Source organism: Porites lutea, chromosome 4, assembly GCF_958299795.1.
Source record: "Porites lutea chromosome 4, jaPorLute2.1, whole genome shotgun sequence".
NCBI lineage: Eukaryota > Metazoa > Cnidaria > Anthozoa > Scleractinia > Poritidae > Porites > Porites lutea.
This window is the reverse complement of record NC_133204.1, coordinates 9,016,360-9,159,043: the sequence shown is the minus strand read 5'-3', so window position 1 is coordinate 9,159,043 and position 142,684 is coordinate 9,016,360. Positions and strand designations below refer to the sequence as shown.

General features: G+C 39.0%; 9 protein-coding genes and 1 pseudogene across 14 annotated transcripts; 4 read left to right on the top strand and 6 right to left on the bottom strand.

Annotated features, from left to right (window-relative positions):
• Positions 1-1,106: 1,106 nt before the first annotated feature.
• Positions 1,107-4,662, top strand: LOC140934146 (uncharacterized). Its single transcript, XM_073383823.1, has 2 exons — positions 1,107-2,091; positions 2,833-4,662. The coding sequence occupies exons 1-2, from the start codon at positions 1,126-1,128 to the stop codon at positions 4,660-4,662; spliced, it is 2,796 nt and encodes a 931-aa protein (XP_073239924.1). The 5' UTR covers positions 1,107-1,125.
• Positions 4,663-7,126: 2,464 nt separating this feature from the next.
• On the bottom strand, positions 7,127-9,059 carry LOC140934145 (ATP-dependent DNA helicase Q1-like). Its single transcript, XM_073383821.1, has 2 exons — positions 8,509-9,059; positions 7,127-8,252 (listed from the first exon to the last, which is right to left on the bottom strand). Exons 1-2 carry the CDS (start codon positions 9,057-9,059, stop codon positions 7,127-7,129), a joined length of 1,677 nt encoding a protein of 558 aa, XP_073239922.1.
• Positions 9,060-27,289: 18,230 nt separating this feature from the next.
• On the top strand, positions 27,290-50,089 carry LOC140935697 (FHF complex subunit HOOK interacting protein 2A-like). Of its 2 annotated transcripts, XM_073385268.1 has the most exons (21): positions 27,291-27,430; positions 27,563-27,641; positions 27,761-27,861; positions 30,475-30,543; positions 31,105-31,209; positions 31,959-32,081; positions 35,483-35,614; positions 37,511-37,621; positions 38,851-38,933; positions 39,478-39,592; positions 40,860-40,936; positions 41,306-41,385; positions 42,204-42,316; positions 43,052-43,362; positions 44,492-44,582; positions 44,946-45,009; positions 45,727-45,809; positions 46,578-46,718; positions 47,469-47,578; positions 48,813-48,867; positions 49,253-50,089. In XM_073385268.1, exons 1-21 carry the CDS (start codon positions 27,386-27,388, stop codon positions 49,304-49,306), a joined length of 2,142 nt encoding a protein of 713 aa, XP_073241369.1. In that variant the 5' UTR covers positions 27,291-27,385; the 3' UTR covers positions 49,307-50,089. The 2 variants fall into 2 exon arrangements, with proteins under 2 accessions (XP_073241370.1, XP_073241369.1); XM_073385269.1 differs by lacking the exon at positions 27,563-27,641 and having other exon boundaries at positions 27,290-27,430.
• Positions 50,090-51,253: 1,164 nt separating this feature from the next.
• On the bottom strand, positions 51,254-56,390 carry LOC140935699 (serine protease HTRA2, mitochondrial-like). Its single transcript, XM_073385270.1, has 5 exons — positions 55,812-56,390; positions 54,443-54,640; positions 53,818-53,850; positions 53,032-53,336; positions 51,254-52,084 (listed from the first exon to the last, which is right to left on the bottom strand). Exons 1-5 carry the CDS (start codon positions 56,388-56,390, stop codon positions 51,919-51,921), a joined length of 1,281 nt encoding a protein of 426 aa, XP_073241371.1. The 3' UTR covers positions 51,254-51,918.
• Positions 56,391-68,136: 11,746 nt separating this feature from the next.
• LOC140935692 (E3 ubiquitin-protein ligase RMND5A-like) lies at positions 68,137-81,231 on the bottom strand. Its single transcript, XM_073385264.1, has 8 exons — positions 81,070-81,231; positions 80,652-80,797; positions 74,175-74,309; positions 73,221-73,321; positions 72,338-72,498; positions 70,915-71,183; positions 70,000-70,154; positions 68,137-69,217 (listed from the first exon to the last, which is right to left on the bottom strand). Exons 1-8 carry the CDS (start codon positions 81,203-81,205, stop codon positions 69,151-69,153), a joined length of 1,170 nt encoding a protein of 389 aa, XP_073241365.1. The 5' UTR covers positions 81,206-81,231; the 3' UTR covers positions 68,137-69,150.
• Positions 81,232-81,281: 50 nt separating this feature from the next.
• On the top strand, positions 81,282-83,940 carry LOC140935693 (replication termination factor 2-like). Its single transcript, XM_073385265.1, has one exon. The coding sequence runs from the start codon at positions 81,378-81,380 to the stop codon at positions 82,314-82,316; it is 939 nt and encodes a 312-aa protein (XP_073241366.1). The 5' UTR covers positions 81,282-81,377; the 3' UTR covers positions 82,317-83,940.
• Positions 83,941-84,094: 154 nt separating this feature from the next.
• On the bottom strand, positions 84,095-85,524 carry LOC140934144 (proline-rich transmembrane protein 4-like; annotated as a pseudogene).
• A 1,054-nt stretch (positions 85,525-86,578) lies between these two features.
• On the bottom strand, positions 86,579-111,085 carry LOC140935691 (leucine-rich repeat serine/threonine-protein kinase 2-like). 4 transcript variants are annotated; one of them, XM_073385259.1, is made up of 14 exons: positions 110,108-111,080; positions 108,248-108,577; positions 107,096-107,376; positions 105,534-105,715; positions 104,325-104,503; positions 100,216-103,629; positions 99,661-99,877; positions 98,173-98,618; positions 94,866-95,188; positions 93,278-93,526; positions 91,615-91,783; positions 90,060-90,343; positions 89,342-89,545; positions 86,579-88,845 (listed from the first exon to the last, which is right to left on the bottom strand). In XM_073385259.1, exons 1-14 carry the CDS (start codon positions 110,796-110,798, stop codon positions 87,856-87,858), a joined length of 7,959 nt encoding a protein of 2,652 aa, XP_073241360.1. In that variant the 5' UTR covers positions 110,799-111,080; the 3' UTR covers positions 86,579-87,855. The 4 variants fall into 4 exon arrangements, with proteins under 4 accessions (XP_073241360.1, XP_073241361.1, XP_073241364.1 ...); XM_073385260.1 differs by having other exon boundaries at positions 86,580-88,845; positions 93,308-93,526; positions 110,108-111,079; XM_073385261.1 differs by lacking the exons at positions 86,579-88,845; positions 89,342-89,545 and having other exon boundaries at positions 90,204-90,343; positions 91,563-91,783; positions 110,108-111,085.
• Positions 111,086-115,587: 4,502 nt separating this feature from the next.
• Positions 115,588-127,482, top strand: LOC140934841 (polycomb group RING finger protein 1-like). Of its 2 annotated transcripts, none has more exons than XM_073384400.1 (10): positions 115,588-115,711; positions 118,034-118,133; positions 120,448-120,544; positions 121,130-121,185; positions 121,600-121,662; positions 122,954-123,074; positions 123,688-123,745; positions 124,727-124,825; positions 125,550-125,630; positions 127,338-127,482. In XM_073384400.1, exons 1-10 carry the CDS (start codon positions 115,697-115,699, stop codon positions 127,377-127,379), a joined length of 732 nt encoding a protein of 243 aa, XP_073240501.1. In that variant the 5' UTR covers positions 115,588-115,696; the 3' UTR covers positions 127,380-127,482. The 2 variants fall into 2 exon arrangements, with proteins under 2 accessions (XP_073240501.1, XP_073240500.1); XM_073384399.1 differs by having other exon boundaries at positions 127,335-127,482.
• A 1,697-nt stretch (positions 127,483-129,179) lies between these two features.
• Positions 129,180-140,951, bottom strand: LOC140935690 (polycomb group RING finger protein 3-like). The gene is made up of 9 exons (XM_073385258.1): positions 139,999-140,951; positions 138,845-138,941; positions 137,850-137,905; positions 134,548-134,649; positions 132,281-132,389; positions 131,221-131,245; positions 130,869-130,967; positions 130,046-130,126; positions 129,180-129,893 (listed from the first exon to the last, which is right to left on the bottom strand). The coding sequence occupies exons 1-9, from the start codon at positions 140,102-140,104 to the stop codon at positions 129,846-129,848; spliced, it is 723 nt and encodes a 240-aa protein (XP_073241359.1). The 5' UTR covers positions 140,105-140,951; the 3' UTR covers positions 129,180-129,845.
• Positions 140,952-142,684: the final 1,733 nt, after the last annotated feature.

Here is a 142,684-nt window from a genome sequence, read left to right as displayed (position 1 = left end):
TGCACGTTTCTTGTGAGGACAAGGGCATAATGTAGACTAACAGTGAGCATCAGCAAAGTGCCGGTATTGGCAGATACACCAGCGAGGGTCATGCGATCCTCAGCCACCATCATCTATACCATATGACCCAATATGGAGCTTTGGCCTTGCAGTTAAATGTGGCATTCGCCAATTGCGAAAGCCATTTGGTTGTACAAGTGTAAAAATCAATATGCCATTAGAAACCCAAGTATAAAAGGGGAGAAACAATCAGCGGCAGAAGAAACTGTTGATATCTTCTTACGAACTTATTCTAAACGTTTTGCTTTAATTCCTTTGTTTACAAAATATTAATGATTGTCTCATTAATATTAACTTCTTTAATCATCTAGACTCTCGATTATTCATTCAACCTGAGACCAAATGACTCAGGATAATCGAGGTTTCACTGTACTACGAGTCCCTTCACGTTTTTCTCTGAGAAAGTGGTGCAAAGTTGGAAATAAAACATTTTGACCTCCCCTGATATTTTGTGTGCAGATATGTCGCTCTTTGGGATGAACCAACACAGCCATGTCAGCCAATGCATCATTGTCGTGAAAACTGCAATAATTGTTTATCTTCTCAGACTGTGGCCCACGTTTAAGTCATAGTGTAGGACAACTAAGGGTTATGGTGGATCGCAGATAAGATTGTACCTGCCATCAATAACCTATACTGAGAACAAAAACGGGAATCTTCTCTGTTGAGGGCATGTGAAAAATACAAACAGGTAACCCATTCAATGGTACGGAAAAATATCCTTAGCATCATTGCTGATACACTTTCATTTTACAATCTAGGGAAGTTGATACCAGGCCTTACTCAACCAACCTCGTCCCCAGGCTTTTCCCTCAAAAAATGGGTGGGGCCGGGAAAAGGCCCTGGCATCGGCTGGTCACGTGTGCTCATCAAATATTCATATCAACGGTAATGTATGAATTCCTGTGGTCAATTCTGCATCCTCATTGGTTGACGGCTTTTCAGAAAAATACATTAGTCTATTGATTTGTGATTAATTTTCCCCGGACATGGAGGAAATCTCCACGCGAAACTCACCATTCTGGCTTCTTTGAAAGAGCAAAATTCTGTAATTGACGGAAATTTATGGAGGAATCAACTCCTAAAAAGGTTCATCCTCGAAAATTGATTTGCCGGCTTTGCTGCGATGCATTTGAGAGCCGTCACTTGACTCGTGTTTTCGGTAGAGCGAGTAAAAAGGAAGGCAGTAAGGAAGATCTTGCCTCGAAGATTCGAAATGTGTGTGGAATCGACATAACCGAAAGTGATTCCCTCTCGACGCTTATATGCAGGAAGTGCGATGGATTTGTGTCCAGGGCGAGTGACTTCAGACAAAGGTGCATGCAAATGCAAATACAGCTGGAACAACAGTGTTCAGTGAAGCGTTGTGTCGAGCTGTCCCCATCGTGCAAGCCGCCTTCAAAGCGCTCAACCAGCGAGCTCCGTCGTTTCGCAGAAAGCTCTTCCAAGCAACTCAATTTCGGAGAGGCTCCAGCTCAAGCCATACAACCAGAACCCATGAGAGAGGCTAATCAATCGTTTCTGCCTCTAGCATCTGTTCTTCGGGATGAAACACCTTCGCTGCCCGACGCTTCCAAACTCATCGATGGTGACACTGAAGAATTCATTCGGGTAGCAAACACACAACCAGCTGTCATTGCCGATGTCATAAAGCAACGTTGCCCGAGTGTGATTGCAGCCCTAAAATTGGCCATCAAAGAGTCCATCAAAGATGAAATAGCCGCAGCTTGTCAAACGTTATGCAGACGCTCCGATGGCTCGGTTTTATATAGCAACAGGAACAGCTTCGAGACTTTGAAGGAATTTGATTTTGATCGCGTTTGGACAGAAATGAAAACTAATGTGCCCTTTTTCATAGAGATAATGAATGCCGTGTCTGGAAAGAACTTAGGAATGGAAAACACCGATCTTGATGTGCGTGTCAAGTTCTGCTTTCTGTACTCGGTTCTTATGAACGAAAGATGGCATGAACTGAGTCTCTTGAAACGCGTTAACACAATACTGATTATTGAGGGTGGATGTACCAAGAAGGTTTGTACTGTTTTTGTGTATTTGTACAGGTTCATGTGGAGGTCTTGCTCTTCGCTACCCAATTTTGAAAGAAGGCACAATTTTTGAGACTTTGTAAACATCCAGAATGAAAGCCCAAAATACACACCAATTGTATTATTTGTATGAAAACAGTCAGCATGAAATTCTTTATCTAGAATGTTCATAATTGTGTTTGGTGGAAGATGTGAGACGAAGGCATGCTTACCACATTTTAAATAGATGTAAGCTTATTATATTTGAGTTTGAATTTTAAATCTGACAAGCTCATCAAGTTTTGCACCCATTACTACTGCCACTCAATACCCAGCAACCTCCCTTCCAATCGAATGCACTCCCCCGATTTCCAATTATTATTACTAGTTTACATAAATTACCGATCTATTTCATACGTACCTTAACTGTGACATTTCTTATATTTTATTCAAATCCATACTTCCTTGAATATTAAAGTAGTAGAAAATAAGAACCTGATGGATGGACTTCTGACTAGATCATAAAATTTCAAACCAGTGCATTAGTCCCATGCATTTTATTGTGTTGTTGCATGAAGTTCAACAGTAATTTGTTGTGTTGTTCTTGATTTGATTTTGTGTCAGTGTAAGCTTTAAAGATGCTAGACGTGTATGTGAGGATGGTTTTGTCTCTGTGTGAGATTACCTTGTTTGTAACATTTAAGTATTTTTTCATTCTAATGAACTTCAATGTCCCATTTCTATGCAGCTTCAAGAACGATTGAACAGACTTGGTGTTTGTCTATCCCATGGCAGACGAGATGTTTTGCTTAAACTTCTGGGTGGGCACTTTGCAGACAAAGTAGTTGAACGTGTAAAGTCTGGAAGCGTCTTCAGAGGAACAGGTGACAACTGGGACCTGAAGGTATTAAAGGGGCACATGAGAAAGGACATTCAGAATGAAGATCTTCACCTGTTTGCCTCCAACCTTATCGAGAATAGAGTGAACTTTGCACATCTGCCAAATGACCATCCAAAAGCTGACATTGTCTGTTTTCCACGGCACAAATTTTCCTTAAATGTTGGCGAATGGAAAATGTATGCAGATTCTGCGAAAGTACTTGTTGGGAGAATCATATGTGAATTCCTGCCCAAATTCAAGTGGATCAAGTCAGTGCTACCTGCCCACATTCCTCACAGGTACTCTAAAGAAATGGCAAAGAAGTCAACCATTGTGAGCTTGCCTATAATTGATGCAAATGAGGCTAAATACGAGGACTGTGTCCACATTCTGAGAAGCTATGAAAAGTGGATTGCAGAGATTTATGTCAAAGCAGGTTTACTTGATGCAGTTCCCGAAGTTGACAACCCTCCAGTACCGGATGGGCCAGCAGCACCAGGGCAGCCTGACGCACATAGAGAAGACACCCCTGGTGATCCCATGCGTGAAATGAAAATGGCATTCGCAGGGGATCAGTTGACTAGAGTAAGGTTCGCTGGTGCAAAAGATTTGTTATCAGGGTCACATACTCCATCAGACCGTTTTGAGCACTGCTCACCTTTTAAACCAGTCATGTGGCACACAAAGGCATCACTGCTTCAGTATTCATATTCATTTCTTCACAAGGCAGAATCTGTAAACCAAGTGGGAACCCTCAAGTATTTCAGAGAAAAATTTAATCGTCGTAATTCAACCCCATCAAAGGTGCTAGACTCTTATGAAGGGAGTGAAGAGTTGTTTATCAGTGTTGGGCGTGCTTATATTATTTCTGCTGCTCTTGCCTTCTTTGGAATGTCAACTGTTGAAGATCTGCCCTCTAAAAATACATTCCCTGCAAACATTCGCCAAGAAACTTTGGAAAACAAAAAAAAGGCATTTGATGATATTTTTGGAAGATTCATGGATGAGTTTCTTTTCCAAAAAAATGCTAGTGCAGATGTGATTGAGGAGGATGATTTTGTGACAAATTATGGATTGTGTTTCATCTTCCTCACCATTCTTCTTCTGCAGATGAAAGACACTGCAGCTGAGGCAGATGGAGAAAGAAATTTGATTAATCAGAAGTTGTTACTGTCTGTTTTTAAGTCAATGGGGACTTACAGCAAATACGCCATTGAAATGTTTATCAGTATTGCTCAGATTGAGTGCATGTTAACCCCACGTCTTGCCGAAGAATTTAAATGGGGCTTTTTTGTCAACTGGAGAGGTGGTGATGGCAAGAACATTGAAGATGATCTTGCCCAGGAAATTCAAAACAGGCTGAGCAAGAGCATTGTGCAGAGAATGGGGCCAAATAAAACCCTGCAGTCAATCAGCAAAGTGTGTAAAGCCACAAATGGCATCACAGAAGTTGAGGAGCAGTTTGGCAGATCAGTCGGCTTGCACAAGTCTTCAGTGCAGCACACCACAAGAGACTCGCTGAAAGATGAACTCGAAATGATCAATGATCTTATGGCATTGAATCCATTTAATAAAGTACCAGAACGATGCCATGACAGCTTTCCTGACATCAAAAGATGCCCATTGAGATACTTAAACATTGTAGAGTTTCATCAGTGGTTGGACAAACACAAACAGGAACTGTCCAATAGAACATAGTTGTTTCTGGGACTTTGCTAGCCAATGTAACAAGACAGTAGGGCTTGGATCAAAGCAATGCTTAGTGATGTATCAGGAAAGGAAATAACGTTGTCAACTTATTTTCAGTTTTGCCAACAGTTAGGACTGGTTATTGTGCTGTTAGCATAGCCATTTTAACTGAAAAAACTCAAGCAAACCAACCTCGTCCCCAGGGCTTTTCCCTTAAAAAATGGGTGGGCCATTTTTTAAGGGAAAAGCCCTGGGGACGAGGTTGCAAGCAAACCATTTTTGTAGTTTCTTTGGTTACAAAGACACAAACACCTGGTACATAATTACATCCTGGTTAAAAAATAAACAGGGATTTAGTTATGGAAATTTGAATCATATAAACGTAAACCCAAAAAGGTCAGATGATAGAACTATCTTGCAATCCACTCCTGTCACTGAGCAAACCCTGGTAAAGTCGAGGGTTTTGTTGAACAATGTATATATTATTCTGCCAGCAAAAGCCTTGCCTTGGTGCCTTCGTTCACAGGAATGCAGGAAAGGTCTGTTCAAACAATCTGGCTTTGGAGGTGAGAATGTCAGTTGCATGGTTTGTACCCAAGCCCATAACTTGCCTTAGAGGGGTCATACAGTGTTAGGTTTATGTGAATAACTAAAATATAGTTTCGCCCATTTTTATTGTCATGAAGTCAGAAGCAACATCTGTGACTTCCAAATAAGTTTTGTGGCTCAATTGCATTATTATTCTAAGGACCACTTTACATAGAATTTAATAGAATTATGTGACAAAATTATCAAAGGTTACTTAACTAACTTTATTTGTATTAGAGCTGAATATTTGTACTTTTCTTGCATATGCCGTGACATTGATTTTGTGTATTAGTAGGTAATTATTTTCAATATTCATAAGAATATCTCTTTGTTGGACCTTGGGTTGTCATAACAACGCTGCTGTTATTACAGTCAAAGCTCTATTTGGCAGTCCCCTCAGGCATTAGCTTGGTCAGTGACGTTGATTCATGCTATAGATGTTAGGGCTGTCACTAAGATTTCAAGTTGCCGGGTATTTGCAATTTTTTAGTAGGTAATGAATAATTAATGAACACCCAGGGAATTCTTTTAATCTCATTTTCCTTTTGTTTCCTACAAAAATTGCCTGGGGTCATGCTTATAGTAGCCAGGTAAAATCACTGCCCCAACTCCACCCCCACCCCCCCCCCCCCCACCTGGGCCCCGAGTGACAGCCATGGATGTGTTCTGAAATCTAGCTTAACAGTGTAAAATTTCAGCTCCTGTAAATAATAAAAATGATCAGGCAATGACATTTTATCACTTACAGTTGCAGTGAGGCAAAATAAATAAGAAATTCACGGTGAGCGAATAGTTAACAGTTATTAATGTTAAGCTATTGCAATACCAAAAAAATGGGAGTTGATTCTTTGGGAATTTTATTTAGTGTTAATGGAGAGACATGTGCCTTGATCATTTTTAAGCAAGCTCATCACTCATCAGGGGACTGTGAAAATAATCACCATAAGATAAAAAATTGCTGCTCCTGTAAATAAGAAAAATGATCACGCAATGACATTTTATCACTTACAGTTACAGTGAGGCAAAATAAATAAGAAATTCATGACGAGCGGATAATTTTTGTATGCAAAAAAATTCCCATTGAGTCAAAGTACTTTTGGTGAATTTTTAATTTAAGAAAACTTTACCTTAGAACTGCATAGCTAATGGTTTTTGCCTGAGGCTGTTCCTGAAATGTAGCCAATTGTCTTTAAATGGAAAGGATATTCACAACTCTATACAGAAACAAGAATAATATATAGCTCTTTTATATTAATAAAGGGTAACAAATAGATTTATCATGCTGAATACAACAAAAGTTAATAGTTTTGCTGAGACCTGTTGCAAATTGCCAATTATTGATAGTGGTTGGTGGGCAATTGCAATACATTTCCTCATAACAATCACAAAAATTATTGAAAATGAACGTCAAAAAATGCTGAATTCAGCATGGGCAACCTATTTATGGCTTGTGGCTTCTATCATATAATATTTATTTGTTAAGACTCCTGGATGTTTTAGACAGTTCACTTTTCATCACAAATGCCTCAAACAGATTGGCTTCCCGAGAGAATTATACACTGTATTATACCATAAACTGCCGCTTTTAAGCTCCCCTATGTAAAAGCCCCCTATATTACCCCATTTACCTGTAAACAAAGAGTACACCTGGTAATAAGTCCCTCTCCAAATAAATTGAGTTTAGAATGACATTTTGAAGCTTAATTTAAAACCAATAAATGCCAACTGTATGCTATGCTAATCTTAAAAGCTTATTTCAAAGTGATTTTCTAGCCCCTCTGTTTATAAGCTCTTGTAAACCTTATGAGCAGCAGTTTATGGGATATACACTTATGTCATCAGCTAATTATCCCAGCAACAACTCTCACTGTACAGATGTCATGACTTATGAATGACTTGCTTCAACTTGAATGAGAGGGGCATAATGAGTTATTAAAGAAAAGATCTTTGATGAACAGGTCTCGTCCCATATGCCGAAAGTATCAAGCAAGTCTGGTTCTGTTTTGATAAATTCAATCCCTTCCATAATCTTTTGGGCAAGATTGCTTTCACTTTTGTAGGTAAAGAGCATCAGACCAGTTAAATCGTTCAGAGCCTCAAAGTACGTTATCTCACTGGAAATGAGCCCTTCAAGGACTGGCTTGTTATTAGCTGGCACTTCTCTGACTTTAGTTTTCATTACCTTGGGGGCACTGCTAACAGACATATTACATTGCCCATCACAAACACAGCAACATCTTTCCTGAGTAACACTTGAAAATCCTAGGTACTTCAAAATTAAAGTCCTAAGACATGATTCTTCAGATCTACAATAATCCTTCATTTGTTCTTGCACATGCACCTTGTTGCTAGCAATGTCAGAATTGTTATAAAACAATGTAGCACAGGCAGGTTTTCCTGTTCTGCCTGCACGTCCAATCTCCTGCATGTACGATTCCAAGTTGCTTGGTGGGGAGATGTGTATAATGTGTTCCACATAGGGAGCATTTACACCCATACCAAGGGCTGATGTGGCAAACAAAACACGTATTCGCGAGTTCTCTTCTTTTATTTCGGAAATTATACTCTTCTTCATACGTTTTGTTTGGGGAGCATGAAATTGGGCAAATAGCCTTCCAGATGGATCTTTTGTTTCCCCCACAAACTGCTTATCAGCCAAGATCCTTTCAAACAATCCATAGGCATAGCCACAGTACTTAAGTTTCAAGTATATAATTGTCATGGGATACCTCTCCCTCTGCAAAGCCAGGTCATTTGCAATTGGTACAAGGATCTGGTCAAAACCTTCATAGCCATGGTGGTTGCTCATCCTCACTTTCTTTTCCAAATAGATGTTACTCCGATTTGGGTTGGCTGCAATAACCTTACAGTCAGTCTTCAATGACAAACTGTGTTTAAGGTTTTTCAACATCTGCGGTGGTGCTGTGGCTGTAAGGGCCATGACTGGTACAGTTGGAAAAAACGCTTTAAGAGCTGACAGGTCTTTAAAGTCCTTCCTGAAATCTTCACCCCTAAGTTACAATAGAGTTAAAATTATTATTATGTTGCCATCAGGCTTATACCAAAATTATTATCATAGTGCATGAAGAAAATGTAAGGCCAATTCATAAAATTTGGCATTTCTCGCGATTAAGTATCCATTATCGGACTTTTTCGTTCATAAGACACCTAATAAAATATGCAATTCAGCCGCTTAACCGAGCCTGTCTGCCTGTCTGGCCCGATTTACACTTTGCACGTGTTATGTGCGCTGTCTAAAAACCTTACCATATTTCCACGCAATGAGCTTCGTCGACCACACATGCAACCACATTCCTTTGAAAAACCTTGCTGTTCATCAGTTGGCGTCCTTCCTTACTCAAAAGAGCCTCTGGATGTGCGAACACAATCTGGACATCTCCATTCATTAGTCTCGCACTTGGATTGCTTAAAGATCGTTCAGGGCTTTCGTCCGCTAGCTCTGAATAATTGAACAAACTGTCAATCGCTTCCCGCTCGTCGTGGTTTAGCTGGAGAACATCAGCAGTAATTCCTCTTTTCTGCAGCACTTTAAGTTGGTCCTCTATAATAGAGTTTAAAGGACAAACAACTATCACAATATTCTTGTCTGCTTTGACAGGCAAGAAGTCCGGTAGGAGCTGAAACAGCAGAGATTTGCCGAAACCGGTCGGTAGAACAGCAATAATATCTTGGCCTTTCAGTAAGCATTCAAAGCATTTAACCTGAAGCGGTTTTAAACAGAACGACGGAAAGTTACAACGATTAAAGGCAGATCCAAGTCGACTAAGCACGCTTATCGCAGACAATGTCTCCGCCATCTTGGTTTGTCACTTTTAATTTATGCAAACCTGGCAAAACCTGGCAAATTTATTACACCCAGGATTTCAGGGTGTAAGATAGACACGTGACCAGCCGATGCCAGGGCCTTTTCCCGGCCCCACCCATTTTTTGAGGGAAAAGCCCTGGGGACGAGGTTGTTACTCAACATTTTTAATACCACACACCCCAAGGGTGTTCTGTATGAAACAAGCTCTGGCGACAGAGTCTGCACGAAAGACACAGAATTGAAAAGGAAAACCGGCAACTCAGGAAAACAAGAAACGACAAAGATCAGAGAACATTCATTGGAGAGACTAAAATCTAAGATTAAACTAATACCAAGGGGAGAGCTGCAAGTCAAGTGACTGAAACACATGCTTTGTCAGAAGAAATGCTTTGACTGATGATATTTTTTTATGTTATTTCAACTCAAGCTAAGTTTTCAGGTTAATATTAATTTTTCATGGACACTACGTAGTTAAGGGTAAAACAACTGTATTGTAATTAAAACAACTGTAAGGAACAACGCGGATCCTTTGGCTCTTCCTTTCTTTTCCGAGGTAAAGGATAGAATTGCTAAAAGGTGAGAGTAGGGAAGGGTATAATCTTTCTGAAAGAAATTTCAGGAAAAACATTAGACGTAGAAAGCAGCAGATAGCATTTCTCCCCTGCAAGAGTGGCACAAGAGGCAAGCAAGAGAGATTTACCCTTTCAAGTGTATTGAAAAGAGAGGCAGAGTGGCCTTGATTTGTGATGCACGTGGAACCGTGTCATTGACAAGTAAGGACGATGGAAGTGGGACACCCACTTCATTTTCATTTTAAACAGTTTATAGTTGTCGAGGGACATTCTCATTTTCAAGACAATGAGAGTGACTTCCGATTTGTTGCAAATTGGAATTAGTTAGCAAAGATTAAGGTAAAGACAAATGCTTTCTCAACAAGCTATTCCTCACTTAAGTCACAGAGAAAGACAACAATTAGTGCCAGTTTATGACAACTGCAAATACAATGATAAAAAAAGAGGCCTTCTTTCCTGTGTTGTAAATTGCAAGACGAAGATGGAGAGAATATTGCTGAGCTTCAAGATCATCAGAAAATCTAACCTTCATATTTATGGAAAAACCCTGAAATTCATTTGAACACTTGCTTTTCTCGTATACGCATAAATAATTCCTTATGTAAGGAACAGAGGTTGCTTGCCCAGTGCTCTAGCTATGTTGTAAATTGAACTTGATATTTTAACTGTTAATTTCTAACATGAAAGCTCCAAAGCTAATGCTCTGAACATCAAAACACATTTGCCTCAAGGGCTAGAAGACAAGTCCCTAGACACCAGATGGTTTACCTCACCCTGAATTGATCAATGTACAGAATGCCTGGACCTCTCCGCAGAGATTTACCCATTTAGCCAGTACATCTGCTTTACCAACGATTGACACATGCAAAAAATACATGAAAAATTTACCGAACTGCCAGCGATTGTGAACAATGCCTGGATAAAATGACGTCTTTCATTGAGATTTGGCCAATGACAACAAAGACCCCTTGTTGTGAAAGAGTAAAGGCAACGCCAAAAACGCTACAGACAGCATTCCAGCCCTGCTAGCTGAGGTTTGAGGCATCAGTGAAACCTGTCAATAGGTACATCTACCTTCTCCTCTTGGTTCTAAAGCACTGGGAACCCAAAAACCCAATAACTGGGGAACTACATATAAAGTGGCACTCTGACTTCTTCTTGGGAGCCAACAATCTTCTAACTGAGGTCCTCCCTGTTCCCAGAACCCACAGGAAGACCTTCCAGGGAGACTATTGGTTGCAATGGGCAAGTAACCAGCATGAGGGTTCTCAACATCCCTTCATATAGTCTTGAATCCCTATTTATTGCTTGGGCTATCAAGATTAAATGTCAATTTATAGACTTTGAATGGGACGGCCGTCAATGGATTGTCCCAGTCAGTGTCTTTCATTGGCCAAAACCAGAAAAAGAGGTGGTTGTGATAAGAAAGCAACCATTAAGAGGCCCCACAAAATCCCTCTACACAGTCTTGACCCTGTATTTATTTCTTGGTTAATCACTGTTAAATGTTAGATTATGGGACAGAAAAAACTGAAAGCCTGCCTTGTAACAAGTCCAAGGAAGGTAAAGAAGAAGCAAATTAAACCATATGTCTGGTATGTGCTGTACCTGTTCACTAGATAGTAATTTATTATTATTCTTCCACCTTGCTAATAAAATAAATTAAAATAATTTAAAGTAAATTTAAAATATTAAAATAAATTAAATTGAATTGTTAACACTGCTGGTGTGCTTCTTTTCTTAACTAGTATAATCAGTTGTCTTGCACCCAAAGAAATCCATAATTTTTAAGTGCAAAACAATTTGGCTTTTGCTTCCCATGAAATAGAAAAGGAATGGGAAGAAGGAAGCATGCATATGCTTCTAAGAAATGAAAAGGCTAAGAATAAGCTTATAGATTAAGTAGTTACTAGTGGTGAATTCCAAGAACAACCAACATATATTACTCAGCATCCAAGGTTCCATTCAGTAGTGGAATGTACCAATAAATGGGTCTTGCAGACCACTTAGTATCGACAGAAGCATCAATGACAATAAAAACTACCATGCGATGGGCCCAAAGACAAACTCTATAGACACAGCATGTAGACAAAAGACCCAATGGTGCTGGGCAAGGAAGTTTGGGTAGTGATCCCTCAAAGATAAGAAATACAAAAGTCTTCCTTCTGAGAATTTGGAGCCAAATACTGGAATGCAATACCAAGAGCATGCATGAGTTGGCCAAAGGTGGCCACGTTTTTTGAGAGTGCAGAGTTGCCATCCCTCAAATAGGTATAATCCTTGGGAAAGAGCCATTTACCAGCATGAAAGATATCATTTGAGAGCAAACTTCATATATGGTTAAGAACAACAAACAAGGGGACCGTGGTTCCACTGAAGATAAGTCAAAGGTAAACACTTCAAAACGTCTCAGCATGGTGGCGTCTGCGTCAGAAGAACTGACAGAGCCAAAAGATGTTCACTCCACTCCTACTCTTGCAGATATTCATGGAATATTACAAAGCATCCAAAACTCAATGAATAAACTTGAGATAGATATAGCATATTCCTTCAAGACGCAAGAAACTAAATTGAAAAACACACAAGAGGCGCTAAAAGGTGCAGTTGAGAGCAACAAGCAGCTCAGGACGGAACTCCATGGAAATTTTTGGAATTCCAGAGGATGTTTGCGAGAGCGAAGAGGCAGTGTTAAAAATTGCTCAAGTGTTAAATGTTGATGTAAAAGCTGAAGATATTCATATCTGCCACCAAGTTAAAAGAAAAAACCTGAATCCTATCATAGCAAGGATTGTCAGCCACCGGGTTAAGAGAGCGCTTTACAAGAACAGAGTAGGACTGAAGAATGTTTAGTTGTCAGAGTTATTTCCAAGTGCCTCTGTGCCAGCTAGAGTGGCCTCGGAACACATCTTTATAAATGAGAATCCAACAGCATTTCCCCAAAGATTGGTGAAAAAGGCGACAGATAAGAAGAGTGACTGATTACTACTGGGAGTTTGGACTACTGACGGGAAAGCTTTTGTGAAGACTTCGCCGGATGGAAACCCTATAAGAATTAGTTATGAATCAGACCTTGATAACCTTTGACTCAATGTTAACTACTGCTGGCAGTTGAAAGCACGACGAAACTCTCAAGTACGGGAGGGGGATCTCAAAAATGTTAATTTTTACCCCTTTTTGTGTAAATTGATTGTGCTGTTTTGTCTTCTTACCTAATTAATCTTCCTTTTACTTATAACACTTTTTTTCCTTCACATTCTGTTTTTATGATTCTACCTAATTATTTATATTTACTTCATTTTATTTACTTATTTTTACACAACCTGCTTCAAATAGTCTTTTCTCCTTGCAGGTTGTATTTTAATTTTGCTTTGTAACAAGGATTTTACACTTCTGTGAGTGCAGTCCCAAGATCCCCAATCATACTCAAGAGTGGTTATCACTTAAGTTATGAACTATTTGAATAACTATTGGACATTTTTCAACAAATTAAAGAATATGGCCATAAGCTTATAAACCTGTTCTTGTAAGTCTTTGAACTGTTTAAAAGAACACATTACTGTGGGTACTTACTAAAATTGGAGTAAAAAGACATGTGAGTATCTCCATTTGTAATCATTTAGTTTGGAAAAAAATTAAATGTTATTGTGATTGATCCCCTGTAAATAAGGTATTGTTTTATGGCTCGTTCACTTGTGAAGTTATCTATTAAATCTTGAGAAATGTTGCAGTTTTTGTAAGTTTTTAGAGTTTTTACAATTTTTGCAGTTTTGCTAAGGGCCTTCTTTTCCCTCATTTGCATTTCCCACCAACTTTAGAGAAAGTGAAAAAGGCAACAAAAAATCCAACACCATTTTCCTCCGTCTCATAGGTGTGATGTTTTTAGAACACCCTTCCAGAAAGCGACACTTGTGGCAAGAATGGACGAAAACTTTTGGATTGCAATATAATGGCTGCCATGAAAGGTAAATCTTGTAATGTGCATCTTAATACACCGACTTCAACTGATGGCCAGATCATAATCAAAACTTCTGACCATCCCCCCAACCCTGAGACAACCTGCTAGACATCTGAACATTTTAAGACAAGCCTGTTCAAATCCGGTATATGATCATCACTTGTGCCCGCCTTTGGCAGGGCTGTCATTTAGGGCACGGGATTTTCCCTGGCTATTTAATATGAATGTGACCTCGATTTGAAGAATTTATTAAAGATGACATGTCCCAGAAAATACCTTGGCCCATTTGAAATCCTGACTTTTCCTCAGGATCCAGCACTATGCCCAGTAGTTTATAATAGACATTATCTTCAGCCCTCTCACATTCTCACAGTATGATGGAAATAGCATAGAAGCTGAACAGTTTCTCACTGAACTAACCCTTAAGCTATCTCAGAAGAAGCAGATGAACTACACCATTGTAATTAGCTGACTGAGAGCGAAACGTTCTTATAACTTATTAAGATCAGCAGTGTCATGTGTAAATGCCCTCGAAGGTAGCTCATCTGTAGACAATAGCAGCTTTGTTCTGCATCTCACAGGGCCCATTTTAGTTTGGAGCCAAAGCGTGGAATGCAATACCAACACATTTTGAAAAAAACGATTTCATGAGACTCTCACGCAGATCCTAAAGGACCAAGACAGGTATCTTGAACCACTCTCCATTCTACAACTACCAGCCGTCTTCCCTTAGCATTTTATTTCCTCTGTGAAGCATGCATACTTGATTTTTACCCCTTTTTGTGTAATTGATTGTGTTCTATTGTCATACCTATTTTTAGATTCTATTTTTACAAATCTACCGAATTATTTTTATTTATTTATTTTTACACCACCCACCTCAAATGAATAGCCTTTGCTACTTGTGGGTTGTATTTTCATTTTATTTTGTAACAAGGATTTTCAGATACAGTTGTTGTTGTTGTGCATTAGGACTTTCTATCATTACCTGGGCCAGAGGAAGAATTTGTCTTCACAGGCTTTTACTTTGCAAATAAGTGACATGACTTAAGACTAAGCCACTTATGATACATACAGGAATAATTATACAACTGTAGGTGTTATTATAGAGAGGGTGTTACATTTTATGGTCTATGCAACACATGCAATTGTCAATTTTCAGTAAGAAATTATGTTCTTATTATTTTATGCCATAGCTGTCATACACTTGAGTGCTTCTTTTTTTTTTTAGCTTCGCATGTTCACACTGTATTTTGCTCAGTAGCTTAGATGTGTCAGTTGCTTATATTTTCGAGTATGCCTCCTTGTCCATTGAACTTTTGGAACTGTCCTACAAGTCTGGATCCCACAAACCTTTTGCTCATCGAACTTCGAGCCCTCCCGAGGAGTTTGTTAATTCTTTTGGCCTTGCCATGTAATCTTGTCACCACTGGAACAAGGACTGTCTTGGCTGAAAGGATTTTTGAATGCGACTGAGTGAACAAGCACGGTACCCAACACGTTGATCCTCATCCTTCAGCTGCGCCAACAGATAGCCGAGGCCATTGGCCCCCAATGTTCTGGGCACAATGAGGCTCCGGGCTTGTTAGAAAGCATACCGCTCCTTTCCCCCACAAGCCCTACCAACAGCGCGGCATTCAACGCTTCACAACAGAACCTGCAACATCCCTCAAATACTATACAAGATGGCGGCTCTTCACAACTTCAGCTAGTGCCCAGTCTCCCCCAGGCTTGCCAGCACCAAGTCAATTAAGCTGCATTAGCTGTTCCCCATCACGAGGAAACCACCCTAGCTCAAAGAGCCCGAAAGTACCCCAGCTGTAATCTTGCCCTCCCCAGTTTAAGCCTTCCCCCTCCACACCCATCCACATTCCCAACCTGTCCATCATCCTGATCAACATTTTGCCATGACCTGAAATGGGGTTGCAACATTGGTTACACTGGGCCTCACTTTACTCATATAACACCTAACTTGTAATCTGCACCCTTGTACCCTGACGCCGTGTCTATGGCCCTGGCTAAGAAGGTGACCAACGGTCATACCGCAGGCCCTTCCCATCACCACCTATCCCCAACCTCCAATGTTCCCCTCTTGGGGTAGTGCGTTAGAGAGATGGCACTAGGCACCCTATTATGGATCTCTCTTCTCTCCATGGTTCTTCAATTAATGACTACATTTCCAAGGAAGACTTCACCTTGCGCTACACTACCTTCGATTAAGCTCTCTCCCTAGTTGCACGTCATGGAAAGGATACCCTCTTGGCAAAACTTGATATCAAACATGCTTTTTGACTCTGCCCAGCCTGCCCAGAGGACCGCCAACTACTTGGCATCCACTGGCAGGGTAACTTTTTCATCGATCTTCACCCCCCCCCCCCTTTGGTTTGCAATCCCCCCGCCTTCCTCTTCAATTGCTTCGCCGACGCCTTTCAGTGGCTCCTGAGGACCAACCACATGTATCACATTCAGGACCTCATACATAACCTCGATGACTATTTTACAGTTGCCCCTTAAACTCAGACTCCAGTCTGTGCTATTATGAATGTGATCTCGATTAGAAAAATTTTTTTAAGATGACCCGTCCTGGAAAACACCTTGGCCCGGTTACTTTATTTTTTAACCTTGAAAGATGCACCTGACAGACTTCAATAATCCCTTTCTTAATGACTTTTTCACCGTTGTAGAGGTTGCTTGACTACGACTGATGACTACGGCTTGAAATATGGTAAATTTACGTACATGTAACGAACTGAAGAGCATAAGCAAACAAGGTTTTTGTTTTTCTTACTGAAGTCGAATACTGCCCCCTCTCTAAACATATAACTCGAAGAAATTTTGACTGTTATAAAATATTGAACGAGCTGGAATAACCGAGATTGAGTTTCAAAGAACGCCAATGCATTTTAGAAGCGACCTTTTTGCTACCGTTTACTGTGTTTAATTTATTTTTGCTCTGAGTATTGTGGTACATCTCTAAGGTTGATATATCTGATTATGATTGTTAGGTGCAGGAATTACCGAAGGCCTTTCCAATGAAAGAAATGTCGTCTGTGTACAAGAGAAAGAAGATTTAAGAGTTACATCCAACTCCGTCGTAAAAAACCTCGACCGCCACCGGCAAAGAAACGACACCCTTGTTGACAGTGACGGTGGCAGTGGCAACGAAGTTGAAGAAAATGTCGCTGGAAAATAAGACGATTATACAAGCCTTTCCCACTTTTGTTTGCTTTGTCTCGAGGCGCATATCTTTTAAATCATTTTCCAACTTTTTCATGTCAGGGGCACAGGCTAGCTATCAAATTGCGTATGCCACCCAACTTAATTTAACGCCTGCAGATAATAGATAGATTTGTAAATTTTCTTAACTATAAATAAGTCGCTGATATATTGCTTCAGACACAAGTTTTGAGCCAACTGGAGTATGTTAATTTTATGACTTTGTCTTAAGGCAAACGAATTTCATAAAAGAGACTCTGTTTGACGCAATATTTCATAAATTATAGTAGTATCTCTTTCTTGACCTTTCTTCTTTTGAAGGATTTTATATAAGTTGTATTTCATAAATTTATGAGCTTTTTGTCGACCAAGTTGAATTTCATAAATTTATGTGCTGTTTGTAGACCAAGTTTGATGTCATAAATTTATGAGCTGTTTGCGTACCAAGTTGTATTTCATAAATTTATGACCTTTTTGTAGATCAACTTGAATTTCATAAATTTTGAGCCGTTTGTAGATCAATTTTATTTCATAAATTTATGAGCTGTTTGTAAACCAAGTTGAATTTCATAAATTTATGAACTGTTTGTAGACCAAGTTGTATTTCATAAATTTATGAGCTGTTTGTAGACCAATTTTATTTCATAAATTTATGAGCTGTTTGTAGACCAAGTTGTATTTCATAAATTTATAAGCTGTTTGTAAACCACTTTTATTTCATAAATTTATATGAACTGTTTGTAGACCAAGTTGAATTTCATAAATTTATGAGCTGTTTGTAGACCAAGTTGAATTTCATAAATTTATGAGCTGTTTGCAAACCACTTTTATTTCATAAAATTATATGAACTGTTTGTAGACCAAGTTGAATTTCATAAATTTATGAGCTGTTTGTAGACCAGGTTGTGTTTCGTAAACTAATGAGCTGTTTGAGAGATGTAACATATTATCAATTTATGAACCGTTTTTCAATAGCTGAAGGATTTCATAAATTGATGACCTTTTTTGAAAGTTGTAATAATTCATAAATTTATGAAATGTTTGTAGAGCTGAGGGATTTCATAAATCTATGACTTAGCTTATATGGTTTTGTAGCATTCTACGAATTTCTGGTTTGATGAGTTGATGGATTTCATAAATTTATACATATTTGTAGAAAGACAAAGTATTTTTGAATATCAAAATATTCTAAAAAAAAGATTTGCCTAAAGACTATTCCATTGAGTCTTATTTATTGTGAAAAAGTTAAGAGTGTACAAATCATGTAATCTTAACAAAGCAGTTCAGAAGACTTACATTCCTTCATTTGTAAAGGGACCTGTTTATTACTCATTAAGGTTTCTGTTCCAAGTGATGTAAAATAAAGGACAATTTCAGGTGTTAAGTGTAAGCGTCTTTGTGTTTTCACCTGGTACAAACTAAAATGTACCATTTCTATATCTCCTAATATTTCTCACTTCTCATCTAAAAACGAGGAACTTCATTTTGGGCATTATTTTGTCAAAAAAAAACACATTTCAGGACAAAAAATAATGAGTGCAAAAATGCATTTTGACATTTATACTTGATTCTCCAGTCTGTGCTATTATGAATGTGACCTCGATTAGAAAAAATTTTTTACGATGACCCGTCCCGGAAAACACCTTGACCCAGTTGAAATCCTGGCTTTTACTCAGGATCCAGCACTTTGCCCAGTAGTTCATATCAGACATTATATTCAGCCCTCTCACGTTCTGACCATATGACGGAAACAGCATAGAAGCTGAACAATTTGTCACTGAACTAGCCCTGAAGCTATCTGAGAAGAAGCAGATGGACTATACCATTGTAACAATATTTACCTGGCTGAGAGCAAAATGTTCTTTCAACTTATTAAGATCAGCAGTGTTATGTGTAAGAGCCCTTGAACGTAGATCATCTGCAGCATTGCTCTGCACCTCATAGGGCCGCTTTCAGTTTGAACCATAAAACCTACAAAATAATTTTCAAACAAAAAGGAGGCTGTTAGTAACTTCAGCCCACCATATTACAACACAAAAGATCACACACCAGGGACCATTGTTCTGTAGTGTAGGAGCAAGGCATCCTTAAGAATTCAGCAGATTGAAGTCTCAGAAGTGTTCCCGACAAAGTTTTGCACAGGGAGGCTCCATCCCGAGATCCAACCCATAACCCTTTTAAACACAATTATTGACAAAAAAGTCAGACCAGAAACATGCTTAAAAGCAATCCTGGAAAGACCGAGGTGCTGCATTTTACATCGCGTTTTATGAAGCAACCATACTTTGGTGACAGCATCACATTTGCAGGGACTGAAATTAACATCACAAAGAAAGCAAGGAATCTAGGTGTTATTATGGATAATAATTTGTCATCTACTCTCGCCATAAGATCAATCATGCTGGGGCCAACCCACCCCCAAAAACGATCATGAGCGGCAGGAAAATCAAATGTCATTCGGGTAAAATTAAAGATGGCGGAAACTGTATTTGTAGGACTGAATCCTCCTTTGAGGGGAATTCACAGATTTCTACAGAGAAATGTTCACGACTGTCTATCTCCAATCCTGCAATTATGAGTTCTATTAGTAAATTCTTTAATGAGGTGGAAGCCGCAGTGGGACTTTTGGAGGAAAAATATCGTGATCAGTCGAGGAACAGAGAGGTACAACAGCTAGTTGGTACACAGTCAATGGTCATAAATGCATTGAAGAAGATCCATGAGAAAATAGTCCGAAGACTTCGTACCACACCTTCTAAGGCAACACCATGGAAAGGAGAATTTACCCATGATCTTCCCCGCGAGGTATTTAGGGTTATTCTAAACCATATAATTCAATGAAACTCCTATGGACATAGATATAAAGAATCTATGCTGTAATTGACGTTGAACTGACACAATTAAGGAAAGCTGTGTTTATCTTTGATAAAATGAACTTGGAGGGCGATTTGATTGCCAAAGCAGAACTGCTGAAAAAAACCTTTTCTTCTGGAAAGGAGGTTGCAGCTGAGAGATGTGAGGTTGTCATGAGATTAAAATATCGCAAGAACTCAGAAGTTTTGTCTGTGAGTTTCCATTACGGCTACTGGAATTAAATTTGAAAAAAAAAATTTAAAAATTGAAAGGTATCATGAAAGGTTAGGATACAGGGTGATTGTTATCTTACGATGATATAAGAATTCACATTGTACAAATACAGTCTATAACATTTCACCCTATTAAATGGAGAAGGTTTGAGGGGTCTGAGTTTTCTAGGGCTGAGTTTTTCAGATTTGGGGGTTATGAATTTTCCAGATATGGGGTTGGGGGGGGGGGGCAAGTTTTCTCGGGCTGAGGGCTAAGGGCTGAGCTTTCTAGACACCCCTATTTCATTTCAAATTATAACAGTACATCAGGCCCAAATATAAACCAAGAGGGATGAATAACAATACATTTTGTAACCAGCCTGATTGATACTCAGTCATGATTGCTGATCTCTGACATACAGTTGTATGTACAAAGAACACCCTCGTTGTTAAGCAGTAAATAAAAATGTTGTTGTGGTTCTGGATTTCCTGTTGATATTATAATAATAAATTATCATTGTGAATGTCCGAGGTGACTAACACCAGTTATATACCTTTGAACACTGGGATTTTATTTTACAATATCCATAACATGTTTCCTTGTTGACACAGGCATGCTTTATGGTTGTAAAATCTACACAAAGAAGATATATACCGGTAACCAGGATTCGAATTAAAAAATACATAGTTTTCACAAAAAAACTAAGCTTTCAACAACCTGTTACTATTGTCTTCAAGAATAAAAGCTATAGACTAGAAAAAAAATTAAATGCATGGAATAAAATGCAAATTTGAAAATGTGAACAGATGAATTTTTTTTTGTTTCTTTAACCATTTAACTCCCAATATCCACATACAAATTCTCCCTACTGATCCCCATACATTTCCTTTTAATATTGGTTGGGAGAATTTGTGAAAACATCAAAGGGACTTCCCTTTGGTGATAATTTTAGTAAATCTCATGGCGTTTCCTCGTAAATAGGTATTATTACTGTAAGGAGAAGTTTGAATTTGGTCACTCTTGGGAGTTAAAGGGTTGAAAGAATGTGATATTTAACAAGAGAATGAATTTTTTCAACTCTACACTTTAAACAGGACGTACATTTTTACAATGCAACTGTATTCACCACTACTTAATCAAAGTAACAGGTCATGAAGTCAAACACTGCTTAACTGCAGGTAATATTTTCCCTGCAGCCATACTTTCATTTATCCACTTCATTAAGTCACTCCCACAAATAGAACACTACGGTCTGTTAACTGCTGTTTTTGAGACCACAGAAGCAGTAATCACTCTCTCTACACCGTTTTGGAATGTAATATTTTCCCCTTAAACTGCTTTGGCTTGACCTTCCAAGCTTTGCCTCCTGTACTTTGCTGAGTGGGGATCAATGTCTCTACGCCAGACTACTGCAATGTGCTCATGTCGGAAAACATGCTCCCACCTTTGACTCTTTTGAACATTGGTTGTATTTTCCATGTACTTTTCATGTTTCATATGTTTGGCTTCATGCCCTTGCATTGTGTTTAGTCGCAACCAAAATGATAACGTTTGAAACAATTCTTTGGTGTGCAAAGGAACAATATATCCAACTGTCCAGACTGTAGGATTGACTTTTTGTAGAAACAGAGCATTCACATTGAAATATTCCATGCAAGATTTCTCCACCTGCAAAATTTGTTCTTCTGTGATTCTTGCCCTACTGAAAAGGGAGACACTATCACGCAATTTTTTAGCAGTTTGTGAAGAGCATGTAACTTAAAAGCTGTGTTCCTGTCAGGTTTCATTTGTAGCAGTGTTTCTGTCACATGCCCAAAATTCCAGGAAAAGTATTTTGATTCTTTCCCTGTAAATCTGTAAGTGAGATCTTGGCCTTTTTTGCACATTTCATTGTACCACTAACAGATGTTGTTGCAAAGCCTTTTACACTTAAGTAACTGTTCTAGGCAAGTAGCAAACTTCTTCAAAGAAGATGTGCATAGCAAGTCTTCAAAAGTGTCTGCCTTTTTTATGACCTCTTGGTTTGTAAGTTTCATACCAATGACAAACATTTGTTGGAACAAGTGCTGCCACCCATTGTTGCATGTGTGCAGTGGTTCAACCTTGGCTTTGTCAATAAATTTTCCCAGGGGGGGCTCAAACTCTTGTCTAGATTTCTGGTTTGCAATAAAGGTAGTGACCTTTGTCCGGGCTTTTAATTCTTTCTCAGAAAGCTTTTGTTGTATTTCTCTACAGCTTTTGCTTTCTCAATGCAGTCTGAAAACTGCCAGTGCTGCCAAGTTGCCTTTTTGTCACTTTCATTTGCGAAGGTAGAAAAAAAGGTGGCAGCATTATTTAGTTCCCCTGCCATAGTGGCAAGCCATTTTTGATCACTTGGGACAAGCTGTAATACAAATTTGACATCAACATTTTCAGTTGTGTACTTCTTGGCCTCTATAGTTTTCATTTCTTTCACAAGGTGCTTAGTGTAACTGATCATAACTGCATCATCTTCTTTACAATTGGCACCCATGACAAGAAAGTTATCTTCACAGCTGGCAACTTGTTGTAAGAGGTTCAAAAAGCTAACTTAATAAACTGTTGCTGTATCGTCTTTGTCGAACGGTGCTCCATCAGCGCCTACAGCAACATGAAACACACCAACTTCCTCATTGAACAAATGTAAGCAAAGAAGGGTATCATTGGTCTTGATATAAAAAGATGCTAAATAAAGTTGAAGTAGAAGTTGAAGTTGCTAACTGTACAAGCAGTGGTTTCAAACTTCTATACACCCCTGAAACAGGATTGAAGCCTGCTTCCATACAAAATTCTCTTAGATCCTTTACATCACCTATGTCAACAGTTTTTATAAACTTTGAAAGAGTTTTGTAAGGTAATATGTTCAGTGCATGACAGTCTTGCATTATTTCAATTGGACACTTCCGTATGGTATTGTACTTCCTTTTACTCATTAAACCCCCTTCATATAATACTCTCACACTCCTGATTCTATTGCTTTCAGATTTCTCAGTCAGCTTGTTTATTTCAGTAAACATAGAGTACTAAAGTGATGACGTCATAAAAATGAAATTTCTGAAATTATGGGATTTGTCAGGATATTCTGAAAGAACAATGTCCAAGAAAGAGGCCTACTTGCCAAAAATGAGCATTTCGGGGCAAATTGTCTCTGAGATCGTAGCCCAGTTATACTCAGAAAACTCCATACAAACCCTTCTTTTTTGGGGGGGGGTCGACCCAAAAAAAATTTAGAAGGGTTTGTATGAAGTTTTGTAAGCATAACTGGGCTACGATCTCAGAGACAATTTGCCCCCAAATGCTCATTTTTGGCAAGTAGGCCTCATGGACATTGTTCTTTCAGAATATCCTGACAAATCCCATAATTTCAGAAATTTCATTTTTATGACGTCACACTTTAGTACTCTATTATGGTGAACTTAATTAGATAGGGATTTTTATTTTATCTTCTGTTTGTAAATCATTGCAAGGCACATTGAGCTTTGTAAATGCGCCATATAAGAATGTATTTATTATTATTATTACCCCTTCTGTATACCTTCTATTGGTAAATGGTACCCCTTTCACATGCCTGAAAATGGGCATGGATTTTCGAGGTCTATTCTGAAAATGGGTGTGGAAAATTACATTTTTTGGGTATGAAATCGGATCAGGATTTGAAGAACCAGGCAGCGCACCCCCACCAAGAATTCCCAGGAGCACCTTCCCGGAAGAATTTGCTGTCCGCTCGTCTTCATAGCTCAGAGAACTCAGGAGGCAAAGTGGTGTTTGGTCTATTTTCAGATGAGGAAAACCAGAAAGTCAGGGAGAGTGAAGGATTGGGTTTCCAACATTTCTACTCATGAAGATTTCGATTTTGACAGCAGTACTGTTGAACCTACACTGAGAATGTTCCAAACGATGCAACTTTGAGGTTTTTTTCATATAATATTTACAGGAGAGGTTTACAAACTGATTATAACACAAAAAACTTATATCAAGCAGAGTAACCTAGTCCTAGCGAGCTTCGTAATCATCAAACACTAACCTGGACTAATCTCAGTGATGATGAGCCTGTTCCTTGCGATCAAAGAGACAACTGGGATCAGTCTATCCTGGTATTGCAGAAGTTATGATTAGAGACCATGACAATGATTTGAGTACATGCAAAAAAGCCAAAAGACACTCTTGATTGCAGTAAACTTTATAACATCAGAGAATGAGAATTGCATATTTCTCCCCCATATTTTCATCCCGATGCGACGAGATCACCCTCAGATTACGTTCCAAAGGTCAATGACTCATACAGCTTGCGTTGCCTGTGGTCCAATAAGACAACTGATTTCTCGCGCTTTCCCGAAAAGCGACATTCCACAAAAGTTTTGGAGCATCTGTAGTATGGTTCGTTACCAAGTTAGATGCTAAACACAATCGAAAAAATCCCTAGCGATAAGTAAACCTGTGAATATTGCTAACATTGTGCATGGTTTTCAACCCTACTGCAACCTGACACCGTCGACGATCACCGAATCTCTCATTTTAAGATGGCCGCCAGTAAACTTGCTCATCACCAAGAGAATAGATCATGTTTACTACTCCAGGTTTAAAGATACCCATCACCTCACGACTTTTCCCACTTCCCATCTAGGTACAAACCTCAAGGTTTTTGCCTCTTACGCAGCCGGGATGCAGGCAAGTCTGACCTGATGCACGATTGATCTGACGGAGATCGATCTCTTATCGGCCTGGCGACTTATTCAGGCTTATTTAAGTTAGTTTGCATTATTTTCCTGAGCAACAATACGCAAATAAAGCTGTACAGTTATAACAACGCATTAAATGTAGGGGACAGAAAAAGTTGCTCACCGATTTGCTCCGCATTCCGACTAACATTCCGACCACTTTGCCGCGCAAACAACTGCGCTCCCAGCTCCCAGGCCTGCTGCGCTTGTCCAATTTCCCGTATGTGCGCCTCGTTTTCACACCTGTGTCGTGTGTGCAACGTTAATGTGCAACGAAGTGTGCAACGTGGCAACGTGCGTGAAATACAGTAAGCAAAGAAACGCAATAGGGGGAAACTGAATTCCCATATAAAAACTGCCCTCCAAAACTAAAAGATAAGACAATTGAAAAAAGAATATCTGATAAATAACTCTACATTATTTCACTGTTACATGTATTATTACAAGAAAAACAAGAAACAAGAGGAACTACTTAAATAATTAACAAGAAAAAGAACATCAAATATAGTAAGAAATAATAAAATTTGACTAATTACAAAGATAATTAAGTAATCGAGTTTTAAAAGAGTTCAAACTGGACGCTGACATAACAGAGTTAGGTAATGAGAGTTCCAGTCATTACAGGGGCGGATCCGGGATTTTTTTTAGGAGGGGGTGCACTCGTCTATTGCTCTACTTCAACACCAATAAACCACGTAGTTTTTTTGCAGAATACCAGTTGTATTAGAAAACTGCAGGTCATCTCAGGGGGGGGGGGGGGGGTGCGCACCCCCTGCACCCTACCCCTAGATCCGCCCCTGCATTAACGTAAAGTCATGATTGTAGCCTGGGCCAGGCTACAATCATAACAATACTACTGTGTTTGTTTCGTCATCCGTCAGCTATAACTTTAACAGGGTGGTGTTATGTGCAAATACGAGGAAAATAATACAATAAGGTAACACTGTCTTTTAACAATTATTCCTCGAGCCCGAATGCGGGCTCTGAATCAACAGCCCATGAGGCAGGGGCACCCCGACAAGGATATAGTTCAAAACCACTTAACATAGCATTGTTGAACGTATTTTAGTATTCAAACGGTAGATATAGGCATATTTTTATCCGCTAAAAACTTTTGATCTGTTCGGATTTCCTAGCTGAAAGTCTAGTGATCCGAAAATTATAGGGATAAAAACTTACCTTCTCGAAAATTTCAGCCAGGAAAAGGCTCCCGAAAATTCTAGGTGGCCTTTTTTAGGGTCAAGATCCGTTAAAAATGGGTAATTATACCATTTTGTAGATGTTCGAAAATCCTAGGAGAGGCAGGCAAGCAAGAAATTTTACAACAAATGTTCCGAAAATTCTAGATCTCAAATCGTCTTCCGAACAGATATTTTCCCGAAAATTGCCGTTGGGTGCCCCTGATGAGGCCGAAGGCCGAATGGGCTATTGACTCAGAGGCCATGAGGGTGAGAGGAATAATTATTTTGGTAAAATCCAACTAGTTGGTCAAAAATATCGAGACAAAACAACTTTAGCTAATTATGTATCGGTCAAATCGAAGCTTCAACATGCCTCCCCCGGGCATACCGCGGGCATTTGACACCTTTGCCGTCCCGGGGAGGAGGGAATTTGATTATCAGAGTCTTCCAGGGGGTGGGGAATTTGATCCCCATGCTTTAGGGGTTGGGTATTTGAACTGCACCCTCGACTTCATGTAAAATCTGTGGCGTGGCGAGCTATGGGGGACGGATGTTAGAGGATTTTCGTGGAAAAGATTGTGCCTTTGTGGCCAATTGGTTACGAGGAAAGGGCTTAAACAAGCTTTGTGCCTTATTTGAAGTATTTAAATTTTAAAAGTTTTAATATTGTATGTAAGTATTTTATTGTTGTGTTTACAATGAAATAGAAATACCTATAGCGGCGATTCAATACAGCAACATAAAATAAAATAAATTAAAAAGCTCAGGTCAACTACCTTGACCTACTGCAAGTATGTTAATTAATAAGGTGAGCGATGATACATATCACTGAAATGATCATGATGTACGTAGTAATCTCAATAGGTGGGATCTTTTTTTATAGAACGCTTTGTATGTTGCATGACGAAGAAAAGCTGAGCATTCAGTGACCATGTAGCAGCGATTTCCGCCGCTTTGCACGAGACTTCTTTTCGTAGTAAATACGCTTACAGTGTTTCTCAGTTTTTGTTATATTTATAAAGATTTTGTTCGACAACTGAAGGCGTTTCCACCGTCCATCTGTCATTTTTGTGCCTGTGAATTTCCCCGGGGTGGGGGCATTTGATCACCTGAATGGACCCCAGTGTGGGGAATTTGAACGGCATTTTGGCCCGGATAGGGAGGAATTTGAACAACAATTTTCAAAAAAGTCAAATGCCCGGGGGGTTGCCCGGGGGGGGCATGTTGAAGCTTCGATTTGACCGATACAGTAAAGCTAGACTTTAATCCTTTTTTGCCGCCAAAAAGCCGGCGCTTTTTGCTACTAGTGGGCTAAAACATATAGCCTAGTAGTAGCTCAACCAATCAGAACGCAGCATTGATAATAGACCACTAGATGGATTTTACTAAAGTAAGATTTTACATTTTTCAGCTTGCTCCTGATGCTCCTCAGCGCTCTGTACGCATTGCGTTCCTAGAATACTCGTGCGACCGACTGAACATGCGCAAACAGCTGAATTCAAAATGGCGCTCAAATGGCGCAGACAAGAGAAAGTGGTTTACAGCTTTTATAGCTACAATATTTTTTAATTCCTCCTACAGGTTCGGTAGAAATGTTTCATAAAATAAGATCTTTTATCCATGAGGCTGTAGAAGCGGTGAGTTTTTTTATTTTTACCATTTACAGAGATCATTCGCTAAAATTCTATTTTCTGGATCTCAGTTGTGAGGATTTCCTGACTGCAAATTTCTTAAATATTCAAAATAAGTTGTTATAATAAACATTTCAGCTTGCTCCTGATGTCCCTCTACAAGAAACGTTTGTATTCCATTGGAAAGCTATCACTAATTATTTTATAGAGGCCACAGGTAACGTTAAAATCAATGTTGATATGTAGTACAAGTACATGTAGCTCGTTCTTTGTTTATTTACACATGCTTACGTGTTTAATTGTTTTACCTATGCATATAAATTTCGTGTCTGGCAGATGAGAAAGTTCCCGTACAGTCCACTAATATTCCATATCACCTGGAACAAATGTTGGACATTTTACGACATGAAGAAGATGACCAGAATGGTGGTGCAACGGTAATCTTTTAACAATGTATTTTTAATTCCAAAATGAAAGTGCCGGTGGTAATTTTATTTCTGTTTATCTCGTAGGTATCTTTTATCTTTAATTTGGCTCATGCATGTGCTATAAAATGTAAAAGTAATGCTTATTTATCATTAATCACTTCCACCATATGGTGTAGAACACACAACAGAGCGGGGCTCCAATTTGAGTGTGTCCTTACAGATAACCCAACCGGCCCAGGAGAGGTTGGCTACACCACCAGGATCTACATCCTAGAAAGTCTTACTGTTTGCAGATGTCATTGAAAAGGCAGTACTTTCTCATCAGTTATTTAAAGACCCCGAGTGTTGGTCCGGCTGGGGTTTGAAACCACGACCTCCCACTCAGCAGACTGGAGCTCTGCCAACTGAACTAACCAGGCAGCGGTTATGCTATATGGCTTAGTGCTAACACTCTTCCTTCTTTTTCATTTCATGTCATGCAGCCTTGTGTTTCATTATCTACAGTGTATTCCTGTCCTTATAATACCGGGTATACCGTATTTATTCGATTAACCGCCCTGGGTGCTTATTAAATTGTTGGACCTTGAGAGTGGGCGCTTATTCGAGGCTGGGCACTTATTAAATTTTCACCATTTTCAGCAAGTGTAGTATGTTTATTTTGCAACAAAACGCGAAGAAGTATCAAAGCAAGGTTTCTGTATAATACTCTGAAGAAAACTTCGTCCTCGGGGAAGTCTCTTATTAGAATTTATTCACTCAAGTGGTTGGGGTGGGGGTGAGCGCTTATTTGAGTTTGATTGGGAGGAGGAGGGGGTGGGTGCTTATTCGGGGCTGGGCGCTTATTAACTTTTTCTGCCTTTAGGATGGGCGCTTATTCGAGGTGGGTGCTAATGCGTGGTTGGGTGCCTATTCGAATAAATACAGTAATTTGGAAGGGCTAGAATTTTTATTGTCAAAGTTCCCAGCACCTACTGACTGTAGAAAATATTATGTCACTCAAGCTCACTGGTAATGCTGACAGACATGGGTTATTGGGCTGTTAAACATTGATTGTCTGCATGTCCCCAGGAGGGAGGAGGTTTTCAAGAGTCACTTCTGAAAGGGAAAGACTCGTATTTTTTGGACTGAGTTGTTTGAAAGACAATTAGCACAATTCCACAGTTAGTTACCGTGACAACTCATATAATCTGTTTGCTACGGTGGTCCACTAGTTCCACTGCCTCACATTTTAAAGCAACTCTGTGTCTACATAAAAACTCATCTGCACCATGCATTTGTTCCTCTTTTTCATACAAGTAATAAGCCAATTGTTTATAAACTGACCTCGTCCGTTAAGCCTTCTCCGTAGAAACACGCATCAAGGATTGAAAGTTCTTGTTTTCTGATAGGCTATTGAATGTAACCAATCACAGAGCATTTCGATTCTCTTCTGTTTGAAGCTAGAAGTGTGATTTTAAGGAACACATTTTGTGAAAATTTTAGCATTTTCTTTTATAAAGAGTTGGAGGAGTTTCCTAAACAAGTGTGCACAAAGATTCCTTACACTCCCTCTATAAAGTTGGCCATCATCAAAATTATTGCAGGAAATGGCGGGGAAGACCCAGCAGAGGAGTACCTTGATTTCATGGCGGTCTTTTCGTTTTCCAATTTGGTGCCCTAACGGAAAGACCCTGAAGACGATTGATGGGTATGGTGTGGTGGAGAATGGAGGTTTTTTAGGGGGGAGAGGGGGTGAGTGGCAGGCAGTGGTTGCAGGAATAGGGCTTGAGTAGGTTCATTTCTACAGGGAATCATTTTTGTATGATTTTGTATGGAAGAGGTTCGTCTCCAGGGAAAAAAGTGTGTTTCCATGAAAAAGGCTCATTTTTGTATAGGAGGCATATTTCTAAGGATGAGGGATTTTTCTACAGAGGAGGCGTGTTTCTACAGTGGAGACTTATTTTACGGCAGAGGTTGCGTACAATTCTACAGAGCGGGCTTATTTCTGCGAAAAGGTCAAATCAAAAGCAATCGGCTTATTGCTTGTATGAAAAAAGAGGAACCAATGTGTGGCGCAGATGAGTGTTTATGTACAGACAGCGTTGTTTTAAAATGTGAAGCAGTGGTGCTAGCGGGCCACTGCTTCCTCGTCAAACCAGGATTAGAGCGAACCAGGTTTTAAACAGCTCAGTTGTGAAGGGTAAAATTCAGTTGTGACTCAATAGGGGTGAGATTGTTCTTGGTGCTCAGATAGTAGAGCGCAGGCAGAAAATTGACAAGGAAAATAAAACAAGGGGAGACTATGTAGGGAAAAGGGGAGGGAAGGTTCCTTCGATCTAGCCCCAGTCTTCTCTCGTTTTCCCCCCTTGTTTTCCCTGTGCATGGTCTAACTCGCTCCCCACGATCTAAATGCTGTACTCTGCTATCTGAACACAAGGAACAGGCTAGAGGTAGGAAGATAAATGATATAGGAATGACTGATAAAATGAATGGCGATCTTAATGTCATGAGCAATAGCTTGAAAATTGGTGTTTTACTAGCTAGACTGCTTCTAGACCTCCAGTTCAATTTCTGATCCAGCCTATTCCTTCTTTATGAGCTGGTAAAATAAGCTTATGTGAAATTTTTATGTCTAAATTATAGGGGCCTTGTTTGGAGTACTTGTTGCAGCATAAAATTTTAGACACCCTTCACACACTTGGAAGAGCAGATGTAAGAGTTAACTTTGTTTCCAAATACTTAAACAATATGTGAAAAAATTCAGAAATTTCTTGAGCAGAACTATTAGTAGATATTAATTTTATCCTCATAAATTAATTACAGTAATGTATTGCTTAAATTTCATTACATAGGATATTACAGAATTATAAATGTTTATGGTCTCTCCGTTCCATGGTCAGGTCATCCCAAGCCAGATCATTGCATTTTATTGGAAAAGAATAGATGGTTCCACAGTTTCAGTATAAAACTCGATATCAAGTGTGCTTTTTGGTCTTCTTGGCTTGGAGAACAAGGTATATGCATGAGTAATGCTCTTGTTTCTGCTTGCCGTGACTTAAACTTGTAAAAAGTTCTGACTATAGTATTGTGGAACGATCTGACTATTAAGGGGAATGGTCTGACTATGGAACAAAGTGACCTCTCCAGATACCCAAATAAAATGTAAAATGAAGGCATCTTCTGGTTTACAGTGTACATTTTTATTAAATTGTATTATTTGATTTAATTTTTATTGTACAGCGTTTACTTTTATGATATCTTGTTCTTTCTTAGTGTCCACCTGGAATGAAGCAACAGGTGTTATTGTTTTTCGCAAATTTGCTGGCGAAAATGAAACAGCCTCTTCTACCACACATCAGTGTGTACCGACCTGTTCATGTAAGTAATCATGGTAGATATCAATAATTATTACTGCTATATTTAACCTTAGGTTACAACAACGTGATGTCAGATAACCCAGGGCTAACTAAGGAACCTATCATTTACAACATTTTCGTAATCGTCAAAGCAACTTCTCAGCTGTCAAAGTTTTGTCTTTGAATCAAGCACCAAGAATGCTCATCTTGATTTGTGAACGATGTTGTCTTGAGCATACATGTAATCATTTCTGGTTATAACTTTAAGTGCTGTGAAGAAATTTGATCTTTGTTTGCTAGTACTTGCTACTCCCTTATATTACATTTTATTTCGCTTGAGTATTTATTACAACATTTAGGTCAGTTATTATAACTGACCTAAATTAAGGGATGATAGTGAGTTCAGGACAATGTAATTTCCCTTAATGTAAGCGTGATTGTAAAAGAACTTTGAAGTTTGTAATTTAAAGTAATCCATACTCCCCCATGGAGGGCTTAAAGGTTTGGCCTGTTCCCCACTCAACCCTTCATCCTTTTCTTTTAAAGATTTATATATCGTTATGACCTTGCTCCCTGTTGAAATTTCCATGACTCTCCATCCATACAGGGATTTTCTGAGACACTCAATATAATTTGCTTGGGACAAGAGAGAATGCTTAAAGTATAATTATTTTGTGAAGTCCAATTGTACTTGCAGTTTTAACAGCGTGATATTTTGTTTGTCAGGCTTCAGTTTTTGCTTTACTGCTCTATCTAACTTTTTTGCCTCAGAGATTAATCAGATTATGTGGAGAAGTCAAGGCTGCCCCATCTGAGAATGAAGAAATCCAGTTTCTGTGTGTTGTGTGTGCAAAATTACGACAAGATCCATACTTGGTGAACTTTTTCCTTGAGGTGGGTCACTGCATGCTGTGCTGATTATGACACTTTGTCTATTTGTTTGTTTATGTGTGTTTACAATGTGAACCAATCACCTTTAATGTAATACCGTCCCACCTCCACTAATGGCGACTTCTCCACATCTGCCACCTTTACAGTGGCCACTTTTTTGGTGAATAGTTCCTACACTGACCCTTCTTTAAATGGCCACTTTCTTGGCCAAGCTACATAATATTACTTTTACAAATCTGAGTTTGAAATCATTTTACTGGTAACCGTCTTTCTCAAAGCCTTTGTCAATAATATTACTGTAAAAATGAAGTTAATTTTATTGTACAAGTTAACATTAATATTGTAATGGAGATTACTTTATCCATACATACGTATTGTGCATATTGAGCTTACTTTCAGTCGTTCATATTGCTCCAATAAACAAAGTTAATTTTATTTAATTTCAAACAGCAATCAATTGCTTTGTTTTTATGAATAACAAATAATGCTGTCCTTGTGCCATAATTCATTCAATAAAATTTAACTGTCATACATGTAATTTCATTTTGTAATAATACATTATTTATCTTGTTCTTAACCAATAAAACTTATCATCTTCATAGAAATACAGCTTAAATTAAATACCTCATTACTTGAATTTTTGGCGACATGTTATTTTACCAATTTTGAAAAATCCTTATAATTGGCACTTTGATTTTGCGAGTTTTCATAACTTTAGAACATAAGACACTCAATTTTCACAAATTTACAAAATGAAACTTTGGTGAATTAAGATAGGTGTAGAACATTTATGTGATAAAATTATAAATGTCAATAGCTTCGATTCATTTCAATCAAAATCATCAACATTCTGAAACTTAATTTTGAACAAAACAAATGAAGCTGCAGCCATAATGTCATATGTTATGCTGTCCTCACTCACTTTTAGGTACAATATCACACAAAGTCGGTGATACACATCATAATCAACCATCAAATAGTATACATGTATGTGTGTGAAACAGACCAGATGGCTGAATTTCATATTTTACTCAATTATTTTAATTTAGCGACAATTTAAATTTAGCAATCATTTTTAGAAAAGTCACTAAATCAAAGTGTCGCTAAAATTTTATGTAATAAGGTAGCCGTATGCATTCCAGGCAGAGAACATTAAACATCCTGATTTGTTGTTCACTTTTTTGTTTTCAGTCATTTCCATTCCGTACCTCTATGTGTGTACTTCCACTCTCACTTTGCATTGTTTGGAAATTCAATGCATATCCTATTGAATTTTCTTTTTATCTTCAATTTCAATTAAGAGTGAACTTGCTTGTCCCTACACATTCATCCCTCTTGGTTTTACAGTGATTCAGCCTTCTTGAAAAACAATAATGTATCTTTCACAAGCAGTCACTTCCTCCAAATAATCATTGTCACTTTCATACAGGTTAGTCATCAACAGTCCTATATTTAGGGCTACACTGACCCACAGAGGGTCATATTCAACCTACACATGACTTGACCTGCCCTGTTCCTTTTCAATCCAATCATTAGGTTGAGACTTTCATTCATGACATCAACACCATCTGGTACATGTATTTGAGAAGTGGTGAATCTGATCACCTTATTATTTAAGATGGAATCCATCAGGAAATTGAGTAATTTTAATTTTCAGTTGACAAAAACCTTGTACCAGAATAATTTAATCAATATCGTATTCTTTTTTACATTTTTCAAGAGCTATAGATATACCAATAATTAGTTAACTGTAATAACACCAAAGACTATTTCTCATGGGAGCCCGAGAAAATAAATGTCATTAATTTCACAAGAATTGTGAAAACACAGGTAAAATTCTGAAAATTTCATGTGCACAGTAAGGTGTCATTTTTGTCAAATCTGACATTTGTTTTCTCGGGGTTTTAATAGAAAATTTTTGTTGGTGTTATTAAAGATAACTAATTACATCTATAGCCCTTTAAAAATATAAAAAAGAATGCAATGTTGTTTAAATTGTTCTGGTACAAGGTTTTTGTCCACTGAAAATTAATATTACTCAATTTCCTAATGCATTCCATCTTAATCTGGTGTCAACTGTGTTCTCTTTTCCTGTTATTAGACCAACTCTGCTAGAACTATCCATGTCTTGCCATCTGGTGAGCCACTGGTATGGACCTAATCTTTGTCAATGCTCTTTGTCTATACTATTTGTCTACCTCTGCCAATTTTTGCCTCATCCATGGTGGCAAAAATTAATGTTTCTCACCTTTAACCACTTGGTTTTCTCGAAATTGTAGTTATAGTTTTGAAAGGCATGTTACATTATCTCTACCAGAACAGTGAAAATTTTTCACAGTGATAAAATGTGATAAAAAAATGTGACAGTGATATATCTGTGTTACCCTAAAAAAATGAAAAGGACAGCTGATTTTGAGCCCATTGAAACATTCAAACAAGCTATTCATGTCATGACTGTGTTTAGTACCATTAATAAATTGTCACTTTCAAGAGTACTTAAGACATCATCAGCTACTGCACTATGCCATCATGTGCATTTAGTGCATGTCTGTATAGCCTGAGAAAACAGCTGACATTTTGCAATGCCGTCACCAATGTCTGTGGAAATTGCACAGAAATTCCATACTGATGATGTGTCACTATCCAGATCTGGATAGTGCTTCTGATTGGTTGAAGCAAATTTCCTTAGCAGCATGCCCAATCAGAAGCACCACCCGACATCTGTGACAATAACATGTACAGCAGTTCTGAAGAGTAAAAAAAAAAACAATAATAAAATTATTGCCCTGCACTTGCCTAGAGTAACACTGAAACTGGGTTATGTTATTCAAATAGACTACAGCTTAGGTTAAGAGACTGCATTTTACTATCATTTTTCTAATCTTGTTTATAAAATTCTAATTTAATTTATAAAAATCAATAAATAAAAGAACCAACCTGAAGAAATCAGAATATATGTCAAACTACTGACAAATGTTAACAAGTAAGCTAAACTAATGTTAATTCTCCTGAAAGTATTATTAGTTTTCTTAATATTTTGGATAATGCTCTCCCCTTGATTAAAATTCTGCTGCAGTTAGTTGTATACTGATGCTATCCCTAAAATAACATTTAGTGTTCACCTATAGCTATAACAGCTGAGTTATCAGATGTGTAAAGCCATTCCTGTTTTTTTTTTTTTTAATTCCAGCCTTCTGCAAGGATTAACTATTAAAAGGAGTTGCCAGTGCTTACACTGTGTCTGGCAAAATATGTTGCATGGTGCATAATTTATGTTTACTTTAGAGTAAAAGAACTGTCTATCACTCTTCAAGCATTAATTGCTCGGACTACAATAGGAGATACTACAGGAAAATACCAGTACAAATTAATTAAAGCATTTGTTTTTTAAACTAATGTTTTAGTCACTAGGCACAAGTCCATCAGGTACCCATTCACCGTTGGAAGAGTTGCACCCTCCACCTGTTAAAGCCCAAGGACGTGACAAGCCAGATTATACCTTGGTGAATTCTCTCCTTAACTTATCCAAGAGTGAGGTGATTTACACTGGATGTTCTTTTTGGGTTTTGGCCTTGGGCTATTATACTTTAAGGTGGCTCCGTAATTAATACAAGAGCATTTTGCTGTGACAAATTTTCAGTCATAACTTTTTGGTTTTTAACGCGATGGCTGCGAAACTTTGCAAAAAGCAACAGATATCATTCGGCAATAATACGAAATATTCCGATTTCATTGATGGTAAATATTTCTTGAGAAATTAGCGCTTAAAAGAACCCTACTGTTCAAAGAAAATCGCGTCTAGTAAAAAAATTTGCTGATATTTTCTAGTGAAATTTCTGGTATCGGCTTTAATTGATACAATAAATATGCCAGAGGAATTTCAGAAAAATCGTTGGAGCAGAAGTCCGTAACTAAAAGTCGCTCAAAATTCAGCTGTGAAACTGTTTTGGAATTTCAAAAATAAATTACTATCAGGTAGATGGAGCCACCAGTTTGAATTTTCGGGACAAGTAAATTCAACGTTTGCTCATTCTTAAAACAAAAGCCGATTGCCTATCGTGCTATTCTTTAAAAGGTACTTTTTAGTTTTAGAAGCACTATAAATTGCTCCCAACCTTGGTCTGAAGTAGAATGACTTGTTCTTCGACAGTTTTAAAATATCCCTTGGCAGTTTTGGCTCAAACTCCCGCTGCATACATTTTGATGTATTGCAGTGCATTTTCAACGACTTTTACTGCTGTTCGTTGCTTCCAACTCAGGAAAAAAGTATTGAGATTGGACGCTACCTCGTATCAGAGCTCAGAAAGAACTGTCCAGCACCTTTGTTTATGACTACAAAATGAGCACGAGCGGCAGTTCTGCGAGGAATTCGCACCTCAACCAGGGGGGACGAACGACAATGATGACCATGCCTGTAAACCGAATAACATCACAGTGCAAAATAAAATTATCCCTAAAATACTGCCCGTGACTAAATTTACAACTCTGAAATTTTTGTCACTCCTTCCTTCAATGAATGGGTATTTTTTTCTTGATTATTATGTTTTGCTCTGCAATACATGTTTATACGGATGGGTTCACATACATGGGTATCATTGTCATTCGTCCCCCCTAGCTGAGGTGCGAATTCCTCGCAGAGCTGCCGCTCGTGCTCATTTTCTGGTCATAAACAAAGGTGCTGGACAGTTCTATCTGAGCTTCGATACAAGGTAGCTTACAATCCCAATACCTTTTTCCCAAATTGGAAACAACGTACAGCAGGAAAAGCCGTTGAGGATGCATTGCAATACATCAAGATGTATGTAGCGGGAGTTTGAACCAAAACTGCCAAGGGATATTTTGAAAGTGTCGAGGAACAAGTCATTCGACGTCAGAGCAAAGTTTGGAGCAATTTATAGTGCTTGTAAACTGAAAAGTACCTTTTAAAGAATAGCACGATAGGTAATCGGCTTCTGTTTTCAGAATTAGCAAACACTGAATTTACTTGTCCCGAAAATTGAAACTGGTGTCTCCTTCTTCCTGATAGTAATTTATTTTTAAAATTCCAAAACAATTTCAGAGCTGAATTTTGAGTGACTTTTAGTTACGGACTTCTGCTCCAACGATTTTTCTGAAATTCCTCTGGCATATTTATTATATCAATTAAAGCCGATACCAGAAATTTCAGTAAAAAATATCAGCAAAATTGTTTACTAGACGCGATTTTCTTTGAACAGTAGGGTCCTTTTAAGCGCTAATTTCTCAAGAAATATTTACCAGCAATGAAATCGGAATATTTCGTATTATTGCCAAATGATATCTGTTGTTTTTTGCAAAGTTTCGCAGCCATCGCGTTGAAATCGAAAAAGTTATGACGGAAAATTTGTCACAGCTAAATGCTCTTGTATTAATTACGGAGCCACCTTAACTGATTCTTGTTTTTTTCCCTGCAGGACAGTAGAATTGCTGTGAAGGCATGCGAAGGACTATTGCTTTGTGCATCTCTTCCTGAAGACCATGCAGCCACTGTGATTATCCTTTATACTCCATTCTGTGAAGTTATGGTTAGTATCCAGCTGATGTTACTGTATTACCTTCACCAGTCTTGCAAAACACTTGATTAAGAAGAAAGTTCTGGAGTAAAAGTAAATGGTATTAACTCAAGAATTCATTTGCTCTGTCTTAGGTCAGGGTGCAAAGAAAGTCAGTTTTACACCTTGCCATTCAGGCAAGCTGTAGTTAGAATGCACTAGCCGAAAAGTCATTTTGACTAGCCCGATGATGAGCAGGGTTGATAACAGTTCTTTTGTGATTATAATTCCTTAAAAAGTTTCAATTGCCAGGCAGGCAAGTTAAGAACAGAATTCACTAGCCCAATAGTAAAATCCACTAGGCCTGGGCTATCCAACACGACTTTCTTTACACACTGTAGGTGCACTGTTTGCATCTGTAACCCACCCTGCAAGCTGAGCCTTGATCCTTTTGTCTTCTTGGTCAAGGAGGAGAAAAGGTGTCTCTGCCTGAATTGTGTCAAGCCTTTGAAGTTGCCGCAGCCCAAACTTCTGGATTAGTCAATCTTGTTCTCTCTCGTCAAACTAGTTTTTTTGAGTAAAAGCATCCATTTATTGATAAACCGATGGTCATAACCATGCCTGCTGAGGCAAGCGCACAGCTATTAGGTCTGGGTTCAAAACTGTATCCTAGCAACATTCCACACACGCTTAACAAAGTTTTTACCTGATTTATGCAGAGTCTTTCTCGAGAATGCTGAAATCAAACAAGCGTAAAAAAGGCTCTGCTGGCAGGAGGCATGTCTGTAACCCTGTCAGAGTGACAGACAATAATTTGGTTGTAGCTTTGGTTGTAGCTAAAAGCACAATGGAAGGGATCTATAGACATTTTTGTCACTATAATAGTGAAACTGTATTCTGATATATGATTTTTATTAGTTTAATGCATCCCTAGTTCACTAAAATAAGTGGAGCTTACATGTAAGCACAGTCCAAACCTGAGTTATTCAAAAGGTGGATAATGCTAACCAGTGGATAAAGCATGTTGGTTTTCCTAAATCCACTGAATAGTGATTTATGTGGTAAACAGTCTTACCTAACCTTCACCCAGGCCTGTGGTTTGAACTTGTTAGCCACCATAGCTTTGTAAGTAACAAGTTTTGTCTACTAGCAAGATTTAGTACTTTCAGTGGCTTTTTTTTGTCTTTAGGTCACAGAAAAAGCTGAGTTCTATTAAAGCAATATTAAATCTGATCACTGACATTTCATTTATGTTTTTATAGTCAGACAGATTGAAAGTGTTATTTGAACATTTACCCCAGAATATGGAGCCAATAGATATATCAGCTATTGCTGCCAAGTGGGGGTATGTTTGGTTTACTTAGTATGGTAACCAATGGATAAAGTTTAATGGAAGAGGTTTAGGCATTCTAGAATCAATTTTGGAGTTATTGGTTTCTAAGAAGAGCCTCAGAAGTAGAAGATCATGGGCTTGTTAATGGATTGATTCATTGATTTTTTCGACTGACCAAGTGACTGGTCAATTAATTGCTAGTGATTTAGCGATTGATTGATTGATTGATTGATCAATCAATCAATTGATTGATTGATTGTTTAATCAACATTGATAAGTAACTATAGATCTGATCTTTGGCAAACACTTTGAATTTCACCCAATCTCTTAAGTGTTATTTACAGGAACTTAACTTGCCTGGATTATCTGGGGTCTTTTGAGGCACATAGTGTATAAGTTTTAAGACCATAAAAACCCAAGTTAGCATGTAGTAATTACTAATCTGTGATAGTTGTCAGTACTCTCACCATTATTCAACACATACTGTGGGTAAAGAACTCCACTAGCACAACAGGGTTTATCTGATTGAGAAATTTACTGTACCATTGTTCCACAGGCTTGATCATCAGAGCGATGATGAAGATGTGCTGTCATTTCCTGGAAAGAGGCAGTTAATTTCCTTTCTCTCCTGGTTGGATTATGTTGATCAGCTCTCAAAAGAAGCACACAAGGTGTGTTTCTGTGTGTACTAAGTTAATTGTTATCATTTAAAAGCTTTTTTAAGCAATAAAATGGGCCAAGCTGTTCCAAGTCTGGTTATTTCTTATCCAGACTTAACTCTTTAAGCTCTAATGTCCACATACAAACTCATCATACCGATTTCCATGTACATATTTCCTTTTATAAAATAACTAAGATAGTACGCACGCTCTGATTGGCGTATTTGCATGAGAGTATGTAAACATGGTTGTGACGTCAAGATGTTTTGCTTTTCGTGTGCTAATCATGCAAGCACAAATTTGAAAAAGGTTTTGAGTTGAAAAACTCCACAAATTTACTTTATTTACCCATTTCCTTGTCGATTGAAACTTGAAAAATCTTTAGAAACATGCTGTGTCAATTTTTTTTTGCCTGAGCTGATATTTTAAGCGAAAAAAACCCGTATTTTGGAAGGCATCTTTTTTGCAAAAGAAAGACTGATTGCGCGTGCAAGCTTCGTGTACAAGACTTCGCTACTGGTAAGAATTTATCTTTTAATCAATGCTCTAAACAAGAGAGTTTTGCTTTTTTTTCTCAGGAAAGTTATTTTATAAAAGCAATAGAAAACTTTTTTCCTGTGTTTGCATATCCTGATATAAACACTCCAGGGGTTGGGAGAATTCTTGACAGTTATGCAAACCCAAGACGAACTATCTCAATTTCTCCCAACCCCTCTCGTGTTTATATCAGGCTACGCAAACACGGAAAATGTTTCCTTTTTCTTAAACAGAATTAGTCAACATTATTTTTCCAAAGATCAAGGGCAAGGCATTTTTCCTTTGGTGATTCCTAACTCTCATAACCTTTGTCTTGAAAATAATATTGATGTTGGTCACTCTTAGGACTTAACCCTCTAAGCCTCAATATTCAAAGTATAAATTTTCCAGACTGATCTCCACATATTTCCTTAAAGAATAAGTTGAGAGAATTTGTTTGCTGATCAAAGCTATTCCCATCAGGTGGTCATTTTATTAACTCTCACAACATTTCTCTTGATTATGTAATGATATTGTTAGGAGATAATTGACTTTGGTCAGTCTTGGGACCTAAAGGGTTAAAGGGTTAAATGTAGGGTGTGAAGTGAAGTGAAGTGACACCTTTATTTCAAGAGGGTAACACTTAACAGTTTGGATGTAAACAGAGACTCTATAAGTGGTGCAGGGATATTTTTAGTATTAAAAGAAATCAAAGTCTACTCTCCACTCTCCTGATGTCTGTCTCCTTTTCCCTTTTCCATAGCTTGTAGCCAAAGCTCTTGCTGTAGGAGTGAGGGAAAGATTTCTTCAACCAGTTATTGAACCTGGTCTCTTTCAACAGTAAGTTGTGATTATCATGGCCTGTAAAAATACAGAAGGAGAATGAAGAAAATAATAATAGTAATAAAATTAATCTTTAACAAGGAGGTCTACATCAAAAAGGGGTTTACAGAAGGGTCCTAAAAATCATGAAGTTAAAAACTTAAACCATGTTAAATGATAAGTTTGCCTATACTTAGCAAAGCACATTCTAAGCCATTCAATTTGGCCAAGGCTATAGCCTAGATAAAAAATAGTAATTTCGTCAACCTTATGGGTCTTTGCATATCCTCTGTTTACCTTCAGTGATAGTCATAGACTGAAATATATTATTATATTTGAATAATGTCTGATTGACTGCCAGCCCTGACGTATGTCTTACAATTTTAGGTCAGAACTAGGTGTTATTACAATAACAGCATTATTAAGAAGATGCATACAGGCGGTTACCTCACCACAGCTACTGCAAGGTGTGTGTATCTTTGGTTGATGACCATTGAGTATTATTTTAGTTGCGTACAGTGCACTGTAATCACTTACTCAATAATGATTGAAACAATTCGAGTAACTTACCTTCAAAAATGAAAATGTTTCCCATAATACAGTTGACTCCCGATAACTCGAACCTCGTGCTATCTCACACCAAAATCGATTTCTCCTGGATTTCCTTCATACATTCACTGCAGTTTTACCCACGGTACCTTGAACCCATGATAACTCGAACCTCTTGCTAACTCGAAGTAATTTTTGTTTCCCTTCAGATCGGTTCTTTGTAATTTAACCCTTGATAACTCAAACCATGTTTGAAGCATGTGACAAGTTGGAAATTAAAAACAGTGTACTGAAGTCCTAAACATTCAATTTATTCCCAGTCATTTTCTTCGAACTCCCAATAACTTGAACTGCCATAGCCTGCATGGCTGGTGGGATTAGGCTAATTTGTTTTTCGGTGGCAGAGCCTCATTAAGATTGAGAGCAAGTCAGATTCAAAACTCATAAGAAATGTAGTAGGAGGTGATTTTCCCTTGCGGCTTCCCCACTTGCTTTGTATCAAGAAGGTACCCCGGGCACAACAATCCCGCCAGCTACACAGGCTAGAACTGCCGATAAGTCGAACTTTTTTCGATTTCCCTTGAAGTTATCAAGAGTCAACTGTATTTATGTTCAGTTGCTTGTGTGCCCTGTAACCTGCTGTTTTTTGTTAAGTTAACAAAACATTGAATCACCCTGACTCCGATTCAAAGGAACTTGAAACCTAATTTGTTATCCTTTAAATTATTTTCCCTAGAAATGTGCATCTTTCTCCTTGGTGAGGGGACAACACCAGAGGTTCCAACTCATGTAGGAGACCACAAATTAAGGCAAACACTAATCCAAAGATGTGATCACTTATCTGATGAGGTAATTGAATGAAGGAATCTTAAAATAAAGTGAATAACACAGAAGGTCCAAAGTTTGTATCATTTTGGTCACACCATTTTCATTTTTATAGAAATCGTTTCTGGGACATTACCTTCATACAATATTGTACATGGACAATGGTCTCCAATTTTACAGACATTTTAACTATTACCCTGTAAGCTTTCTATAAAATGTGGCTGACTATATTTATTTGTTTTTATTATTTTTTGATGTTTTTTCACTATATTTACAAACTGCAGTAATAGTTTTATAATAACTTTTAATTAAACTATTCATTACAGCAATTTGTAAATTATTCTAAAAACAATAAACTACTGCCAGAAAGATGTTTAATTTAGATGCAGTCACAGGATTCTTGTCCACACTGTCTATCTGAGCCACAACAGGAGAAATAATTAAGGCTAAAATAATCCCAGCTAAACTGATTTAAATTTATTTTTTGAAACTCACTTCTGAGTCCCAGCTATAATGCCAGTGCTCAATAAGACCTATCCTGATGCCTGTGGCAGGTATAGATTTTCCTGTCAGACAAGTATTTTTTATGCACAGAACTAGCCTGAAGAGCAAAGTCCCATGCAAGTCATCTTCAAACTAAATTGTAAATATATTAGACAAGGATGCAACTTCCCAGGGCAAGCAAAATTTGAGGACAAGTGTAAAATATTCAAATTCCTTCAAGCTTTATTAGTATTGACACTTAATTCTCTGTTGTAGATCAGCATAGAAACACTGAAGCTGTTCGAGACTCTACTCAACAAACCCTGTGATGTTATTTTGAATAATCTTGTGCTTCGGAATCTAAAAAGTAGGAAGTATTACACTACGCCCCCAGTGCCCAATGGAGATACTAGTGCTGCAAGCAATGGACCTGCAGTGGCTGATAAACTGGCACCTCCTTCCCCTCACACAGGATTCCCACCATCACCAACATCACCTTCAACTCCACCACTTACACCAGATGGTCTGGGTTCTCCACAGATTGTTGAAAATGTTGACAGAGATGAAGTGGAACAAGTTGTAAATAGGTACATGTACAAAATAATGTAAATTTTGGTGAACTACAACTTTCTTGTTGTCATGCTTTTGCTTCAGTACACTCGTATTATAACATTAATAGTATTGTAAATAATTTACATGCCTCTCGTTAGTCCCAGGTCAGCAGGGGCACCAAACGATTGTTTTCTGTATAATATCTGTTCAGAGAAGCAAATATGACCTAGAATTTTTATTGTTTGAAAATTGCTTAGAATTTCTAGATGACTGCTCCATTCATGTACAGTTTTTGAATCTTATCTAATTAATTTTCCATGATGTACTCTCTCCCCAGGTTAGGCTATTTTTTGTAGAAAAAGGAAACCTAAAATTTTTGGCTTCAAAAGTGTGATGGAGAGAAGAATCAGAAAAATTCTCACTTTCGTAAAACGTTAACTGGCATCTAAAATTTTCTGGAAAATAATACTGAAACCCTGGTAATTTCGAAAAGACTCAAGTTCCCTTAGGATGACAAAACAGACTCAAATTTTATAGGGCTGCTTAGAATGCATTAATTTCTAGAGATCTAAAAGTACTCTGGATAGTGTAAAAAGTGTTTTCAACGTTTTTATGAGGAGATGGAAAGGAGATGGTCATTGTAATTGAGAACCCTTGGATCAGCGTATTCTTAAGACTGTGTGTGTTTATGGCAGTGATTTTTCCAAAAACACCCATTTTATCTCCAAAATGACCTGTCTGAGCAACTAGTTCTGCTGTTTGGAAAGTGGCCTTAGCCTTAGCATGCGCTTACCGGTAAGAATTTACATATCGATAAAACTGTTATGATTCATGAGTCAATATAGCTTGTTTTTATCATGGATACAAGTTTTTGTTCACCTGTAAATTGATAGTGAGTATGCCAGAGTCATTTTACTGAAAAATGGAAAGAATAAACAAACTTTTCCATCCATCATGAAACACAAAACAACTGATTCAGCTACAAGAGTTCTTCAATGGCAAACCTTTGAATGGTGTGATTTGTAGGGGACGCATGCAAGTGACAGCACACTTGCAACTGAAAGGGAACACTCACTAAAAAATTATCAGTATTATGTGAATATTGTTGTATACTTTGTAGTTTAACTCATAAGAAACATTCTCTAAACTAGAGATGTCTATCAGTTTTATTTCCTTAGTACCTGATGAGATAAAGACATCAGCTTTAACAGGAGACACTGGTTATGACACTTACTTAAGAGATGCACATAGACAGGTACTGCTATACCCAAAAAAGCAAAATAAAATTATCCTTTTTACTACGATAGCTGTCACAGAGTAAAACCCCATTTACACGTGCTAAAAACAATCGGCATGGCACACCAAATTTTTGGCACCGTGCTGACGATTTTAAGGCACAGCATTCCCAATTTTCGACATGTAAACGTATCGGTCCCAAATGTAATGTGGCACCAGTGCTCAAAATTTTAGGGGTGCTGAGACTACCTCCCGGAGGTAGTCTCAGCACGGGTAAACGAGGTACAGTGCCAAAAATTTGGCGTGCCATGCCGATTTTTTGAGTGCGTGTAAATGGGGTTTAAGTATACAAATGACAGTGTTGAATGTTTGTTTTTCGTAGTGCAACCAACGTGCAATTCAGACCAGCACTTTTGAGTGGCCATCAACTCCAGTCCCACCTTCTGGTAAGACACTTCAGTATATCTTAAGCCTCAAAGTCCAAATAATACAGTCAAACCTGTGTACAACAGTCACCCTTGGGAAATGGCAAGGTGACAGTTATATACAGGATGACCGCTATATACAGATCAACTTTGCAGGAAATATAAGGCAACTGAAAATTTTGGGAAGTTGTCCAGTGACCATAATATACAGGGTGACTGCTATACACAGGGAAGTTATGTACAGGTTTGACTGTAGTTATCACATCAATTTTCACCCAGCAATATAACTACATAATCAAGACAAAAGGTTATGGAAATTTATAAAAAAAATCACCAAAAGGAAAATGCTTTCATTGATCTTAATCAAATTCTCCCAACTTATTCCTTAAGAAAATATAATTATGGAGATCTGTCTTGAGAATTTTTATTTGGGTAGTGGGGGGTTAAAACTATACAAATAAAAACTCAAAATACTATAAGTGAGAAGCGGTACTACACAATCAAGGAATTGCTATTTTAGTCACTTATTTCTGGGTTTCCCAAACATTCAACTTGTCCACTAAGAAGTTTACTTCTACGTCTTACCTGCTGCTCTCAAAGTGAGAAGCAACATAAAAACATGCAGTAGAAGACACATGTGGAAGCTTGTTAAGAGGAGTAAACATATTATATCCGGAATGTAGACATCACATGTTACTGTTCTTGGTCCAGATAACTGTGATTTATGTTCCACCTTAGATTTCGAGGACAGTAGAGAGGTATTCTATGAGGGTGCATTCTTAAACATGCTCTTTAAGAAACTACAGAGACTTCTAGATCAGGTTTGTAGTGATAAGTAATAAAATTTATTAATAAGTAATATAAATTTTTTTTCTGCCAAGCATTTCTTCCAGTTGCGTTTGGCATAACATATCTCAAGAGAGTTGCTTCACAAATTAAACCCAGCCAATAGGCAATATGTATGCAGTGGCCCAGCACTCATTGCTCCCTGCCTCTAGTGACATATTTTTGCAGAAGTCTCAGAACAATCTCGTATCGGCTGCTTTTTTTTCCTTTTTTTTATTGGTCATTTCATTTTGCTGGTTGAAGCACACTCAAAGTAAGTAACACTTTCTTGTTCCTTATCAGCAGGCTGCTTTTAAATTTGGGCAGATAAATGCTTTAATTGTGACATCTATCTTTTTGGGGTGTTCTTGTAAGTTAAACCTTTAAAATGTCAGAGATGCTGTACACTCGCAGTTTTAAACAACCTAACTCTTTCCCTTTGGACATTCTGAGAGTTTCAGCACCTCTTCCAGGCCCTCTTGAGTTGAATTAGTCTTAATTTCAAGACCCCTCATCTTGCATATTGAGGAGGAAGCCTTGTACCTGTTTGTATTTTACTACTGTATTGGTTTATTTTTGTGCTTTTCTTCATTGGTTTTGTAGCTCCAACCCATCTTTGAGTCATTTGTTACTTTTTCAGCTGTCTTTTGCTGTTCTGTGTTACTTGCTGGAATTTTACTCTTAAACAGAGGCCTCCTCTTCAAGAATCTCTGCTGAAGAAGTGTCACTCAACTCATTTTATGCTCTTTTAACTTCTATAACAGCCATATGATGTGAACCTACAAGTGACAAGTGTAATAGCACAATTGAGTCAGTTTAAACATCCCCAGCTCCAAGAGTTTCTTCTTAATGCTTCCTTGCCGTTGGCACCAGACTGTCGATCTCTGCACTCCACTCTTCAAAACGTGAGTTGCTTCAAAATAATTACAATCCACTGCTCTTCAGTGACTTTATTCTGTGTCAAGTATTTTACACATACATTTACTGTAAGGCCTGTAAAGCTTGGGTTCCTTATAATCTTCTGGATCATATATGCCTCAAGTAGAGATTGAAGGCAAACAAATCTGGATATATGAAAACACCAACACGACAGGAATCCCCCAAATTACCTTGCAAATTACCTGTTTTTTGTTTAGCCTGCGGACACAGACATATTTCCGGTCGTTGCTTCTCTCCACCTGAATCCACTCTCGGGTAGAGAGAAGCGACGACTGGAAATACGTCTGCGTCTGCGGGCTGTTTCCTTGGGCTAGCAATAAGTATTATCTGGAAAACACCTAGTATGATGCCACGAGGCCCAATTTTGACAATTAGGGTGAATCACTTGGATAGACCTGATGTCTGAATTTAGGCAGGTTTCCATATAATCATCCATGCCATCTAAAAAAATCAAGATGATTTAGACGACCTGGGGTTAATTTAATCAAACTTTTACGAGTGTATATAATTCACAAGTGTAGTCATTGTTTTAGAAAATGAAGTCAGTCGCTACACTTGTAAGATACACTTGTAAAAGTTTTACTAAAATGACCCCTGGTTTTAAGCAAACTACCGATAAGTCATTTTGAAAGAGGTTTGTTTTTTAACATCAAGAGTATAATTTGTCACCTTTCCTCAGTTTAATCATGAGGTTTATCTTTCACATGAACTTGCAGGTTGTACAAGATTTAAAAGGTAGAATACAAAGACTTCCAAATTTTCAACGGAATGTTGTGTCTGTAAGAAGGCAGTTAATGGGAATTGCAACATCACCAGAACACAAGAGGTATTACATATTAGTAAAATCCGACTATAAGGGTCTATTCTCAATGCTGCGTTCTGATTGGTTGAGCTACTTCTAGGCTATATGTTATAGCCCACTAGTAACGAAAAGCACCGACTTTGAAAACCAAAACAATGGCAGCTGAATTGCGTTTTGCTAGCTAAAGTTGTTTTGTCTCAATATTTTTTACCAACTAGTTGGATTTTACTAAAACAATTATTGCTGTCGCCCTCATGGCCTCTGAGCGAATAGCCCATTCAAGCTCGAGGAATAATTGTTAACTGTCATTACTTAGTAAGGCCTTGTCATAAGTAAAAGTAGCAATGTCATTACTTTTTTATGTTTATGTGTTTTGTTTTGTTTTTTAATTTAGGAGATCCTTTATAAAAACTAATTAACTTGAGGCTGTTTTAGTTTGAACTGTCAATATAACTGTAGATTCTTTGGGTGCAAATTCAGTTTCCAATGATATTACATTTTATATTTACAGAAATGAAAAAAGTGACTGTGGATTTCTAGAAGTAAATCATAAACCTAGAGATAGAGTGTTTTGGGTTCGTAATAAACTTACAGAAAGTCAGACAGAAGTTGCGTTGAAAGTCATTAAAGATGGGTCTTTTGCTGCTTGTATTTATGCAATATTTATGCACGAGCTTAAGAACTGGTCCCAGTTGTTCAGAAGGTGGATAGCACTATCCTAATATTTATCCACTGGATAGTGATTTACATGGTCGATAGTGCTATCCAGCCTTTGAACAACTGAGGCCTGATGGATAAAAGCAATGTCATGTGGTTTCTCAGGGGGCAAGCAAGTCATTACAAGAAATCGCGGTTGAGTGTGTTTATTGTAGTCAACAGAAAATGAATTTAACTTTTCATCTTAAAGACAATAATGGCAAATTATTGGTGAAAAGGATCATTATTACTTCTTTGGATGCAGTTAGTGACCATCAATGTCCTCACAGCAAACTGTAATATAAATCTTGTCTAAACTCGAACTGTACATTTTTCATGATGACTATTGATCATCATCTTGTTTTGATAGAATAAACAGACATGACCGCGATTACCCGTATTGGCAAATTTTCTCACTTCTTTACCCCGTGAAATACCACGTGACATTGCTTTTATCCCATTACTCCTAAAGCGCAGGCCAAGATGGTGCATGGGTAGCATGATCGTGAATAAGGTCCATTTACCAATAATATCTTAGTAACAAACCTGTTACTGTTTTCAGCCTTAGTGAAAGTAACCTTCTTGAAGCTGCAATAGTTTTAGAGGAATTTTGTAAGGTGAGAGACATTTTAAAACCGTAATCTAGCTGGGTGTAATAATTTTTGTTACAGTCAATGTGGAATTTCATTGTAGAAGATTACAGAATGAATTAATTATCTGCAACAAATCCCACAAGTAAAAGTATTAAAAATTTACTGGAGAAACTTTACCAATATTACACAAGAAAAGTTCAAATTATGATGGTGATGCTGTTAGAAGGTTTTCAAGTTAAAGTCACATTCCACAGATCACCATGCTATAGATAAACCAAACGTTTCTCCTAATATTACCATCTAAAATGCATGGAACTGTTCAGTTCAGAAAACCACAGTGACCTCTACTCTTAACTTGTGGTAAGTGGCCTGTAAAAGAAAAATAATAACTATTTATTGTATGTTACAGGAACTGGCTGCTATCGCATTCGTTAAAGCAACAGAAAGAGTGCAAGGTCGGTAACATCAACTATATGTACCAGAAGCTTATTTGGAAAACTTTATTAGCATGTAGAATTTACCAACAAGATGGATAGGAATGTGTTTCTGCAGTTTTGATTCAAGCAACACATCAGTCATAAGCAGAAGATGCCAAGAACTCCACACATGGAGGGTAATCTCTTCTCAAGAAAAGTTCTCAATTTGTTTGTGCTTTCAAGCAGCCATAGTCTCCCTCGCAGCCGTTTGTTGGGGAGGAGCATTGTGTGATGAGACAAAAATGGCGGCAGGACTGTTCCGTAGGTGACGGGTAGCGGGTGACGTGTAGCAGGGGGCGGGTGATGGGTGACAAATTGTCAGCCTGTCAAAAATAAAAATAATAAAAATAAACCAAAAAAAGAAAAAAAGATAATAAACATTACAAAAAGCGATATTTTAGCAATATTCTTCTACACGATATCGCATGCATGAGATAGCTTGAATTAAAGTAATATTTACCTTAAGAGCAGACAAGTAAGATCGCATTCCACTCGACATGTTTGAACAGTGTCTCAGATTTTTGACAGGTGCATTTGTTCTTTTGCTATAAGTGGGGATAAACATTACATTGCCCATGGAATAAATCTTTGCCAATTTGGTTCCCGACTTGTAGTTTAAAATGAACAAAAGGTCTATTTCGAGAAAACAAGGAAATTTTCCTGAGACTAAAACAACAAAGCTGTCAATGTTAATGCGTACCATTGTAAACCGAACAAGTAAAAACTTTACCAATCGGAACAAATTGTTTACCCTAGTTAACTAGAATACATTGAAAAAATACCTCGTATAAAGACATGTCGGCAGTTGCGAAACCAAGTCACACTGAGTTCTAATAAGCACTTTGCTCATTTTGTAATGCACTTATTGTGCATGATTTCTAGGGTTTTTTTTCCCATATTTGAGAAAATAAAAATAGTCCACGTAAGTAGATAAGACAAAACAAGACAATACTTTTATTTGGAGTCTGGTAGCTAGTACATAAATGTTGAAATTATTTTAAAATTACAACATACAGTTATATCAATATCAATTACACTATAACAAGTTATAATATTTTATTTCATATATATTTTTAACCTGCCACCGGCCACCAGCCATCTGCCACCGGCCACCTGCCACCCGGGGAAAAGTCCTGCCGCAAAAATGGCTGTGAGGGAGACTAAAGCAGCCCCCGCTAAGTACATTTCCTCTCCGTTATGAGCTGGTGAGATCACAAGTGATTAGAAACTCTTAGTCCAGCTGCTTACTTGGGCATGACACTCTACTTTGGACATCTGATCTGTAGAGGACACTTGTACACTTCTTGCAAAAATTTGGTGTTGGACATTTAATTATTGGCATTAATTCACTTTCCATTTTTGTGGAGAAAGAACATTTACTTTGACTACTAAGTGGTTAGAGGAAGGGTTTTGCGGCCTTAGTCCTAAGTAATTTTATTGCAAGATATTATGTTGGATCCAAGATGATATTATTTTAATATGAACTTCTTAAGGAGAAATTTTCAATGGTGTGGAAACTATACGAGGTTATTTTCACACGGCAATATAAACTGCAACAGATAATACTAAAAGATTTGCTGTATTGAGCAATACAAATATATAAAGTAAACTTGACTCAAGCGGTTGTTTGCAAATTTTATTACAAGGCATAAAGCCAAGTGAAAGTATATTTTGGTTGGTAGTAAAATTTATCTTTTGGACTAGAAAGTGATTCTCTTAGAGCTTAAGTTATTGTGTACCATTGTAGCATAAAAAGATCAGAGTATACTATAGGTCCAGCTATTCAAACTTTATTTCCTGTGTCTGTTATGTCTATAAATGATTGGCCTTTATCTGTGCTAATTATGCAAGAACTCATCTTTTAATCAGTTAAAACCTGTAGCCTTCTATACTATTCAAACTCGAATAGTAACAAAAGTGTAAGAATTCCTTGATAAATAGAATCCTCTTATTTCTTTATTCAAAAGCTCACTTCAAATCAGAAAAATAAATATTATTGTAATAACCAGACTTTTATGTAAAGGCAACAGGTAACTAACTTAATGTTATATTTTGAACTGCCAGTAACCAAGACAGTGATACAGATCTACTGGTGTGAATAATATACCTGCAGAGTTAAGATTCACAGTAGACTTGTCCAATGACCCAACCAAACCAGACTGTTAGGAAATATACATTCACAAAATAATATGTGGTTGAATAATAGATCGTTTTCAGTCACATGGTAAGCAGCTTTGCAAATTGCTTGGTATAAAAGAAAGTTTTAACATGTGAAAAGAGTTTGACTCCCACAGAATTTTTTTGTACACAAACATGGCCGCTGATTCACTGTTTTGTACAAAAATATGGCTGCCGTGACATCATGTGGAAACGATCGAACAAACTTAAAAATATTCTCTAACAATACTCCTGAGTAATGCCTTAACATAAATAATCTTTGTACACTTTGTGTATCACCAAATGGGTTCAAATAATTAGTATATTGTTGAACAAATATTCAAGTTTAACCCACAAATAAAATTATTTTATTGCGCAAGATTCATTATTGTCCCTAACAACACAGTTTTGTCAATAAGTCTCAGTTTGGTGCATGATACTTCTATCCCACAACTTCGGGTTGCACAGTAAAGTTAAGATACTGTTCACCTCTTTTGACCTCTATTTTAAGCGTTTCTCCTTTGTGGACATACTGGTAGACCTGTTTTGAGGATTCTGTGGTCTTGCCATTCATTTTTGTTATAATATCGCCTGATCGCAAACCACCCCTGAAAGAAAAAAAGCATACAGTTGAACCTCTCCACAAAAGCCACTTTGGGGACAGAACAAAGTGGCCATTGTGGAGAGGTTTACACAAGATTCAATGAAATTTAATGGACTCTCCGCCTCAAAAGAGTGGTCATTGTAGAAAGGTGGCTGTTGTTGAGAAGTGGCCATTATTGGAGGTTGGACTGTATTTACCAAAAGGTGTAGTGTGCGACTCTTTCTTTAACCTGTGATCAGGTGGTCCTTCTTCCCTCTCTCTCTTGGACAAAAAACTTTGGGACCAGCTTTATGTGTCCACCTTTGAGAGATGCCTGTCTTATACAGTTAACAGTCTTATAACAGTTAATTTCTGAGTTCCCCTTGGCCGCTGTTTCAAAATGAGGGTAGGTGCTCAGCCTTTGATATGGAAATCATTTTTCATTCTCATGCAAATAAGACTCATTTCCACAAGAAAGTTTGTGCATCTAGCCTCATTTTGAAAGTGAGGGTTTTTGGAACTCGGAAGTGGCCTATTAAAAGAAGTACAAAAAAAAACTTTGGGACCAGCTTTATGTGTCCATCTTTGAGAGAAGCCTGTCTTATTAAAAGGAGTACAGAAAGGCAGGAACCAACTTGAAGCGTCCCTTGCCTGTTTTCTCACTGAGGAGGACGCACTTTTTTTATTATGGTAATGCATTACCATAATATATTTTCTCAATTAAATGCCCCAAGCCTTAGTTTGAATTTGTAGTTTATATGCCTTTTCTTGACAGCTGTGTATCTTGCTTTTGTACTCTATCAGTTTATTGTACACCATTAAGTCTGAGGGACTTGTTAATTTTACAGCTGCTTCTTACGAGCTAGCATTTGAGCCCTGGTGTTTAATCAAGAAAATATGGTATATTATAAGAAAGGTTTCTACCACGCAATGTATTCACTCAGATTTATTATTCCCTAGTTAATAACTTACCTGTGTGCAGGCGAACCATAATTCACTTGTGGAACAAACACTCCAGATGTAATTTTGTTAAAACTTTGGTCCCTCCGTCGTAACTCTGCAAGAATCTGTGGAGTCAATGTCAACATGCTGACTCCAATATACCAGCGCTGGTGAGGTGCAAGTGGTTGCCTTGTATTTCTGCCCATATATTTACCACTCTTAACTCTTTCAATTGCTCCTGATAGGAAGTCTTTCGCAGCATCAATTGGAATGGAGAATGAAATTCCGGCAGCAAACCTCACGGTTATTGCATTAATACCAATAGCATGACCATCCTGTATAAAAACCGCAGATCAGCTTATTGGATTATTTTGAAAAAAAAAAAAAGGAAGTTACACAGGGCTGTGCTATAGTAGAAACCAACGGCTCCTGGTGACAAACTTTTGCCCATAGGCAGCTGAGAATCTTAGTTTCTGTGAAAACCTTGGGTACTACCAACCTAGATTTCACAGCTTTGAAACCAGAGGGCTTCCAATAATTTTTTCCATAACACACAATCTCCCAAGTTGAAAACTTAATTTATAACTACCAAATGTTTACCAGTATCTTGTGCAAGATTGATCAATAATTCAACTCAACTATTGGCTTCTACTCTTTCCATCATCCTCATACAACTATGGAGAATATTTTGCCCTTTTTAATTCAATGAGTTTTGTTTTCAATAACACATCTGATTCATTCTGCCAATAGTTTAGAAGAAGATTAAAAAAAGGTATAAAATTGATAACATATATTATTAAATACTAACAGCCATACCAGATTAACAAGAGGTCCGCCAGAGTTTCCAACCTTTATAGAGAGAAAAACACAATTAACCAAATCAGTTTTTGTTGTGGCAAACACTGGCTCTTGGCTGGTGTATTGCTCACTCATGGGACTTGAAGAGTTAAGGAACATAGCTGGAGCATGCATAGACTCTGGGTTTCAGAGCAAAGCAGCACATTGGTCGTCAAAAGTTTCTATCAACTCCATGGCCACTTTGCCATTTATTTTTGAACTCTCTCACAAAAACTGACTCATGATTTGTTAGTCTCACTCACAGTTATTTTATTGTCATCACATAGTGCTTATTGTGTGACAACACTGAAACGGCTGCAAGGGAGACTAACAGTTTGTTGGACTGACAGTTACAAAAAGGTGTACTGTCTCCATGGGAAAGCGTCAGTCAGTCTGCTGACTTTTGCCATCCCCTTTAATTTTCAGTACCTTTACCGTACAATAAATTTTGTTTTTCTTACTCCCTCACTATCTGACTTACAGTGAGTTCTGTCACTTATTGTTTTACATGATATGACTCAGATTTTTTTTCTTTTTTGACAACCCTCATCCCTTCTCCCACCCAAGATCTTGACCTGTATGAACATTAAAGCCAATGATTTACATTTATAGCCGCATCTGTTTGGATATATTCCATCTCTCTGTTTGGCAGTCCAATCTCTTCCCCAGCTCGATGCACAGTGCTGACAATTCCTGCTGTTATTGTATTGCTCAGCTGTAGAGGACTACCCATTGCTATCACCCATTCTCCAGGGCGAATTGTAGCAGACGAGCCAAGAGTCAGAGTAGGAAACCTGATATTCTGGAACAACGTATAGAATTGAAATGAGCTTTTACCCTAGAATGATAATTAAAACATACCTTATACCGAGCATGAAAGAATAATGTACTGTGATTCATCAGTGGGTAAGATTCGTTTTGGTAGAGATTACATAAGATGCCGCCCCGCCCCGCCCCCACTTTTGCAGGGAACTGCTTAACACTAAGAACAGCAAAACAAACTTTCTTTCAACGTGGAACCAAGTCAAGTGAAGCAGTTGTTTTATTTATTTATGTACTGTAGTTGGAGGAATGAAATCTACGTATGTTGCCTGTCTAGTAGATATGTTGTGGTTAATTTTTTATTTCAGTTAATTTTTATTTTTCCATCGTTTTTGGCTGCAGTAATGTGTGCTAACGAATTTTAAACAAAGGAAAAACAAAAATTAACTAAAATAAAAAATTAACTGCAACAGATATGTCTGCATGGAGTAGTATGTGTATGTGAATGTTATTCAGGGGAGGAGGGCAAGGACAACAAACCACCTATCAATGTTATCACAAGGAGACCTCTGCATATGTGGGGTATCCCACCTTTATTTTCATCTCCACCCTTTAGGGTTTGCCTAAGCGTGTGGACATGGGGACATTTTTTTCTTCCTTTCTTCAAGGGAAGTAAGAAAAGTTACATACCCCAGGGGGTACTTTACAGCTAAAGGGGGCAAAACTCACAACCCCCAAAAAAATTTCCTAGAGCTTCCAACAAAACCCAAAAAATCTCTGAACTAAAAATTAACCCCAAAAGAATCCCATGCTAAACATCCGATCCTTATAAATTTTCGGTAAAGGATTCAATGATTTCACACTCAAAAAAACGTACCATCTAATCACTATCCAGCAGACAAGTATTAGGACAAACAAATAATTGCACTTTCCACTGGATAGCAATTTACCCAGTTGATAGTGTTATCCACCTTTTGAACAACTGGGGCCTGGTAGACTAGAACAGGCCGGCATACGTGGGTGGCTCTACAACAGTTTCAGATTTTTCTAAATACCCAAACCCACCCACCCCCACCCCCCACAAAAAAAAAAAATCAAGGCACTGCAAAAAGATCCTTGCCAAATTTTTCAATCCAAAAAAATCGTTCGACCATCCCCTTCCTTTAATTCGGAGTATCCCCCACCCTCCCCTCAACGGGTTACATACCAACCTTACTTGAATCCAACTTGACAGCTGCTAAATCATTCTCCAAGTCAATATCAATCACAGTGCCACTAAATTCTCGGCCATCTTTTAGTTTAACACTCACATTCACAGCATTTTCCACCACATGTGCATTCGTAAGAACCATACCGTCCTCAGTGACAATAAATCCCGACCCGGCACCAGTGGGACCAACATGTCCCCTAAAAAATCCCGCGTGTCGTCCCGTGACTTCAATGTTTACAACGGCAGGGGCCGCTATCTCTACAGCGTCCGCGATGAAATTAAATGTTACTGACCGAGGTGGTGATCCCGAATTTGACGACACGTCATCACTGGGAACCGATTTCGCTTTCACGATGGAGCTATCTTTCCGACTTTTGAAAAATTTAGGTAGTCCATAACCCAAGAATACACCAAAAGCTAGCGAGCCAACCCAAGGCCAGGGATATCGTTTAGTAGTTCTTTTGCTTTGAGTACTGACTTGTCTACAAATACACTGAATTCCTTTAGTTTTCCACTTATCTGAAAGCCAAAACATTTGTTGGAAATTTCGCCATCTCCTCAACGTACTGGTGGTCGCCATTTTGACCCAGAATAAAGGAGTCTGGGTAAGAGCCTAGGACTCAGTTCCCCGACACATTAGCGCGGCTCAGATCAGCTCTGACTCTTTCTTTTCGTTTCTCCATTTAGCCCTTATTTAGCCCGCGAATAGAGCCATCTCTCCTCGCCCATCGCCACTACTACTAGGCAAACCAGTGTCACAAAGACGCCTCTACGAAGAAGAGAGAACTGACACTGCGCCAGTAAACACGTCTATAAAAGAGGGAAATTAGCTCATATTTCAGCACTATACGTAGAACCATAGTTAATTGAGTGGAATGGTTATGAAACCCGCCAGACTCCTTTGTTATATGTTTTTGTGGACCTGAAAGTGCACAACGTTCAAAGGAATTCCTATCATTTTGATTGTATTGACCAATAAAAACGTTGCATTAATTTATTCCTTAACAATTTGCCAACAGAAAACAAAGGATTGTGCACTTTCAGGGTGCTTCCAACATAAACTGTAGCACTGTTGTTTTTATCATTGATGTTTGCCGCTTTTCATAACCAGTCTCCTCTAATAACTATGGTAGAAGCCAGAGTTGGAGTAACTAGTTAAATAATCTTGTTATTTACCTGAACTCTGGGACTGTAGAAGATAAGCTCTGCTGCATGATTATTTTACCGTATAAAGAACCTTGTTCATCTTCGGCAGTTTTGTTTTGCCACTTTTACCCTTGCATATCACGCATCTCCGTTTTTCCCTGCCTTGCCTGACTTCCTTGAAGAGAATAAACTATGAAATTCACCAAAGCGTTGATAGCCTGAATTTCATCCGATTACTTCGAGTCGTTATGAGAGGAGAAGACGACTCGAAGCAATCCGGATGAAATTCAGGCTAAAGGGTTGAGTCATCCTTTGCAATTTTGAATTTGAACATTTGACAGGTGAAGAAACACTCTTTTTATCCCGCTGTCAACGTCAGAAATCGGAGTGCCAGTGATTTAATGAACAAATTTTGACATACAAAGAAATCTTCAAGTCAGATTTCGACAACTGTGGAGACAATTTATGTATTTGTTACTTTTAATTTTGTCTCCGAACTTAAATTTCAGACGAGTGTCTAATGAAAGAAACCATTTTTTACTAGTATTTTACGAGAAACTTTTGTTTTTCCTTGAAAAGAAATTCATTGACAGTTAATTTTGTTATTGTTGCTGTTGTTGTTGCTTTTGTTTTTGTACTCAAAATGAGCTGCTCCCCTTCTATTCTGGTGAGTTCGGTGTGTTAGCTGTCTGTAAACTGCACCAGACAGTAATAGCCCGTCACAGCGCTTAAGGTTAAAACTGAAATCCCCCGCAGTTTTCATAAAAGCGCTTAACGACCTCCAAAGAGAAAATAGAAGGTCTGTGAACAAGCTACAAGAAGAAAGGATGATTAGTGAAACTGACTTTGGCGAATACAACCATCTGACTTTAAAGGGGCTTGGTATGTCACGCTGTTTGCTGTCTCTCTGAAAAGCTTAAATGCTCCTTGGCATCAATTTAAAAATAATGGTCCAGTTTCACTAATGCTTAAGACTATTTAGGCAGTTCTGCTTCCTGTTGTATGTTGCTGCCGGTGGCAAGGAAGGAAATGGATTGAAACTTGAAAAAGTTGGGCAAAAAAAAATTATGTTTAGAGTGCTTCCAGTCTGCTAGACTGCTACACAGACGTTTTTCGTGTCGTCACGCAACGCTCCTCGTTGCGTGACGACCGTGACGACCCTAAAAAGGGCTGTGTAGCGGACTAGAGTGCTTCCTGGTGAAATTTGTTTGATATCTTCTTCGTAACTTTATAGGAGCATTTTGTGTATGGATAAAGGCACTGAGTAATGACTTCAGAACAGAATTGACCTAAAACCGCCTCAATCAACCTCGTCCCCAGGGCTTTTCCACCCATTTTTTAAGAGAAAAGCCCTGGGGACGAGGTTGCGCCTCAATATCTTCGTGACATAGAGTAGCCCCTTTAAAGGGCATTCCAGTGAGGTATGTATCTACTATTTTTGTATTTTTTTTGTGTATTTTATTTATTTTCTCCATTTATTTTTTTACTACAGGCCATTTATACTATATTACAGATTTGAAGATATCATTCTTAAGATTTGAATATCGGATTACAAGAATAAATGGAGAAGGGCAAGATATCACGGTGAAACTAATTACATGCCCTTCGATTAAATTACAGTTTTATTTAGGATAAAAGAGGAAAAAAGAAGTATATAATGTATGAAATATGTAAGAGAGAGAAAAAAGGAAAGTGCACAAAAAATACTGGAACATACGAGGGTCGGTGTGGCGATGATTAATACTGAGCAAGATAATAGTAATATAGTGCTCTTTTAAACAATTTTTTAGTTGTCTTTTCACGACGTATAGGTAAAGGAATATCAAGACATTCCAATAATAACATCCTATACTGTTGGACAGAATTTTCTTATCAGACGGATATATAACGGGTTCCTGTTATAGGCGCTCAGAGACAAGGGTATTATGGTCAGGTTTTGAAATCGCGTGCCAAAATTATACTCTTTACACCTCTCTCTACCCAGTGGCCGCCCTGTCTCTGTCTGTGGGTGCGGCAGTTGGCACCCCTCGTCCCTAAGAGACAGAAACAGGCCAGAAATGTTACTTTGCGACCTGCCCTATGGCCTGCACTTTTGCCAAAACTTTTTATCCCAGAACATTGTAAATTGTAAATTCGACTGTTATGTGACCCTTGAAAAAAAAACCTGCTAACAATCTTTTTGGCACTCTAGTTCGCTTCGATTCGTACGTGACTACTTTTGTCGGGCATCATAAGTTAATAGCCTGAGTACTGATATTAAGTGACATTTGTTATGTGAGAAACATTTTGGGTGAAAAGAAGTTGTGATAATTGTTTGTTAGCCGCATTTTCTCGCCTTCTGTGAGACTTGATCAGCGTTCTCGATCTCTATATATGCTTTTGCGGCTTACATCACGTACGAATCAGAAATAACCGCGGCAGAAAGTAAATTAGTGGCGGAAAGAAAGAGGAAATGCTTGAACACGTTCTGAATTTCCGCATCATTGCCGCTTTAAGTTTATACATATTTAGTCATCTACGCTTTCCGGTGGACTGTTCCATGTGGGTGTTTATGTGAAAGAAGCGTGTTGAAAGGTTTAATTTTTTCCCTAGTTCTTTGGTGGTCAAGAAGGAATTCCAACAAGAGTTACTCCTCCTCTCAGAAGACATCGTTAACACTGGCTGAAACGGTTTTTTTTCTTTTTTTTTTTGTTGGAGTCATGCGTCTGGCTTTACGCCTGCTAGCCAACCGCTAATATTGCAGAAACTTGTACGCAGGCTATATTTAATTTATTTTTTGTTTGTTTGTTTGTTTTAAGTAAAGAAAAACGAAACTTTAACCGCTAGCTCCCAGTCAACAGCTCTTTTGGATAGTTGACGAAATCCTTGAGATTCACTTCCTGACAGCTAGAACTGCACATGTGAAGTTCGACATATGAATTGAAGTCGATCTTTTTCCGTTCTATTCGACAAGCGCAGTCGAATAGAACGGCAGAGTCGACCCAAATACAAAAGTGCCGTTCCTAATTGATTCATACGTCGAACTTTACATGTGCCGAACCTAATAATTAGGTTCGGCACATGTAAAGTTCGACGTTTGAACCGGGCCTAATTCACTAATTGTCCAAATTTTTAGTTGTTTGAGCATGAGAAGGCTTCTAAAGAGTCACTTGATCCATTACTCGTAAAAGGGAATGGCCTTTCTCATACAGGATTCATCAGGGCGGCGCTGTAATTCAATTACATTCAAATCCCGCTTTACGGACACCCGCTTAATCTATACGGACACCTCATTATTACCGACAGTTTGCTCTGTCCCTGAGGAAAGAAAGCCCTTACATTTTCTTTAAATTCAACACCCCGTCAATATGGACAGTTTCTACGCCCCCCTCAGTGTCCGGGGTTTCACTGTATAAGCAGCAGAAGACTGATAATAAATGGTTGGTCGCATACGGAATGACCTTAATTGAGTCTATTAAATCTACGTCTATATTAGTTTTATTTGTCATAAACCGTGAAGAAACAGCCCTTTGATTTTATCGCACATTCTCTCGATTCCCTCAATTTCTCTCATTTCACCAAAGGAATTTAGTATAATCTCGCTCGTATCCGGGCAATAATACAATTTGCCATTTTTGCCATTGTTGGTCCAGAAAAACCACTTCGGTGGCAAAAATACCTTTTCCAGTATTATTTGCAAAAAAATTTAAATGATTTTTGAAATTTCAGTTGCTACTTATCGCAGTTAAGATCTCTACCAGGTATGGTCAGATCTTAGTAACAACACTTTATATTTTCCAAGGCTTCAAGGTTGTTTTCTTGGACTTTCCCGAAAACCTGACCCTAACTGACTAAGTAATCTTGGACAGAAAGCATTTTATTCTCGAGTTTAGCTCACTGCATTAATGGCATTCCGCATAAGCCTCTGTTATTATTGCGTAAGCACTCAAAATTTACGTTTCAAGCGATCATGTACGTAGTTCACAGTGTAGTTTTACAACTATGACTACATATATACGTACCTGAAGTCTACAATAACATTGCACTCATACTTTTAAACTATAATCTGAAAGACTGACATATAGCAAAGAAGAATTTTCTAGCTACTGCTTTGCGTCAAAGTTCGCGAAAAGACCGAAATGTTCAAAAAGCCCACTGGGTCTGGAAGGTAACAAAACGATCTTTTTGGGGTAAAAACCCGTGTTGACAAATTTTGTCAATATTTTTTAGTCAAGTGACGGACGGACGGATGACTGATTCGTTATCGAAGCCCTTTTCAGTACTTAAAAGTAAAAAATCCGTGAAATGTCGGAGGTCGAATGAACTGCTTCAGATTGCTGTAGTTGAATTCATTTATACGTGACTATGGAAAGCCTTACTGCGCAAACAAGTGGAAAAAAAGGCACTCACATTTACCGTAACCTGAGCTACAGAGAGACTGGCAATATACTCCTTTTTTATCAGCAGGACTTGTATTATAAAGACGTTTTTCGATAAAAAGACGTCATAAGTGTTCGTCAACTTTAACCTTTTCTGAAAACTCTCTACCATATACCTGTCATTAATGCGATTTTAAATACAATGCAAACTATTCGGCGGAGACGTGCTATCCAAAAATCACACTTAGTGTGTGGCCGGTAAAATCTAAAAAAAGTCACGAAGAAGGAAAAAATGAGAACGGACAGGAAAGATTTTTTTTCAGTGAGGGAGGAGAAAGAAATTTCGAGCGAAACTACTTTTAGCAAAAGAGACGAAGAGAAAGTGAGAGGAGAATTCTTTTTAATTGAAATAGTCATAGCATCAAGTTAGAAAAGAATTGTCCTTTCTCAAACAGGAACTCGTTTAAGAACTCCTAGGACAAGAAGGAGTCACATAAGAATTTATAGTTAATCCTGATAGCAGAATTTTCCAGCTCCAATCTTTAGGAATCAGGGCCAAAATATTCTTAATTTTCATTGTCCTTTTTTATTTTGGGGAAGATTAGGTTAAACTACCACAACAATAGATCTGTAACTAGAAATTATATTGAAGGGCCACACGAAAGATTTATCTTACTACACTTGCTAAATTAAATTTCTAAAACTGAGAATGAACTCTGAAATTGTTGCAAAGCATGCTTTTGACCTTAATTCGACGCCAAAGGCTAAATTAGAAACGAAAATCGGAAGAAATTGAACATACTGAAATTGTTTTCTTTGGAATTTTGCGTTGCGTGCTTCAAGCACGGCGGTCAAATTTATCGCAACACATAAGCTTGCCTTACGAAAACATCGGACAGACGTGATAAATCCATCAAGTATCCTGTTCGATTTTATTGGACAGCAAACAATCAGCTGATAAAATCAAATTTGGGTTTATTTTCCCAACTGTACTTAACTTTCAATTTTAAATAATGTTATTTACACATTGCGTGGAGAAAAATATTACCCTACGCCAGGGGCGAGTTATGTTTATGTTACAAAAATTGCTTTTCAGATCATTGGGAAGTTCATGTTCATTTAAACCGTATCATATAGTTATTTCACAATTGTCAGCACTCAATTGTCAAAACGGAAAAATACGGTTACTTGTTTATGTACTCGAGTTCCACGAAAAGCATCGCGCGATTGTTCCAAGCGTTGAAGATACGCTTTCAACACTGCTTAATAGTTCTACGATATGGCATCCCAGGTCTTTGAAATATTTTCTTCTCTGTTTTGAGTGTTGATAAAAAACTTGTACAGTCTTAACCAATGAACCAAGGCAGGTACCCTTCATTTCTCATCTCCCATGTTTGACAAGTTTTCCAAATTCGTCAGGGTGCCAGGTAACATTTTCTTTGGCGGTTTAAATTCAACCGAAAAAGCTCACAAACGCTGGACAAATGTCTCTTCGACAAGGATTAAATAAATCCAAAGCAGAGTCTCTAGGTAACACATCACGCAGCACTTGACTGTGGAGAGCTGGATCTTTAGACCCGTACGCTCCAATGTACGCTTTCTCGTACAGAGACTTACACGCTGCCGCCTCGTTTTCCATCTTGGCATATTCATTCAAAAGATGTCGAGTCAAAAGACTTGAGCTTGACTTTCGCCTGTTATTGATTCTTTCCATGGCTGCTTCTCGGTCGATATGAATGGAAGCAACTTGGTGACTCTCGTGTTCTCTGGATCTCTGCTCTCTCACAGTGTGCATACTTCTGACCAGTTTGAGGAAGTCTGTGATTCTTAAAGCACAGGCGTTTATTTTTTTGACAGTTTTGTCAGCTTTTTAGACAAGCTGTCAAGAGGGAATCAATCGCAACGGACGTTCTTTCACTCGTGCCTAGACCAGATGTGGACGTGATTAAATTTAATATGAAATCGAGAGGTTCTAAATTCAACTGGTTGTCCATCTATAAATAAAAACCACCCACCCAATCGCGGAGGTCTGGAGCCATTGAATTTCTGTTGTTTAAGACCTAAGGTCATAAGTGCGTCACATCTCGCTAGTTGCCGTTGTTCTCGATTTGAATAGAAAGGATAAAAATAATTTCTCTCTCTTGTTCAAAGCATAGAGAATATCTAATTGAATGAAAAACATCTAACGAAAATTTAGGGTAAGAAAAGTGGCGTGTCAGTGACGTACTAATTCCCACATTCGGGAACTAGACTAAACATAGTACAATCAGGCTTTTTCTTTACTTGGGTCAGGCAAGCTCAGCTATTCTTCCTGAATTCTATTTTGATGCGAAATGTGATATTCTTTAAAAAAAGACTAACAGATCTATCAGCTGAAACGATTTGGTAACAAATTCAGCACCGAAAACAACAAAAAAGCTTCAAGTTATTTATTTCGTGCTGTATTATTTAAATGATATACAATTAAAATAATTATCTTGCTTTTCCGCTAAAAATAAACTGATTATTTAATGCCGTATGGGGCCGCGTGGAAAACGCGTGATTGGGCATAAGTTAGTAAAGAGATACAACTCAATTTGGGCAGTTTTATACAAATTAAAATAATTACCCATTACGCAGAGCATAACGGCACTAATTTGATTCACCAACAAGAATTGGGATTAAAAATAATAAATCTTGCCTGACACGATTCAGGCATAATACGAAATTAGACATAAAAAAGGATACGGATGCTGTTTGCACTTTTGGCAACCAACGAGACGTGAAGCGGAAACGCAAAAAATACTAAAATAGATTAGGAGCTGAATAAAGGAATATAGAGTGAAAAACGTTCGTAGTAAGGCAGGCTTTTTTTGCTCAGACTTTTGATATTCTTTTTCATAATCCTCTGACGAGGGTCTTGATTCGCTTCCGTCATCATCTACGCAAAAATATAAAGAAATACGAATAGCCATAGGCAAATTTATTTCACGAAAACAGATGTTCAAATAATGCTGAGACACCCAATCATAATAAAGGAAATCAGTGGGCACTGATGGCAGATATCAGAGATTGTATCAAAAGTTGGTGATTTAAAACGAACTAAAAACGCATGCTTCAAATGCAGCTTTCATTCTTAAGGATTTGGCTCTAAAAAGGTTTCAACACAGATGTTGTTCTTTTTGAAATATATGGTATTAATGAAGAACGTGGAGGATGACCCCCGCCCCCTCCGGGGACGGGGCGTGGATGTCTGTCCTAACGACACTTCTGCTCACGCTATGAAGTTATCCTTTTGTTTAACCGGGGTCGATGCTACGGATTTATTTAAGGAAAGTTCAAGTACTGATTAAGCTGGAAAAGAGGAAACTGAACTTCAAATATCGGGTAATCAATGAACAACTGAGACAGTTGTCTGTTTTTAGACTTTTGACAAGGTCAAAGTCACTGCAAGCTGCTAAGAAAAGTAAGAGCAGGGAAATGTTTAGACGCAACGCCTTTCTAGGACTTAGGTAGTTCGTTCCATTCGGTAAAAAGAAACTTGACCGACTCTTAACTCAGTGGTGTCTACAATCAAGAGAGAATAGTCATTCCCATTTCTCTCTCACTACGATCAAATCGATGTTTATGTAGCCTGCGTAGCAAGTGTTTCCAATCGATTTATTGCGCGATAGTTAGAGCGGGAGCAAAAAAAATTCCTTTTTTTGCTCTCGTCCCAACTTTTTCGACGAAATCGCGCGGTAACGCTTGCTACGCAGGCTTATGTTCTTGAATTCAGTAAGCTTTTAAGTCCAAAACCATTATAAGTACAGTGCCGTTTCTGGCGAAACAAATGACAAAGACGGTGTTTCATTTATGGAATAAAATTCTTGTGTTTGCCTAGTTTTTTTCATCATGGAGTAGGACTAAAATGATCATTTTGGTGTACAGTGAGTTGAATTGATGATCTATTTGTGGGTGGAAAAGAAAATAAGGAACAAACAGCTAGGCGGGGAAAAATCCCCACTCCTTTCTCGAAATATAAATACAGTTTCCTTAAAAGGAAATGAATAAATACATTGTTTGGCTGTTTTTGTGGAAAAGTTTTTTGTAGTCATGGCATTTTCTTGAGGTGTTAGCCTTAGGTACATTATTTAGAAATAAAATGAATGAGAGATAAAATAGTGCAGACATTGCAATCTTTATTTTTCAAAAACATTCGGCATCGCATCATATAGGGGCAAAATATACTTGACTCGCTGTGCCTAGGAAATGAACCCGCCATGGAATTGGGGCTAAAAATTGATTTATTGTTTGCGGTAACATCTAAATGGCTGGCGTACGATTTTAAGGTGAAAATTTTAGCCTTCTAAAGTACCCAAAGAAATCTCTACCTTTTTATTACCAACTGATATGCACCTTTGATCTCATGTCTGTAAAAGAGAAAATCTAAAAAAACCTACGTGACCCCAGCTTGTTTACCACAAAAAGTCTTTGTTTGTTGTTAGGAGTCTCGAGCCAAGGAGCCAAAATTAACTTCGGCGTTAACCACAAAACAAAACAAAAAAAAACTTCCGTCGAAAAAAATAAAACAAGTGGCATGGGAGGTCTCAATTGATTAAAGTTCTTGCAGCGTATTTCTGCGTCTATTTTGTCTTTTGGTATTGTTTGTAGTCACTTGTTTATCCGATAGTTTTCTCAATAAAACAAAGCAAAACAAAGAAAGAAGAAGGAGAGAAAGGAACAGAAATATGAACTACGCACAATGACGTAAGATTGCTCATTTTAAACCTTAAAAACAGCACATTGTGAATTTAATTTAGAATGCCCACGTTTTTTCGAATTTTTATATGTGCAGATGCCGCAGATGGTGTTAAGTGCGACCACAGAGCTCTTTACTAGGCTTTTAAGCAGTTCTATTAACGTTTGAGCACACCCACGACTACCGTGCTTTGAGTCATGACCATTAAAGCTTGTTATGCTTTGTGTTTTCTTAACAATATGATTGCAACCTTTTGATATTCATATTTTCTTTGAAATCAAGTATCCATATTAATGAAATTGAGTAGCACTTCCTTAAGGTGTTTTTTTTGAAAGAGAAAGAAGCACTAAATTACAGCGTAGAAGTAAAAACTTTCTTGCATATGCAACGAAGGAAATTCTACAAGTCTCCGGTCGTGGATAAAACCCAACCTGTTTCTCTGAAGGGATCGTATTGCAAATACTGCAAAAAAGTAAACTCTACTGAAACACAACTGCTTTTCAGTGCACTTTTACTGGCTTTTAGATTGATTAATGCTAAGAAAATGAAAGTTCTTTTCTTGTTTATCATGTATCACTAGAAAAAAAAAGTCTTAACATGATACTTTTGAGTCTAAAAATGAAACAATTTACTGGCGTCAGTTTGAAAGTTGTTTATCAGAACATGAGTCGTTAGTGTGATCGTTCAAAAGCCATAAAAAATTATTGTTTTCGCGAATTGTGATTCTTGATGATAAGCTATAAAGCAAAATATGCAACAAACTCTTAAGATCACGAAGAGTCGTCGACAGGAAAAGAGTCTAAGCTCACCAAAAAGAAAAACAACTAGTTTGAGCATTAAAAATTAGTATGTCTACTAAGGGATGGGATTTTTAAACGAAGACGAAAATACTTTTGTTTTCCTATCTAGTGCTTTTTTTGTTATGGCTAACTCAGGTATTAAGGGCTAGGTCCAAAGCCCCTAGATGTTTTCTATTTTTTTATTTTACCCTTCACTCCTGGAAACGACCCCTTGAACTTTCTTATTCCAAACTTATACGAGATATGAAAAATTTTCGAAAAAGTTGTAAAAACGAGTAAATGCTTAAACATCGAGTAACATCATCGCTACTCGCTCCAATGAAACTTTGCGTGCCAGGGACATCGGATCGCCTCGCAAATTTTCACGCAAGCCAGATAATGGGGAAACTTTGGGCTATTTATAGAAAGTTATGAATAATATTGCGGTTCAAATCTTTCAGCGAATAAAGACAATTATTTTAAGGACAGGATGACAACAAATGCGGGTTTGTTTTTGTAATTAGCGTTCACAGGAACAAAAACATCAGTCGAAGTTAATCAAAGAAAGACATCAACATCGCCTAGAGTTATCGAGTCTTCAATTCATGTCAGCTGGGGGGACACTACAAGAAATATCTTAGTGATAAAAAGTACTGAGGAGGAGAAAAACAAATCTCTATAGTCCCGGCGTCTGTTGGACCAATTTCAACGAGAATGTCTGGTCCAGTTGACTCCCGTAAAATCAGTTACTTTGATGAATAAATCAAGGATTTTGATGATTTACGATTTCCAATTAAACATTGTTGTTTTTATGCTTTTAGAAGAGAGGATACATGTATGCTATCTTGGCTTGAATCTTATCTTGTAAATCTACCCTCAGAGCAGTGGTTTCTCGTCAGACCCTTGGAGGCTGAGAGACCACTGCTCTTTTATTAAAAGGAAACGAGCAAAACTTGTTGTAGTTCGTGGGTAGTGTGTGTAAGACGCGGGTGTAGGTAAAAATACAAAGAACTGATGCGTTTTCATTGATTTTTTCAAAACTTCCTTTAATACAAGGGTCTTCAGTGAATTCTGTTTTTCGTGACAACCAAACTTAGGTAGATGTATTTAATAGTTTCAAATTAAAATTTGTGTCCAAATGAATGTGACGGTGAGATATGTATTTATTTTAAAATGATTAAACAACAATCCTTATATCTTAATACAAATTCGGTCCAAAGTTCAAAGAGTTTCGTAGGAATTTAGTATAAGGTACGTAACACATACATAGGAGGCGAAACTAGTTTCGTAAGCAACCCATAAGTTACCAACAAAACTCGAGTATCTGAAACGAGTTTCTAAATTTTAATTTTTTTCACCGGGAACTGTGTCGTGTACATGAGTATACGAAAATCACGACGTATTAAATACATGTTTACACTACAAATTTATGTACATTTTTGATAATCGCCCTAGCTGAGATTTAAGTCCAGACCAGGCTTGATGAAAAGATGCTTTACTTACTTATTTTTTAGACAATCTTTTCTCGTCTCAGAATGTATCTGGAGGAGCAACCTTTGACATAGTACTGGATAGTAAGGTGCAGGGGCGGATCTAGGGGGAGGGTGCAGGGGGTGGGCACCCCCCCCCCCCTGTGATGACCTGCGGTTTTCTAATACAACATCTATTCTGCCAAAAAAAACCTATGTGGTTTATTGGTGTTAAAGGAGAGCAAGAGACGAGTGCACCCCCTCCTAAAAAAAATCCTGGATCCGCCCCTGAGGTGTCCGGCAGGGCTGTCGTTAAGATTTCAAGTTGCCGGGTATATACAATTAGTAGCCGGGAAATTGAACAGCTAGGAATTTCTTTTGTTTCCTACGGAGCCGGGGGTCGTGCTCATAGTAGCCGTGGGGAAATCCCCGGCCCCCGATCCTTAGTGACAGCCCTGCCGGCTGCCGGTGGAGTGTATGGCATACTTCTGAAACCCTTACTTTAATTCAAACCAATTTATGTGACTTTCAGACCTGCACAATTGTTTTCAAGCGAGCGAATGATAAACAAACGTGCCCCATTCCAGACCCGAGTTCCAGAGAGTACAAAACCTTACCCTTCGCTATCGACATCCAGAACAAAGGGCTCAAAAACCACACTTTTTGGCGCCGAACAAACTTATATAGCTTATACAAAAGAGTACCCTACGGGCCTTCCATTAACTAGGCCCTATAAAGCAGCCACTGTCCCAGCTCCTACAGAGCCGTTGTCTCGTTAGACGACCCAGAGAAGGCGTGTGTAGCCAGCAGGAGAATGCCAACGTCCTCGGAGCAGGGAGCATGTCCTGGGATTTGGGTGAGGCTTTCGTTAGTAGAAATTTATCTGACGGGCATCACTTGGAGTCATTTCCAGAGGACAATATGGACACTTGACTCTAATAAAGGAAAAGAAGCGTAATGGTTACTAATGATACCAGTTGATATGCAAGTGAACTGAGTGAAAAACTGAAAGTTTACCCAAATTGCTTTACGCATCAAATAGGCAGTTTAAACAACCACGAAGTCGACGTAAAAAATGTCTTAGGAGCAAAACAACAGCTCTGCACGTACACCGAGTCAAGTCAAGTCAACTTTATTTAGGCAGGTTAGCCCTATCAGCTATTGGCTGGTATCAAAAGGAGCCCTGCATAAATTATGACTACAAACCAAAGGATATCATGAAGCCACAAAATATAATACATTACTGCCCAATCGAAACCAGACACGTCAATTAAGACAACCATTTACAACCCAAATTATCATTCGATTCAAATTGTTCTTCCTTTTCATTGGCCGAAAGCCCACCACGTGACCTGCAAAAACTGCCCACAAATAATGGTCTGCTCATGCGCAACGCCATCCAACTGAGTTTGGTTTAAGAGTTTGGCTGCAAATAAAATTCTGTTCATGCGTAAACGAAACGAAACCACGCTTTTCTCCTCTTACGTGAAAAATGGCAGAACGCTTCGGTTCCCGAAGATATCCATTAAAATCGAATCATAAAACAATTATTTAACTCAGTTATCGCAATATATCGTGATTTGTCAGTGTCTCACAGATCAATTATTTGCATCAGCCTTCGCCTTCGGCAAATAATTGATCAGCTCGCGACTGACAAATCATTATATTTTGCTCAACCTCGTCCAATAATTGTTCATTGTTTGTATTATAAGCGTACTTGTTTCCATTAGTGAGTTTAGTGAGAGCATCTCTAGAGATAACATGTCCACATGACAGTCGCACTGGAGGATTACTATCTGTACATTGCTGTCTTAGAATTGGACATGCAAAGCGTGAATGATAGCGATACCGAGGACCAAGATCAACTTCAACCTGAAAATACAAATTCAACTAAATTAATTAATCGATTAAGTGCCGGGGCGCATATTTCATTTTCCCTGTTATAGGTGTGGCGCTTATTTCAACCACGGATAAAAACACTGAGGGGAATATAGAGAGAATTAAGTGAGGCGCGTACTAGGTATGTACAATTTAATATAAAATATGTACACCTCGAACTGTTATATGAACCCGATTTCAAGAGTTTCCCTACATTAAAACTTTAGAACTCTTGAGTTGGTCGTATATCAAGCACCCTAAAAAAGGTGGGGTGTTAATTTGTAAATACCCAAATTAGCGCCGCGGCGCATATTAAATTACTTTTGGTAAAGGAACGGCGGTTATTCGAGAGCAGCGCTTATTCAAGTACAGGCATTTAATTGATTATATTTTATGGTAGTCAAGTCAACTTTATGTATACCCATGGATAATCCTTCAGGAGTTACAACACAGGGTTCCCTGGATATGATTTTTATGCAAAATCTAAGATTTCCTAGTTTCCCAAGAGCAAATGAACCAGCAGGGTGTCACCAGGCGATGCTAGAGAACAGCCTTGATAATGATTGCCTGACACATTTCTGTAAAAGAGAGATCTGGTGGTGACTGATGTTAAAACACTACTTTCTTACCAGTTTGAAGTATAGAGCTTGTACAGTTGTAGTTACATATACATGCAAATTGGAAATAACAAAATCGACAAAAATACAAAAAACTAGCCACTACACAACCAAACATTTGATGACAAGCTGCTTACCGGGAGTTCATCCTTGGATGTCCAAACACCTGCAACCTGTTGCTGTTGCATAACTTGTCTGAGCTGAAGAAGTGATGGCAGTGCCACACAGCCAGCTGTAACACACACCTGCAGTGGACTCTCCAGTGACAAACCTAACAATGCACAGGCATCCTTTGCAAATATATCACAGATGTCTAGCCAATGAACTGGGTCGAGTAGTGAGGCATAGGGTGAATTTTCCAGACCTGTCCGGCTGTACAGGAGGCAAGCCATCAACTGTTGTACTTCTGTTGAATGAGTAAAGAGAGCAGCTTGCAACTGAGTAAACATGTAATTTACACCTTACTATTTTGAAAACATTCTGGTCAGCTGTGCTCTAAAAAAATATCGAAAGGTAGCTCAATGCCCGCGACCCATGTTAAACAAGGTGCCCAACATAATTATGATGATGATAGTTGTCCAAGAGTAGAAGTAAAGGTCCAGGGGCCACTGGGTGCCACTAGAGCACAGCCGTGTAAGCCATGTGAGCCTTTAATCTAACCTGGTCCCAGAGGTTTTTCATGATTTTTCTCAGCGTGAGAGGGAACAAGCCTCGAAGTGGCAAGGAAGAGAGAAAACTTTTTTCTCTTCCTCACTGCTTTGTGAATTACTTTCACCCCTTTGCAGATCGTTCCCTTTCACACAGAGAAAAATCAGTGGAGAAAAATCACTAAAAACCTCTGAGACCAGGATCGATAAAAAGAGGCAGTAGCCAGGATAGGCCTCTGTGCCCTAGAAGCAGGGTGGGAGGTGTCTTTGTTTTGTTACAAACCTTCCTGTTTTCCTTCGTTAGCATGAAAATAGTAACATTTGCATGCACGTTTTGTAATAAAACAAGGTAACTTTCAGCCTTGCAAATATTCAGAGGGTAAGGCACTGAGCACACAAATGCAAAATGACCTATTCCACTTCAGCCCCAAATTTCCAGGGCACCAAAAAATTTGAGTCAGTGGATAAATGAAGATAAATATGGTACAGGGTCTTTTTAGAAGCTGGGACACGATTATCACCACCAGCATACTCTAAGCAGTTTCTGCCATCAAGAATTCTCAGTTTTTGCTACGTGATAAGAATTTTTGTTGGTTGTTCAATTTTCAAGCATTTTGCACACAACTAGGAAAAAACAGTCAGAATTACAGGCACATAGGGTGAAAAGAATCACAGTGACCCCATCTTTTTATTGCACTTTTTGAATGTCCTATACATTGCTGACATTTGTGCTGAGTTTGAAAGAAATCTGTATAGAACATCCTTTTCAAGGGAATTACCTTAAAACAATGATTTTGTACATTTGCATGACAAGCTTCTTTTTCAAAGTACTTGTGTGACTATTTTGTGGAGTAAACGTTTGAGCCAATTACTGTTTTTTAAAACTGTAAAGTAACCATACAGTTTATCCCACCTTTTGTATGATCAGAAGCAAATCTTGCAAAGTGTTTTGAGTATTGAAGTGCTTCTCTATGATGTCCTTCTCTTAGGAGATCCAGAAACTTCAATTTATGAAGTCTGAATTCTAATGAGCTTCCTCTGACTTTGAGTTCCTTGTGCCTGGACTGAGCCCACCTAAGGAAGAAAACAAAGAGATCAAAAACCAAATGATGCAAAAGGTGAAAATACATTATTTTTGAGAATTATAACTCAGGAAAGACTGCAGTTACTCTTTTCAGAAACCTCTAATGATGATACAAGTTCCAAAAAATGATACGGTACTTTGATTAACTTGCAGTTAAGCTAATGACACATATGAATAATTGGTACTCTTCTTAACCTACGTGCAAATGGATGCATCAACAGTGTTGGGGGTTGTTTTGTTCATGTTGGCAATGGTGCACAAATGGATGAAACAACTCCCAACAATGTTGGCCCATCACGCTTGTTGCTGTATCATGCGAAGTTATTGCATTACTATCTCCAAGGAGACCACATGTAATGCGCGTGCATGGCCCCAACATTGTTGGAAGAGCTGTGCAAATGGATCCAACATTGTTACGCTACACTTCAGCGATCACAGAACAAAAGAAAGGTTGGGATTTGTTTCCGCAAAAGGTTGACTGGTTTCAAACTTTGCACAACAACTCATAACAACACGCAACAACATGCAACAGGGTGTGCAAACAGACGCAAAATGTAGCATCCAACAAGGTTGGGAGATGTTGGCCAACAATGTTGTGTTTGTTTGCACGGGGCTTTATTGAATTGCTGGATCCAAGTTGTGGTACCTATGTTACTCTGATTAACTTGCAGTAAAGATAGTGGCACATATCGATTATTGGTATTTGTCTTACTGAAGTGCTGGATCCAAGTTGCGGTCCCTACAGGCCTCTAGGATTCTATTTAGTTCAGTAAAAGGTTCTTTTCTGGAATCATCTAACTGCAGATTAGCTTCCTAAAAACAAAAAAAGAAAGAACAATGTTTGATTACAGTATTTATTAGGCTATAAGCTGATCTTGGCTATAAGCCGAGACCCTAAACTTTCAACTTGTAGAATCAGCAAAACCAACAACAAAAGATAAACCCAAAACACCTGGCTGTAAGCTGAAACCTATTCATTACAAGACTTTGAACGACCGTAAAACAAAACATTTTCGAAAAAAATGTGACCTTCTCTAGGAAAATGTACAATTGTTGTTTGGGCTTTTTGCTTCTATGGATCTTTCCTCATGTCTTCATTGCATTATGCTTGAAATGATCACATAAATTGTCTTTCAATCAAAACAAACCACATCAGTTCGTGTTGCGTTTGTCTGTGCTTAGTAAACAGGTAAATGTTTGGAAGCACATGTTTGACCAAACATGGCGGATTGTTTACACATTTCATGACATCTTTCATCTGTTTTACACGTTCCCTCGTTGTAAAAGGCTTACCAATGTGAGGTTTTAGATGTGAGACCTGTTTTTGACAGCTATTTGGACAATTTGGGACTGAATTTCTGTGCTTAGCTAACTCAACATTCAGATTAATTATGTTAATGATTTGATCTTTTGCTGCTGTTTACTTGGCTTATAAGTGAATACATCTCCATTTAGTGAGAGTTTAGTGGAGTTTCAATGCACTGAAAAAAAAATTGTTTTCAAGCCAAGACCCCCTATGGTGCTCAAATTTCACTGAACTTTAGCTTTAATTTGTGTAAAAATCGCTCGGCTTATAATGAAATAAATAAGGAAATCACATGTGATGACTCAGCAGGTTCTTTTGGGTACTTTCACCTTGGACACAAGGCAGTAAAGGTTAAGTTACCATTATCAACTGTTCCGCAATATCTAATCTCCCTTGCCGTAGCAGGTGTTCACATATAACTTCATTCAGTAGTGATGCATTGTCACCATCAAATACACCTGGCTGGCTGCATGTTGTGTTGTCAACTACAAAATTCTGTGGAAAATACAAATCAAAGAATGTGGATGTTACCTTCTTGAAACTGGCGATAACTTTTTTGGGTATTCTGTGTTAAGAGTGAGTCCGTGGGTGCACCAGGCAGGTGTGCTACGTGCTATCTCTCCGATTTCGATGAAACTTGGCCAGTTTAAAGGGTCTACCCCAAAACTCAAAATGACAAACTGGTTCATAGTTTGGATCTTTATGGTGGGAGATAGCCCACCCAACTGGTTTAATTAGATTTTTTACCAATAAAAGTGCATTAATAACAGGCAAAAGTAGGAAGCTCTCAGGACAACTGTTTTTAACCTTTGACTATGAGGGTTTGTATATATGTTGATGCATCTTTGACAAATGTAAGGATGTAAGTTTCAGTCAATTTGACTGACAGCTTGTCAATCAACGGCCTTGAATATTGGACCACCTTTTTAGCCATTCAAATATTTGCTGATTTTGAGATCAAATATCTCTCCTTGCCAGAAAGCTATGAAAATAATTTTGCTATTTCTGGGCTCTGCCTTTTTTGGGCGTCAGATGCCAGTTGAAAACTGCACCTAAAACAAGCTTATTTCCACTTCACCTGTCCTATAAAAGGGCCGCTGAAGTTACTAAACCGACACTTTCCAGCCCGTTACACAAGAATGATAATTGAGGAGCTTAATGCACGCCTAAAACGCTCTAGATTTTAAGACAAAATTAAAGATGCCACACTGATTAGTAATGCACGTCACCAAAATATCGAAGGCAAAATCGTAATGTTTGTGACCTTGTTTTGATTTTCTCGCAAAATCAAAGATTACTCTTCTTACGAGTTCAACTATACAGAAGTCCTTCATTCAAGTGTTTATGGTCTTTACTGTGACAAAACCAAGCTGTTTTTAATTTCCTGGGCAGAACTTTCAAGGCCACATGGTGAGTGGTTGTTGACAAGCTTTGAATCACCCCAGTATATGCCAGACATAAAGCAACATCAACTTGCTTATCTAAAAACAACATTCAACGATGAGAAATTCTTCCTTCTAGCAATAAAGAAATTACGCCCTTAAAAAGGTCATTAAGTTTAGGCTACAACTTAAAAAAAGAATAGCGTTAGTTTTACTTACCGCCGTTGATCTAAGCACTATTATGTATGCTCCGTGACCAGCCAATATTTGTTTAGAATCCACTTCTTTGCCTCCAAAAGGCTATCAGAATGTCCTGCTTATCCCTATTAATAACTATATTTATCTCCTCCTAAGTTCATTTTTTGTTCAAATGCAGGTGGTTCAAGGATCTCTGTTACTCTCAATCACGATTATTTACTACCAAGTATTACGTGACAAAAAGAAAGAGCCTGCAATGTTTTGATCAGCGAATTTCCCGCGCCTTCCCCGGCAATTTACATAAATCTAAACAATTTTAGGTTGTCTAAACTGGAAGAGAAAATGAATAAAAATAAACAAAACAAAACAGAACTAAAAAATAGGTATTTACATTTTTGTTTTCGTCTCCCTAGGGCCAAAACTGAGAAACACTAGCCTGTATACAGACCCCTTCTCCCCTCACTGAAACACCCGACCTTTTTTCACTAGATATTCCTTGTTTACTTCCTGTTTAAATAAAAGCCATGACATCTATTGTTGATTATTTGTTAAAAAAGCGTTTATTGTCATTACAATGATAAAAACAATATGTAGCATGAAAGGAGATATCCTAAATAAAATGCACGGTCTACTAAAACAACTATCTATAGCCAACTGATAAAAATACTGTCTACTAAAACTACTCTAAAAAGCATACTAAAACTAGTTTTAAAATGTCCGCATTCCTCATATTAAAACTAAAATCATCTAAAAAGTCAGCATTCTTCTGAAAAAGGGTTCTGGACCCTCGTACACGTGTGTGGACGGATCTTAAAATTTCAAAAGATATGTGTGTTTTAAGCCAAGATATGGCATTGGCATACAACTTGCCGTTTATTTCGGGAAAGTTTGTCCGCTAGGTTGCTCAGAAAAAGTTTGCATTCTCCCCCATTCCTCCATTCCTGCCAAAATCCAGGGGGATAAAAGATCCCATTTCCACGTCAATAACTCTTTGTTGGTACTTCCTTTTCTTCTCATTCTCATGCTCCACGAAGATCAATTCTGTGGATTTGTTCTGGTTACACGTTGAGTTCACATGCGTAAAACATACATCGAAAAATGCTGTCTCTCCTCGTGACCAGAAACTTCCGCCTTTATGTCCAGTCCAGCCTCAGGACGGACTTGTGATGGTGCATCTTAGGTTGAATACCTCATTGTCGATTGGTAGAAGGTGGGGTTCTACCTCGACATCCTTGCAGATTTTGCTGAGCAGAGATGTGAGAAGGTTCTGGATGCCACCATGTCTTTGTGCACCAAAACCCGTCTTCTTACACGAAAGAGCGTGGCTGACTGTGAATCAATCTCCACACGCGCAATGGCTCGGCAAGTCCGCTAGTTGCAGATTGTAATGCAAGCGTAGAGAGTCCCTAAATTGTTGCCTATTCAATGTCAGGTCCTGCTCTTTAAGGGTTACGGCGTTGAGCCATGAGTTTGCATCATTGTCTCTGGCCTGCATTGTTGATCTTAGCAAGTCTAGCTGCTACATGTGGTGCTATTATTAACTTTGAGGCAGCGTATTGCTGTGAGACTTCAGCTTTCACGTCTGGTATACCCAGACCCCCCTTGTGCTGGCAGAAGGACAAATAGTTCTCGCAACTCAGCAGGGAGGGACTCCGTCTGGTGAAAAAGAACTGGAAGGAAAATATCATTGATCGCTTCCTCAATTGGTTCTACATAGTCTTCAAAAGAGTCAATTGTACGCATAAAATATGGAAATTTCGATTTGTAGCCCTTTGTGAAGGAGACGTGGGTGGCATGGGTATGACTCTTTACGACCTCCACCAGCAACTCAATGTTTTCCCTCCAACCCTGGGCTTTTCCACTACATCACTGGTCTTTGTATTCCTGTGATCCAGTGACTGTTTCGAGGTGTCGTTGACCTTCCGTTGTTATAATTGTGACCTCCTCTCCAAACACCAACTCGGCCTCGTCTGCTAGATCTTGTGTCTGTACTACCCGGGCTTTACTATTAGCCAACTTTTGGAGCCATTGATTAGGTAGCCAAATTTCTTTCCCTCTTGACTAAAAAGCTTATACCAGTTGTATGACAGTTCCATTAGGCTGCCTCCTGCCGAGTCACCAACCAGTTCTACTTGCTTTACTTCAGGTATACGCGCTTTTAGGCTCGGAATCAAGATGGATGTGTTGATCGCATACCACGGCATGGCTAGAGGGTCACTCTGTGTTGTCCCTTCGTGGGATAAGATCTCTACTCCTCCACAGGTGAACAATCTTAAGGGACCTCCGTACGTGTGGATGATATACATGGAAATTTCCGGGTAAGTTATTTGGATTTTGCTAGCGTCAACCAACAGGATTTCATCGGTACCATCTTCATCAAAAATCTGGGCCATGGCATGTATGGCGACCTCGGCACCCGCACTGTAGCCAACGCAAATTTGCAGGGGGCCGGCTGCCAGCATGATCTCCTCCTTTAAGGCCCTGTTTACAAGGGGGGAGGGTAACCCTGGTGCTAGGGTACCGTAGCAAGAGGACTACTCTAGCACTCGCTCCTTTCTTCTTTTTTACAAGACGTGTTTACAAGGCAGGTAGGGTTACCCTAGCAAGCAGGTTACCCTATCTGCCTATCTGATAACTTGCCTACCCTGGACAACTTTCCTCCGTTGACCCGAGTGATAAGGTAACCCTACCTGTGAACTGAGGTTAAAGATAGGGAGGGGCCAGGGTGAAGGAAAGAAGGCAGAAAACCCTGAGTTCAGCTTTCGTATGGCTGTATATTTTTCTGTATGAACTACAAAACAAGCCCTGAAAAACAGCCTGCATTTTTAGTATGATAATGAAAAGGAGTAACAAAAACGTATTGTAGCTAGATTACAGAAGCTAAACCCCTGAGTGGAAAATGAACATGTGAATACGCGAAGCATGTTTTGACAACTACTTATCTTTTCTTGGCTATATTATTTCAGCTTAAAATAAATGTTATATTTTATCGCATGGCTTCCCTGGTTTCCAGAAAAAGCATCCACTAGTTCCCCATAGTTTTTACTTTAACTTAAACTTAAGGAAGGCAAATTTCTTGTAAACCAGAGCTAACTTTACCCTGCTTCCTAGGGTAACCCTCTCTTCTTGTAAACAGGCCCTAAGAAGGTGGATATGGTCTTATTCGTCTCAAAACCTCTCCAACTCCTACTGGTCTAATTCCTGGGTTCTTATCCAGTGGAATGAGCCTGAAGGAAGTGTAGCTTTCCAAGAGAGAAGGGTGCTAACTTCATTTCAGCAGATTTCTGGTCAACGCGGCTATTTCTTTTAGGCTTAGTATTATTATTGTTATTACTTTTTTTTCATCCTCTCCTCCAGTCTACACAACCCAAAATTGTTTAGAATGTATTTAAATTGCCGGGGAAGGCGCCAGAAATTCACTGGTCAAAACACTGCAGGCTCTTTCTTTTTGTCACGTAATACTTGGTGATTGAGAGTGACGGATATCTTCGAACCACTTGCATTTGCACAAAAAATGAACATAGGAGGAGATAAATTAGTTATAGAGATAAGTAGAAAATTCTGAAAGGCTTTGGAAGGCAAAGAAGTGGATTCTAAACAAACATTGTCTGGTCACGCAGCATGCATAATACCGAGGCGTAGATCGACGAATTAGATTGACGGCGGTAAGTAAAATTAACACTATTCTTTTTCTGAGGTTGTAGCCTGAACTAAATGAACTTTTTAAGGGCTTAATTTCTTTATCGCTAGAAGGAAGAATTTCCCATCATTGAATGTTGTTATTAGATGTGCGAGTTGACGTTGCTTTATGACTGGCATATACTGGCGTGATTCAAAGCTTGTCAACAACCACTTGCCATGTGGCCTTGAAAATTCTGCCCAGGAAATTAAAAACAGCTTGGTTTTGTCACAGTAAAGACCATAAACACTTGAATGAAGGACTTCTGTATAGTCTAACTCGTAAGAAGCATAATCTCTGATTTTGCGAGAAAATCAAAATGAGGTCACAAACATTACGATTTTGCCTTCGATATTTTGGTGACATGCATTACTAATCAGTGTGAAATCTTTAATTTTCTCACAAAATCTCGAAGGTTTAAGGATGCATTAAACTCCTCAATTATCATTCTTGTATAACAGGCTGGAAAATGTCAGTTTAGTAACTTCAGCGGCCCTTAATTGCTGAATTATAGGACAGGTGAAGTGGAAATAAACTTGTTTTAAGTGCAGTTTTCAATTGGCATCTGACGCCCAAAAAAGGCAGAGCCCAGAAATGTTTTTTATGTTTAATATAGACTAAAGGGTTGGTAAACAGGGAATAGCAAAATAATTTTGCTATTTTATAATTATTGTCATAGCTTTCTGGCAAGGAGAGATATTTGATCTCAAAATCAGCAAATATTTGAATGGCTAAAAAGATGGTCCAATATTCAAGGCCGGTGATTGACGAGCTGTCAGTCAAATTGACTGAAACTTATATTCTTGCATTCGTTAAAGATGCATCAACATATATACAAACCCTCATAGTCAAAGGTTAAAAACAGTTGTCCTGAGAGCTTCCTACTTTTGCCTGTTATTAATGCACTTTTATTGGTAAAAAATCTAATTAAACCAGTTGGGTGGGCTATCTCCCACCATAAAGATCCAAACTATGAACCAGTTTGTCATTTTGAGTTTTGGGGTAGACCCTTTAAACTGGCCAAGTTTCATCGAAATCGGAGAGATAGCATGTAGCACACCTGCCTGCCTGCCTGGTGTTTACAGGTTAAGTTTGATTTTAGGTTAAACATTTTAAAAATGTTTAACCTAAAATTAAACTTGTCCTGTAAACAAATGGCCATCATAACACCAACATCAGTGCCGGATCCAGACCTTGAGATAAGGAGGGGGCCCAGTCATCCAGACCCTGAGATAAGAGGGGGGGGACCCTGAGATAAGGGGAGGGGGGGGCAGTCTCCAAAATTTTTTTTTGGCCCTTTGGGCCTCAGTTTGGTCTAAAAATGGGAGAGGGGCTGGGCCCCCAGGGCCCCTCCCCTAGGTCCGCCACTGAACATTGGGAGGAGTGGAGGAGAGCATTACACTGTAGGTGTACTTGTGCAAAAATTTGCATTTTCTGAAAGTGTTTTAACAAAGTATTAAGAACGTGATTGCAGTCAAAGTTGCCTTCTGAAAACTGATCAAATTAAGTAATAGTTGGTTTAAATAGTCTCTGCACAATGATTGTTGTTACATGTCACTGACATGATGAGATACTTACTCTGTCTATAGCTTTCCCAATTTTTGAGATCCCTCCATGAAGCTCCTTGTGTTCTGTGGCTACTTTGGCCACTGTGTCTTTCACCTTTCTTGATGACTGGTTGAGAAAATGTAACTGTACTGGGGAAACTTCATCCTCTTTGCCAGCTACAAAGAGAAATAATAATTCAGGGTCCAGAGAGGAAACGTCATAACCAATACCTTTCTTTCGTCATTTTTTTTGGCAGGTTTATGAGTAATTTCCAGTGAAGTTATGTAATTCTGTGCCTATTTTTGTATATATTTTTGTTCTACACCCATGCAAGCACGTCGCCAAATCTATAACTATTTTATAATTAATTTCTTCTCTGATTCAATTCCAAATGAAATTCCAATTTTATAACAAACAGATCGTAGAAAAAACAAAACTTTATTCTTACCTTTAGACAACTCTTCTTGTATACTAGTTATCTGATTAATTAATTCTGTCAAGGAAGAGTCTGTATGTTCTTTAATGTTCGTGTATTTCTTTGCTAATCTGTCCTGTTCTCGCTCGACTGTCAAGCACGCGTCCATCTTTGTTTGACATTCATAGACAAATATCAGCTTTGTAACCGAGCCTTTTCATGTACACCTGCCGGCAATGGTTCATGGACGTACGTCATCGACTACTCGCCGCCATTTTGTGTCTCGAAGTGTTTTCCTCTGTGTTTTGGAACAATTCTCCGCGAAAAAAGACACTTGAACAATGGGGTGTGATGGTGGAACAATTCCCAAACGAGATGAACTTGTTCGGATGAAGAAGAAGCCCGAACAAGTCGACAAAAACTACGAGTTAAACGCAAAGTGGTTCCATTGTGCTTTAAGCCAGGCAGAGTTAAGTACTCCCATCGTTTGTTGTGAGCTGGGCAACTTGTACAACAAAGAAGCCGTGTTGGAATACCTTCTCGACAAATCGTCTGTCACTACTAACATTGCTAGCCACATCAGAAGCCTGAAAGATGTTAAGGAGCTAAAACTGACCACCAATCCTGCCTTTGAACAGAAATCTGTTGAGCATGCTGACAGCTATTTGGATTTTCAAGCATCCCGTTTTATCTGCCCTGTTGTTGGGATCGAAATGAACGGAAGATACAAGTTTTGCTTTCTGTGGAAATGTGGCTGCGTGTTTTCTGAGCGAGCACTGAAAGAAGTTCCATCAACTGTGTGTAACAACTGTGGCAAACCTTTCACAGACCAAGACATTGTAGTAATAAATGGGAGCGAGGAAGAATTGGGTAAAATGAGGGCAAAGATGGAGGAAAGGCGCCAGAAAAGCAAGTTGGAGAAGAAAGCTAAGAAGACAAAGATTTCTGAAACTGTAACCTCCAGAAATGGGGAATCATCGTCTAGCAGTTCCAGTGGTGAAAGTCCTAAGGATGGCCCAGAAAAACCAGTGAAGCGAGCCAAGACGGAGCACACGTCCTCTACAAGTGGAGCTGCTGCAAGTGATGTGAAGGTTTCAGGGGCAAAATTGAATGGAGCGAGTTCATTAAAGGGGAAGATTCCTGAACTGTCAAAACACAAGAGTGTGGCTGAAGACCCCAAGGCAAGCAAAGTTTTCAAGTCACTTTTCTCTTCCAGCCACAAGGACAGGCCAAAACATCTGCAGTCAAACTGGGTGACCTACCACTCATACCACATCTAAGCAAATATTTGAATGTAAAAGAAAACTAAGGCAAAAAATTAATGTATGTTACCAAATTTACAATGAACCCTCCCCGCAGCAATATAAGATAGAAACTGTTGTTGGAACTGGTAGTAATAAACCTTTTGACAGATTTTTTCAACTTTTGACATGGACAAGTTGGGGAAAATCCATCGACACCACTGAAAAGAGTGCCTTTAACCCTTTAGGTCCCAAGAGCGTCCAACATCAATTTCCTCCTAACAACATCAGCAGATCAACAAGAGTAAAGGTTATGAGAATTACTAAATTGATGACCAAAGGGAGAATACTTTGATCTTAAACCAAATTATCTCAACTACTCTTAACAGAAATGTATGGAGATCGGTCAGGAGAATTTGTATTTAGATCTTGGGGCTTAAAGGGTTAAAATTAGTAAAATTGCCTAGTTTGAAAGTGATTTGTTAAACCTAATGAAGAGATAGCTCCTCAAAGTCGCAAAAGTTTACAGATGGCTGTATGGTGGGGGGGGGGGGGGGAACAAACTTGCCCCCCACCCACCATACAAACGTCTGTCAATTTTCACAACTTTTCGGAGCTACATCTCCATTCGCTTAAGACGTAACACTTTCAAATTTGACAATTTTGCTAATTTTAAGGCGCTCTTTTCAGTGGTGGTGATGAATTTTCCTTAACTGATCCATATAAAAAGTTGAAAAAACTGTGAAAAGGTCAAGGAAGATGACACTAAGACAAGACAGCAAGAGGCAGGACTAACCCAAGGGGTGCTTAACTAAAGTTAGAACAGGCCACTGCACAGTCATTTTGAAATTACTGTTTTTTTTTTTTCAGAGTTTTTCACTAATGCCCTGCACGTTAGAGGAATAGACTGATCAATAAAAGGTCAAAGCATTTCCCTTAGATGATCATTTCATTGATTCTCATAACTGATTCCCAAAATTCTGTATTGATATCGTAAGGAGAAATTTGATGTTGCCAGTTGGTCACTCTTGGTTGTTTTAAGTAAGGCATAAAAGGGTTAAAGACACCAGCTGTTATTATGCCTTTCATTGTGGATCCTCTCAGTTTCCAATGTTATACTACTACATGAGAAATTTCTGCGATTTGATTGGCTTAGAGCGGTGGTATTTCAGCTTAATTTGAAATACCTACATGTGAAAATTACAAACCTTTTGCGGGTAGTAGTGTAAACAAATAATAGCACGATTTGTACGTGATATTTGGGATAAATACCACTCGTGATATTTCAAAATTGTCTCAAATTTCATTCGCGTAACGACTCGTGAAATTAAGTATAACAGTTTTGAAATATCACTTGTGGTATTTATGCCAAATATCACTACAAATCATGCTATTACCTATACTAATAACACGTTTGTAAAGCCTGTATAAAGTTTTTATTGCTTCATCCTCTGCCATTCTCCACCTCTCATAGGTAGGGACAAAATATATTTTCTTAAGTATGTGCTTGGGCAGTTGTGGGCACTTAATTTTCCTTTAACAAAATGAAGCTTTTATTTAGTGAATAACACACCTAAAGAACTCTACAATCACATGTAGTCTGTTGGCATTGTTCGAAAAAGTTGCCTATTCTTCTCATTAAAATATCTCTCATGAGTCGAAACGCCGAATTTTCTATGACGATCTTTTATCTGGCTTTGTATGTAGTTTGCAACTTTGATGATCTCTCCTCATTCCGCACGAATTCTGCTAAAAGATGCCTTAGTATTTTGCCAGGAGAAATCGCTTATTCTGCTCAAAATTCTGAAATCGATATAATCCATGCTAAATATGAGTCACAAAAAGTGACCCGGTTGATACAAGAGCAGGGGACAGGCCATATGGAGGTAAAATTACCGGTGGTGCACACCATATTGTTCAACATTAAGGTTATTTCTGTTGTCTAGAGGAACACACGGTAAAGCTACTCTAACAGCGGGTGTTCGCAATAGGGTTACCATTGAATGGTACTACATTTATCCTATTTACACGAGATCGAAAACAGTTTTTCAAATGTTAAAGGTGTTGACCCCTGTCCGCCGATTGTAAAACGCTGTAGGCTATGGTGCACCCCATGGCTAGCTCCACAAGACGGAAGCTTGTCTGAAATGCCAACCAAGGCCAAGGTTTTGGGTTAACAACTTTTGAATACATGCCGTAAACACCAAAGAGGGAATATACTTGTAGACTACAACAGGCCACTCCTAGTGCGCTGGTTGCTAATGTAATTTTCGCCACTTTACTTGTTCTACAGCAAACGTGTGTGTTATTTGGTTTTGGAGCCTCCTTTCTAATCTCTCCCTGTTGAATCGCTAAAAGCTGTCTCTGAATTTTTCTTGCTCGGCTGACGACTTTAGAACCACTATACATGAAGGAGATCGGGTTGAGGAATCCCCAGACGATAAAGAACGATTGACAGACAATTAAAAGTTCGGTCAAGTTGCCCTCGAAAGCAACGGTCGTGTCAGATACAATAACCACAAGAAAATGAAGGCCTATTATGCTGACGACAACTTTAAAGTTTTGAATTTTTGGAGGAACGAGTTGAACCTTGGCAACTTCGAGAAAAGCCAAATGAATCAAACAGAAAGATGAGGTTAAACAAGGAAAGGTGATCCCAAAGAGTGGTCTTGCTATCCAAACTGGACAGTTGGCTATGTTCATCTTTGATTCATATGGATCAATCAACAAGCACAACGCACGGGACATCCCGAATAACACCTGCAGTGAGTTGATAGCATCGAAAAAACTCTGCGAGCGAAGGCTTTCTTCTTACTTGCCAGCACTATGGCTGCGACAGAGCTAATGGAAAGGAACGCGAATGCAACGCCCAGACCATAACAGTGAAACTCCCATGCGACTCCCCATTCTAGTTTCGCTGTTTTCCAATCTGGTCCTGGGTCGGGAACAGCGGTTTTAGGAACTGAAGTGCTCGATAACTCGCTCGACAGTTTAACTGATGATTTATTTGTGTTGCTCATCGATCCTTGCTCTCTAAATCCCTTTCTCAGATTAATCACAGCAATATCAATATACTAAATGTTCTGGCTTCGAACTCTTTGACTCTGACACAGCCTCTAATATTTGCCCATGCCGACTTTGATCAGTGGAGTTCAATAGCATCAACAAATAGAACTTCCATTAGTTGAGGGTATTGATTAATGGCAATAGTCTTTCAGTCTCATTGACAATTATTCCTCGAGCCCAAATGAGCTCTGAGTCAATAGCCCATGAGGCCGAAGGCCGAATGGGCTGTTGAATCAGAGACCATTAGGGCGGGAGGAATAATTGTTTTTGTAAAATCCAACAAGTTGGTAAAAAAATATCGACAATAAAAAAAATTTAGCTCGATAAAGCTCGAATTTAACCCTTTTTTGCCGCCAAAAAGCCCGCCCCTTTCGCTACTAGTGGACTATAACATATAGCCTAGTAGTAGCTCTACCAATCAGAACGCAGCATTGATAATAGACCACTAGTTGGATTTTACTGATTTGCAATACATTTCTGTTATTGAATTTAATTTAATATCCAAGGAAAGTAAGGTAAAGTAGTTCTATAGGGCTCCCGATAGCAAACAGGACATCATCTGCATGTTATAGATCACTGAAATCACTTTATCATGTTACAAAATTTCGGACTGAGCACGAATATCGGCTCCATGCTCGATATTGTTATGTAATGTGAGTGACTAAACACCAAAGAAACAAATAAAGAAATAAAATACCGCTTGTTGAAAGAAAAAGCGTCAATTAAACGATTTTATAGGGTTTGCTCATCTAAACGCATTCAATACATGGACTGAAAAAAGCACGCCTGCGGAATTCCTAAGAATCCCTAAAAGGCTCATGAAAATAGAATGTAAACCTCTTTGTTTTGTCCAGCCGGCATTTCGAAATGCTGCGCCGATTTTCATGGGTTTGAAAATTGGCAACTTGAAACGCTTTTTGATCAGGATAAGGTTAGCTGAAAGCCGAAAGCAAATATAAAATATAAAAAAAGGACTGGCCATGATAGCAATCATGGTCAATCAAGGCCATTTTCTCTAATCTTTTTATAACGTTGTTAATAGGTGTTTGAATATGACGTGATATGATGTCGTGAAACAATTGCCTGAGCACGACAGGATTTAAATAGGAAGACTTTCTATTATCCTTGGGTCAAAATAGAAACATTAAACTCCACAACTCAGGGCAAAAAAATTAAATACAATTCGCTCAAACTTCATCAGCGATGTAAAATAAATAAGATTCGGTTAAGTAACTTTATTGATATGTTTTCCCAAGAGAGGCCGATTGTAAATGGCCGAGCTGAGGCCAGGTGTAATTTTCCTTACTATGATATCTACAACTACCTGAACAGATCATTCAACTTCACTCAATTCTCAGTTTTTTGAAACATCTTTATTCCATTTCTGGATACGACTCCAAATTCTGCAATTTGTAATTGTAACTACTTTGAATTATGTTTTTACAATTACTGATATATTAATTTCTGCTTCTGGACGAACTTCTTCGTTTTACGAAAACTTCAAGTAATTCTACCTTTTACATACTCTCGATCTATATAGTTATTTCTTGGAAATGATTATCCTAAAATTTGCAAAATTTACAGATTCTACGCTATTAATTTGTCATAAATATTCTACCCAATCTGATCACAGTAGTCGAGAATGGATTTTCAAGTCTCCAAAAATGTTTAGCAAATGGCCTAACTTTGGCTATTTCTTTCCGATTTATGGATTAATTAAAATAGTCATAAATATATCTTTGTTTTAGTTGCGCAAAGTCAACCAATCACAATACGTTTAGTTCGTTGTCTCACTTCAAAACAATCTCTACATTCTCATATGTTAAAGGAGGTAGCATTGCTCGTTTTTACCAGTTCTAATTGTACAACAGTTATTTCTCCTAGTATTTACAATAAGACTGTGACTAAAACATTTAACACGATCTGCAAATCGAACCTTTCAACAAATCACGTTTATACAAATAAGCCTTCAAATCATCATAATTATCCGAATAACCGATGCAAAAAATCAAAATATACGACGTAAAATCGCCAATTAAAAGATCTCTCCAGGCAGGCAAGCATGATAGGCTCCTGCTCCAGGGCAATACTGACTTAACTCTTCCTATACAATTTAAAATAGTTTTGGCAAGAAAATGAAAACCTGTTCCACTAAAAATAATGAAACGTGAAATTACAGTAACCCAAACCAAAGAACAAAGAAGTAAAAGAAACCGATCTGTAACCCACAACAACAACACTTATGATGTAGCAGTGTACAAAAAAAAAGAGCAAAGAATTAATTTTTCCACTTGCAACCAGTGTTACAATTGGAAACAAACTTTGATCCCAACTTTGGTTGAAAAAAAAAATAGTTTGCTTAACCCTTACCGTGAATATTTGACTAAACCGTGGTATGCTATGGCGAATCTACATGTCGATCATTATCAGGGGTTACAGGTTATATTCAGTAAAGACCATCGCACACGTTTTCCAACCATTTCAAAGTGAACGCCTTTTTAAGTACAAAGTTCTAATTATTTTCTGTGAGTTCACGCCTCTTGCGAATGTGGCTCTCCAAGTCTTTGGCCTGCTCCGTGAAGTCAGCCTCCCAAGCTATTCCGTATCCAAATTCGTTGTTAGGTTTCTTCCGCTCGCATCCGGGTCTCTCAATAAAACCCATACCACCTGACAGCACCAGAGATGTCTTCTGGTCACTTAATTCTGGGTTATGTGAGTCCGCAAGGCACAGGCACCGCACAGCGGACACGTGTCTGTGAATCATGCTCAACTGCTTCCGCGTGGCAGGGTCTATAAGAATCACGTGACCAGTACCCAGTCCAACCCACAGAGTCTTGTGCGAGAGAAGAAGGCTGAGTACTCGCGTTTGTCGTGGATCGCTAACGTAACCAGCGTCTTTGAGAATAGCCATGCAATCCACTTGACTGAAAAACTTGCCCTTGGAAAAATCCCAGCATTCTATGATAGGACTATCGCGAGTCGAAGTCCACACATAAGTAGACCCCACGGCTATGTTAAGAACAAGCCCTTGATGTCTGTCCTCGACAGTCCATCGACGCTCAATTTCTAACTCGCCAGCTTCATTGACTTTGAGAACAACTACTTCGTTACCGCAGCCGCAGAATAACCTCTTCTTCCCAACAGCCGTACAAGCCACTGGATGTATTTTACACTCATGGCAGGAGGCATCTTCGAACCTACTGCAACACAAATCGTAAAGCTTCGGTTGCGCTTTCTCCATCTTGACACCTTTAGCATCATACGCCGCAAGCTTTCCGTTGGCTAGCCCAGCGAGCACTAAATTCACGCCACTACATTGCTCCTTGTAGTGCCTAAGACAAAGGACTGCGTGAGGAAGCTCAGGTTGGGAGAACATGCATTTGTGGTTGACGGCGTCAAACACCCAAATCTTGCCCGACTGTGTACCAGCTAGGACAATATCGCTATCCACTGCTACGATGCTCTTCACTCGTCTGTCTTTGACGAATGTGCCCGTGCAGCCCTGGGGAAAAAGAACAAAGAGGCTAAATAGTGAGTTAAAAATTCCAATCAACAGTCCATTGCACACAACTGACTAAATTCGCTTTCCTACCAACAGTTTTTAGAGCTTACCAAGCTTAAAAAAAATCCCATTTTAAGGACATAATGAAAAAATTAAGCAAAAAACTGAATAAACATCTAAAACTAAACTATAACACAACCCGGCGAAGTCATTTGTATTGCAAACAACAACACAACTTAACGACTTAACCAATCACATCTCGAATTAATCGAGAGAATGCGTCAGTGAGAATGCCAGTAAGCAAGTCAAGATTGGTTTTGGCTCCAATTCTGATTGGTTGAGAAAATGGGGCGAGATTTTTCAACCAATCACCGTGGAGGTATATAAATACAGCCGTCTCTCCTCTCTCCTCGCGGCAGGAAAGACGACGAAACGTTCCTTGCGACGAGGAACGAGGAGAGAGGGCTGTATTCGCAGGCTTTTCGTTGGACTGTACCTCGACTCCTTTCTCGGAGAGATCGACGATTGTAACTTGCGCATTCACGCTATCTGACTGTCCACTGCCCATCCACACTTCCACTTTCGCTGCACCATTTTCAAGAAAGTGTCGAACAGCCATGCACTCCACTGTCTGTCCTTTGCACACTGCAATATCACGCTTGAGACATATGAGCTCAGGGTCACACAAACGAGAATACGCCTTAAGGAACAACAAGAAACAATAATCTATAAATTAGAAACAGTAATCTATAAATTGGTGAAACATTTTTGCAACATCCTGCAAAAAAGAGCTGCCTTCCCGCTAAACTTATCTGAATAACACAAAACAATTCACATGTCGCTGTAAACGGCGTACTTTCGTTCACTTTGTCCTCTTACGTATTTTTCTTGCGAGAAAGCTATCCACTTTACATCCCTAACTCTATCAAAACGGCCCCTTTGTTCGGAGGTACTATGGCAGTGCACTAAATACCTTTGTGCCTGTGGTCAGAGATAAACCCCTTTTGGACGTTAATTCGCTTTAATTTTAATGAGCACTTCTCCAAGTCAACGTCAACATTTCCTGTTTTTTTTTTTTAGCTTTGTCGTTAGAATCGACTTTCCCATACTGGGCTCTTCTTTAAAACAGACCACGCCATAAACGTGATTTAAAATCTCTCTATTGTCAATTCCTTGGAGTAAAGAGCCGCTAGAGTGAAGCAGCTGGCGGTTACCTGTTCAGCAGTCGCTCGCCTATTCGGGTGAGGCTCAAGACAGTGTGCAATAAGATCTGCTACATCCGGCCACGGGGCACAGGAAGGTGAACAAGTGATGGGATCCAGTGCTCGACCTTTCAACACGGCCGCGTCGAGCTCGTGCCGGAAGCGCAGGTCCTCAAATGGCCTGGTACCGCCCGTAACAAGCTCATAAAGAAACATGCCGAAAGAGTACATATCCACCTCTGTGTTGTAGGCGATGTCACCTCGGGCCACTTCGGGGGCTCGGTATCCTGGTGTACCTGTTATATTGAGAACAGCCGAAGTAAAAAAAACGTAATCAAGATTGTCGTATCGTAACGTTTTTATGCGCTGTAATATTGCAATTCGAGAAGGATCATCGCAGTTCGAAGGCATTTTTTTGTTTATCGCCAAAAAAAGCCTGTACGAAATTATTGGCTTTGGCGAGATTCGAACCTAAGACCTCCGCGCGCGTTACCGGTGCTTTGCACAACCAAATGAGCCATCACTGGAGCAGCTTAGTGTACTGGTTTACATGTTCCCTAGCAAGCAATAAATGTAGTAAAAGTATTTTAAATTATCATGTACGAGCCACGAATGTGAATGAATTGAAGTAATGATCATTGCATTCACATTAATTACATGGGGCATTTGTTTTAGCTCTAGACCAACACTTATGAATTCAACGATATTATCAAAACGAAAACTTGGTTTCCACTTAAGACGCAAGCCCAAAGACAAGCATGAGACTGTTCATTTCTCAAGAGAAAGCCGCCTAGACGCTAGCACAAGCACAAGCGTCATCAGTATGGGATTTCTGCACTCGTCTTCCCAGACGTCGTTTCGCGGGGAAACCAGTGATAGCCTCGCAAAACATCGGCTATTTTTTCAGATGAAGATAAAAATTTTCCTGTTGTTTTCCTCGTGCTTTCGATTCTGGCATGTTATATCTCATGTCGGGTATAGAACGAAGCTCTAGTACAATCAGGGACAACCAACTTGTGTCACACTGCTATGATACCCGTCTTTCTCTCTCCTTATGTTGTTTTGTAATATGGTTTTTACGTGGAATTGTCCAAGTTCGAGGCCAACATTAGAAGGGGGAGGGACAACAACCTGTTCACAGGTTATTGGGATACACAAGGATACAGAAAAAACCCTCCGAGTAAGAACCCGCATTTTCCCAAATTAATCTAAATAGGTTCTTACACAAAATTGCACGAAATAAAAGTTAGGCTATTCAGGTTCTTAAAAAGGTTCTAATTTTCTGAAGAAAAAGAATAGATTGTAACTAATAGTATTGAGTGTTATTCAGCTTATTCCTTACATAAAATATGCATACTATTACACTGCAGTTGGGGTGATAAGGCACTTATGTTTCCAAAGAGGATCCTGAAAGTTGAGTTATCTTATTTGCCCAAGTGTACAGAATTTGTTATTATAGATTTCAAGAAAATAAGAGCCTTTTTAAGAAAATAAGAACCTTTTTCAAATTCTTACAGGTTCTTAGGGTCTTCAGTTCTTGTGCCCAATCACAGAAAAGGGACGATACCTTCAGTTGATTTAAGGCCACAGAGAGTGGCATAGCGAGCAATGCCATAATCTGTAATCTTGGCGTTGATCAAGTTTCCAAGGGACAGGGTGAATATGAGAATGTTGTGTGGCTTCAAATCGCGGTAGACGATCAGGTGACGATGCAAAAACGCCACGCCTTCTGCTACCTGAAGTAAAGAAAAGTATGGTCACTGGCAATTTGATAAATGAATAGGAAAAAGGTTGTCTAACAATCAAGAGAGCTCTTTTGCTTAAGGTGGAGAGATGCTGGTTTTAAAATGTAAGTCACTGCAGGCTCATGTTTTCTGAAAACGTCATTCTGACGTACTTATTTTGCTTCGTTTTGCTAAAATAACGGCTCAAGTATGGTTTGTATGCGATTAGTGGCTGCCTGATGGGCATCATTAAGCCTGACGGAAGCTAAGAGTCCCCTTTCTCAAAGAAGTGAGTAAGGCGATGTACTTCGTTTGCGAATTTGGCTTGTTGCTCGTGGAACTGAAGAAATGGCGGCTCCGAAACGAAGTCGCTTTGGGACTCGACTACTGATGAATTTCTTGACCTACCACGGCATATCTTGGAATTTGCGACCACTGAAACTCACAACAAGCGCGAAATTTCTGTGGTAGGTCGGAGTGGCCGTGGACTTAGTCTAAATATGAAAATCGCGGCAAGGCCAGGATGCACTAGAATAAAAGGCTGTAGCTCGGCCCGGGAAACGAATAAGAACAAAAAAAGTCACTTCTAAGCAAGAACAACGACTGAATTTTACCGTGAATGTTGACTTTTGGTTTTGCAACGATCACGGATGATTTCTGTTTTTCATTTTTCAGTGTTCTTGTCCAATTCAAAAGGTGATATCTTACAAGAAGCGATTTGAAGGATATTGTACTGACAGTTAAGGCAATGTTCGCGCGATTGAGAAAGTTGCAATGTTTTGAAGCAGAGTAGTCTTGTACGACCGGTTTTGGCCGGCACGGCCGTCAAAGGGTTAACTTCCTAATAGGCCAGGGGTAATAGGCGTATAGTCCTACTAAAAAACACAAATATTTCCCAGTAATTAAATGGCATGTTTTCATTGACTACCGCCTTTGATAATGATGATGATGATAATAATAATAATAATAATAATAATAATAATAATAATAATAATAATAATAATAATAATAATAATAATAATAATAATGATAATAATAATGGGTCTTAATTTCTCACAACATAAAGATACATATCCTATGTTACAACTGTTTATGAATATGGAGTAAAACATAATAAAATAAATAAAGTAATCATAGAATGCTAACTATCCTGTACTAAGGTTGGGTTTGAAAATTAGTCTATTTACAAAGGCAGATATGAAACACTCAGTATTAATTTTAGACGGGCACATTCATTTTCTACGGAGATTATAAGAACAGACTTTCCTTGAAGGAATATATGGAGCTAGCGGGTAATTATTTATAGAAGTTATTTCCTTAAAAATTTTACAGTCTTGCTTCTTTAATAGATCCTCAATTGAAACGGGGTAAGAAATAAAACGGCGTTTATGACATCTATCTAAAAAGTGCTGTATAATATTAAGATCAGATTCAGAAATTCCATATACGGGTAAACCATAAATGAAATTGGGCAAAAGTAAGGAAGTGAACAAGTGATCTATCTACTTTAAACCTCGCAATATTCACGGACAGTACCTGCAACGCGATTCTGTGTTGGATCCCTCTGCTCAGAGCCTGTCCATTGTTTAGCAACGAACTCAAAGACCCAAGCGGCGCCAACTCCATAATCAGTGCCCAGGGCTTCATGCACGCTCCTACCATGTTAATGATACTTGGATGACGTAAATTGCGCAAGAACATGACTTCCTGACGTAACAATCGGTGAGGAATAGTCTCATTTTTGCAATGAAACACCTAAAGAAAATTTTTATAGAAGTCAAAAAGTTCGAATTTCTTTTTGTAAAGTCATAAAAAGTACCTTGAACTATGCAACAGTTCGGCCACAGAGGTTTCATTTGAATGGTAAAACAATGGGATTTGGTCCACAGATGGGAAATTTAGTGTGCCAAATAAATTCACCTTAACTTGATATGTGAGTGAAAAGCTAAGAGTGGAAAATTTTAAAGTACAAACGTCCCTAGAGGTGCCTTCTACAATGGGGGATCCTATTTTGAAGACGTTTGACGTCTTTTTTATAGTAACGGCTGGGGAAAGTTGTTCACATCGTTCAAGAATCGGATTAAGGTGGTCTAACCGCTTGCTTGTGATTTCACAATTCAAAAACAAACTTTATGCTCATCGCTACTGGAACTCTATGGTCAGTGAGGCGGTCTTTCAATGAAAGTATCTGGCTTAAAAAATAATAATATGTTTTCTTAGAAAACTAGTAATAACCAAAGGTTACAGAGTGCGGGCAACAACGATCGAAGGTCAAACCTCTTTTGCTCCAACGCTGTGCTTTACGTAGGTTTCACGTGTCAGATAGTCAAAACACGCCTGATCAGATAACGAGGGATAGAAGTTCGAAACGCGCGTGATCAAATTGCGTTCTCTTCATTCTTAATGGAAGTCCAAACGAACGCTGGCTACATACCTGCGATGCTTCGTAATAGCAACCTGGAGATTAGGATTGTGGGCTCCCCCTATCGCCCGCAATAAAAAATGCCCGTGCTTTGGAAAGGTGACTGACGAAAGCAAATAAAAGCTTCAGATGCGTGTTCTTTAGCAGTCTTATTAAAGGGGTCTACTTAGGTTTAGCTTGTCTTGAGGTGAATCAGTGCTCTGGAACGTTGAGATGATTTACTCAACAAGAGTTTGGACAGCTACGTTGAGGGCCTTCCTAAGCAAACAAAGAGGCCTTGTGCTCTGTTCCGTTGTAAAGCACTTAAGAAGAGGTTAGAGCACGAAAGAAAAAACAAGTGGGAAAACGAGACGAAGTTGAGTGTTTCTTCCTACATCTTGATTGCTCTAGCCGCTTTCTAAGTGTTGTACAACAGAACAGAGCACAGACAAGGCTTCTTTATTCGTGTTATGATAAAGACTCCGTTAATTTTCCCACGCATTACTTTCTCATTTTCAAAACAAACTATTGGCAGATGGATGAAGACTAGACACAGCTTTAGCTTCCTGTTTTATAGTCTCAAAAACACGCTTTTTCAGCCAATCACAGTGGGCATTTTATCTGAACTTTATTCTATCTCCTAAAGAGACCCTTAACTGACGCAGAACTTAGAATTGAAAATTATTTACACACCTTAGCAGCAACGCTCTTTCCATCGTACAATGCCCTGTACACCGCCCCGAAAGCGCCATCACCAAGCTTCGACGAACGTGCTATATCCAGCACCAATTTGCTATCCTCAATTCTGAACTGTTCTCCAACATCTTCCATGACAACATCTGGTGCTATTTGTCTCATGTCGACCAGTAACTTGGTATTTGGACACATTACATACTCGTCTGCGGTTGACTGGGATATGGACTCCAAAGAGAAAGCATGAGCTCTATCACCTTGGCAGAAAGGGCACAGAGCCTCCTTTCGGACAAGCGGACGGCCGTCTTGGGGATCCACACCGCCTGAAAGAGTAATTGCGTAACCGTAATATCAAAGTCATGCAAAAGACACTGATGATACAATAGACCATTTCAGGGCTACCCCATGCCTCTGTTTCAAGGCGAGGCTAATTGCGAAGCCATTGATATTGAAATGATTTTTATTTTCATGCATATAAAACTCATTTCACTGCAAAGGTTTAGTACATAGCCTCGTTTTGAAAATGAGAATTTTTGGAACTCGGAAATGGCCGATTAGTCTGCGGGTAAGATAAGTGAATAAACAAATGCGATGCATTTAAATGACAATTTTAATACCATTGTTTTGAACCTTCACGAACGGGAATGTTGTAACCGTTACCTTATTTTCATATTTCAAAGAAATGACTAGTGGTTGTGAACCGTTTCTGCCAGTTTTTTAATCTCTCAACTGTCATAGTTTACAATTCACATACCCTATACATGAAATATTAATGTTTGTATTATCAAGAGCATAAGACGTTTGACACAAGGACCGTCGATTATGATCGACAGATTTGTTTTTGGGTCGAATATAAAATTGGAATAAGCTGGACGACCGTAAACCTAGAAAACAAATGCTTGCAAAATAAGAAATGTCAACTTAGAAGAAAAGAGGTGCATGTCTCAAGGGGACCCAGGAATACAAAATCGATTTGCAAACTATATAGCAATTATTCATCGAAGTGGAGGTGGCTAGTCCTGGATATTTACCGAACTGCGAAGCAGTGAGGTAAATATCCATGACTAACCACCGACACTGAGGTGAATAATTGTTTTAGTATATACTAAAACAGTGAGATAATTGAGCACAAAAATGACGATTTTTAACTCAAATACTGTTGCCAACGATTACAATTTTGGCGCGTAATGACCGGGCGGCCGCGGCCGTCGCTTTTTTTTGCCGACAATTAAAACTTTTGAAGGCATTTGTTTAGCTCTTGCGGGAAATTTCTTCAAAAGGAGTTGTGAATTCTTTTTGTATTTAAAATCATTTTATAAAAAATGATTATTAAATATAGTTTTAAGCTTATTTATGAACAACTCAACTAAATAAAGTAAGCAAGACTTAAACTTAATTTGCATTTGTAAACAAAAACTTTTTCACCGGTTTTATCGATAAATTCGTGCCAAAAAGACAAAGCTTTACCTGTTAAAACTTCCAATCCGAACTTCGTCACCTTCTTCGTGTATTTCGGAAACAGCTTGCTTGATTAGTCGTGAAATTTCTTTGTTTGTTTACGGCAGCAAACTGGGAAGGCATTTTGCTCGCGACTTAAGCGAGTTTGGCGTTGCTCGCTCGGAGGAACTGGAGGTGAATCAGTGAATAGTGCAGGATATTCACTGATTGAGTAGCCAATAAGAGCGCGCGAAAAACACTATCCACTGTTTTAGTATATACAACACTTTATTAAAAACTGAATCATTGGATAATGCAATTCTAGCATTTTGATTGGCTTAGCCGTTATGGTATATGAGCTATTATACCATGCTCTCCATATATGGTCGGTGTACGCGTCAGTTTAAAATTGGAAGCTAGCTGAGATTTTTTTTCGCGAAGTAACGGCGCCCGAAGACCGAAGCAAATTGTTTTGATTCATTTCTTAGAATACTAGAAATGCAATTTCATCGAAAGAAAAAAGACAAAAACAACCAAAAAAGCCACAAGAGCGTGTTTGTTTGTCGAAAAACACATGAAAACACATGGAACTAAAGTACCTTGACCAGCTACGAAAGAAGACAAGTGTTGTTTCTTCATGATCGCGAAGCCATTCGCCGATCGAGTCACTCGCCGATAGATAACTGCGGCTTGTTTATCCGACATCAAGAATACAAATCACAAGTAACCAGCTACAAATACAGGCTATACAGCCATTCACTAGAGCAATCGAGGCGGCAGTGTAGCTTCTTCACCTCGTTCAGCAAAACCAGCTTGTGGCTTCAAACAACTTCATAACAAACGACCGAGGTAATAGTTTTTTCTCCGTTGTTCTTACTTTTATAAATGCACCGAAAATCCAAATTCACAGTAATTTCGACGGCTATCACTTAAAAATTCTTTTCCTTCACATTATCTGCCAGGTTTTTTTTAGCTGTTAAGCTGTGTAAAATCCTAGAATCCCGACGAGTTTCTAAAAAACTAATGTCCATCGCTACATTGTTTTGATTTTTCATTCATGCAGTTCAGGCGAGTCCGTTGGCGCGTTGACAGTTTTGATAGACGTGTGACATGTGAATAGCGGAAGTCCGTTGTCTTTTCCGGTTTGTTCTAGTCGGGGAGATTCAACGAGATTTTGTGGGCGTTTTTAATAAAACAATTATTCCACTCGCGCTTGTTGGATATGAGATGATTATAGCCAACGAGGCGCTGGGCGCCTCGTTGGCTGTCTATCATCTCATATCCAACGCGCCCTCGTGGAATAATTGTTAATTAGATCACACTACCGAAAAGCTTCCATTAAGAGGGGATGAAAATTAATCCCCCTCTCCTCTAAAACCTTTACTTTTACAATCAAACTAATTAAAGAAAGACTGTATTCATTCAAACGGTATCATCGATCAGAAATCTTTAGTACTGAGCGTCACTGCACCCTATTAGGTGCAGTATCTATGTGAGACAGTCATTCCCCTCATTTAAAGAGGAATTGGAGCGCCTTGACAACAATCTTTCGCCTTCTCTGTCTGCTACTAGCAGGGGGCTTAATAGTCTGCTACACAGCCGTTTTTAGGGTCGTCACGCAACGCTCCTCCCCACTAGTTGGGGAGGAGCGTTGCGTGACGACACTTAAAACGGCTGTGTAGCAGACTAGGGGCTTAACAGAGGTTTTACGGCAAGTCACTTGTGTAAACAGCCTACACTGACAAGTTCTGCGGTCTTTTTGAAACTACAATGATTTTCATCCAAATCGAACTTTCACATTCTGCATGTTTAACGTCCGCATCTACCATCTAGTCCACTGAACTGAAATTAAAACTCCGAAAACACTTACACCATAAGTCTGAAAACCACTCCTCGAACAAAGAATCCAAATGATCCACCACATGGGAAAGAATTCTGGCCCCATGCTTTGTTTTTGGAGTTGTAATCTGGACAGTGTCTTGTTGAGGCCTGATCAAACCATGACAGATAACAAAGAAAGCTTGGTCTGACCAGTAAACATGAATCCCTTCACTCCATTGTGTAACCTGTGGTTCTCGTGGACTTTCAAGAACGGCTTTATGCTCTGCGTACAAGTTGATCACAAAGGTTTGAACTCTGGTGATGAGACGCGGCCAGAAACTTGGAGGTAGATAGGCCAGCTTGTAGAGGCGTTGCACTAATGCCCGAGCATCTGTCTGCGGCATCCTTAATGGCGGCTGCTTAGTGCTGAGCAACGATGGTAAGAGGTAGGTGTTGTCTCTTAGTGGCAGAGCAATACAGTAGTATTGAAGAAGCCTGAGAACAAGGAAACGTTGTAAGACAACAGATAATAGGGATGTTAAGCAAAGGCGTTTTTGACCGCCGCAGTAGAGAGCTTTAGATTCTGAGAAGAGGACGACTACGAGAACGAGATTTTCCCAATACTAAGTGGTGAGCGCGCGCGAACCAACGTCATTTTGGCGGAAAATGCGGTAGCCGTCGTCATTCTACTACGAGTTTTAGCAAGAATGTCGTAGTGGCGAAAACAAGTTATCAAATGTTAGAAATGTTATAATTTAGCTATCGGGAGGGGGCTTACCTCCTTCAACGGAAACAAGCGTGCTAATTTTTGTGGTGAAAAAAAAAAGTACAATGAAGCTTTCCGGGGTGTCTATTTTTAGAGAACAGGCGAGAAAACTTTGTAGCCTTGTAGTCGTCCTCGTCATGGAATCTAAAGCTCTCTAATATGCCTTGACGCAACCAAATTTCTTCTTCCAAACTTCTTTTTTTAACTGAACAAAAATTTGGGCAAAATCTGTACCCAAGAATGTAAACAGTCTACTTCCGGTTGACGTGCGTCGCTCTTAAACGTCTTTGTTTAAGCTCCCTATTAAAGGGGCTGTGTCACGGCAGTCCAGTTAATTTTGTTGAATTTTGCCAATCACTCGCCCTTAAAGTAAGGAAAGAAATTACATGTCAATGACAAAATCAGAGATCCGTGACAAACAAATACGTCTCCTGAGCATTATTTTTGAAGTTGCAAGCATTAACAGTTTTCAAAAACCCTAATTTCAACCCGTTTCAATCTTCTTCAGTTTTGCCCATCCGTGGCATCTGTTGTTTCTGTTGTGTTATTTTAACCTTCCTTTTAAGTTTTAAGCGGTTATTTTTATGATTCTCTTAATTTAACGAGCATTTTGTAATTTCCTAATTTGGCTGAATTTCGTGACACAGCTCCTTTAACTTACTCCGGACAGCATCTCCGACCACGGTTAAAATCTCGTGGGGGCACAAGCCAACTTTAGCCGGACATTTTCCAATGACCAACTGTTATTTGAAACTTTGCAGGGGTGCTTACCGGATCATTTCTGGTATCAACTCTGAAGGCAGTCTCGTTTCTCCGTTTCCATCGTGAATCAGTGCTTCCTCCAGCTCTTCCCGTTTAAGGATGGCATTGGTGTTTTTACTGTACCTTCTTGTCACTACATCAGCCAGTAGATGGAACAGCCACTTGGGGTCAACGAAAAGAAGATCGTTTAACTGGCAGGCTGGATCATCAATATGGACAAGCACTCCTGGTAGACACCAAAAATAAACTTAGAAAATCTACAATGCAGGTACTGTGGAAGATTGGAGGGGTAACAAAACAAGACAACGTATTTCACAAAAGAGCCGCACAGAAAAAGAGAATATGGTGCTTGAATTTGACCTATGTGCATTACAACATGAGGTTTTCCGAGAAACCTAGCCTACAAGCAAGCTCTCCATTTGGGGGAGTCGCGAGAAGTCACGCGAGAGCCGCACATGAAAGGAGACGCCCCTCGCGGCTTCGCCGCTCGCTCGCTCAGTCTGTCTCAGCTCTCTTCACTCGCCATAATTGAAGAGCTTGCTCGCAGGATACGAGAGAGCTCACCTGCTTCGCTCATGAATCTGATGGCCTGCTCAATCTCAACATCATCCATAATTAACCTGTTCTCCTGAATAAGCTTACGTATTTTGGCCATTCTAAAGATGGGCAGCTCACGTTCTGGAACGTGGCTCAAAATCATCTCCTGAAGGTGGATAAAATTCTCTGGCACTATCGGCCCAATCAAGGCATGACCCTTGCACGTGCATCTTGTAATGAGCTGCATAATCCTCCGCCGCAGCGTTTCGACTCCAGACGTCTCCTGCGTGCAGTCCAGCACGACATGAATCTTGACTTGGGGGAAGCCAGGACCAGCACAAACGCTTAGGGCTCGGTCTTTGATCTCGTTTAGCCAGCGATCAACCTGATCCCTTGGAATTTTATCTTTGTGAGTACCCACAAGCATGACTGATGCATCTGGGGCATGCGCGTTTATGTCGAGTAGCCATGGTCTGAGTGCATCGATCTCCCTGACACCCTTGCTAACATCATAAATCACCAGAAACAAAGAGCGCACTGACAGGAGGCACTGAAAAGCACTGTGCAAGTCGTCTCGGCCTTTGAAGTCCCACGTGGAAATGACATAGCTCACACCTTTCCTGTAACATGTCTTACACTCTGCTTTGTGGTCTCTGACGACCCAGTCTCTGACTTCGATGTCACGATGTGGTCTTGGCGCACCATCCAGGTCTTGCAACTGGTTCAACAAGGTTGTTTTTCCGACACCAGCCCGGCCAACAGCCACCAGTTTCATACGGTAATATGGTATTGAATTTTTAAGCTTGGAATGAAGGAACTCGATGAGCTCCTTAGCCTTGCTCTCTAGAATAGCTGAATCCAAATCAAGCTTAAGGCCAACCAACTGAAGATCCCATAGATTAGTCAACCTTCCCATTTCATCTGGCAAATGCGTGATTCCTGTGTTGCGGCTCAAATCTAGCGAAGTAAGTGATGTCAGCTCACCAATCCTTTTGGGCACTTGCTTCAAGTTGTTACCACTTAGGATGAGCCTCTCGAGAAAAGCCCACTTTTCCACACCATTCAGAGACAGCTTTCGTATCTTGTTATCGGCGAGCACAAGTTCCTTCAGTTGCTGTGTAGACCAAGAGATTGGAGGTGGAATGTCTTCCATACTATTGCTGGAAAGGTCCAGAACTTTCAAATTGGGAAGGGCAAGAAGAAAACGTGGGACTGAAAACTGATTCTTCAGCGACTTCGACTCGCCGAGATTGTTGTTGTTTAGTCGAACAGTCTTTAAATTTGTCAAAGAAGAAGCGATCTTTTCAGGCAACGAAGTGAGACAATTATTTGAAGCCACGAGTGCTTCTAAAGAGAAAAATTCCTGCAAGAATTGAGCTGGAATCTCTGTCAGGTTATTATTTGACAGGTCTAATGTTTTAAGTCTCCACATTTTTAAAGGTAAATCTGGCAGATTCTTGATGTCATTTCCCACCAGGTACAGGTGGGTTAGGGCAGGGAAACAATTCCCCAACCACTTCGGAAGATAGCTGCATTCATTGTGCGACAAGTTTAAGCTCTCAAGCCATACCGTATATTCCCAGTTCTCCTCTGGGTTCTCCTTCGGAGGATGTGACTCCAAGTTTATCTTGTTGTGTGACAGATTTAAAACTCTGACTTTCGGACCATCTGCCTTCTCAACAAGACAGTAAGGAAACACTGAAAATGCATTGTGGCTTAAATTTACACAATCCAAAATAGGCATTGCCTCACATAAATCAACTGGGAAACGTGACAGCTGGTTGCGACTGAGATCTAGTTTTTCAACTTTGGCTAGATATGCAAGAAGTTCATCTGTTGCATTTGCAATCGTGTCCAGGGTTTCTATGTTATTACCAGAAATGTCAATAAATCGAACTGTTGGATTTGCAGGAATGGCTTGGATTGACTGCTTTCTCCTTTGTCGCGACCCAAAGTCAGAACTTGTTCTTCTCCCAAGAGGCCAAAAATTGGCACTGTCATAGCTGCCACTTAATGATTGAGTTTCTCTGAAGTTCTCCCACCTGTAGACATAGCTACGAACTGGCATCCTGAAGGCACCAACTTGGACATCTTCGTCATACTCAGGGATTCCCTCAGCTAGCCTGGGACTTGAACTTCGGTGTACTGGATCCGTACTCGTACTAGGCACACACAAAAAAGGGTCTTGTTTAGCAAAGGGTGGGGTAACATCACTGATGGCGCGTCTTTGTACTGTTGGCCTTTGGACACCAGGCAGTTGCTCATCAAATGACCTACTGTGTGCACTTCTAGGTAAAATGACTTTGTTCTTTTCTGAGTAGGGTGACACGACGCGGGGATCAAGCGAACTGAAAGGGAAGGTTGCTCCACTGATACTTCTAGATCGTACAGGAGTCTCGTTAGTTAACTCTGGAACACTCAACTCTTTGTCAGAGCATGGATCATCTGAATCCGAGTCATGGATGGACTCAAGGCTAGACGACTTAAATACTCCCTCTGAAGTGTTGCTCACAAGTTCCAAATCCAAATCAGCTTCACTAGGGCTCCACGAATCGTTGAGGGCATCTTCCGAATCTTCACTTGACAACATTCTACTCAAACGCGCTCTGAACTGCATTGCTTTCTGTGCGTCTTCAAGATGATCAGTCCAGCCAGCACCAAGGACTGGAGGAGAGTATTTGTGGCCAGTAAGAGAAGGTGATATCCATGCCGGTTCCAAATTGCCCAGATTGAGGCCACTAAAAGCGATGATTCCAGCTTTTTTGTCATGACCAAGATGTTGAAGAAGTAGACCCACAATATTGCCATAACCCATTTCAAGTGAAAGTGTGAGGGCAGATTGCACATCTGTTATTCCCTGAGTTAACAGAAACTTCACCATTTCTTCCCTTTCATTCTCGCAAGCACGGAAAAGAGGAGTTTTTACTCCATTACCAGCATTAACATCAGCTCCTTTTCTTATCAAACAGTCGGCTCCTTTCAAAAGTCCATCAGCGCATGCTGACAGCAACATCGACTGCTTCAGATCCCGTTCCCAGCCAAGATACCAAATGCATTCACCGGCCAAATAAACCAATTCTGGGTCCTCATCAAATTCTTCCAGTATGGAGAAGAGTCTTTCATGTGCGCCATTGTTCACTAACATTTCGCTCTTTCCTGTATCAATCTGAGCAATGACAAACATGGCCACACAACCCTCCACCTGCACGTTTCTGTCCTTTGAAAAATTATACATGGCATCAATGATGGCTGATACCGCCATTTGGCATTGATCATCAGACAACAATGGCGCCAACACTTGAATTAGAATACAACCTTTCTGTTGTATCGGTACCTCAGCACTATGCCTTCTCATTGCATTAATAATGGTCTCCACACCATTGTGATCAGAACTTTTTGAAACCAGCAGTTCTGGAATTTCCTGCGCCGCAGAAAGCACACCTAGGGAAAAAAAAGAAATTCCTAAATTAAAAACTACAGCAAAATGTCCCAGAGAAAGAATCAAGGTGATGATGGCTGTTATTCTAAGATAGGTCTGTGCACAAGAATGGGGTTTTTTTTAGGAGAAAGGTCATGCACTGGAGAACATACAATCCAAGTGTATTTTGGCAAAAAACAGCCTTGAAGAGGCTACTGGATGAAAAAACTTAAAGGGCCTTCCTTTCCATTGGTGCATTCTACAGTGGCAAAGATGATGTGTACTTACAAGTCAAGACTGTTATAAAGAATTTTTTATTAACAGTCACCAAATGATTAAATGATGTTCATTGTTTAATACCAGAGAGAAGACTAAGGCAGCTAGCTTTGCACACCAAACTTTGAAATTGATCCCTCTGATCATTTTATGATGTCACCACTGGTTTCTCCTTGAAATGATGTCTGAGAAACAGAAATTCCATATATATAATTATACTGATGACATTTCACAACCCAGAAATGAGTAGTGCTTCTGATTGGTTTAAAATTTGCTTCAACCAATCAGAAGGACTACCTAAATCTGGGTGGTGACCTGCGATCAGTATGGAATTTCTCCACATAAGGTGTTATTTCGTAGGGAAACCAACTATGGTGTCTCGAAATGTCAGTGCTGTTTTTTTAGGCTAGGCCAGTCATAAGTAAACAAGTAATTGACATACCCAAAGCCTCCAATGAGATCTCAGACAATGACTTCTCATCTGGAAAGGTGCTCATGGCCTTCAAAATCACGTCATGGATTCCTTCAACTGCGCACTGATGCCAGACAAGTTCAATGTCTGTTGCTAAACAAGCAATCAGTGCTATAGCTTCCTCTTGTACATGGATTTTATCTTCAAACCTTTCAGGGAGAAAATATAAACTAAACATAACGTGTTTTAAACTGAAAGTTTAAAAATTCATGTTTTGACTGTAACTTACAATACTATCAGTAAAAATGCAGTCTCTAGCTCCTTCCAAGGATAGTTAGCTTCTTGAATATTTAGATTAATCTCAAATAAAGAGATATTTGATCGACTTGATGGTTTTTATTAAAAAAAAAAAAAAAAAGATTCCACTCAACAAGGATGTTAAGCGTACCTTACCAAGTTGATTCCATTTCAGTTCTTCCAAAGAAATTAGTGCTGTGACCTCTCACGCAAAAACACACACTTACAGCTTTCTGTTGAACAGGTGAAATGCACGGCAACCAAACAGGTAACTGACACCTGTATTTATTGCTTTTAAAAATAATTCCAATCAACAAAGATGTTATGCTTACCTTACCTTACCCACATTGATTTTATTTCAGGTCTTACATACTCAAAAGAAATCAGTAAAAATACATAATTTTCCCTTAAGGAGTAAGCCACTGGACGAATGAGATTATGTCATGGATGTTGCGGTTCAAAATGAAATTCAGGGCCCAGTTGTTCGAAGGCCAATTAGCGCTTAACCCGGGGTTAAATTTAACCCTGGTTTATTTTTCTTGTGTTCAAAAGCATTTTCTCAGATAATTTTCTCTCTTATTTTTAGAGCTTCCAATCATCAACTTGTGGACAAAAAGAATTAAAACTGAATTGCTTTTTAAGCTTTCAATCTTAATTCAAACCTCGTACTAACCCTGGGTTATCTTAACCCAGCTTTGAACAACTCGGCCCAGAATAAAATGGTTTCAGCTAACACGTAGTTTGATTTTCAATTTCTTTTGTCTCTTCATCCTTCAGAATCATGAATAATATTATTAGGGTTTGGGGAAAAAGGAAATTGAAAATCGAGCAAGGTAGAAACCATTCTAACCTGAATTTCATTTTGAACTTCAGTTCTTGCTTCCTACGCATCTCCTTAATCTTTGTTTGCTTCAAGTTATTAATAATCAATGTTATTTGTACCTTTGAGTGCAGTTGAAGACCAGAGATAATACTCCAACGTGAATCATAAGTTCCTTATGACCACTGCCAGAAAGAGACAATCCAAGCAGCACTTTGCAGCCCCATCGCTGAACCTCTGCCTCGTCTTCATGATGTATCATTGCACGGATAACATGAAAATGCAGTCCTTTGGAAATCAATGACTAAAAGCATAAAAGAGACAATATGACATCTACTGACTTTTGAACACTATTTTAGTATATAGAGCCATCAAGTAAACCGGAAGATCTGAATTCAAGAGGACTTTTTTGTACCATGGTGGAAACTCAATGTAACAAAAGTCCTTGAGTCTTGCAAAATGCATTTGCTGTATCACATATTCATTATAAGGCGGTTGTTTTTCACATATTTTACTATTACTGGGATGAAAAATAGTTCGAAATACTTTCCATTATACAGAGTTTTATTATATCGAGGTTCCATTATACAAGTGGATTAACTGGGTGCCAAGAGTCGTTTTTCACACACAAATCCTTTTAGTTTTTAGCAGCCATTACAATCACTACTTTGGAGATATACAGCTGAAAACTTACATTACAGTTCATGCAAAATTAATTTTTTTAGAAAAAACTATTTTTGTGCTTACAGAAAGTTGGTCAAGTGACCAACTATTGCAAAAGGCCTATTTCTAATTGCATGATGACTATAATGCGGAGGACAACAACAACACTCTAAAGCTGCCACTGTTTTAGTTTCCAGGGTAAGTAGAAAAAAAATTGGTTATTAAAATTGGAGTGAAAGTCGCCAATTTGGCGATGTGTGTTCAGTGATATAAATGTGCCAAGCTGTAATGTTTTTATGACTTAGTGTTTATGGTCTTTCTTTAGTTACTGTCAGAGCATGGGATATTATATATGCTCCATTTTCTTTACAATTTTCTTCTTCACCCTTCGCATTCGCCTTCAAATTTGATTGCATATTAGTTGGATAGCCATGTTGATAATTTTTGTTCTACTACTTATGAAATACCGTATTTTTTATTCGAATAAGCGCCCAACCTCAAATTACCACCCACTTCGAATAAGGGCCCATCCTAAAGGCAGAAAAAGTTAATAAGCGCCCGGCCTCGAATAAGCGCCCACCCTCACCCCACCCACTTGGGTGACAATGAGATTGAAATTGAATAAGTACTAATATAAAGAGACTTCCCTGAAGACGGAATTTTCCTCAGAGTAGGGCTAGTTTACAGAAACCTTCCCTTGTTACATCTTCGCGTTTCGTTATTGCTATTTACTGTTTTTTTGCAAAATAAACATACTACACTTGCCGAAAATGGTGAAAATTTAACAATCGCCAGCCTGGAATAAGCGCCCACCTCAAATAAGCACCCACTCTCAAGGTCCAAAAATTTAATAAGCGCCCAGGGCAGTTAATTGAATAAATACGGTATACATAAAACCTCTTTTTTTCTTTTTTTCTGGTGACCAGTATCTTCTGTCTGACAAACATTTTATAATATTATTTCAGGTTGCCACAGTCAATTTTGAAAAAAGTTGAGGCTAGACTACTGAATTTGTCAATACCTCACGTAGAGAGCTAGAACAATTGACAATGGATGCCAAGACTTGGCAGGTATCCTGGCACAGCTCTGGTTGATCCAAGTGCATCATTAGTGCAGCCATACAGCAGCGATGCAGAGGAATAGTGTCATCATCAGGTTCATCGCCGACCCTGTCAAGCACCTCCGGGTAGACATTAATCAGCTCTTTCAGTGCCTGACATGCCACGCGAAGAACTTCTGTTTTGTCACAATGCCTTGTCATGGCAGTGAACACTTCCTGTGCCCAGCTGTAGTTCTGTATTCCTTGAGGAAACGAATACTGCTTACTAAATACCATAAATGATCTAATAGATGTCCTGCCCATTTATTTCATTTTAGGAGCCCAAGCAGGGATGTTTAATAGATAGGCGGCATTTAGAAGACAGAGGCATTGATCCTCGTAACTGAAATAAATGCCACAAAGCTAATAAGCATTCGGCGAATATATCACCACAAATTATAAAGAGCAGAATATCCAGTCAATCCATTGATACCTGTAGGCTGTTTAGAGATTCCCATCCAAAAAGTAGCATAACCAGCTGACAAGAAAATTATCTCCAAGCCCCGAGGTGGTAATGCCATATATGGGCTATATAGGTATGTACCGCTGTGAAGGGTATGGTTTTGAAGCAGTTTACTCTGGGATAGGGTATATAAATCAGAGAGTTTGGGTCTAGAATAGGGTATCATTTACCAGGCAAGTTATCAGTTGCTTAAAGATTTTAGTCTAGACTAGAGAAACTGGGAATTGCCACTCAAAAATATCAAAACATCAAATTGGCAAGTTTAAATTTAGGCAACTCAGCCTAAAAGCTGCTACTCTAGGATAGGGGGATTTGGGGAATTTAGTCTAGTATAAGGCAAAATTCAGCTGAACTAGCTCTGGTATAGGCTAAGGGTTCCAGGGTCCAAGCTGCATATCCCAACCCAAAAGTTCCTAAAGTACCCCCACCCACCCCGTCCCTCTGGGCTCCAAGCAAGCAAGACTCAATGACTCAATGCTTCTGAGAGCATTCTTGTTTTCTATATGCCTTTACACTTCTTTGAAGCCCCGCAGTTGGATACAAGCAAAAACAAATAACACAAAAACCCTCACCCGGGACGTACAACTGGAAAGTTACAATAAGTTACTTACTGTCATGCACTTTGTCTGCTAGTGCTTCTGTTAGCTGAACTAAAGCAGCAAAACCATTAATATGAACATCAATACTGTCTTTAAACTGACGTAAGGCCCGCAGGATAAGAAGAACAATATTCTGTTGAACAAGAATCTCTCTGTGAGGCTCTAGAGCTGCTAAAAGCCTCACAAGATGGCAGCCTGCAGCCTGTACACCAAGGAATTCTTTATGCTTCTTCATAGCTTCTAAAGCCACAATAAAGGTTCTCCCCTTTACAATGATCCGACAGTTTGCTATTGAAGCTGCAAGAACACACATCAGCTGAATTCCTCGCTCTTGGATTTCTCCTTTAACCAAAAAGACAAATCATAATAAGCAAGGAATAGTTACATTAAAGTTGGACAAGATGAAGCAGATGGCGTTATCTTGCCTGCTACCAATTGCCTACTTAGTTCCCTCATATTGTGCAATCTTTTGGCGATATAATAAACCTTTTAGAGACCACAATAGTGCCGTTAACATAGCTGGACACTGGCCTCTTTCTTTTTGACTCTGTCCCTAAAAATATAAAAAGACCTTGCATGGCCAATACTCAGTCATCTTAACTTCATGCTTGGTCAGTAACATGTATTTCTTTAATGCAAAATAATATTAATTTCCATTAAGCACCCCCTTTCTTACAGCCTAAGATTAAAAGAGTAAGAGTAAAAGCTGCAGAAGTGGAGGGAAAATAATTATAAAGAAAAAAGATTAAGAGATCATTAAAAAGAATAAAATAAATAACTCATCATACATGTAATTATGAAAGTTTCAGGACGGAGAGACTGGAGCAAGTTGTTAATACCACTTTCATTAATCTAATTAGATTCAATCTATTTAATTAGATTTCCCAAAAAGAGCTAGTGGCATATACCAACACCAAATAGGCAAAAGTAAACCAGGGTTAGGGTTAGGGTCATATCATAACCTAACATATCTAAGCTTGATTTGAAAAAAATGGAAAGTTCACAAGATGGCCCAATAAATTGAAAATTCGCAACATAAACGGAGAGCAACAAAAATCTGTATTTTGATGACATCTTTCTGCATGACAAGAACTGATTATGCATACATGTCACAGGTCAAATCCTCAGGCTGATTCTCAATTTCCTGTAGGGCTAGGAGACAAAGGAGATAGAGAATCAACCTAGCATATTATTTTGACCTGTAACATGTACAACATTCTCAACTAGTAAGTATTTTCCTTTCATCAGTACCTGTAACGTAGAGTAGTGCTCCACTTTGTCAATTCATTAAATTATTCATGAAAACAATGGACTGCTTCTTTTCTCTGTGTTTGATAGCCTCATATAAACACTCAACGGGTTGGGAGCTCTCTCGAAACTGATGCGAATCCCAAATGAAGTGTCTTGAATTTTCCCAACACCCTCCCAGTTGTTCAAACAGTGGAGAGCGAAATCCACTAGGAACCTGCGTAAATCGCTATCCACTGGATAGTGATTTGTCCAGTGGATAGCGTTATTCACCTTTTGAACAACTCGGGCGTGTCTATTTGTGAGGCTGTGCAAACATTTTGCTTAAATGTTTATTGTTTAGATAATCAATTATACCCCATGATTAACTCAAAAGGGTGTTAACGGGTGGAGGGAAAACAACACAGAGTATATACAGCATAAAGTAAAATACAAATAACCTTAAAAAGTAAGGAAGACTATTCCTCTTCCTTTAAAGATCTCTTTATTGAGGTCAAGCTATGGAGACCATTCTGGACTTTAATCATGTCAACTTGTATAGTATTTCATGCTTCTATATTTATATTGTATCTTTTACCTTTCCAAGAAAAAGAGGAACTTTTCTAACATTAAAAAAAAGCTTACCTGAATTTGTATACTTTTCCATGATATCTACTAACATACGATAAGCCTTTTTCCGTGAATTTTGGACATCCATGTTTATGAAGTTCTCCTTAACTTTCAGGTCGTCTGCAAGGAGACAAGTTAACGCTTCAAACGCTGGAATGTAAAATTCTTCCTCTTCGCCAAACTGGCTGATAGCATACAGCACAGAACCTACTGCTCCATTTGAAACAGCATCTCGTCTTGTCCTTGTAGAAGTGCACAAATTGGAAATAATTTTACAGCCAACCACTTGACAAGTCTTATCAGCGTACTTTGACATAATTTGCAGAAGAAACTTTAAGTCGTCAGGTTTGCCTTGAAATTCACCCTTTATTCTCGGGCATAGCTCCACAAGTCGTAACAGGACATAGCAGCCATGCAGCTGAATTTTGAAATTCCGGAAATGAAGCTTCATTGCTGAGAGAACTGTAGCCAGAGCCTGTCCCGTTTCCAACGCCTCCACAACGACATCGACCTCATCGTCGAAGCTGTCAGCAAGCAAACTCATGTATTCCTCGACCTGAGATTCGGTAGAATGTCTCCTGATCGCAGAGAGCAGTTTAAGCAGTTCTTGGACATTTTCACGAAACGATTCATCTCCCAACGCCATTGAAGACCTTGCACCAGTATTTTTAAGGAGTGAGAAGCTGTCTTCCAAGAGATCCATCATAAAAAGTCATGCTCCAGTTTTAAACTATGATAAAGACGCACGTTTTTAGCAAAGATGTTTACCGCTCCGTTATTGGTTGACAAACAATTACACGCCTTGCATATTCAAACTAACGAATCCACTGGAAGGCATCAACGGAATTCCAGACATAATAGGAAAAGGGCTTGAAAGGATTAGTAACTCGACCCACAGTCAACATGATGTAAACTGATCACTCAGCAAATTGCTGAAAAAAGTAAATACATTACAAAACATGTGATTTCTACATGACTAATCTAGTTTCATCGCTTTACGAACTGAACATGCAAGGTCATGTTTCTAACCGGTCTATGTTTACTTAATTTTGCGCGGTTTCCTTCCTCCCTTCCTCTTTGATATTGTCCGCCTTCCGTCTGCGGATTTGAAACAAAAATCTTCAGTCCCGTGCCTGATCCCGTTGATCTTCCATCTTCGAATTTCGACAGTGACGTCACTGTAATGTTTCGGACGGAGACGAAGGTTTACCGATGTTTACCGACAACTTCCGAAACAGGTTTGTAGTCCTTCAGGAGTCCCAAAATATCGACAATTCCCCCCACCCTCTCGACTTTCAAGTTGAAATCTATTTTACCATCACTTAACGCACAACCTGATTAAACTGTGCATGTATCCTAGTCATGATTTTTTATAGGAAGCAGGGAAAGCTGCGTTGGCCCTGTATTACAGGAGAACCCCGGTAACTCGAATTAACTATGAAGGGAAACGAAAAACAGTTCGAGTTAGCGGGGAATTCGAGTTATCGGGGTAAATTTCAGTGAAATTTTGATCAAAGGAAAGGAAATTTAGTTCGAGAGGAATTCGAGTTATCCGAGTTCGAGTTTTCGAGGGTTTGGGGGGGGGGGGGTGGGGGGAGGGGAGGGCTCCTGATCCCTCATTCCCTCTCATTTTTCACGAAAATCCCGCATCCCGCACTGTTTTTCATCACTTTCCCGAATCCCATTCGTTAAAAAAAAAAAAAACTAATTGTTGCAAAAGTTAATAATTGTAAGATGTAGATAGACTGCGAGCAGTCTCTTATTTTTCTTTGCAAAGTTATCGCCAGAGAAACCCAAGAAGGCCGCCTTTCTCGTCTGGTCCTAATCCCTTATTGTAACATAAGGTCGTGGTTTTCAGTCGCGCTGGCTGAGAACCAGACGGATTTTAAGAGAAAAGGCGGACTGCAAGCAGTCTAGCTTGCACCACGTGCTCTATCCTGGCATCCGGTCTATGTGCTCGTCTGTTGATTACTTGACAGTTTCAAGTTTATAATCATTACCTAGGTCACTCTATACTGACACGTCATATGACGTTATCTAACGAAACCTGTACTAGGCGGACACCCTGTATTAAGCGGACACTACAGCATTTCCCTAGGGTGTCCTCTTAATACAGGTTTTACTGTAGTTTGCTTTCATAGGAGACACTACTGAACGCTAGCCTGTTGGACCGCGCATCTGCCGCTAAAACTTACATTTTCCCGAACTCCCGGCAGATAGGCAAACAATCCCGCCTCCCGTACGCAAATTTTGGTGAATCGCGCTTCCAGGGTAGCAGCAGAATCCCGTTTCCCGTCAAAATATTTTGCGTTTTCCCGCCTACACCGTATTTTAGTCAAATCCCGGATCCCGAAAATACACTTCCAGACTCTGTTTGAAGTTTCGTCCGCGTATGTAGATAGAATTCGAAAGAAAGAAAGAACATTTCATTTTACTAACTTTTGATTCATTGTTACCCGCCATTTTTAAATACGATATTCTTCTCCAATTTAAGTCACAAGCCGCATTAATTTTTCCAGTGTAAGAACCGTTTTCCCGATCAGTCGATTGCTTTTCAGTCATACCTCTTCTAAATTAAATCCAGAGACTGCAATAGTCATCTCTAACGGGATCATTTTGTTTTTGAGTGGACGATTCTAGACTTTTGAGAAAGGTGGCTTTCCTGCAGTAAACTCAGTTATCTGAGGACGACTTGTGGCAAGTCCAGGACTATTCAAGCTTTCCGCATTTCTGAGGGACTCACGGGTGGGTCCTGAAATGCGAAGACTTTGTTTCCATCCAAATTCATTAGACTGATAAGTGATTTCCCGAAGCTTGCAGTGACTGTTAAAATACATGAAATATCGTCTTCAATCATTAAATGGTTGCCCAGAATATCATCAAAGATGCCAACTTTTAGGATAGCCTCAATACAAAATCTCAATGTCTAGTTTATCGTTTTAAACCCGTCTGTTTTATATATTTGGTAACTGAGAAAAATTAAAATCAACTGTACCTGATGATTGATTCATTGGCGCAAAGTGCAAAAAGAATGCTGTATCATCTGTTAGAGTTAGGGTATAACGATTTGTCTATCGCTTGTGCCGGTTTAATTTATGGTTTGTTTTAACTTTTCCTATTAAATTATGCACTAGGCTAATTGAAAAATTCATTCGTCTTCGGATCAGAGAAGGTTCTCAGCGGTTCTCATATGCATGTTGATCCTGAATAAACATGGACCGCCAAAAGCAAACTAGAATTCGTTATGGTTATGTCACCTTGGTAGCGGTAATTTACTTCTTTAACTCGCGCTTCGAAAAATCCACTGTTTGCATTGCATATTAGTTCGGCACTGCAATATTAATTAATATAACAAACTAGAACCTGCAAAGCACTTCAATAGCGTAGATCACGGCCAACAACTAAGGCCATAGCTAGCATAAGCCAAGACGAGGCCGACTCGGTTATGCTTTTTATTGTACTGACATTCAGTCCCCCCAGATGCTATTGGCTGTTCACAGGAGTGTGGCGCAATGGAGGAAGCCCTGCCTTCACACCAATATCTCCATGTTGTTGGTTTTCTACCTTAAACTGGGAGGTTTTTTTGCGCTCTTTGTCCGGTTTCCTCCATCCCTCAAAACCCAACAATTCCAAATTTCAGCTCGATCTGAACTGGAACGCAAAGAAGACTCAAAAACCAATTGTGAGGAGTTCCTTTGAGTATTTCATGGTACTGACAGATTGATTATACCTTCAAATACCGTCACCTGCCTGTCACCTTAATCGCCTAATCAGTATTGCAAAGCCGCCTCACCTATATATCGTTACTTGGTAATGTGGGTTAAAATACTGCGACCAATGCCTATTGGCCTTTAACAGGTTAAAATACTGCGCAGTTGCGTTGGAAAAAATATCGGATTTTCTGTAGAAAGGCATCAGTGTAACATAATAGTCAACAACAGCTGGTAATTTGCGCGAACTTGAAGAAAATTAACAGCAATAAAAATAGAAAGGAAAGAAAGTAAGGAAGAAACGAACTACCTGTTCGATTTGCATAAACGGGAGGACGGTTTCTCTGTTCGATTTTAAAACACAGTTGCTTTAGACATGTCAGACCTAGGCTGGAGACTATATTTAGTACGATTTTCGCTTACGTCTATCGTGCGCGACTAGCAGATCTCATGACTTTCGACCATCCACACGCGCGTGCGCACAGTTTTCACTTACGATATCCACGTGTGTCGTACGAACTACATTACATATAATGTCGTGTGTCTAATTTACACGACATGATCTGTCGAGAAGTCATGTCGTGTGCTAGTAGCGCACGATAGTCGTAAGCGAAAAACGTGAGTGAGCAAAAAACGTGACTAAGTGGAGTCAGAAACCCATAAGGGGTTATGAGTTTCTGGTGGAGTACAATTCAGGGAATAACCGGTCGAGTAATTTCAAATCGGCCGGGCGCGTTGCGCAAAGCCGATTTGAATTACGAGCCCCTAATTAATTGTGTAAATAACAAAATGCGAGAATGTCAGTTCTGGAATATTTAGGGACGGACCATTAGAAAACTTATCGGGGGGGGGGGGGGGGGAAGCGGACGTTGTACAAAAAAAAATATTCGCGCAAGGGAAAATTAAATGAAAAAATTCATACACGCCAATAATCCTAAAAAATATTCATGCTATGGCCTAAAAAAAATTCATACAAGGAATTTGATAAAAAATTCCTGCGGCTCAAAAATTGCCCTTCCACCACCCCCCCCGAACAACTTTTCTAATGGTCCGTCCGTTACAACCTCTTCCCTGCTAACTTCCCCGTAGGAAAAAGCGCCCTGGGAACGAGGTTGGGAATATTTATTAATGAAAGAGAAACATTCCAAAGTAGCCTGTTCCAGGCGCTTCATCGCTTTGCGCCGTCTCCACGATCTGAACGCCTGGAAAAGGCTAATTCCAAAGCAAAAACATGATCGCTTACAACTTTGTATAAAATTGTCGGAAGTTGGAAGCCCGACAACATGGTGTACTTTTTTAAAATTAACAAGCTGTCAAAGCCTGCAAGGTGCAAGTGCAAAGCCTTAAGAAAAAATATCTGAGTAAAAGTCACCAGACCAGTTAGTTTCATCCATTTTTCTTTTCCTGTTGAAGCTGGACAACTTACCTGGTCACTATTTTTTCATAGGTTTTGATTGGTTATCATGGGCTATGTAGTTAAATTTCACTGGCTAGTGGCATTTGCTACTTGATTTTCATTGGTTCTTTAACTGTCGGATTTGACCTGTCCCATTACGAGCTCCTGGTAATTGGACACTTTTGGAGTCACAATAGCAAAACCGGCTGAACCAATCAGATTCAAGCATTTTGTTATTGACACAATTACTAGTTTAATTTCCTTTTTATATCAAATATGGTAAAAAAAAACCAACAAACAAACCAACAAACCAACGAAAATGAAAACAAACGAGAGACAAACAAACAAACTTTGCAGTTTTGTTTTGAAAACGTGATCGTTCCAGGCCATAGACAGTGGGGCCCAACTGATTTTGGACGCCTGGAACCTGGAGACGACATCATTGCAAAATGGCGGAAACATTGAGGAACGACGTTCTTGTAGACTAAACCAAAGAGAATGGACTCTAAGGAGGTAAAATCGATTAATTTATGTAATATTAAAAGAAAAGCAATATTTACGTTAACTATACGATGAGAACGGAGTATTTCACTTTAAGGCTCGAGCTGTCAATCAGCTTTTCTCTCCAACGGCTTCTTCAAGATGACTAAGACACGATGCGGAAGTCATAGTCAAAATGAAGGCGACGAATTTCTGTGAATTCGATCATATCAATAGAATTTGAAGAAGGCCGCAGCTAAAGGTTATCATATTTCCAAGTATGAACATTTTAAATTGATAGATTGAACTCGCGGAATAAGCAATAAAATTACAACCTCACAAAACCTCACCAAATATTTAAGGAGGTCTCCTGTTGTCAAGGAAACTTGCAAAAAGTTGGATGCTGCAAGACTGTCAGGTGATATATATGACGATGTCTCCGCTTGGTTGCAGCTTCATGTGTGAAGTCTTCTGTATTTGCCCTGTTCTATTTCTTTCTAAGTACAGTACAACCTGGTTGGTAAGGACAGCTGACGGACATGCTCAGAGTGTCCATGTTGTCTAGGTGTCTGTATAAAGTGGGCTCTCAGAGTAGACTGCACTGACCAATTTTTCTATAGATCACCAGTGTCCATAAGAGAGGTTAACTTTGTATAAAAAGCATTTCTCGGATCTTTTGGACTTAAGGTACGCCTCTGCCGAGTACTGGTTGACACCATCAACTGATACTCAGTCAACATGTCTTTATCGACATATTGGCGGACTATTGGTCGACATGTTGACCAAGTCTTGGTTGATATGTCAGTTGACATTAGTCAGCTCAGTGTCAGTCAACATTTTATTTTATATGTCACTTGACAGGCATGTCTCTCTCATACGAGGTAATATATTGTTGCGGATTGTAAAGTGGATGACTTGTGTTTTGCATGCGTGATTTTTTGGGAAATGATAGGCAAGCCAAGGTGGAACTGTTGGCAAAAATGTTTCTGTATTGAAAGCGAAACCAAACTGCATATTTTTGTAACTTTGCAGTCCTTTACAATCAGATTATGGTGACGTTAATTTCTTGCACAGAGCCCTTTAATTACAGTTTCAGAGTATAAGTAAAGACCAGAAGCATAGCATCCATGTATGCACATACGCCCATGCATACATGTACAGCTGAAATATAGAAAAAAAATTATTCTTTTCTGAAAAAGCATTCGTTATCATTATATCAGGATGGTTGATACGTATTAAACACTATATTGGTGTCTTTGTGTTAGCATTTCCTTTTTCTTTTTATTATTCTATAATTCTGATGGCGTCACTGACCTTTTTTTCCCATAAACATTGTACCTTACCGACAACACCAGAGATGAGTAAAATGAACAACTGACTTCTGCATTTTGCTGTGTACTAATTTGCTGAAAATGTCCCGTGAAAAACGCTGAAAATGGCATTCCTGAGACCCTAAATTTAAGAATTTTCTGGGGGAGCATGCTCCTAGACCCCCCCTAGGTTGGGCTGGTTTGGCCTACAACTTTTCTTCCCCATGTGCATACACCTTCAAAATCTCACACTACACCCCTGAAAACAACTTGTCTCCCAAGGTTATGCCACAGGTCATTTTGATTGGCTGGTAAACCTTCTCTGAGTAAGTCTCTGTCCTGGCATGGTGTCGGTTGATGTGTCGGCCAACATGTCAACTGAAATTCAACCCCATTTTGACTAAGTGTCGGCTGATGTATCAACGGCATATCAGTTGTTAGTAAAATCCAACTAGTGGTCTATTATCAATGCTGCATTTTTATTGATTGAGCTACTACTAGGCTATATGTTATAGCCCACTAGTAGCGAAAAGCACCAGTTTTTTGGCGGCAAAAAAGGATTAAAGTCTAGCTTTAAGTAGCTAAAAATTTTTTATTCTTGATATTTTTGAGAAACTAGTTGAATTTTACTAAAACAATCATTCCTCTCGCCCTCATGGTCTCTGAGGCAATAGTCCATTCGGCCTTCAGCCTCATGCGCTATTGACTCAGAGCCCATTCGGGCTTGAGGAATAATTGTTAAATAGTGATGACCAAAACTTGGCAGAGAGTTGTCTAAAGTACACAAGATCCCTTTTCTCTTGGTCAAATAAATGTGTCCAAGGTCTATGTTACCTAGTGTCCAAATGCATCAAGCAAGCAACTTTAATGGAAAAATGCATGAGCTTTCTGTAGACACAGAGAAAACTGACTTTGTAAGCTTATGTCCTTAGATTGGCTTTCCTCTCTCCTAGCATGAAAAAAAAGGACAGTGAGTATGAAAAGGATGAAATGTTTTTCATGCTGTCTGTCGTATTGACTATGCACATTTTATCTTCTTTTGCAGGTTGTCATAAAAATCCGTGATCTAAATCCTCATGTTGTGTGCAGTCTCTGTGCAGGTTACTTTGTTGATGCCACAACCATCACAGAATGTCTCCACACATGTAGGCATCTGCTCAAAAAATTAACTTTGTTTTACACCTGGAATTATTATATGGCTGAATCTGCAAGTGGGCAAGATGAGGCAAATCCTTGTTCTAATTTGATACCAAAGCGGGCAAGGCTCATCTTGCCCGTTTGGGCTTTCCCACATTGATCTTGCAAGAAAAAGTTCTCTTTTTGGCCATACAATAAAATATCCATTATTGACAAGGCTTCTTCATTCAAGATGGCTTCTGGATATTGGCCCTTTCTTTTTTGTGATCTTTGCCTTGGTCCATAAAAATACAACAATCAATATCCAGCTACCTTGAACTCGCTCTTGGGCAATAATGCATATTTATTGTGGCAAAAATTTGCATCCCACAATGTTGTTATTTGTCTCTGGAATAGCTGTCATCTAATAATTATGCACCTATCAATGTAATGCCGGCGGGGGGGGGGGGGGGGGAGGCAGGGCATGGGGTGGGGATTTGATTGTCTTTGTTGTCCCTGGGGTAGGGCATTTGACTGATCTTGTTCTCCCGGGGGAAGGGATATTTGAATCTTTCTTCGCCGGATGTGGAGATATTTGACTGCCGAGTTGGACGAAAAAGACTGAGACCGAACATATGTTTCCCGCTTCCACGTTTCACTCATGCGCCATATGGTTTGAAAAGATCAGGAAGTCATGGAGGCCAATGAGAACAAGCCAAGGCTGAGTGGATTTCACTGTTTTGTCTTCAAATTTTGTTTGTTTTAGCGTGTTTTTGATCAATTGAACCTCTTAATATACTGTGCTATCAAAGTAAACGGAAGTAAAGAGAAACCAAGTCGATTTTTGCAAGTACAATTGATTAGTGTATGGCTCATTCACTACAATCACTGTAAACTTATAAAACTGACTTTCTTTGTACCCTTTACTAAGAACGGTAAATTTAGACTTACAAAATGTGGACTTTCTCCTAAAGGTTTATGTATTCTACGCAGTGTAACACGGATTATGGTTAAAATGTATAATTGCAGCTGTAACAGGAACATGTATCTTTGGTGATGTAGCAACGTTTATAAAAGATTGCAGAGTTTTATTTGGAGATATTTTTATTGTGCCTTTCTTAGGTTCTGCCTTGGGATTGACAGCAATGTGCAGCCTGGGGTGGGGAAATTTGGTTGGATTTGACTGGAATGATTTGCCCGTGGGCAGGGAATTTGATTGCAAATTTTTGAAAAAAGTCAAATCCCCGCCCTATGCCCTGCCTCCCCCCCCCCCCCCCCCCCCCCGCCGGCATTACATTGATAGGTGCATTATTGTACTAAAAAACCTTTGACGTCACAATTAATAAAACACAAACCAATACCATATTTATTCGATTAAACTCCGCCCTCTAATAAACGTTTCCCTCGAACAAACGCCATCCTCAATCAAACGCCACAGATGGACACAAAATTACCAATAAATGCCACCCTCGAATAAACACTGCACCTAATCAGAAGAATGAGACATTTACTCGAGGATAATAAGAAAAACTTCGGTACAACTTAGTAATTTACACCATCCAGACATATACGATTCTATGTCAGCAAAATAAGGGAGACATTGGAACCTTTAAATTACATAATATTCACAAATGATTTAAAATAATAACTGTTGTCAGCGATTTGAAAAATGTGATGTTGAAATAAACGCCGCCCTTGAATAAATGTTGTATTAGAAACACTAAAAATTTAATAAATGCCGTAGTGTATAATTGAATTAATACGGTAGCCACTGTTAATGGAAAGAGTAGCTTGTCTGATTATAATTCCAAGTATAAAGCAAAGAAGGGTTGTTTACCTCTATGGGGATGCCACACCTAACTGGGCACTTACTCCTCTGGCCCCGGTTGTTTAAATGTTGGATAGCGCTATCCACTGGATAAGAATCTATCTAGTGGATAACGCAATTGGTTTCCCTTATACTTATCAGCTGGATTAAGTGATTTATCAGGTGGATAGTGCTATGCAACGTTTGAACAACTGGGGCCAGCTTTATTGATGTTGCTTTTGCTGTGCTTTCTTCCCTTCTTTCTTTTTTGGAAGAGAACTTTTTGTATTTTAATTTTGAAAGACATTGTTGTGTCTTTGATGATGTTTTTTATGTGATTGATAGTTACCCTTGAATTAATACTGCATTGAAACGAAGAAATATCAAATTAATAAGGGCACTGCTTTGAGTTCATCGAGAATCATATTAACAGCTACGATCTGTTTGAAATTAAACCTCTCTTTAAAAGTAATGAATTTAAGGGCACTGCATATTTCTTGAAGACTGAACTTGATTGTTTTTTTTTTTCATTCTAGTTTGTAAAAGCTGTATTGTGAAGTACTTCCAAACCAGCAAAAATTGTCCAATGTGCAATCTTCAGATACATGAGACTCAGCCTCTCTTTAATATCAGGTAAATCATAAAATAACAGGATATTTTAAGTAGCCTGAGAAAAAACCAACATTTTGCAATTCTGTCACTGGTTTCCCAGAAAAATACCGTCAGGTGAATGAGCACAGAGATTCCATACTGTTGTTGTGTCACTACCTAGGTCTAGCTAGTTCCTCTGATTGGTTGTACTAGCAGGGAAACTTGCCTCAGCCAATCAGAAGCACTACCCAGATCTGGGTAGTGCTTCTGATTGGTGGTGCTAAAAAATTAGGAAATTTGCTTTAGCTAATCAAAAGCACTACCCAGATCTGGGTAGTGATGTGTCATCAGTTTGGGGTTTTTATAAAAACATCTGTACACTCCTTTACTCTAGAGGTTTGCATCTTGATAGCAGAATAGTAGTATATCTAGGCTAGATGCTTAAACAGCACCACAAAATTATGGGAAGTTCATGATTAATTTGGTCAGAAAACTAGTAATGAGATGAATGACACAGATGTTAAGGATTTGAATAAGTATTTGAACTAGAAACATTTACTGGACCCTAAGGCATCCTGATCAACAACATCATGTTAGTTTATTAAATAGATGTCTGAAATTTTTTAGGTTAGACAGAACAATGCAAGACATTGTGGCCAAACTGGTTCCTGGGATCACTGAAGGTATTAGTTGCTCAAATATTCACAATATTGTTATAAAACATCTCTGGTCTAGTTGAGGAAAAGAATGTTCAAGGTCAGAACACACAAGGTGACAGGATGCTGCAACTTGTAGTGGCATCACTCTGCAAACAGTTTTCACTGCAACAAGTTGAACAAAATCAAGTCAGATTGAATTTTTGTGACTTTTTGTGGCAAGAAAATTCTGTTGTAGGGTCAATTTTAGAAGGCAATTTATCCTTGTGACATGTCACACAACTTGTTGCCTCACCTGTACACAAGACTGATTTGTTGCAGCAACATGTTGCCTAGTTTGTTCCAACCTTAAAAAAAATATGTTGAATCAAGATTTTAACTACCTCAAACTTCTGTCAATTAATTTTTCAAACAAACTGTACATTTCCATTTGTTAAATAGCTGAAGAGGCAAGAAGGAGAGAATTTTATGAGTCCAGAGGAATGGCAGTAATAAAGCGTCCAGGTAATAAATACTTTTTGCTAAATTACATAGGGGTCATAGTTTGTTTACTGGTGAAAGAGAATGTTACAGAAAAATCATTATCAGTTTTAGATTTGCTGGTAGAGTTGTGGTGGCCTATTTTTATTCAGCTGATCATTGGATTGAACAAACCATCAGCACAAAACAGCACATTCTTTTGAAACTATAGCCACTTAATCCATGATAATAATAATCACATTATTGTTGAACTGGTTTTGTTACTTCAGAGCCAAAACAAGTTCGAATGAACATAGACTGACTTTCCATAATCTCTTAACAGATCTTATATCTCATAATTAAGCAATTTGATCCCTAATAAGTTACATGGTGGTCGTACAGAGGGGTCTCTGGCACAGTTCACAGACCAAAAAATAACTACCATATTTATTCGATTAACCCGCCCTGGGCGCTTATTTAATTTTTGGACCTTGAGAGTGGGCGCTTATTCGAGGTGGGCGCTTATTCGAGGCTGGGCGCTTATTAAATTGTCACCATTTTCAGCAAGTGAAGTAAGTTTATTTTGCAACAAAACAATAGATGCTAATAAGAAAACGCGAAGAAGTAACAACGCAAGGTCTCTGTAAAATACTCTGAAGAAAACTCCGTCCTTGGGAAAGTCTCTTATTAGAATTTATTCACTCAAGTGGGTGGGGTGGGGGTGAGCGCTTATTTGAGTTTGATTGGGAGGAGGAGGGGTGGGCGCTTATTCGAGGCTGGGCGCTTATTAACTTTTTCTGCCTTTAGGATGGGCGCTTATTCGAGGTGGGCGCCAATTCGAGTTTGGGCGCTTATTTGAATAAATACGGTAATCAGAAATCATGGACGTCAAAATTTCATTTCAGCTTTCAAGTCACGATAATCAGAGCATGGAAAGTACTGTTTTCTTATGCAAAGAAAATTGTGGCCAAAAAAGTTTCTGACAAAACAGCTTGAAAGTGGCAAAAATGGAAAGAAAGGTGGAAATTTTCATCATGCTTTTTAAGTCTTTATTCATCTTCCAGAGGCCTCAAAACTAAAAATCAGAACAAAAATAAGTAAGTAGTATTGTTTGAAAATATGTATTTCCATTGCAGGTTGTCAATAAAATCAAAAACATTATCAATGATTTGTCCAGGACTTTCTGCAAATTGCAAAAATTAATTCCCAGCAAGAAAAACACAAAAAAATCGCTGATCTGCAAACATAAATTCCCGCAAAAATTTCGTGCCACACTGTAGCTCTATTGTTCTATCTTTTAGTCTATCTGATGTTTTATATATTTTGTGTCTTACAGATGAAAATGAGAATGAAAGACCGCCAGTGGAGGACGTAGTCAAGAGAGACTACTCTGAAAACAGAAACATGTACAGAGATGATGAACAAGTGTCACTTTGTGTTGAAAGATATGAAGAAAGGTCATTGTGATTCTCCAATATAGGGAGGAAGTCTTAAAATGTCAGATGTCTTCCTTCCCAAGTCTCTCAGGGGCACCCAACGGCAATTTTTGGAAAATATCGGTTCAGAAGATGATTTGAGATCTAGAATTTTCTGAACATTTGTTGTAAAATTTCTTGCTTGCCTGCCTCTGCTAGGATTTTCGAACATCTAAAAAATGGTTTAAATGCCCATTTTAAAGGGATTTTTACCCTGAAAAGGTCACCTAGAATTTTCGGGAGCCTTTTTCCTGGCTGAAATTTTCGAAAAGGTAAGTTTTGATCGCTACAATGTTTGGATCACTAGACTTTCGGCTAGGAAATTCGAACAGATGAAAAATTTTTAGGGGATAAAAATGTGCCTATATCTACCGTTTTAATACTAAAATACGTTCAACAATGCTATGTTTAAGTGGTTTTGAACTATATTCTCGTTGGGTGCCCCTGGTCTCTGTCTTTTTGTCACTCACAACCCCATGAAAAACACTGGGAATGTCACTATAATGCGCCATCCTTTTTTGCTTTTAAAACTAAGATCTGCAGCTTATAAAGGAACACTGTAGACTGAATTTTATCCTTAATCTTCTTTTTCCAGCAAGGTGGAAGAAAATGAAGATGACACAGAAGAAAGTAGAACAACAGAAACTGTGGGGGTAAATTGTCATTGAATTTGTTTTTAAAATTGAAACACCAAACCTTCTTTCTAAGTAACTTGCATTGGTGCAAAGGTTTTAGTAACTGGACTAATCCAAAAGTGAATCCTGTGTTCTGATTGGTGGGAGTTCCCGTGTTAGGCCAGCAAGAGAAAGTCCTGTTTTTGTAAAGCTGAAATGTACAGCCATCATTATTTCATGTTTAGTCCATAATAATTCATATATCTAGCCTGGCCCCCCTGTTTTTTTCCTGGGATGTTGGGGGTGGGGGTGGGGGGGTAAGCACTAGAGAGAGCTCATGTTTGTAGTGCAATGCAAGTCACAAGAGTTGGAGAAAAGGGATCAAGGGGGCAGGGGATATTTTCTTTCCCTCTGTCCCTCCCATCACATCTTCAACCTTTTGTCTTAAGCCTAACCCACAGTTTGTAGATAATTTGCACTTTCTACTCTCTCTAAATTTTATCTTCCTTTGCTTTCAAAAATCAACTGTGGTGACAACGAGAGAGACTTAAAAATGTACCTCCTGTGCAGGTTATAATTCATTAAAAATATTTTCCCAGTGCCTAATTTCTCAGAAGAGCAGTTTTCAACGAAGGATCAAAAATAATATCACAATAATAATTGTTCTGCCCTTTTGGCACGTTGCTTTGTTGTTTGATTGGCTTGAAACAACTGCAGGAATTATTAAAACTACGTGTAAACCATGGATTTGCAAAGGCTTCATGTAGCCTGCAAGTATAACAGTCTCTCCTCGCTTCTCACCAGGCTGTATTTGCAGGCTTGAAGCTACATGTTTCCTGACATGTTTCTATGATGATTGCTTCTTCAACTGACCACATCTGCTGTGATTTGTCGGTCATAGTTAGTCATTATAATATTTATTAGTTTTGACCCTGATTTAAGCAAGTATTCCTAACCTATAGATATTCTTGAAGGAGCACAATTCCCATGTATTTATTTTGATTTGCCGGTTTTTTGCAGATACTCAGTAAGAAATACTTGCGCTGCTCGGCTAGAATGATGGTCGTCCAACTCCAGAAGTTATTGAGAATGAAACTCAATATTCCAGGTGAAAAACAGGTTAGTTTCCAGTGCACGGAATGCTGAAGATTATTCTCATTGTACAATATTCAGTGTAGTCAGACTTCCTAAATACAGGAGCCTTTGTTCTCCTTTTTAGCAATGATAGTTAAGTGCAACAGAGCACCATGAGTGAGAATATTTGGTTATCTATGCATCTAAGAAATTTGGTTGTGACAAAATCGTCCCCACCCCCCCCCCCCCCCACATGTTAGTGAATGTGATATGTCACACTTACTAGCTTGGAGTCCAGAATCCGTGTTAAATTTTATATTGGTCAATCGACAGCTGTCGCAAAAAGGTATCCCCTGACCAGTGTCAGATGACTGTATTGCGGTCTTAGGTGTACAAGTTAGGTGTTAAGGTCTGTGCTGACCAGATAATGGTTTTCAATTGTTTGCAAGCTCAGATCCATTTTTTCAGGGGGAATTCATTTTGCGTCTTGCTAATGGTAAAAGTTGACTTACTACAGAAAGACTTCGCTTTTGGCCTTGCTCTGGTTAAATCTATAGAGTGTTTTCACGTGACGTCACGGCCGCCATATTGGGTTCCCAAAACAAGGAAACGGCAGCCATGTACCAAGCTAGTCCTGTGTGAGACGAACTTTTCCTATGCAAACGCTTTTTATGGTTTCCAAAAATTTGCCTAGATGCTGGCCACGTGAGTGAAAACGCTCTATATATTAGAAGATGTTCCTGTACCTGTTTTTTTTCATGTCATACAGGTGGAAATTCTGTGCAATGAACATATCATACACCCATTCAGAACGATGAAATTTATTTGGATAAGTGAATGGTTAAACAAGGTACGTGAGATAATAAAATGTTTGTTTTATCATTGTAAGCAAGGAAATGACTTCCTTGTGTTTATCTTTGCAACGTTACGCCACATGTTTAAAAGAGGGTAACACAAGAATACGCGCAAGAAAGGATCACAAAAGTTCTAACTTTCCCACGATGTTGCATTCGTAAATTTGTATTTTAAATTCTTTGGCGCCAACACTAAAAAGGGGCCAAAACTTTATTCTTCATGTCACCTTCTGCTTGTACTTGACGGAAGTGTCAGTCTTTATCGCAGTTATAACCCACTTATTGTTTGAAATGTAGGCGAATCCCCCGGAAGTTGAATTCAAAGGGACCTGATATCCAAGTTCAGAAAGAGAAATAAAATTTCGTCGTTGCTTGTTTAAGGTGATGTTACACGAGACGATTCGCAACGACGATTTTTAGCGTAACACAGCGTTGCAATATCGTTGCGACATTGTTTGGAACGATTACAACATTGTTCCAGCATTGCAACGCTGGTGTTGCTCTAAAAATCGTCGTTGCGAATTGTCCCGTGTAACATCACCTTTACGTTCTACATAAAGGTGATATTACACGAGACGATTCGCAAGGACAATTTTTAGCGCAACACAGCGTTGCAATGTTGGAACAATGTTGCAATTATTCGAAACAATATCGCAACAATGTTGTGTTGCACTAAAAATCGTCGTTGCGAATCGCCCCGTGTAATATCACCTTAAAACGCAAAATTTGGTATTTTCACGTCGTAGTCGTGCAAACACGGCTCAGAAATGTAAAAAAAGTAGGCTACACGTGCAAAGTTGTTGTTTTGCTCATTAAACCTATTGTTTTTTTGACGTTCTCGTTGCCGCTGCGTCGTTGGATCTTAAGGTGATGTTACACGAGACGTTTCGAAACGACGATTTTTAGCGCAACACGGCGTTGCAACGTTGTTGCGACATTGATTCAAGTGGTTGCAACATTATATATATTGCAATGCTGTGTTGCGTTAAAAATCGTCGTTGCGAATCGCCTCGCCGCGCCGATCTCGAAACCACTTTCGAGGATCACATGATATCGGATAGGTTCTGCTGTGCCACACCTTTGTGCATTATGAAAAGGTATTCGGACCTTAGCGGAAGTAAATAAGTAGGCACGAAGACTGGAATCCTTTAAGACGGAAGTAAATATTCAAGGTATCTAAACTATCTATCTTGGGTTCTTACTATTTGCATAAAGAAGCCAGAAATTCCAGTGGAAATCAACCGGTCCATGGTTTTCAATCGAAAAAAGACTGAAAAATATCCGTTGTCGTTTAAGGCGATGCCTTTTTTCTACTCTTACCGGTCTCTTCAGCTAACTTGGCTGCACTTTGCAGTCAAGTCCCTCTCTTACAAGGTGTAATTTAATTGTTGATATACTATTTTTGCGTAAGGATATTTATAACCGCCTAATTTCTGCAAAGGAACGGCAAGAATTCCTTGCCGTCTAAGATAAGTTCTTTGCTAGAAAATGACTAGATAGTCACAGTATTAAGGTTACATGTTTACTGTATTTTGTACTAGCCTGCGAACAGGGAACGTCTCCTCGTTCATCGCCGCTGAGAGACGTTTCGCGAAACGTCCCTCAGCGGCGGTGAGCGAGGAGAAACGTCTGCCATTCGCAGGCTAATTGTGGACGTTAAGTCTCTGCATCCATCTTTCTTGTTCTTCTTTTGTTTTTAGCAGCCGCCAATGGTCCTGCATTACCGTGTTCGAGGCCCGGCGTAAAAAGTACAGTAAGACAAGATGTCCTCTGGTAGCTCCCAGCGCCTGCTATTCATCGTCCCTTTCGGGACTGTCATGAAAAAAAAAATGAGATGAAAACCTTATAACTACTAGTCTGCTACACAGTCGGTTTTAGTGTCGTCACGCAACGCTCCTCCCCACTAGCTGGGAGGAGCGTTGCGTGACGACATTAAAAACGGCTGTGTAGCAGACTGTATAACTACTTCAGCTGAGAGTTTATCGTTGTTGGTCACATTGCCTACAAATGAATTTACTCCATTTTGAAGTCCAGTCGTTTGAATGTTAAGAGCCTGTAACCTGTTGTTCAACAAGGCTTTGGTTAGATCGCTGGCTTTTAATAGCCACCGAAATGTATTACTATAATCAAGTCTATTGTTCATAGAGTAGATTTTTTGCGAACTCTTTTTGTGCTGTAACGAGGAGATTAGTGAAGGTAGGGGGAAAACCACAAATCGGGCACCTACCTGACGAACAGTGAGCTAGTCAATGGAGTTCTTCATATTTTAGGGATGGGGGGAGGGGGGTGGTGAGGGAAGGAAGAGAGCTCCCACAAAGTCTCTCACGGACCGGTTACCTGTGTAAGGGCTCCCAGGGGAGCTTGATGTTGAGAGAAAGGGAGCGAGGTGAGAGCTCCCCCTCAACACTCTCTGTCCCCTTCTTCCTCCTACCCCCTCCCTCCTCATTCGTTCGCACTTGTTAGAGCCCTTTCCCCCAACAGGTCGCAATTGAACGCGGTGCCTGAACAGTGAAACGCCTGTAACCCCGATTATAACTTTATAGGAACCATCATGTTGTGTTGAGTTTGGTGGCACTTGTTTCCATAGGTTCTTTTGAAGAGAGAGATACACGGTTGTATCATTAGTTTTTCTTCTCCTCTGGATAAGACCCGTACGTTGTAGGTTAGATATAATATTCATGGAAAATTCGTTAATATATTGTCATACAGAATATGCAAACTTGCACAATAAAGCAAGAGGTTTGTTTATCCGTTCTGCTTAATTGTTTACTACTGAGTTAAAGGAGGCATTTTATGTGAAAAGAGTCCTCGACTGTGAGGTTTCTATGCGCAAAACGGAATGATTACATTTCGATTCTGCAGCAGCTGTTATACTCTTGCTTTTCTTAACTATAACATACTATCACTCACGTGTTCAATGTACGGTTATTCAAATTTAGAATGTTTGATCATAGTGTAAAGGAGGCACTGAGTTTTCACTAGTCAAAGCTACGACATAAGCAAAAGCACAAGAATAACGAACTTGTCCGTTTTTCTTGTGTTTATGCTTATGTCGACCCTGTTATCACTTGCTTACACATGTGCTTGTCCTTATGCGCTAGTGAAAACCAGGCTTTATGCAATGCGTCACTTTAGAATCGAGAGGAAACTGGGTCGAGTACACTTTCGCAAAGACTTCTGGGATTGTTACTAGGGACGGGGGAAAAAATTGGCCAATAGATGACCGACGCGTCCACAGTAACTAACCCAGAAATAATTGCGGGCTGAGCGTTGGCCTAGCAAATTGATCAAATACTGTACCCGGAGTAGTAAATCGACGTAAATCGGTAGCAATCAAATGATTTCTATCTGTTGATACGGAAATCGGTGATGAGTTTCATGGAACCACCCGTGATCAGGGGCTGTGGGTACATTAAGCTACGCGCAAACGGACGCAACATTGTTGGCAGTTGTTGCGTTCGTGTGCACGTTGCTTTACGTGGAAATCTACGGCTAAGGCGTGGAAAGACTTATCCATATTTAAGGCGGTAATGAAAACAACTCACTAATAAAAATAGTATTTATTCTCTTTGGGCCCATAGATTCAGTGCGTGCCAATGCATATCGCGTATACTGTACAATAAATATTTAGCGTCCTCAAAGATTAAACTATATTCCTATAAACCCTACGAATCATATTCATTTTAGCTGAGACTGAAACGTCAACAATATGGCTCTTTAAAACCTCTGCGCAAATATGAAACGTAATTTTAAAGCAATTGCCCGCTCTGCATGGACAAAGAACAAACTTTAAAACTGTAAACCATTGGTAGACCTCAACGCGTTCCTCTTACCAGGCCTTTAAAAAGGATAACCGAGCAATTAATATTAAGAGGTAAATGAAAAGTTTTCTTGCATGCAGACGTTCCTCAGTTCCTTAGCCTCGTTCCTATTCATTCATGTGACGTCACCCGTTCACCGCGGTCAAACGACAGAACTTTGCAAAAGCTAAGCAAAATACTTCAAAGTTTTGTATCAATGATACGAATTTCATCCATTATGGATTTCAATGTAACATTCAACCAGCAGGAAAACCTCTGCTCCTTGTTATATTTAATCGCCGATGGTGTATTGTTCCTTTGTGCGTTCTTCTGGGCGATGTTTTCGACCGCTAGTGCATCCAAGCCAGTCCTTCTCGGCTGTGATAAATAACCATTTGCAATTACCACTGACTAGAACAACTTGAGACTTGGTCTGTAGTGGAGCAATAGAGGGCAACCCTACAAACAAGAAAACAGTTATCACATCAGTTCATATCTACCTAGACCCAACTAGTATACCGAAAAATGGTACGTGTTTACAAAGCCGAATGGTGGAAAAAGTTTGTCAGAAAAAAACTAAAATAAGCATTTGTTACTATAAATGGTCATACCTTAAATCTCCATCGTGTAACGCAAATGAATTTAAGCGTGTGGTCCTTGCCAAGGATCTCATCATTACAAAGAATATCCACCTAAAAAACAAACCCAGACAAGATTAACGAAGTCCCTCTGTGACAAAAAGACAGTATCATTCTAAGCTTTGCGGCGACAAAGAGAGAAATCAGCACCTTAAGTGGCACTTGGAAAGCAGTTTGGACAAAAATTAGAGTTTTGTCAAGGAGTAATTAACCATGCACTGAAACCATTACGATTGTTTTGAGTACGATGAAAGGACGAGGAGGGGCAATGGTGCCATGAGATAAACCTTCCAAGAAGTCACTTGAAGACCTTTTCTTGGTTCGCAGGAGTTTTACTTGTTGGTGGAAAAGAAAAGCACTTGCTCATCAGTGATTTTAATAATAATTTGACAAGGAATCTTGAAGAGTTTAGGCTAGCGTACGTGAGAAAATAGCCGTGATTTCACTACGTAACTGATGGTTTGCCCGCGAAATAACGTCTGAGGAGCGACTGCAGAAATTCCATACTGATGACGTGACACTATCCAAATCTGGGTAGTGCTTTTGATTGGCTGACCAAATTTCCCTCGCAGCACGACCAATCAGAAACACTACCAAGATCTGGGTAGTGACACGTCATCAGTATGGAATTTCTGGGCTCCTTCCTCAGAAGTCATTTTGCGGGGAAACCAGTGCTGGCGTAGCGAAATGTCGGTCGTTTTCTCAATTTAGTCGCAGATACTTTGAAAAAAATCACTGTTCACAAATCTATACTAACTTGAACCCAACGAAGACAAGAAAACAATCCATTACTTACATCTTTGTGGTCTTTAAGACTCAACTTCTTAGCAAGGAATTTTTTAAGATGTAACACAGTCGCTTGAGATGATAATCTTAGGTATTTCCGTGTTAATGGCTGCGGAAAATAATCAACACGAGAGTCTATGAGTTATAAACGTACTGAAACGTTTAGGCTCCCTTAGCTGTCCTAGATGATGTTTAAACGTCCCAGTTTTACTAGGAATCTCGGAATCCTACACCGCAGTCTTTTTGATCCATTCTACGGATCGAATCAACGAAAAAGGTCTTAACTTAATACAACTTTAATTCGAGCTTTGGTGCCTCCTGGAATTTAGTTAAAATATATGAATGAAAGTAAAATGTCTCACCTTTAGTGCATATTTTCCATTGGCCCTATGAAGAATTACAGAGAGAATGATATTTCAGAAAATGTTGACGCTTTTCCAGTTTTAGCCAGCTGTTCAAAAAGTACAATGTAAAAGACAGAAAACTACCAATATGAGGGTCCACAATAGGTTTTTCGGGGTGCGGGATTTGCTTTATTTGAATAATTGGGGCCTGCCACGCAGGCTAGGTTTCAGGATTTGTAACTGGCAAATAAAAATTGGAGCGCGAGATTCGGGATTGAAAGTCTTCACGGGATGCGGGATGCCCAAAATAACCATTACGGATTTCGGGATTGAGCGAAAACTTTGGGCGGGATGACGGGATTGAATTTTAAGAATCCTATTGAAATAATAAAAATAATAATAACAATAATAATAGTAATAATAATAATAATAATAATAATAATAATAATAATAATACTATTATTATTAGTCAAAAGACAAAAATACATACTATCTCCTGTTACAAGTGTATTTAAGAAATTTTACATCTAGTAAGAAGTATAAAAAGGTAAAAAGTAAGAATCAAAATCTAGTATATTACCTAGCTAATTCGTATCTAAAAACTAAACGGTTAACAAAGAGTTATTAAAACGCATAGTATTAATCTTAGGTTTATAACAAGTTTCTTTCCTAAGATGGTACCTGGACGGTAAGAGGCATTATAGATAAGAGTGGATGTCCTGCAGAGTTTGTAACTTTTCCAAAAATTTTGTGATTTCGCCTCTCTAAGAAATGATATACACTTACAGGCTTAGACGTGTATTTCCTCTTAAAACAGCGGTCCAAGAAACACTGCACAAGTGTAAGATCGGTATCGGAAGCAGCACAGACAAATAATGCATAACTACTATTAGGTAAGACCAATGTATTAAAGGGAAGGTCTATTTCTGACTGATTGTACCCCTCTTTGCGCAGCCTTCTAAGGATAAGTAGGGATTTGTTAGCTTTAATAAGTTTGTTCTTGAGGACCCTCCAATATTGACTTGGATTACGCAGTTCGTACTTCATGAGCAGAAAAAATTGTAAAGAAACAACGCACCGGTAACATTCCATGCATATTGCCACTTGCTCGTCTCCACGGTGATAGTCTTGATTCTCCTCCTCTTTCTCGTTTGACGTATTTGATGATGATGGTGAGGTATTGTTAGCTGTTTAAAATCGAGTTACACAAATAACGTTAACCCTAAGTCCTAATATCTGCATACGAATTCTCCTCACTGATCCCTGTGCATTTCTTCACACAATCAGTTGGGAGAATTTGATAAAAATTAAAGCATTTCTCCCTTCGTGATCATTTATTTTAGGATAAAAAGCGACGCTCTTAAAACATGACGTTTCGGCGACGACATGTCACCATTATTAAATGGAAATGAAAGGGACTATGAAAGGATATTTATAGGAAACGAAGGTGTGAAACACAACATTAAATTTGAAGAACAAAAGAATGAATAGTGAAAAGTTTTGCTGCAATGGATTCGGTAATGAGTGTTTAAGATTGGTCTCTTTTCCTTACAACAATATCTCATAAATGAGGCATTCAATTTTTCCTCGGCATTTCTTAAGGATCTTAAAACGTTCTCGGGATTAGTTGGCTCTTGTTGAGGTTTTTCTTTGAGGTGTTTGCCAATTGCGGAGTATCTGTGCTCGTCAATGCGAAGATGGAGGTGGCGGCTCGTGTCTCTTTCACTTGCATTTGATAATGTAGTCGCCGAAACGTCACGTTTTAATAGCGTCTTTCGTGATCATTTTATTAATTCTCATAACCTTTTAGTCTTGATTGTGTATCAATGCTGTTGGGAGAAGATTGAGGCGCTTGGGACTTAAAGGATTAAAAAGCAGTTTTCAACGTTACAGTGGTTAGTAAAGGTGATGTTACACGGAACGATTCTCAACGACTATTTGTAGCGCAACACAGCATTACAATATTGTTGCGACGTAGTTTCGAACAGTTGCAACATTGTTCCAACATTGCCACGCACTGTTTCGCTTAAAATCGTCGTTGCGAATCGTCTTGTGTAACATCACCTTAAGTCAACAAAACTTCGAGTATTTCTCATGATTTCTAGCACAAAGACAAGAGCATGTTTGTGAAAATAGCTCAGAACTCATGAATAGTAAACTGCTACGTTTCTCTTTAAGCTCCAAAGGAAAAAATAAAAAAAGAGCCAATTAGAAAAAAAAAAAGCACTTCCTGGATGAAAGTCGGAGGAAATGAGGCAAAATCTTTCTGCCCGGTCCCTAAGTGTTAAAAAGCAGGCCCCGGTTGTTCAAAAAGCACCAAAAGAAGTTAAATACCTGTCCGATTCCCTGGAAGTAAAAGGGGTTCAGTGATACTATGGTAACCCCAGTGGGGATCCCCGAGGTCCAAACTCTTACCCTTTTATATACCATTTCTGGCAGAAAAGGTACCCCTTTTATATATCTAGTTTACAACTTTGCACCCCTTTTAACTACCGTCAATACACCGTCTTTTAAATATGAATAAAACACAAAAGCGGAAAAATTTTTTCGGCTTTTTTCACAGCCTCAAAAAACTTCTGTTAGCCCTTAAGGTCCTTTTACATACCGAAATGTTACATTTCCCTATCCTGTCGAATACTGCAACTAGTGAAATCCCTACCCTTTCATAAAACTAAAGCCTGAAAAAGGTACCCCTTTCGGGCGGCGCTCCCCCCGCCCCCGGGATTGTAGCGAGACCTTATCTAAATGATAACAAATCTAAACACTTGAAAACAGAAAAAAGAGATGTTAACTTTTCGCGATGTTAACCTTGATAAAAAGAAAGAGAAAAACTCGCAGGAATGGCGTTCACAAGCGGCAACTTTTAAAAGTGATCTTAAGTGTGTGCCAGCTTCAACGTTAAGTATAGCAAGACAAACATTTAGATTTGTACACGACAGAGACGGCGAGCGTCACAGTAGGTTTTTCTTAATGTGACTAATTGCAGTGGGTAACACATCCACACTGCACTGATAACCACCTTGTAATTCTAAGTCATAACCTGTCATCGGCGACGAATGCTGTGCTCATATGAGTAGAAAAATAACAGACTGCTCACAGTCCATAACTTACGCAGTGTAGTGTCAACCAATGATTTATCCAAGGGAAAATTTGGTTGGGAAAGGGTGGGGGAGGGGGGGGGCGGGGTAAGTTGCCCTGCAAGTAAGCCCTAAATTTGGGAATTGTGAGTGGCTAGTATGCGCCGAAAGGGGTGCCACGCAGGCTGGTAAGTGGTGAACGGTCCTGCAGGCTAGAGAAAGACGTCCGTTACTTTCCAAGGGACCTAATATATGAAATGTATCTTACCGATCGTTTTCGTTGAATTCATGGCATTGAAGGCGTTTTGTTGTTCTCCTGTGCGGTACATAAACATGGCTACTTCAAATTCTTTTTGCCTTTGAAGTTCACCTACCAAGCGAACACATTAACAAAAGAATGAGTCGATAAAATTTGTGAACACAGCGTTGTTTTCGCCATTCTAAATACTGATCCCGCACTCTCTCACATACCATTAAATTCAGAAGAATATTAAAATTAATAAAATCCGGAAGTCTTTGATTTTTGTGGAAATTTTAAAACTCGCGACGTGTTGTAAGCTCGGCTTGGTAAACAAACTCTGTTGCTCAAGGACTTCATAATGATATTAACTCAGTAACTCCTGTATTAACTACATTGTTCAGACATCTTCTAGGTTTCAGTGTTTTCTAAATTAACAGTCCTCAGTTCAATTTGAAAGAAAAAAATGTTTGAGTACAAGATCACAGATTACAGAACTCGCGAGTTCTTTCGTTTCGCGAAAAATACAGGATGACATTGAATAACGGTATGCTGTCGCCGGATGGGAGGGTCGCCCAAAAGACCACTTTGTTCGCTCTATAGTTTGCCGTCAAGTAAGGACATCTGTGTTAAGGTTGCACTGGTTTCATAAATACATTATGGGTAAAAAATAGCAAATTGATCTTAGTCCTGTCTTTTTCGCCCTCGGATTTAAACTTTGAGCAAGCATGGCAAGGTAAACTAAATATTAACTTTAACTTGATTTTTCAATACCCATGATAAGACTTGTACGATCCCCGTTTGTATTATTACAAAGATCAATTGAACTGATGCTTCTCAAGGCTTGTTTCTTGAAGGAAGTTACAATTTAACTGCTGTTTGACCAAAAACAAAGAGGGAGAGAAAAGACGTCAAAATGGAAAAGGGAGACGGATTCCTTCTCTTCCCTTCCAAACGTACTTCCTTTTGTCCAGTCTACCTTGCAGGCGTCGAAAGGGGTAGGGGGGGAGGGGGGGGGGGCATGGAGGGGAGAAGAGGGACATTTTCTCCCGCTTCCTCTCAGACTTCTTTCCAACCTCTTTCCTAGGGTCTTCTCCTACAGTTGACATCTTTCCCCCCTCTCTCCACCCATGACATCCCTGTGGACGCCTGCCACGAAGGCTAATATAACTCTGCCAAAAAAACCTATAGGAAGCTTTTGTCTTCAGCCCAGACATCAAAGTTTACCTTTAGAGCTCAATTCCTCTACTCTAACGATCTTAATGTTAAATTTAAGGCTATTATGGGGAGAAATAAGATGCAAATTCCTATTAGAAGTCAAAGGATTACGGTCTTAAATCATGGCGGCACAATGACTCTTAAAAAATCCGCCCAGAACCTGTTTTGGAAATCATTTCTTTTAAGGCAACGGGGAAGAAAATTAAAATAAAGGAATTGAGCAAAAACTTTCCTGAGGTACTACAACTAATGTTTGGTTTAAGATAGGTGGATGACGTGAAAGTTAATTGTTGGTAGATTGTCAAAAAGTAGTATAGATTCTTCACAGCGAGTTTTAAGTGACCCTATAAAAAGAGCACAAAGGAGATGATATAATTTTATAAATACTAAGCTCCTCATAAAGCACACTACATATTATAGTTGGCTAAATATGGTAGTGCCCCCGGGGACAAATTTACATGTACAATGTACAATGTTATAAAAATCCTTTTCGATCCACAATGACAGCTCGTAAAGGAAACATTTATACTGGGTTCATTCGCAGTGCGCTGAGAACATATAAGAAGATATGGCTTTCAAAAATCACTGCAAAATTGGGAGTTTGTTTTCCTTTCAAGGCGTGCAAATTTGTCTGTTGGCAATTGCTTTTACGGCGAACGGTTGAAATGACCCCTCAAGGCAATATTAAAAGAAATGATTTTAGACTCCTACCTGCACTGCTGTGCAATAGACAGTTTTACGAACAGTACGAAGGTTGTTTTCAACTACTGAATCTACAGTAAAATTCTAAAATTCTAAAACGGAGCTATGAAATGAAATGAAATGAAATGAAAGACACCAAACTTTACTTAAAGTCTGCAGACGAAATTAGAAGGCATGAACATAGTTATCAGTATTATTCGATCAGATTACTTAACTTTCTCCTTAAAATGGCGAGCAAATCAATAGGGAAAGTGATCATACACTGCTAAACTTGCACATCCCCCAAACCAAGAAAAGCCTAAGAGTCTTTGCGAAACTTCCAGGGTCTTATGCCATTCCGAAAACTGAGCAGGAATTTTGCGGCGCTTACAGATTAAAATCTCAACAGCCCCCAGGATAATCCCTAAGAAAAATTCAAGTCTTCCACTCGAGAAAGACGGATGTCTCCCCGCGAAAAAAATGGATTCACAGCAATTATCTACATCAAGTTGATTCCGAGAAAGTTCTAACAGAGAACAACATTTAAAGCATTGAGATTTAAGTCGAAAATGGTTCATGTTCGCGTTTTGGTACTCATCCGAGTTTCGTGTTGGTTAAGGTCCTAAAGGACTAACGAAATTCTAGGCCACTATGGCACCAAATACTCCTCGGATATGTTTTGTATCAGAGATATCAAATCATCACTTCAAGTACACGTGTAAATGAAATTAGGAACGTCTGGAATAAAACGGAAAACCCCCGCGGTAAACCCAAAACCGCAGGAAAACTGTTTATATGCCTTTGACCACTGATGTTGCGATTATCGCCTTTGAAACGCTTGAACGAGCAACATAACAACCTTGCTGCAACACATATTCTTTTGATTCCTTTATGCGTTATTGCAGCTACACCTATTGAAGTATTGTTATCAGTATTAACCTATACTGAGATAACGAGTTTAATAGCCAGGGGCAAAAATCTATAAATATCATTAAACTTTCAAGAAGGTGATAGCTGGAGGAACTTTGTTGTTACAACGCTGAACACGCGCCTCGAAGACGAATTTTCTATGTTTACGTTTTGATACAGCAAGGGCCCTATGATCATTTCGCCTCTGCAGCGCTGGTAAAACATTAACGTCAAGTGAATTGTTGAGAGCTGTTTTTGTTAAGCTAAATAGCGTGTCCAGTGGTACCGCATGGTTAAGCATTATTCTTCGACGCAACAAAGACGGAATTACTGCAAATGAGACTCTAGAGCTTATGTTGCGTTCAGAAAAATAAAATATATAAAGGATGACGAAAGATTTGCTTCAAAATATCAAGCCAGCGGAACCCTTTGAAGTAGACCCGACACCTTTTTGGTCTCAGTATATTCCTCAAGTAATTTTTACTACCTTCTTTTATCGGCCATACATTAATGAGTACACTTACGCTCTTGTAACCCTGGTACCAGTTTGTATACAATTTCCTGCATTGTACGATCGGAACTGCAAGATATTAAACAATATTTCTATGAATTCAGAACGAAGGGAACCCATCACGTTTTTCAAGAAAAAAATCCCACGCAGTTTAAATTTCAAAAGCCAGTCTAATTTAGAATGAAAATAAATAAATAGATCAATAATTAAGATGGCACTAATAGCTAATAATGAGAAGTGAAACAACACAAATAATCACGTAGAATCAGTTGTTTATAAAACGCTTAAATTTCACTTAAATTCGTTTAGTGGACTGGAATATCCTTGTCTTGACCAGAATAATCTATCACATGATTTTCTCTCAAAGATTAATAAGGCAAAATACCATTGTTTGTATCTAAAACTCGTAGTTAACTTTGGGCTATACCTCTAGTCTATGATAACGGCAATTGTGGGCTTAACCTCTTAATGGCAGAAAGGTGTTTTCATGATTTGCTTACAAAAGGTAAATTTTACAGCAATACAACGCAGATTGTTTATAGTTGGAGCCGTGACATTTGTATAAAGGTTGTCTAGAATTATTTTAAACAAAAGGGCACCCTTGGGCAGGAGGAAGTTTAGTAATCTACTAAAGATTCGGAAAGAACGTCATTCGGAGGATTTGGGGTAGAATTATCCCACAGCAAACTTGGAACCGATGTAATCATTCCTATTCGTTTACGCCGAGAGTCAATCTCCATAAAAAGAAACCAATCAATTTTAAATTCATTTAAAATAATTATCCAGTAAAGAAACGGTCATAAAATCACGAAAATGTATTGATTTTGAAATCGCTGAGTTCTAAGCTATCAGTGTCTATTTAAGGCGACTGTCTAGGGAAGTGAAAGTCTATCCCACGCACATCGAGCATTTTTCTTACATTAGCTGTATTTCGCCCACATAAAATGTTGCATGTTGTTACACTAGTTTGAAGCACGATAAGTGTCTGCTACTTCATAAACATCTCACCTGATATAGTTCATGGGGTAGCTGTGATGAATGACTATTTTACAGGTTGGGCAGACATTGTCTTCTTGCAAGCGCTTGACAATGCAGCTTCTACAAACTATGAACAAACCAAAGCACAAACAAGCCCAATAAACATCACTTTGCCAAAGCATATACACTGTTATACATGTATCATGAATCATGAAATGAATAAGTTCAACAGTTCATATGACGGTAAGTCGCAAAGGGCAAGAGTGATTCCGTAAGCTTTCCTCGCTTCCTTGATCGCGGGTTGTGTCGTTCTTTGAGTAAGTGCTGGTTTTAAATACAAATTAACTCAAGCACGAAGCCGCTCCTCTAAGACAATTTTAACAAGGCGATTTTAGACGGCTTTGGGAGATGAAGATGAGAGCGATCTATGGAACGGACTACGCCTCACTCACAGGGGTATATTTTTAGCATCAAACTTGTACGAGAGAGTAAATTTATAGTATCCCCGATCAAACAACTGCAACTGTCTAGTTATAATGCATCTGTTGTCAAGCTCATTGCCTGCTGGATTTTGACTCACGTCGTTTGCGCTAAAAGATCAGTACACACACCGTCTGTGTTTAAAACCTCGGGTTAAACCGCGGAACGCTTAGAAGCCTCTGGTTACCGCACGTAGTGTACCCGACAATTTCTTGGCGATCAACCCCAGTAGACAATGAAATAAACCAAACAGTAAAATGCCAAATTCACTGCGCAAACGAAAAATCAAACAATAGTGTTTGTAGAGATCTTGAGGACTCCGTACCAAGACCGGCGAACAGAATGGGAGATACAATATGTGAGGTTTTCTTTCTGCCGGTTTAATAAATAAAGCATAACCGGCATTTGCAGGAAAGTTATGACATACATTCAAGGAGACTGTTGACGGGGAAAATTTTAAATCTTTAAAGGCCTTTGTGTAAAATTCAAAAGCATTATCAACACTGTAAGCATGAATATAGCATGGAGAGCTCTCTAAAACTCTTGCGGACCGATCTCACTGGTTCTTCTACCTAAACGCATCGCCCAGTGGTAAACTGTTGGCGCTGAAACAGCGGAAGATGGCATAAACACTTATCAAAGGAAAAAGGCTGATTTATGCGGTAATCTAAACAGAGAAACACCACTGAAGGTCGCATACTCACACGTGTGTAGACACTCCGTAATGGTCGTAGCATCAATCAGGTAGCCATCACATATGCCACAAGTGATGAAGGTATTCAGCTCCCTTAACTGTACTGTTCGATACATCTTGAGATAGATCTATACAAAGGTTACTCCTTCGTTTAATCAGTCCACGGACAGGAATATGTGAAGCCGAGAGAAAGAACGCTGTATGATGCTCAAAATCGGCTAGATAATGGTGTTAATGAAGAGTGACGTGGTATATTTCTGTCAGCACGTCGCTTGCAGTCAAGATTTCCGCAAAACCTTTGGCTGAAATCTTTAAAGTGGAGCGGAAAATCGATCTACGTGCGTCGTCCTCCGATGCAAGGGTTTCACTACGCTCGATCAGACCACACGTACTAACACAAGAAGCAGCCCGAGGGCAGAGTTGTTGTGAGCTGTGGGCGGTCAACATAAAAATTATCCGATCATCAACAATATTCCCGAACAAAGAGAGCAGGCAATTCTCTTGGGACCTTCTCTTCACGCTGATCTCTTGAAAAGCTAGCGACGAGTTAAAAGGAACTTTTCACGTTCATGTCCTTCGGGGGCGCGCGCTTGTCATGCTAAGCTCTTGTGATGTAAACCCGGCGACACAAAAAAACACACGATCAGTAATTTCCTCGCTTCTTCCGTTAGGAATCAGTTGTCGTTGTTGTGTAAAGAGATCGGGGGAAGCCGCGAGAAGCTTGTGGTCTCTTATCTCTCAAGCAAGAATCCGCGGCCTCTCAATAATGAACCACTTTTGAATGAAAGGCAAACAATGATAATATCTTAAGTATATACCGAAAGTGAATGACGCGTAGGGATCTCGCAGAGCGACGCTTGAACTTAGTTGAAGACCTATTCTTGAAGACAATCACACCCAGTAGCGTATACCTTCCGATTTGTCGTTCGACTGGAGTGTTTTTATGAGGTACAAGAGAATGCTCATAGATACCGGAAATGGTGAATAGATGGCCTGTCAAATAACCACAATTGGCACGCATCAAATATCACAAGAGCTTGAAAAGGTTCTTTTCACAGGACGTAGCACGACGGCGCAAAAGTATATATGTCAACCGCCTGCTAAACAACAAACTGCCGCGCAAGCTTAGTTAATCTGCATTGTCCAAACACACAAGTAAAGAAACCTGAAGCTTGGATATGCTTGGAGGATTATGATGTTAAACGCTTAACTCAAAATCAAATAAACGATCAGAGACGCTTCTATTTTGCTGCCGAGATTGGATTGTCCTGATGTTATCTTCTACAACTTTGGAATGCAAACTGACAGGAACAGAAAAAATCCTTTCCGGTCGACGAGTGCATTGTAATGTGTCCGTTTCTTGTTTTTAAAACTCATATGCTGAAAAGCATGTCCTTTTCTTAAGACAGGGTTTAGAAAGTCAAGGAGGTGCCCTTTTTTACGATTTTTACGAGTTTTAACTACAGAAGACTCGTAGTGACCAAAAACTTTAAAGGAGAGAGCTAAGGCTCTCATCTCCTTAGTTTCCGAGAGATCCCGAAAAATGGTCAAGTTTTAGAATAAAAAGCCCCAGTACTTCACTCATTGTCAGTATCAGTCCATGAACCTTTCGGGATCCACTTTTATTCGCCCCATATCTTGATCACAAGTTTTCAAAAACCTGTCGGAGGTAAATTGTCACAAGCAGCATATACCTTTGATTGTGTGACTTCATATCTTGTAATGCTGTTTTTTAAATCTAAAATTAAAAGCTGATTAGATTGGAACCTGATTATTGTATATACTGTACTTGGTTAATCATGTCTCCGAGAGCTTTCCGAGAGCTTTCAACGAGACACAAAGGCACAAAGATGGCACCAATGCTTTTTAGACCTTTTAGACTGAAGCGCGCCGTGAAACCGAGGGAAAAATGAAAAGTTTACTTAACTTATTGAAAGACTAACTTGTTATCTCAAGAGTCACCGCAAATGGGTCGTCCCCAAATTGACAGTGATTTCGTCTTTTATTAATTCTGTTCATATCTTTTATTGTGCATATTTCACCTTTTATTGAATACATTCAATTTTAATAATTTCTATTATTTTATTTTATTAACATTTTTTACACGGCCCCATGAGCTATATTAGCTTTAAAACCCACCGTGTTTAAGTAAAAGATATTGTTGTTGTCGTTGTTGTTAAATCCACTGGAATATTATGTCTGGCCCAAGTTCTCTGCAGCTGTAACACTGCAACTATAATCGATGTTGTCATAGTGATTTTCTTCAGATGAGTGTCGAGACAAATGTTATCTCAGTCAGCATTAAAATCCTAAAGGGGATCTCAATTGAATACTTTCAGTATCACTACATGGAAACGAAATATTAAAGCGACATTCACACGCCACATACTATTAAAATATTAAATTATCCATATACAGTATTTTAACAAAGAAAAGATCAGTTTGCAAAGATAAATAAATAAATAAATAAATAATATTAATAAATAGCTGAAAATCTACATGGCCAGGAGTGGCCTCAGTTTGGTCTAAAAATAAGGGGGGACCGCCCCCCCCCCTGGCTCCGCCACTTCTTACAGCTTACACAGCAATAGAGAATTGAATTCCCTGCTAGCAGAGCCCCAGAGCCCTCTGAAAAATGTCCTCTGTTAGCAGCGGGAAACAATTGAATGTGCTGTAAATTTTGCGTCTCGGGACAA

Bases quoted from the DNA above. Each gene is read 5' to 3' on its own strand.
- LOC140935690 (XM_073385258.1), bottom strand. From the start codon at position 140,104: ATGTATCGAACAGTACAGTTAAGGGAGCTGAATACCTTCATCACTTGT. The intron at 138,942-139,998 runs GTGAGTATGCGA...GTTTGTTCATAG, and splicing joins TACGGAGTGTCTACACACGT to TTTGTAGAAGCTGCATTGTC. The intron at 130,127-130,868 runs GTAAGTAATGGA...TTTGTTTTTTAG, and splicing joins GTCTTAAAGACCACAAAGAT to GTGGATATTCTTTGTAATGA.
- LOC140934841 (XM_073384399.1), top strand. The intron at 121,663-122,953 runs GTAATAAATACT...TGTGTCTTACAG, and splicing joins GGCAGTAATAAAGCGTCCAG to ATGAAAATGAGAATGAAAGA. The intron at 124,826-125,549 runs GTTAGTTTCCAG...CATGTCATACAG, and splicing joins ATATTCCAGGTGAAAAACAG to GTGGAAATTCTGTGCAATGA.
- LOC140935691 (XM_073385259.1), bottom strand. From the start codon at position 110,798: ATGATGGATCTCTTGGAAGACAGCTTCTCACTCCTTAAAAATACTGGT. The intron at 99,878-100,215 runs GTGAGCTCTCTC...GGTGTCTACCAG, and splicing joins CAGATTCATGAGCGAAGCAG to GAGTGCTTGTCCATATTGAT. The intron at 93,527-94,865 runs GTGTGTAAATAA...AATTTTCTTTAG, and splicing joins GAAAGAGCGTTGCTGCTAAG to GTGTTTCATTGCAAAAATGA.
- LOC140935693 (XM_073385265.1), top strand. From the start codon at position 81,378: ATGGGGTGTGATGGTGGAACAATTCCCAAACGAGATGAACTTGTTCGG.
- LOC140934145 (XM_073383821.1), bottom strand. From the start codon at position 9,059: ATGGCGGAGACATTGTCTGCGATAAGCGTGCTTAGTCGACTTGGATCT. The intron at 8,253-8,508 runs GTAAGGTTTTTA...ATTGTAACTTAG, and splicing joins GCTCATTGCGTGGAAATATG to GGGTGAAGATTTCAGGAAGG.
- LOC140935692 (XM_073385264.1), bottom strand. From the start codon at position 81,205: ATGGACGCGTGCTTGACAGTCGAGCGAGAACAGGACAGATTAGCAAAG. The intron at 74,310-80,651 runs GTAAGTATCTCA...TATTTTCCACAG, and splicing joins TTGGGAAAGCTATAGACAGA to AATTTTGTAGTTGACAACAC. The intron at 70,155-70,914 runs GTAAGCAGCTTG...TTGTATTTTCAG, and splicing joins CATCCAAGGATGAACTCCCG to GTTGAAGTTGATCTTGGTCC.
- LOC140935697 (XM_073385268.1), top strand. From the start codon at position 27,386: ATGTTTCATAAAATAAGATCTTTTATCCATGAGGCTGTAGAAGCG. The intron at 38,934-39,477 runs GTATGTTTGGTT...ATTGTTCCACAG, and splicing joins GCTATTGCTGCCAAGTGGGG to GCTTGATCATCAGAGCGATG. The intron at 47,579-48,812 runs GTATTACATATT...TACTGTTTTCAG, and splicing joins ACATCACCAGAACACAAGAG to CCTTAGTGAAAGTAACCTTC.
- LOC140935699 (XM_073385270.1), bottom strand. From the start codon at position 56,390: ATGGCGACCACCAGTACGTTGAGGAGATGGCGAAATTTCCAACAAATG. The intron at 54,641-55,811 runs GTTGGTATGTAA...ACGTTGTTCCAG, and splicing joins TCAAGTTGGATTCAAGTAAG to AATATCAGGTTTCCTACTCT. The intron at 52,085-53,031 runs GTAAGTTATTAA...TTTTTCTTTCAG, and splicing joins TATGGTTCGCCTGCACACAG to GGGTGGTTTGCGATCAGGCG.
- LOC140934146 (XM_073383823.1), top strand. From the start codon at position 1,126: ATGGAGGAATCAACTCCTAAAAAGGTTCATCCTCGAAAATTGATTTGC. The intron at 2,092-2,832 runs GTTTGTACTGTT...ATTTCTATGCAG, and splicing joins AGGGTGGATGTACCAAGAAG to CTTCAAGAACGATTGAACAG.